At 37.2% G+C, this 144,179-nt stretch overlaps 1 protein-coding gene across 1 annotated transcript; it reads right to left on the reverse strand.

Annotated features, from left to right (window-relative positions):
* Positions 1 to 7,795: 7,795 nt before the first annotated feature.
* On the reverse strand, positions 7,796 to 121,133 carry LOC150105041 (uncharacterized). The gene is made up of 4 exons (XM_090395463.1): positions 121,048 to 121,133; positions 69,671 to 69,751; positions 49,234 to 50,303; positions 7,796 to 15,615 (listed from the first exon to the last, which is right to left on the reverse strand). Exons 1-3 carry the CDS (start codon positions 121,102 to 121,104, stop codon positions 49,251 to 49,253), a joined length of 1,191 nt encoding a protein of 396 aa, XP_090251589.1. The 5' UTR covers positions 121,105 to 121,133; the 3' UTR covers positions 7,796 to 15,615; positions 49,234 to 49,250.
* Between the last annotated feature and the right edge of the window lie 23,046 nt (positions 121,134 to 144,179).

Genomic DNA, 144,179 nt, shown 5'->3' on the forward strand with positions numbered 1-144,179 from the left:
GAAACTTTTTTTCTAAGCCTTTCTTTGACTGGTTCCCAAGTTATTTGTCTGACATGAGCAAATGGTGCTTTTCTCACGGAAACTTCAGTTTTGAACCGGTATGTCAAAAATCGATCACAGAACTCACACTATTGGAGACAATAACGCGAGTTAGAATTTCAGCCATATTAATATCAGCCCCCCCACATGGTGAGGGCAGTTGCCTGCCATACTCTTTCCTGGAGCTTTGATGTGATTACACTGATAGCACAAGCTTTGATAGCTCGCGCTGTCAAAGTGAAGGCTTGAAGAATGGAGAGTGGTCAGGGCTAATATATATATATAGATAGATTCTACTTACGCCGTATGGAGAAAAAAGGTAGAGAATTTATTTTACTTTATTCTAAAAATAAATTACCCTTTTTTTAACACTTTTTTTAATATTCAAATTCAAATCACTATGCTCATCTTCCATTCTGATGATATACCATATTTTTCATCTTATATAAGACGCAACCTTGTATTGGACGCATCACATTTTTCATGTCGAATTTTTGGGAAAAAAAATTCTTCGCGTCCGAGAAGTTAGTCTAGTGGCTGTGCGCTTCGCAACCGTATGCCTGGGGAAGAAGTGTCCTAGGTTCGATTCTCGTCGGTGACGTGAGGAGCTGAAGGATCTTCCTCAGCCATAGCCAATTTAGCTGGTCTTGGGCGTGGAAAGTTTTTTCCCCAGTTTATCCTGGGTTTTTCATCACGCAAACAGGCCTTGAAAACTCAACACTACGGACATAGGATACACCGGGGCGTAGGGCTGACCACTTTATCCTGAAAGGTTTGCGGTTCGGTGATTAATAAACCCCCGACACCGGAAGGAAAGGAGATGAGATGACAATTCTTCGCAGTAAGAGGCACGAATTATGCATCAAATTTTTCATGTAAATATTAAAATTATTTTTTTTAAATTTTAAATGTTAATACATATATATTATCCGGTTATTTTAGATAAAAAAACAATTATTCTTAAAAAGACACAAACGCACATATATATGTTTTTCTCATGGTGTTATTAGATTTTATTATTATATATTATTATATCTTCTTATTATTCCTACCATCCTCTTTTACCTTGGGTATCGAGGAGTTTTCTATTTTTACTTTACCGCTACCATATCGAGGTCAGGTGGTTAACCCCATACCTCCTGGTGTGTGTGTGTCCGTTGTCTGTAGATGCGTGTTTTCACGGGCAGGTTTGCTGTTCTGGGAGAACAAAAAAACCCCTACCCCCGTATGAGACTGACTAACTCACCTTTTATAATTTCGGGTTTCACTTCTGAACTCTTTATCCATTTCCATTCCCACACCTGCAAAATTGTGGCCTTCTTTCTGTTACCTGTAGATGTTTCCTCAAAATTTGGAGATTGTATCCGATTAACCCATATTTCTCTCAAATCTTTTAAATGTTTGTTTATTGATACATCTAAATCTAAAAGTTGAAGCACGGAGGAGAGTCCTTGGATCACGTTTTTTTTTTTTTTTTTTTGTTCATTTTGCGAAATTCATTCTTAACAGCTTCGCTTTTATATGGCATCTAAACTGATCCCACACTAACCAAGCAGATTTCTGACGAAACTGCCAGGACGTCCGGACCACACCTTCTTTATCCATAATTTCATCCCTTCCTCATTCATCCAACCTTTTGGATGAATGAGTTTTTCTCTTAAAAATTTAAAAAAAAAAAAAAAAAAAAAAAAGGTGGCAATTTGTTCCATCCGCAGAACACGGCAAAACAAGCCTAGTGATTTATTTCGTGATTAGAAGTTTTAACAATACTTTTTTAACCTTTGGAGTCAAGTCTTGTTCGAGAGCAGGACCGCACCCGGGCGATAACATTGATAGGGCGAAATTTTATGTAGCTAATATCTAATTTGTATTATACAATGCAGTATTATGGGCGCCCAATAAAACTTTGCACCCGGGCGGCAAATACCCTTGGCGTGCCCCTGTTCGAGGGCACATCAAAATCAAAAGTCAGAGGCATTTCATTCACATTAGCTATCTGAAGGTTCAAATTTATGTTGTTTTCTAGCATTTTTATGATGATTGTGTGAAACATTGCTGCTCTTTTCTCCAAGTTTGTACCATTTTTTCTGTAGGCGGAGGCCCAAAGTGCTGCCCTATTGCCATTCTTTTTTGCGTACGTAACTGCATATACATATACATAATACATACATAAAATAAAAAACACATCGGTGCATATATATATATATATATATATATATATATATATAAGACGCATTTTAATTTTCGGATAAATTTTAGGTACAAAAAAAGGGCGTCTTATATAAGGAAAAATTCGGCAAGTTTCTTCACAGTCAAGAGAGGGGTAAGAGCTAGGTTTTTATCTCTCACAATGCAGTGAGTGACTGGAATAGTTTGCCTTTAGGGGTAGTGAGTGCCTCTAGTGTGAATGAATTTCAGGGAAAGTTTGACAGCTGGTTGAGTGATTCACATTTACAGCCTCCCTCTCTCGAAGAGTCCTTGACTCCCTGGAGGTCTCAGATAACATAACAATAATATAACATAATATATAACATATAACATAATATATAACATAATATAACATATATAACATATAACAACAACTGGCCAAGCCTACTTCCTTTGGAGAACTAAAAAAGGCGTTAATATATAATTTTCCAGGCTTTTTTTTTTTTTTTTTTTTTCAGCTTGGTCTCTTTCCATTTACAACACAGCCACTTAAGGTAAATAACCGTTAACAAAAAAAAAAAATAAATAAATAAAATAAAATAAATAATAAATAAATATAAATAAAGTTGTACTTAGATACAAACTACAGGAAAACCCGCTTAATTAATTTTAATGCGTGTTAAGTGAACACAATAAACAATTATATAATTCATCCATCAGTTCGCGTAAATTTGGAAAAAAAAATTACAGTATACGCTATATTAGATTATTAGATTAAATTAGATTAAAGGATAAAATCATCAGTTAATAAAAATCAATTGCTTACATTTTTATTTATTTAATGTCTAATCATCTAATCTACTTTTTTTTTTAGAAAAAAAAATATTAAGTATAAAGATGTTTGAATAGTGCTCGACTTTTTCATCTGGTCAAACAATTTGCGATATTGCGATAGCTTTATCAAGATTTTGGAGGATTTCGACGCCTCATTCCATATCAGGATCAGGATCAAACAAAATTTCCTCAGCATATTCAATGTGATTGAAAACTCGCTCAAGTTCTTTTGCAGTAGCTTCTTAGTCATAACATTCTCCTTGTTCGCTCTCCTTATTTTCTTCTTCATATGCATGCTGTTCTTCTAGTTGAAGGAGATCATTCTCGCTTAGCTGTTCTGAATGGGAATCGAGAAAGTTTCTCACATCTTCATTATCCATTTCATTAAATCTAAGTTCTTTTCCAATTGTCCTGATTTCTTCACTAATGTTACACCTATCTTGGATTTTGCGGATGATAAACTAACATAGGCTTCAGTTTAAAGTCGCCTTCTGCATTGCCACTTAATAAATAAAAGCGTAAGATGATATTTAAATACCTTGTATCCTGGTTGAGACGCTTCAGTTTTAGCTATAGCTATAGCTAGGAAAGTTTTCGTTAGCATACGCTTCCAAAAGTGACCAGTTTCGTCGACGCTGAATATTTGACGATCGTCATAATCATATCATAATCACCCTCCTGAATTATCCTTTGCAATTCTTCAGGAATTGCAAAGGATAATTTAGCCACAGAATCTTTATCAGAATTAGCAGATTCCCCAATTATTCTTACGTTATGCAGTCCAGCTCGATTTTTAAAATGGTCAAACCATCCTAAAGCTCGTAGTAAAGCATTCACATTCACATTCCTCTTGAAATTTGGTCTCTTTCAATGATGTAGAAATACTGAGAGCTTTTGCCTGAATATTCCTTGTACTAAGAGGTATTCTTTTTTGGTTATAACTGCTAATCTAGTGATAAAAGACGCTCTACCTGATCATTAAATTAAATGGATTCTATTTCGGGTGAGCTGCATGCTTAAAAAAGCAGTAGCAACTTTTCCTTGTTCTTATTTAATATAGTCTGAACTGGACCTGTATCCCAGGTCTTGCACAATCATTGTATTACTATTATTACTATTATTACTAGCGCCGAATCAAATGCCGTGTCACCAGCCACCGGCCAGTGGCTACCACATCGACAAGTGCTGCCGCTCGCTGCAGACTGGCGACAAAAAATTTCGCGCAATGTAAAAAATTCGCGTTAATTGATTAATCGCTCGTTTAACGCGGTAGATAGTATTATTTCGCCCAGTCGCGCATATTGAATTTGCGTTAAGCGAGGTTTTCCTGTATATAAGGTATAATAGTTATAGTAATGTTGTCTAGAGCATTCATGAACTCAAGGGATTCACCTAGACTATTTTTGGGAAGTTGGCTCACGATTGATTATTGATTCACTACAAGAATGCTGTTTAGTCTAAACTACAAAGATCCTTCACTGGTTCAAACTTCCTAGTGTGTGATTCTGCTAAATGTAGCATATCCCAATACATCAACATGTTTATCTCTTGATAGTTTTATCAAATGTCAAATGCAATAATTTTTTCTCCGATTCTTCCTACCATTACAAAAATGAAGATTATCTTATCAATTCAGATATCTTATCTTATCTCTTATCAATTAAGATATCTTATCTGAAACAATCCCATTTCATTTGGTTCATTACATTGTTTGGAAAATTTCATATTGGACTAAAACATAATTCCTATTGCCATTCATCTTCTACTGGTTTGAATTTATCCTTGCCCAAAGAATACAATAATCTAATCCAAGTATTTTGCGTTTAAAATGATTAAATCTTCATTATCATTTCTCAACTATGAAATGTCTCAAAACTACCTAAAGCAACATCCCTTGCTCTTTATTGTTAACTACCTTTCGCATTGGTATTGACTGCAAACTTCTTAATTTCACGAACACTGATATTTTAAAAATAATTAACTATAGGAATATAATTATTATAGCAATATAATAATAATAATTAAAATGGCCGGTCTGGTTGGCTGAGTGGTTAGCATATCTGCTCTCCAGCCAAAAGGCTGCGAGTTCAAATCCTGTGTGGGCATGGATGTTTGTGATTGTCTATGGAAATACTAGTGGTAGTGGTGAGAGGTAGATGGCTTTGGTGTAGACAGCGCAGAGTAGGTGCCCTCCCTCGATGAGTCCTTGGACTCCCTGGAGGTGTCACATAATTTGTGATACTTGCCAGCTGGACTATAATGTCCCAGGATGTCCAGATTGGCTTTTGTAACTATACTTTTAGGATAAGGTCTTATGTCTAAATATATATATATATATATTTTTTTTGGGGGGTGGGAGTATAAATAAATATGTGTAGTGTGTTCTTCTTGCCAGTTTGCAGGATGAAAAACCTGAGTTTCCAATTGTAAAAATATCCTTCCACCACTGTATGACACACAAACTTACCTCAATTGAAAAGCCCTAAACTCCTATAGTTTACAGGAACTCAATAAGTGTGGACTTTCACTAGCACTCTGTTGCCATTAATGATCCTTCAAAACACATTCTAATGTCTTATAGTTAGTGATATGTGCTATATTTTTCAATATATAAATAATGACTGTGCAAGTCAATATTGATTGCACTGCTAAAATCCAAAAATATGATATACTGAAATTATTTCCAACATTAAGTAACTTATTGATGTTCCAATATCTCAGAATACTTTCATTAACAACAGAGACCATTACTGTATCAACTAGATGCTCAAATTTTCAAATTGCATTTTTTTTTTTTTGGACCGGTCTTATGGAATAAGGGAGCATTTACTCTTCTCCAGTCAACTGGAATTTCCGAAATGCTTAGTTTTCTTGCTTATGCTGCCCACTTCTGCAAAGTCTAATTAAATTCCATATTTGCAGATTGGGGTGATGGTAGATAGAAATTTGAAGTTCAGAGAAGATATTGCAAAGCTGTGAAAGCAACCTAGAAAATTGCTGATATTGGGAGGATGATTACCAGCAGAGATAAAAGGGCAATGAGTCCATTATATACAGCTCTGATCAAACTACATCTGGATTACTATATATTCAGATATGGTTAATGGGATGGAAAAGGTGGATATTGAAAATTATATCAGGATTGTACAATGCTGGTTATGAGGATAACCAGGCATGCAAACTATAGTATCAAAGGAAACAGAGGAAGAGGGAGACATGACTAAGATATTTATGATATGATGTCAAAAATATTATGCCAGAAATATAGAATAAAAGGAAAAAAGTATCTTTTTCACACATTGACCATATCTGAATATATAGTAATCCAGATGTAGTTTGATATTTTTATGAATATTTATTGATTTTTCCCTTTGTGCATTAGTTTCAATCTTATGATTTCAGTCCCATTATTACATTCAGTACTAAAATAAAATAAAAAAATAAGATAAAATTATTGAAGTGACAAATTAGAAAGCTTTAAAATACAGATTATTTTTCTCTTCAAACGAATTCTAGTACTATTTTTTCTAAAATAAATTTTAATTAGTAAATAAACAATAGAATGTTCATAGCTCAGTTGGTTTAGATGAGCCCTTTGGTTGGAAAGACCAGGTTTGAATCCTGTCTATGTGAGGAACCTTTATTATCAATCAAATGGTGAATTAGCCAGTATGGAGATGTGTGTGTGTGTGTGGGGGGGGGGGGGATCACTGAATAAAGATTCATCTAATCACCCTAATCTGTCAGATTTGGTTTTGAATGCCTGTGGGGCTATGTATGAGTGTAAATCAGGAAGGAAGGAAATAAACAATTGATTTATGCATTACTGATAGATTATAAGAGGAGCAGCTCTTTTTTTTTTTACACTAAATTTTGCTTTTACATATTGGAAACCAGTCTATATTTGTTTGAATTAAAATTCAAATTAAGGTTGTGAAAATTTACCTTACTGGAAAAAAAAAAAAAAATCGATATGGTTTTCAACTAACAGCCTTTGGTTGCACATTTCTTTGCTGTTTGAATATGACCATTATAAATGTTTATATAATGGTCATATTTTTTTTAATGTTTATATTATAACATTAATGTTTTAATTATAATTTTTTATATGCAACATCACTGAACAAAATTTAACCATTATAATAAATAGATCAATAATTACATGATACATCATTTTAATTAGTAGATACTGTGCTAAATAATTATTTTAACTTCTATAATCTTTGTCTATGCAATACTTGATATTTGTTAAACTAATTGTTCTCTCGCATTTTGAAATGTTCTTTTGAGTATGTCACATCAGAATGCAAACAGTTATATATGTAGAACTTGTTCATTTTCTCAAAATTTTCTAATTTTCTAAAAAGCACATTCTGGAGTGCTAACAAACACTTGGAAATGAACCAAAAGAAAAGTAGTTATAACATGATGAGGGTAAGGAACTTAAGATGTAAAGGACAGGATGTATGTCAAAAATACTCACCAATACCCATCATCAATAAAGGGGTGAGATCTAGATTTTTCTCTCATAGAGTGGTGCATGATTGGAATGGATTACCATTGGATGTTGTGTGTGCAAGTAGCGTGAATGAATTCAAGAACAAGTATGACAGCTGATGCATGTAATATGTGGCCTCCCTCGATGAGTCCAACTCTCTGGAGGTACCTCTTAATAATAATAATAGTGTAGAATTTTGCTTCATGAAATCATCAGTAGATATCTTCTTTTCTTTAACGGACTGAATGAAAAAGGGAATTGTTTGACAATGCATGCTACTTGAAATCTCCAAGATCTTTTATTTTCAAAACCATTCATAAGCTTCGTATGTGCCTCCTACCATTATGTAACCTTTAAAAACATTGCTAAGGAAAAAATTATGGAGACTATTACTGCTGTGTCATGAAAGTAATAATTTTAATTTCTCGAAGTTTTGACCTGCATATTAAGGTCATCCATCATCTGGAGCACGCACACACACACACACACACACAGAGAGAGAGAGAGAGAGAGAAAGAACCAAATTACATTACAATTCAAACAGTATGCCAATGCATCACTAATTTGGTCAACTGTTACTCTAGTAGCCTGAACTCAGATAAAAAAAAAACAACACCAAAGCTATCATGGTCTCCTATTTTACATGGCCAGAGAAAATTCTTAACTTTTAATAATACAGCATTAATGGTGGCCTAATCAATATCCGAAATATGGGCTGAGGTGAGTTATTAACAAATTCAGACTAAGGTCCTGGAGTACCACAGTCCTAATTGTTATGACTCATAAGAACAAAAAAAATTATATGGGCTGAATATTTGTAACCATCGACATTCTTGAGATTTTTAGACCATTGCCATTGTGGAGATTAGGTTGGTTGATTATATATAATTTAACAGGCCACTTTAAATTTGCCGTGATAATGGTTTTGGTGTGATGTAAGGAACAGGTGCCTTTCCAGTCAATTTTACAAACAGTATCCAGGACACGATCAGAAAGACAATATTTATCAGTTATTATATTTACTGTGAATTTACTTTTAAATTTAAAGTTTGCTTTCCTTTTTTTGGATAGGATCTACATGCCCTTTGTCTATATGTGATGTGCTACAGATGCAATGAATAAAATACACTACAGGTGAGGAAAAAGATCCTTTGAAGACTGAACTGGTTCTTTTCATTAAGGTTGTTATTCATATACTATTCTGTTTATTTTTTTTCCCAATAATCCTTTCATGTACAAAATGGCTATGGTTTGATTCTAATATAACTTATTTTTATGTTTACATGTAGTCTTGTGAGAAAGAATTAATTTTACTATAGTAATTTCTGCTATTTCTTAGAAAATAGCTTAAAAATTTTAGAACATTTTTAGAATTTTTTTAAACATGAATTTATGAGTTTAAGCATGAATTACACATTATCAGCAATAGTTTTCTAAAAATGGTCAGAGCAAATTCTTCATAAGACTATACACCTAAAAATAAATGAGATTACAATAAAACCTTAGTTATTCCATATTTAAAAGGATTCCACATTATCAAAAAAAAAAAAAAAAAAAAAATAGAATGCTACGCAAATAAGAACATTAATGCCACCTTTAAATTCCCTACAAAATTAAAGAACCTATTCACTCCCTCCAAGGATCCTCTTTCTCTTCTAGTTTACTCTGGAGTGTATCCAATTAAAAAAAAAAAGGGGGAGGGCATACCATGGATACTACTAGAATGGCACCTGTTCTTTAGATCACACCAAAATCCTAGTGTGAGTGCAAATTTAAACAAGCTTATGAATTTCTAATTTCAACAATAATGATGGTCAAAAAAATCTCAAGACTATAGATGGCAGGGGGCTTAAAGGTCAAAGCTGTATAACTGAGAGGAGACCTCCACATAGCCTTTAAAGGAATGTGGAGAACCGACCAGGGCTTCTGACCTAATGTCCAATCCTCACCTTCTCGTGGTGCACCCTGTTGGGTATCTACTTTGATAATGAATGAACGAGGATGGGCTGGCAATTTGGGATTTAGCCAACCAAATTGTATTCTTATTGGTTAAACCAAAATAAAAAATGATGTTACAACATGACAAAATTTCATGACGGCTGCTGGGGCCTCGCCCGGTTAAACAAGGCCCCCATTGTTTTCGCTAGGGAACCAGGGCGAACAGCGAAAAATCAGCTACTGGAACAAATCTGAAAACACACCCCAACTCAACATCACCAGAGTTAAAGATCAGTAATATCAACAAAAGAAGCCTGATGGCAAAGAAAAAGACAAAAACTGGTGACGAGAGCTTTCTGAGCAATTAATACAAAATGTTATATTCAGGCAATGACAATCAAGGAAAAGAGGGAGTAGCCATAGTATTCAACACAAAATACGAGCCTAATCTTCTTGAATGGCAGGCAGTCTCAAGTAGAGTAATGTGGGCAAATATGAGAATGGGGAACTGGACAATGAGACTGATGTGTGCCTGTGGTCCCACAGAAGGTTCTACTAAGGTAGAAGTGGAGGAATTTTTTGAGGCTTTAGAAAAAGCAACTGACACAATGAAAAAGGAAAAGTTGGTCCTTGTTGGGGATCTAAATAGCAGAGTACGAAATGATTGTGAGGCATACAAAAATATTTTGGGAAAATTTGGAGAAAAGAGCAAAGCTAATAATAATGGCAAATATCTATTCAATTTCTGCTCAGCACATGGACTGCTTATTACTAACACCATGTTCCAACATAAAAATGTGCACAAATTCACATGGAGAGAAGAGGCAAGGAATAAGAAAAGTCTCATTGACTATGTTATTGTTGATAGTGATGTTTTCTCCCTGGTGCAGGACACCAGAGTGTACAGAGGATTTAAAATTGAAAGCGATCACTATTTAGTCTTGAGCAGGATAAAATTGAATTTAATAATGAAAAGAATAACATGTAAGAAAGTTTTAAAGCGAATAAAAGTTGAGCAGCTCTCAGATGCGAATTGTAGACTAAAATACACAAAGATTATTGGGAAAAAAAATGAAAGAGTTTGAGAACAGGAATCAAACCTTGGAGATTCAATGGCAAGCCTTGAAGAAAGCCCTGTTTGACTCAGCTAGAGAGGCATGTGGTGAGGTTGTCTGCAATAATAGAAAAATCAGGACTCCATGGTGGACACAGGAAGTTAAAAAGGCAGTGATGGAAAAGAAGAAAACATATCAAAAGTTCCTGGCAAATAAGTCAGCTTGTGCTCTTAGAGAATACAGAAATAAATTCAAGAATGCTAAAACTGTGTAAAACTAGCTAAACAAAAGTCATGGGTGAACTTTGGAAAGAATATAGAAAATAAATATCAAGAAGGTGGCAAAATATTCTGGAGGTTGCCGAAAACGCTTAGGAATGGAGGAAAGAGTGCTGTAAAAGGAGTTAGAGATGATAAAGGTGACATGAAAACGGAAGAAAAATATATCCTTGAAGTATGGAGTAATTACTTCGAAAAATTGCTAAATGAAACAAGCAGTGATAGCACAGTGGTAAAAAACACTGACCCGGCATGCAGTCAGGAATACATATCCATACTTGAAGTAGAAAAAGTCATCAAAGGCTTAAAATGTGGAAAGGCAGCAGGAGTGGATGATATTCGACCAGAAATGCTGAAGTTTGGTGGTATAAAAGTCTTACAGTGGCTGCACTGCATAGTTCAGAAAGAGTGGACATAGGGACGAATTCCCGATGATTGGAGTAGATCTCTCATAGTACCCATATATATAAAAACGGAAATAAAACTGAACGTGAGAATTACAGAGGTATTTCCCTACTAAGTGTTCCTGGCAAGATCTATGCAAGTATACTTGAGAAACGATTGAGAAGAATTGTGGAAGAAAAGCTTGGTGAAGAACAAGCTGGATTCAAGCCAAATAGAGGCTGTCAGGATCAGATCTTCACTTTATGACAAATAGTCGAGAAATCATGCGAATATAACAAAGATCTGCATTTAAGTTTTGTCTATTTGGAAAAGGCACATGACAAGGTGCCAAGAGAGAAACTATTAAATTTGCTACAGTTATATGGTGTCAATGGGGCATTATATCAAGCAATACTTAGTCTTTATTTGATTTGTATGTCAGCAGTTAGAATTGAAGGAAGTACAGGAAGATGGTTTAATGTTAAATGTGGGGTGAGACTAGGATGTACATTATCCCCTCTGTTATTCATTATCTATATGGATCACATTATGAAGGAAAGTGGTATTAAACATGATATCAAAATTGGAGATGTTAATGTCAGCTCTTTGCTTTATGCGGCTGATGTTATACTTCTAAATAAATCTGCTACAAGTCTGCAAGATTCTCTGATTAAATTGAATAGCTGTTGTAATAGATATGGTGTGAAGGTCAGCAATAAAAAGACAAAGACAATGAAAATAGGCAGAACATTGAAAATGTCTACTGTGTTGTGAATGGAGAACCTGTGGAACAAGTAAAACATTTCAGCTACTTAGGCACGATTTTTACTGAAGATGGTAAATTAAATATAGAAATAGACAACAGAATCAGCAAAGCTGGTATGGTGGGAAATCAATTGAATAAATTCCTATGGAATAAGGGAGAAATTAGTCGGAACACTAAATTAGCTGTATACAAGACAGTGTTCAAACCAGTTTTAACTTATGGATCTGAGAGCTGGGTCAGAAGTAAAACACTTCACCAAAGACTAGAGACCGCAGATAGGAGAGTCCTGAGAAAGATTAGAGGCGTGAACAGATGGCATCAATGGATACATCATATTTAAAACAAGGATATTAGGAAGGAACTTGACATTGTGAGCATCCAGGAATGTGTTAGCAGAGCTAATCTCAGGTGGTATGGTCCCTTAAATAGAATGGGAGAGAAAAGATTAGCAAAACAAGTGTTCTCTGCCAGGTTGGCAGGAAAACGACCCAGAGGAAGACCAAGATATAGGTGGATTGATACAGTACAAAGTGCCTTAGACGATAGAAATATAAGATCTGATAATGTTGGAGTCTTGACAAGTAACAGACTGATTTGGAGGAAAATTGTAGATAGGAAGTTAGTAATGATCTAATTTTTTCATGTAGTACTATCATATCCTGTACACCCCTTGAGGATACATGGCAAGAATTTGATGATGATGATGATGATGACTATAGATGGCATCAATGTCAATACATCTGTGGGATTGGATGGTATACCAGCTCGTGTCATACGTGAAGCGGCTAAAGAATTGTCTGTGCCCTCGACATTGGTTAATTTGAGTCTTGGGTCTGGGTTAGTTCCAAGGGGGTGGAAAGAATGGAAAATAGTTCCACTGCATAAAGGAGGTTCCAAGACTGATGTTGTAAATTACCGACAGATTAGCATATCAGGAATCGTTGTCAAGGGCTTGGAGAAATTAGTCGAGAGAAAAATACAGGATTGGATAGATGAAAATGGGATACTGTATGGAGGACAACATGGTGTTTTGAAGGGTAGATAACTTGCTCACATTTTATAACACAGTGACGGCTGAACCGGATAAGGGTAATGGGTTTACAGTGATTGTACTGGACATTGCTAAGGCCTTTGATAGGATACCACATGGAATTCTAATCAGTAAACTGCAACATATGGAAATGGATATAGGGTTGGTGAGATGGATAGGAGGATGGTTGATGGAGAGATATCAGAGAGTGGTTTATTCAGGAGTAGAGTCCAAAAGATGGCTTGTGACTGACGGTGTGCCGAAGAGTTCTGTTCTTCGACCACTACTTTTCAATTTGTTCATTAACGATATAGGAAAGAATCTGAGAGGAAGTGTTCACTTGTTTGCTGATGATGCAAAGTTGGATAGAGCAATAGTGAGTGCACAGGATGTCAAAATTTTGCAAGATGATTTGGATAGTTTGGAGGACTAGGCTAAGAAAAATGGATGTCGATTTAATGTGGCAAAGTGTAAGGTTATGCATTTTGGGTTAAAAAGATTAGCAGCAGTATATCACATTGGTGGAACCGTACTCCAGGAGATTGATGATTCCAGGGATTTGGGAGTGTTGGTGGATAAGGAGTTGAAGTTTAGGGGACACATCGCAAAAGTGGCTAAATCAGCTCATCAAATCACTTGGTTGCTGAAAAATACTTTAACAAGCAGAGACAAACAAGTTATTGTTCCCCTGTATCGAGCCTTGATAAAATCCCATCTAGACTACTGTGCCTAGATATGGGTACCAGGGTTTCTTCTTGATGGGGAAGAGGTGGAGAGGATCCAGAGACAAGTGACTAAGATGATAGTAGGTCTATGGAATGAACCTTATGAGAACAGGTTGAAGATTTGTGAGTTGCAAAAATTGGTCGATAGGTGGAAAAGGGGTGATATGATTGAGACATTCAAATTAATGAAGGGTTTCTATAAGATTAATCCAAAAGATATTTTTGAGAAAAGGACTGGTGGTGGGAGGACTAGGGGCCATACATAGAAGCTGAGCAAGAATGTGGTTAGCAAGGGTGTTAGAGCTAGGTTTTTTACTTGGAGAGTGGTGAATGAGTGGAATAAGCTGCCAGAGTCTGTTGTGGGTGCTATGACTGTGAATGAGTTCAAGGCGAGGTATAATATAATAGATATACTGAGTGAATGTCGAATAGTTGTTCTTGACATGATGTTAGGGCCTTCCTCGATGAGTCTGTTGACTCCTTGGAGTTGCCCGAAATAATAATAATAATAATATATGTAACCAACCCACTTAACTTTTTATTCTGACTGGCCATAATAATTAAGGCTTAATAATCCAGGAACTTATTCTTAATTTGCTAGTAACAAATCTCAGCCTCTTCATTTTAAATACTGATTAGGCCACTACTAATGCTGTATCATTAATAATTAATAATTTGTTTTCTGACTACGTAAAATAGGATTGCAGCTTTGATGTTTTATCACCAGGTCAGGTCGGTAGAGTAACAGTTGACCAAATTAATGACACTTTGACATATTGTTTGAATTGTGATGCAACTTATTTCTCTGTATATATACACCCATGGAGCCACCAAGCCTGTTTCCACGACAGACTGCATGGTTGAGCGGAAACAGACTGGTGGTGGCAGTACCCTGAGGATTTTTCTCATAAATATTACTAGATACTCTCATCTCCACTGAACACACCTTGATTGATAATTCTGGAGATTGTTTCAGAGCAGGTAATGCCCTGCATGGTAACAATGTGGCTGATGGATCTGGACTCTTCCAGTAAGGCAATGCCTCATGTCACAAGACTCACATTGTGCAAGCATGATTCGAAGAGCATATGTAAACATTCCATGTGCTTCCTCAGTTGCTTAATTCTCCTGATTTGAATCCTACTGAACATTTGTGGGATCATGTGGAACATAGCATCCACCAGTCGATGCCAGTGCCTCACTAGTTGCTGCCGGATATTATTTTTTCTAGTTAGTCCAGAATGCCTCAGGACACCTTCCATGGTCTAACAGTCATTGCCAAGATGGTGCAAGTGGTTTTCCCAACATAATATCAAGTAGGTGGTCATAATATTTTGGCTCATGGGTGCCTACATGTATATTCCAGATAATTTGCCTTAATATGAAGGTCAAACATCGGGAAATTAAAGTTATTCTCTAATATGGCACTAATATCTCCATAATTTTATTATAATGAATGCTGATCACCAAATAACATTAAAAGAATTACAAATTTATTTAAGCAATCCAGAAGGATTCATCAAACTGGTCAATCCTTCCATTTCTTATCATTCTCTTTCAAAATATTTAATATCTTTAATTTTAATTTATGCTGTCACACTGATTCAAAATTCCATCAAAGTAGTTCCAGTGAACATTGTACCCCCCCCCCAATTATCTGTCCCTGCCTTTATACCTTGAATAATACTCAGACTAGCCTTAAGAAGGAATGTTGAACACTCATTCAGTCCAAGTCCAACAGACAGGCTACTATCCATTTGGCAATACCGATTTTTGAGTGATGATAGTCAAGATCTGTGAAAGTAGTGATATCCTTAATATCAGTGTTTCTTGCATTCTTAGAGCATTCACCTTTCAAAAACTCTCATAAATGAGAGTTGAAATCAATTTGAAATCAAGTTTTGTCTACATCTTGAAAACCTATGAAAAGATATAAACAAGAAAAATGTTAAAAATACATCCTTAGTAGTATAATAATGAAGAAATATGCAAAAGTAACAAAATAAATTTAATAGTGAAACTGTATAGTTAAGTGTGGAAGATTTGAATTGGTAGTTTTATTGAATAGATGCCGACCCAATTCATTCATTCATACAAGTGTTGGCATGTATCATCTTTTTCATTACCTCTGACAAAATTTTAGCTATGTGCAATGCATAGTTCTTGTCTGGCAAACATTTAAAATGACCGTGTTTGCATTTTTCATAAAGATGGAGAAAAAAGAGTTTTGTGCAGCGATAAAATAATTTTATTTGAAGAAGTGGACAGCCGTGCAGATCGAAGCCAAGTTAGATGCAGTTCATGGGGACTCTGCACCAGCATTAAAGACTATTTATTTTTGGATATGCGAGTTTAAATGTGGTCGTAAGTCAGTTGAAAATGAAGCGTGCACTGGCAGCCCAACTGAGATCACTACGAAGGAAGTGATTGACAAAATCCATGGTATCGTTATGGAAAACTGCCGAGTGGAAGTGCATGAGATTGTAGGCATCTCAACTGAACAGGTGTATAATATCCTGCATGAAAAATTGCACATGAAAAGCTGTGTGCATGATGGGTGTCATGATTGTTAACTATCGATCAAAAATGCATGCAAAAAGACATTTTAAAACAGTGTTTGGCGATGTTTAATCGCAATTCACAGGATTTTTTGCAGATTTCTGACTGTAGACGAAACTTGGATCCACCACTACATACTCGAGTCCAAGCAGCAGTCAAAACAGTGGACAATGCCCAGTGAAAGAGCAACGAAAAAAGCAAAGACCGTTTTGTCAGCTGGGAAGGTGATGGCCTGTTTTTTGGGATTCCCAAGGAATTATCAGTCCTTGATAATTACTCGATATATATACAGCATTATGCTGTATTGTACAGCATTTAAAATATTTTATTCACCTTAAGAGAAAGAGTAAACCACGAACATACTCATTAGTTGTTTATTCTGAGGAACTTTTTCATGTAAAATTATTTTTTGATTATATGCCAAACTTTTATTTTAAAGTTCTACAAAATTATCATTGAAAAATTTACATCATTACTAACTTCTTATCTATAATTTTCCTCCAAATCACTCTGTTACTTGTCAAGACTCCAATATTATCATTATCAGACTTATATTTCTATCGTCTAAGACAATTTGTACCATATCAATCCACCTATATCTTGGTCTTCCTCTGGGTCGTTTTCCTGCCAACCTGGCGGAGAACACTTGTTTTTCTAATCTTTCCTCTCCCATTCTATTTAAGTGATCATACCACCTGAGATTAGCTCTGCTAACGCATTCCTGGATGCTGACAATGTCAAGTTCTTTCCTAATATCCTCTTTTTAATATGATATTGCCATTGATGCCATCTGTTCATGCCTCTAATCTTTCTCAGGACTCTCATATCTGCAGTCTCTAGTCTTTGGTCAAGTGTTTTACTTCTGACCCAGCTCTCAGATCCATAAGTTAAAACTGGTTTGAACACTGTCTTGTATACAGCTAATTTAGTGTTCCGACTAATTTCTCTCTTATTCCACATGAATTTATTAAATTGACTTCCAACCATACCAGCTTTGTTGATTCTGTTGTCAATTTCCATATTTAATTTACTATCTTCAGTAAAAATCATGCCTAAGTAGCTGAAATGTTTTTCTTGTTCCACAGGTTCCCTGTTCACAACACAGTTGACATTTTCAACAATTGTACCTATTTTCATTATCGTTGCCTTTTTAATGCTGACCTTCATACCATATCTATTACAACAGTTATTCAATTCAGTCAGGGAATCTTGCAGATTTTTAGAAGTATAACATCATCCGCATAAAGCAAAAAGCTGACATCAACATCTCGAATTCTGATATCATGTTTAATACCACTTTCCTTCATAATGTGTTCCATATAGATAATGAATAACAGAGGGGATAATATACATCCTTGTCTCACACCACATTTAACATTACACCATCTTCCTGTACTTCCTTCAATTCTAACTGCCGACTTACAACTCAAATACAGACTAAGTATTGCTTGATATAATGCCCCATTGACACCATATAACTGTAGTGTATTGAATGGCTTCTCTCTTGGCACCTTGTCATATGCCTTTTCCAAATCGACAAAACTTAAATACTGATCTTTGTTATATTCCCATGATTTCTCAACTATTTGTCGTAAAGTGAAGATCTGATCTTGACAGTCTCTATTTGACCTGAATCCAGCTTGTTCTTCACCAAGCTTTTCTTCCACAATTCTTCTCAACCGTTTTTCAAGTATACTTGCATAGATCTTGCCAAGAACACTCAGTAGGGAAATACCTCTGTAATTCTCACATTCATTTTTATTTCCCTTTTTATATATGGGTACTATGAGAGATCTATTCCAATCATCAGGAATTCGTCCCTCTGTCCACTGTTTCTGAACTATGCAGTGCAGCCACTGTAAGACTTTTATACCACCATACTTCAGCATTTCTGGTCGAATATCATCCACTCCTGCTGCCTTTCCACATTTTAAGCCTTTGATGACTTTTTCTACTTCAAGTATGGATATGTATTCCTGACTGCATGCCGAGTCAGTGTTTTTTTTACCACTGTGCTATCACTGCTTGTTTCATTTAGCAATTTTAAAGTAATTACTCCATACTTCAAGGATATCTATTTTCTCCTGTTTTCATGTCACCTTTATCATCTCTAACTCCATTTGCAGTACTCTTTCCTCCATTTCTAAGCTTCTTCAACAACCTCCAGAATATCTTACCACCTTCTTGATATTTATTTTCTATGTTCTTGCCAAAGTCCTCCCGTGACTTTTGTTTAGCTAGTTTTACACAGTGTTTCGCTTTCTTACATTTGTCTCTGTATTCTCTAAGAGCAAAAGCTGACTTATTTGCCAGGAACTTTTGATATGCTTTCTTCTTTTCCTTCACTGCCGCTTTAACTTCCTGTGGCTACCATGGAGATCTTATTGTTCTATCCTTGCAGACAACCTCACCACATGCCTCTCTAGCTGAATCAATCAGGGTTTTGTTACGTTGTCACTCTACCCCTGTATTTATTCTTTATGTTATATTCTTTCTGTTATATTATTTGTTATAACTATTATTTATCACTCATGCATATCAGTTATTCATTGCCGACAAATTTATATTTGTTTAGAAACGACTTAGCCAGATGACAACTAAATTCTGATACTCAAATAAATAACAACAAAGGGATCACGTGATGTGCAGTCGTGGCTGCCACCTTTTCTTTCTTATGTAAATTGCTTCCCCGTTCACTCATACAGGTCCGAAAATTTCATAAATGGTAATTCAATCTCAGAAACCACAGACTCATGAACTTTGACTTAAAGAAATACATTTATTATAAACACTTGCATATATACACTTTAAATAGTAATTTCAATACTAGAGAGTCTGAACTCTCTCCCCCTCTTTAGGTTAATATATCCAAAATTTCAATTCTTAAGTTTTAATCTACCAATCCTAAATCTCTGTTATACTATTATGTTCAGACTCAATTATTTCATACAGAGTTACTCAGCTGCTCATTTCCATAGTACCATTATATACAATCTTTATACAGAGCATGTCTGACGCATTCTGTCTTGTAACTTAACATGGAAAACTATTCTATTCTTTGCTCAAGCTCTATCCTCTCACAAGTCAATTAATATTCAGTCTAATATTTATTTTTATATCATATAGCTTCTTCTTAATAAACAGTTCGAAGGTTAGGTTCCTTTCTCAGCACAAGCATAGAGTGGCACCAGCTTATTTGACACAGACAAATCAGTCCAAGTAGTCTTTTAGGCACTACGGATAAGTTAATGTGTGGAGCTCCTTAATTCCTTGGCTCCTATTCCTTTTACAATTACAATTCTATAATGAGTATGAAAAATTTTACATTACCATCTTTTTCTTTTCATGGAGTTTCTGTGACTTCCCTCCACGCTTTCCCTTCCGTATTTTCTCACCACGTGTTTTCATGGCTTCAGCGACTTACTTCCACTATCTTCAAAGGTTGCCCTTCGCTGACTTCACTTCCGTATTTTCTCACTATGTATTTTCATGGCATCAGCAACTTACTTCCACTATCTTCGAAGGTTGCCCTTCGCTGACTTCACTTCCGTATTTTCTCACTACGTATTTTCATGACATCAGCGACTTACTTCCACTATCTTCGAAGGTTGCCCTTCGCTGACTTCACTCCCGTATTTTCTCACCACGTGCTTTCATGGCATCAACGACTTACTTCCATTTATCTTCGAAGGTTGCCCTTCGCTGACTTTATGTTGGCTTAGCTTACCAACGGCTCTTTACTGGAATTCTGATTTCATTCCTTTGGTGACTTTACGCGACACGATACAACAGCAACCGGGAGATTGTTGCTGGGCACCGGCGACAAGCTTCCGTAGCTATCCAGGACTAGGACGGGAACGTAGGCAGAAAACAAGAGAGGGATTTGAGTCTCGCGCTGTGCCTAATATTTCAAAATGCGAGCGCCCTCTCTCAGTAACTACGTCATACTCTTAGCCACGGCCGGTTGGTCATCCCAACTCTGAACTGTTTTGACATGGTTCTAATACATAGATCTCTCATGCACATTTCATAATAACAATTTCGGTCCTGAGACACAATTTCCCTTTGCTTATTTTACACAGACATTATCAATTCTAAATACAGGTTTCCTAAGTTTACTTAATTTTAACAATCTCAGTTGGTTTGATATACTTCTGAATGAACGTATGTACAATACTCTCTTAGCCACCTCTCTGGAGGCATAAGTATGCCCTTATTCTTAGGTCTAGTCGTTACTGTGTGTTGGGTCAGAAACAAGATGGCTTACAAATAGTGAGTGAGCACTTTTTCTGACACAACAGTTTCCTTCAAGACTTGCCACTGAATCTCCAAGGTTTGATTCCTGTTCTCAAACTCTTTCATTTTTTTTTCCCAATAATCTTTGTGTATTTTAGTCTACAATTCACATCTGAGAGCTGCTCAACTTTTATTCGCTTTAAAATTTGCTTACATGTTATTCTTTTCATTATTAAATTCAATTTTATCGTGCTCAAGACTAAATAGTGATCGCTTCCAATTTCAAATCCTCTGCACACTCTGGTGTCCTGCACCAGGGAGAAAACATCACTATCAACAATAACATAGTCAACGAGACTTTTCTTATTCCTTGCCTCTTCTCTCCATGTGAATTTGTGCACATTTTTATGTTGGAACATGGTGTTAGTAATAACCAGTCCATGTCCTGAGCAGAAATCCAACAGATATTTGCCATTATTATTAGCTTTGCTCTTTTCTCCAAATTTTCCCAAAATATTTTTGTATGCCTCACAATCATTTCCTACTCTGCTATTTAGATCCCCAACAAGGACCAACTTTTCCTTTTTCATTGTGTCAGTTGCTTTTTCTAAAGCATCAAAAAAAAAAAAAAAAAATTCCTCCACTTCTACCTTAGTAAAACCTTCTGTGAGACCATAGGTACAAATAAGTCTCATTGTCCAATTCCCAATTCTGATATTTGCCCACATCATTCTACTTGAGACTGCATGCCATTCAAGAAGATTGGCCTCGTATTTTGTGTTGAATACTATGGCTACTCCTTCTCTTCTTTGTCATTTCCTGAATATAACATTTTGTATTTATTGTTCAGAAAGATCTCACCAGTTTTTGTCTTTTTTGTTTCAGTCACCGTATTATGTCGATCTGGTACTTATCTAATTCCTCAGCTGGGTCCATTTCTTTGCCATTCAGGCTTCTTATGTTGATAGTACCGATCTTTAACTCTGGTGATGTTGAGTTGGGGTGTGCTATCAGATTTGTTCCAGTGGCTGACTTTTCGCTGTTCGCCCTAGCTCTCTGGCGAAAACAACGGGGGTCTTGTTTAACCGGGCGACGCCCCAGCCGGCATGAAATTTTGTCATGTTGTACCATCATTTTCTATATTGGTTTAAGCAAATAAGAATACAATTTGGTTGGCTAAATCCCAAACTGCCTGCCCATCCTTGTTCGTTCAGTATCCAGGTAGATACTCAACAGGGTGCACCACAAGAAGGTGAGGACTGGACATTAAGTCAGAAGCCCTCATCGGTTCTCTGCATTCCTTTAAAGGCTATGTGGAGGTCTCCTCTCAGATATATTACTTTGACCCTTAAACACCCCCTAAAACAAAGTTTGGATATGATATCTGTTGCTTTTAAATTTCATTCATAAAATAAACAATTACGCATGACAGCAAAAGCTGTATTTTTCCTTTTTTAATAATAAAGGTAATTTAAGTTATTGTTAGCGTGAGGTCTTTCATCACCTCACTCATGTCGATACAAAATCGATTGTGGAGTAAAGGAAACCACAAAACGACATATATCGACCATGGTTATAATAATGGTAATTTAAAGAATGATATTTTGTTGTATATTTCAAAATCAAAGTTTTACCTGTAGACACAGTATTACACATTGTTATTTTTGATATCATAGACCCCAGGTATTTGCAGAAGTGATACTTGGCTATATCTTTTTTTATGTTTAAAAATGGGAAAGTTTATAATTATTTTAAAATATTTAATTATTTTTTAATAATCAGGTTTAAACCATCTCAGTAAAAACAAAATGAAAGGATTGCAAACTGACAGATAATTTGAAAAAAGAGTATCCATTTATAAGGAGTATGAACAGGAGGGATATGTTTCATGTACAATCTGTTTGGCAAAATTTTCTGTGACCTCTGGAGGAAAGCGAGATATTGCAAGGATTTAGCTTCTGATAAGCAGAAGAAAACTCTACAGGCAGCTTCTTCATCTGTAAAGAAGACAGCTTTCTCTGTCAAACTGAATTTGGGATGAAAGAAAGAGAATTAGTGACTGCAGAGGCTGTGTTTTCTTTCCATACCATATATCACAATCAAACTTTTAGATCCATGGACTGTACATCCAAATTGATCCACAAATTATTCGGCAGCAAATTCATATGTGCAAGGACAAAAGCTATCATCAAGAATGTATTAGCGCCACAAGCATTGAAAGAGCTTGATAAAGAATTACAAAATATAAACTTTATATGCATCAAACCATAAAGATGTAAAACTTTTTCCTACTATCATTCGTTATTTTGATTCAAAAAGTGGTGTGAAGAATAAGATTATTGATTTTGTGTCCCTACCTGGGGAAACTGCATAGCTTATCAGCAATTCTATCTTAACTGTTCTTGAAAAAAAAAAAAAATCTAAGAAGGTTGTTGCATATTGTGCTGATAATGCAAATACCAATTTTGGTGGTGTAGCTAGAAAGGATATTAAGAATGTCTTCGCTATATTGAGCAGAAGTTTACAGCAAAGTATTATTGGAGTAGATTGTGCAGCTCATATAGTTCACAATGCCATTCAAACTGCTGCTGATCTTTTACCACTAGACATAGAGTCTATTGTAATTGTAACAAAAATTTATAGCCATTTTTACATTTACACTGTCAGAGTAGAGCCTTTGAAAGAACTCTGTGAAGAAGCAGAAGTTGAATATCACAAAACACTAGGCTGCAGTAACACTAGATGGCTAGTGTTAATGCCCATGATTAAGAGGATTCTGAAATTATATAGTCCATTGAAGTCATATTTCTTATCCCTTGATAAGTGTCCATTAATAATTGAACTATTTTTCAATGATAATACCTCGCAGTTGTGGTTAACATTTCTTCATAGTCAGGCATCAGTCTTTGAGGCAGTAGTCAGAAACATTGAAGGAAATGATTGTACAATAACGGAAGTCAGAGAGGAATTTGATATGCTAAAAGCAAAATTCAGAGAATGTCTCGAATCAAACTATGTTCCTATTTGCATAAGAAGAGATTTAAGAATTTTAGAAGATGATGGAAGCATAAAAAAAATTTGTTTATTTCTCATGTTAAAACTTTTTACAGTAACTGTTTGGAATATTTGGACATGTGGTCATCCTAGTTCCTGGAAATTAAGACATTTAAATGGGAGAACCTTAAAAATAGGATATCATGGCATGATATTGAGGCATCATTGGAGTATATTGGCAATGAAAGAGAGAATGAAGATAAGCATACAGAACGATTGATTGAATCATCCGAGAATAAAAATGATGACACTGATGCAATGAGTGAAATAGCACTATTACGCAGAGCGATACAAAGAGTAAATCAGCAGCTGGAGCGTTGGCAAAAATCTTTAACAAGCATACCGACTAATAATTGGCAAAAGTATGATAGAAAAAATAAGGGTATGAAAGTGAGTGTAAACAAAATGAAAGAGCGTGTGTTGTATGGGGATTCCTTAGTAAGAGGTGTGTTAGTAGAGCGTTTAACAAAATCATACCAACCCGGTGCGAACGTAAAGAAAAACAGCGGGTGAAGGAATTGATAGTGGTAGCAGGTACAAATGATTTGAAAGGAAACAAAAAGGATATGAGTGAGGATGTGAAGGAATTGCTTGAGGTAGCAAAAGAAAAGAGAGAGAGTTAGGATGGTGAGTCTGTTGCCGCAGTATGACAGTGAAGAGTATAGAAGGAGGGCCATAATTGCCAATGACTTTATGCATGAATTATGTTTGATGAGTGGTGTGAAATTTGTGGATGTGTGGAATGAGTTCAATAGGCGAAAGGAGTTATATAAAATGGATGGTTTACGTTTGAATGGATTTGGTGTACGGAGACGTGAAAAGGTGTTGTCGAATGTAGTGGAAGTGAATGTACAGAACCAGGGAAACTAGAGTTATTAAGGGGGGAGGTAGCTATGCAGATTTTAGGGAGACAGTTGAGTGTGTGAATGTGTGTAATTAGCCCAAGCGAGTAGGAAAGACCACGAATCAGAATGGGATAGTTAGTATAAGGCATCAAAATAGGGATGGGACAAATCAGCTTCTGCAATTCATGTATACAAATGCCAGAAGTATTAGGAACAAGAGGGAAGAATTTTTGGCCTTGGTTGGCACTTCCAGACATCAGGTTATTGGCATTAGTGAAACATGGCTGACAGAAGATGACACAGCTAGTGGGATTGAATGTGAGGGGTAGGGTGCGTTCAGGAGAGACAGGGAGAATAAAATGGGGGGAGGTGTGTTATTGATGATAGCAGATGAGCTACAGCCAAGGAGAATAGAAGTGGAACTGCAGGATAGAGAAAAAACACATCTGAAGCTATTTGGTGTGAGATTGAAACTAGCAGAACAAAATATACAATTGGGTGCTGCTATAGACCAGGTGATGGAATAGATGGTGGAGATAGCATGCATAAGCAAATAGAAGAAATGAGTGGAAGGAGAGTAATTATTATGGGAGATTTCAACTATGGTAACATTGATTGGAAGGAGGAGAGGATACACGAGAAGAAGGAATTGGATTTTATGCGGTTATTAAGGGATAACTATCTGCGACAGCACGTAATGGAAAATACTAGGGGTCAGAGAGTGCTTTACCTGGGTAATTGCATCTGAGAATTTGGCTGTAACGAATATGACCACATTGCCACCAATTGGTGAGAGTGATCATGGGGTCTTGAGTTGGGAGGTGGCTAAAGGTGTGGAATTTACAATTAAGACAGGATAAATGTGGAATTATCAGGCTCGTAAGTATGACAAGCTGAGGAGATTGAGTGGTACAGTGCCATGGCATGTACAACTGCAAAGGCTAGAAGTTGACAGTGCATGGGAGGCAGTTAAGAAGTGTTTGCATGAAGCAATGGCTGACTGTATACCTAGAGTCCAAATAATAAATCAAGTGGGGGTTAAATGGATGAATAACACCATTAAGCTTGAGCTGCAAAAAAAGAAACTATGGAGGGAATTTAAGAAGAAAGGCGACTGGCAGGCACATGAACAGTATAAAGCCCAGGCCAAAAGGGTAACGAGTGTGGTAAGAAAAGCAAAAAAGGATTACGAAAGAAAATAGGCCATGCAGACTAAAGAGAATCCTAAACAGTTTTTTCAATATGTTGCAAGTAAAAGAAAGAATGTATATGGCAGAATGATTTTAAAGAATGCCGATGGTAGGGAGGTAACTGAATCAGTTGATATAGTTGAATTACTGAGCGAGCACTTTGCAAGAGTATATTATCCAGGTGGTGACATTCCAGAAATGAATGAACCAATACATTAGACGGGAATTGTGGTGAATGACGTGGAGGTGAGTAGTCTATTGCAAAACCTCCATGTCAATACATCTGTGGGGTTGGAATGTATTACCAGCTCTTGGATGGTATACCAGTACCCTTGACCATTTTGTTTAATCTGAGTCTCGGGTCTGGGTTAGTCGCGAGGGGGTGGAAAGAGGGGAAAATAGTTTCACTGCATAAAGGAGGTTCCAAGACTACTGTTGTAAATTACCGACCAATGAGCATATCAGGAATCGTTGTCAAGGTCTTGGAGAAACTAGTCAAGAGAAGAATACAGGATTGGATAGATGAAAATGGGATACTGTACGGGGGGCAACATGGTTTTGCGAAGGATAGATCATGCCTCAGTAACTTGCTCACGTTTTATAACACAGTGACGGCTGAACTGGATAAGGGTGATGGTTTTACAGTGATTCTACTGGACCTTGCTAAGGCCTTTGACAGGATACCACATGGAATTCTAATCAGTAAACTGGAGCAAATGGGGATGGATATAGGGTTGGTGAGATGAATAGGAGGGTGGTTGATGGAGAGACCAGAGAGTGGTTTATTCAGGAGTGGAGTCCAAAAGACGGCTTGTGACTGATGGTGTGCCGCAGAGTTCTGTTCTTGGACCACTACTTTTCAATTTATTCATTAACGATATAGGAAAGGATCTGAGAGGAAGTGTTCACTTGTTTGCTGATGATGCAAAGTTGGGTAGAGCAATTGTGAGTGCTCAGGATGTGAAAATTTTGCAGGATGATTTGGATAGTTTGGAGGACTGGGCCAGGGAAAATGGATGTCAATTTAATGTGGCAAAGTGTAAGGTTAGGCATTTTGGTGTGGAAATGATTAGCAGCAGTATATCACATTGGTGGAATCGTACTCCAGGAGATTGATGAGGCCAGGGATTTGGGAGTGTTGGTGGATAGGGAGTTGAAGTTTAGAGGGCACATTGCAAAAGTGGCTAAATCAGCTCATCAAATCACTTGGTTACTGAAAAATACTTTAACAAGCAGAGACAAACAAGTTATTGTTCCTCTATATCTAGCCCTGATAAGACCCCATCTGGACTAATGTGCCCAAATATGGGCGCCAGGGTTTCTTCTTGATGGGGAGACGGTGGAGAGGATCCAGAGACGAGTGACCAAGATGGTGGCAGGTCTGTGGAATGAACCTTATGAGAACAGATTGAAAATTTGTGGGTTGCAAAAATTGGTTGATAGGTGGAAAAGGGGTGATATGATTGAGACATTCAAATTACTGAAAGGTTTCTATAAGATTAATCCGGAAGATATTTTTGAGAATAGGACTGGTAGTGGGAGGACTAGGGGCCATACATGGAAGCTGGGCAAGAATGTTTTTAACAAGGGTGTTAGAGCTAGGTTTTTTACTTGGAGAGTGGTAAATGAGTGGAATAAGCTGCCAGAGTCTGTTGTGAGTGCTATGACCGTGAACAAGTTCAAGGTGAGGTATGATAGATACTGTGTGAATGCCGAATAGCTGTTCTTGACATGATGTTAGGGCCTCCCTTGATGAGTCTGTCGACTCCTTGGAGTTGCCCGAAATAATAATAATAATAATAATAATAATAATATAGATTCTAATTTTGGAAAAAATCATGGAATATATGAAAATTACCTTTTTAATGAGTTTCCTGTTTAAAGAAGTATATAATCGATTCAAAAATTGAAGAATGGAAGGAGAATAAAACTCCTAGAGGAGATAGATGGGTTGAGATATTTGCATTTTTTGAGAAACAAAAAGCACCTTATGGTAACAAAAAAAAAAAAAAAAAAAAAAAGTGGAATTTGCCCTTTGCTTACCTGGGACAAATGCTGTTACATAAAGAGTATTTTCAGTTGTGAATAAATTATGGACTGCAGAGAAAACATAATTAAAACTTGAGACAATAAAGGCCATTCTTATTGTGAAATATCAGAGGATGATGAATTATTGAAAAGAATTCATTGTTCCGAAAAGTATGTTTAAATTGTTCATTTGGGGAGTTTTAATAGATATTCATTTTATAAGATAAATAAGTTTTGTGTGATATTTACTTTTGCATATATTATTAAGAATTTAAATAAAAGTTGCTTCTAATAAATATCTATTCATTGTATAATATAAAATAAATACGTTTCATGGGATATTTACTTTTGCATCCATTATCGAGAATTTAAAAAAGTTTCTTGATAATTTAGCAGTAACAATATTATTAATTAGTAATAATAACAAGAATGAAAGCAGAATATTTTATGAAAAGGTATGATTATGTTTCTGTTGGGATAAGAAGAAATACAGCAATTTTAGAATATATGCCTCGAGAGAAGGCAAACCTGCAATGCAGGAAACAAAAGTTATGCAACCAGAGAAACGTGTCCAACATTGGTCCTTAGATAATCTGGTCACTATATGATAGACTACGTGGAAAAGGGTAAAACGATAACAGGAGTCTATTATGCATCATTGTTGGACCGTTTAATGAAGAAGTAATGAAGAAAAAACTGCCAAGATTGGGGCACAAAATAGTGCTCTTTCATCAAGACTATGCACTGTCCCATGCATCAGCCGTCGCAATGGCAAAATTGCACGAATTAGTTCCACATACACTCCAAACTTGGCCCCGTATAACTTCTTGTTCCCAAACTTAAAAATTTGGCTTGGTGGGAAAAAATTTTCTTTGAACGAGGATGTCATCAAGGCTGTCATTGACTATTTTGCACAATTTGACATATCCTACTTTTTTAGATGGGATGAAAAAATTGGAAACTTGCTGGACCAAATGTGTAGACCTCGATGGAAATTATGCTGAGAAATAAAGGTGATTTTTTCCAAAAAAATGTTTAACTAATTTTTTTAAACAAACTTTTCAAACAACTCTCATACATATATACAATGTATAGTCAAAATATTGTGACCACTGTTCTATCAGGTTGCAGCCCCCCCCGCTGCAAAATCACAGTTACATAGTGTGGCAGGGACTCTACAGGATCTTTGAACATTGTAGATAGTATGTGGTATGAATTGATCAATGGTTGATCAATTCATTGTCTCTTCAGCATACTGTGTGAAATGTAATTTATCTTGTCTCTCTGTGTATCTATGTGTGTGTGTGTGTGTGTGTGTGTGTGTGTGTGTGTGTGTACCCCAGATGATGACCTTAATATGAAGTTCAAAACATTGGGAAATTAAAATAATTATTTATAACACGGTTGTAGAGTCCATAATTTGTGTAAAATGAATGCTGATCACAGTGTAGCACTAAAGGTCTTTGACTCCATGACTTTATATTAAAGAATATAAAATGCAAAATACAAACAAATTAGAATATGAAAAGAGGCTGGAAAGCAAGTGCAAAGGACTCCAGTGGTGTTTGGTTGAATTGTTTATTTTCCTCCTGACCATGTAATAGCCAAAATGAAAATAAACAATGACAGAACTTCTTGGTTAAGTTATGAGTGAAGGATAACTATAAAAGTTATTGGTCAAGGGCAGGTGTGGTGGGGGAAACCAACAGATGGTTTGTGTAGACTGGTTATAGATCTAAAAATGAACTGCTGTGTTTATTTATAAATGCTAGGAGCATCAGAAATAAGGGAGATGAAATTGTTTCACTGATTGAGTTTATTTGCTGCAAAATTGTTGGAATAAGTGAAATATGGTTGAATGAGGATAATATCTTGATGAGAATATAAATGGAAGGGCACAATGTTTTTCATGAGGACAGAAAGAAGAGAGAAGGGTTTTTTTTTGGGAGGGGGATACTACTGAGAAAATAAGAGAATTATCCCTTAAGGTAGACATGAAAGAGGGAAATAGTGGCATTGATTGGTTTTGAGGCAGTGTGGTGAGAGGTAGAGGTTGACAGGAAGAGATATTTAGCTGGATGTTGCTATAAGTCAGGGAATGTGGTTGGTGGTGATGCAGACATGTATAAGAAACTTGGGTTAGTGAATAAGGGAAGGGGTGCTTATTATCAGGACTCCAAAAACCCACTTCATCATGAGATGAAGTGGGTTTTTGACAACTTTCTCATGATGACACCATGAGTAAGTTGTCAGAAACAAGTGGCTAGAGTTGCTGAAGAACGTGGCATTCTATTTGAGCTGTGCTGAAAAAAAAAATTTTAAACGGTGTATAGTGTGACTTCTAGGTAGAGGTGGGCAAAACAGGATATTTATTGGGGTTGAAAATTTATTATTTAGTGGGGTATTGCTGCAAGCCAAGCAGCACAGAGGGTGGGAAGCAGAAGATGTTTAGACAGTTGGGCTTGGCAAGCGTAAGAAGAATGATTGTTATGGGGGACTTCAACTACAGCAATATATGAGGTGTGGCTATCAAATAACGAGACAAGGTGCATTGTGAATCGTGTACTTGTAGCAGTGGAATGCAGTTATGCTGTGAATGATCTTGAGGGTTCTAGAAGCAGTTGAGATAAGCACTGTTTGCTCTCACTCATAGTTAGTCTGTAGGCAGTTATAAAAGAAACACGTGTGAAGTTGCTTTGCCAGAATAATGTCTAATGTTAAACTTAAATTTTCACAAGGAATTAATCTCAAATTCCTTGTGAAATTGAAGGAATCACTGACTGAGTGTTTGAAACTGTTGCAGGAGGTGTTCAGTGATAATGTAATGTCATGGGCATGAATGTTTGAATGGCACAAACGCTTTGCTGAAGGTCGAGAAAATGCTGAAGATGACGAATGACCGGGTTGCCCTGTCACGGCAGCAACCAAACAAAAGTTATAAAAATTAATGAAATTGTCCACAATGATTGTTGTTTAAGCATTTGGATGATAGCAGACATGGTGTACATTCATGAGGCGACTGTAAGACAAATTTTACATGAGCAATTCAACAAGAACAAAGTCTGTGCCAAAATGGTTCCCAAAAACTTGTGTCAGGAGCAGAAAGACGTCCAGAAACAAATTCGCACTGACATCATTGAACAGATGACAGCAGAGTAGGACTCGCAGGAGAAGATCATCACATTCGATAAGACGTGGATTTTCCAGTACGATCCAGAAACAAAGAGACAATCGATGCACTCGAAAACTCTGATGTCACCGAGAATGAAAAAAGGAAGAATGAGCAAGTCAAAACTGAAGGCAATGCTGCTCATTTATATATATATATATATATATCAATAGCATGGTAATGGTTGAATGGTTACCAGAGGGTCAGACAGTTAACCAACATTATTACCTTGAGGTTCAGAGAAAATGAGTGAGGAAGAAGAGATCCAATTTGTGGAAAAAAAATGCTTGGATTCTCCATCAGAACAACACTCCAGCCCATAGTGCACTGTCTGTAAAGTAGTATTTGGCTGATAAGAAGATCCCAGTGTTGGACCATCCACCTTACTCGCTGGACTTAGCTCCATGCAACCTTTACCTTTTTCCAAAGTTGAAATCTGCATTGAAGGGCACCCACTTTCAGTCAGTGGATGAGGTAAAGGAGAAAACGGCAGTGCTACTGAAGCAAATAACACCTGATGACTTGCAGCACAGCTTCCAACAATAGAAAATTCATATGTAATGGTGTATAGATAGAGGAGGGGAGTATGTTGAAGGGGATAACAATTAAGTTGTACAAATGTAATAATAAACCACATTTTTAGAGCAAATCTCATTATTTAATAGCCACACCTCGTAAATTGGAAAGAGGAAAATGCATGTAATAATAAGAGAATGGAATTTGAATTCTTGAGGGACAGATGTCCTAGAGAACATGCAATAGAGGGAACAAGAAGTTCAAGAGTTTAGGATCTTGTCACAGAATCAGAAGAGCTGATAGTAACTGAGATGACATCTCTCCTCCTCTTCTGTTGGACAGCGTGACCACGTGGTTTGACTTGGAAGATGAACAGACAAGCAGGCGCAACAAAGAAAATGGAACGTATGTGGAATTATAAGGCAGGTGATTATAATAGTCTTAGATATCAACTTGAGTCTTAGATATCATTACAAGGAAAATTGTATCCCAATTTTCACAAGGAAATTTCCTTGTGAAATATTCCTTCACAAGGAAATTGTGAAGGAATATTTATTAGCAGCAATAGTAAGCTGTATTCCATGAGTGAAGAAGAAGACACAATTTGATGAAGGGTGGATGACAAACAATATCAAACAAGAACTGCAAGTGAAAAATAGGTTATGGAAGAGATATAAGGAGAGGGGTGGAGAGCAGATGCATGAAGAATATGAGTCAGGCCAGGAGAGTGACTAGTATGGTAAGGAAGGTGAAACTGGAATATGAGAAGAGATTGGCCCTAAGATCCGAAGAAAATTCTAGGGAATTTTTTAGCTATGTGGAGAGTAGGAGGAGAAATGATTGTGGAAGAATGATATTGTGGGATAAAAATGGGAATAGAATGACTGATGCAGAAGACACTGAAGTTGTTCAATAAACACTTTATTGGAGTATTTCATTCTGGAGAAGCAAGTTTTAATACTAGAGGGATAGGGCAGGTTCGAGGTTTAGAGGTGCAAGAGAAGAGTGTGTTCCAAATTCTGAGTACCCTGGATGTCAGTTAAGCTGTGGGACTGTATGGTATTTCACCAAGGGTTTTGAGAGAATGTGCTAAAGAACTGACCTGGCTTTTCAATGAAAGTCTGACTACGGGAAAGGTACCCAAGGAATGGAAGGAAGGAAAGATAGTGCCATTACATAAGGGCAGTAGCGCTGGATGTGTCTAACTATAGGCCAGTTTCTGTTTCATCGGTAGTTGTTAAGATCTTGGAGAAATTATTGAGAAACCATATATAGTATTGGGCAGATGAATGTAATGTAATCTGTGAGAGTCAACATGGATTTGTTAGAGGCACTCTTGCTTTAGTAATATGATTGCCTTTTATAATAAAGTGACAAGAGCAGTTGGTGAGGGAAAGGCATATACTGCCATTTTTTTTGGATTTTGCAGAGGCATTTGACAGGGTGCCACATGATAAGCTGATATTTAAGTTGCAGCATATGGGTTTAGATCTTGGGATAGTCAACTGGATTCAGGATTGGATGTCTGACAAGTATCAAAGAGTTGTGTATGGTGCGGCAGTATCAAGGAGGACTCGGTACTGGGACAGGTATTGTTTAACCTTTACATCAATGATATTGTCAATAGATTGCAGGGGGATATTCAGTTGTATGCAGGTGATGTGAAACAATAGTAATATTAGTAATAATGCAGATGCAGCAGCCTTGCAAGAGGATTTGAATACACTAGACAGATGGGCAAAACAATGGGGTATGCAGCAAAATGTAAAGTCTAGAAGTTTGGGATACATCAATGGGAGGCTGCATACTTGATTGGAAGAGCTATAATGGAGGAAGCAGGGGAGACAAGAGATCTGGAGGTGATGATTAATAGAAAACTGAAATTCAGGGAACATATTGCAAAGGTGGTGAAGGTAACCCAGAGGATTGCTGCAATACTGAGAAGGATACTGACCTGAAGAGATCAAATAGTTATCATTCCATTGTATAAGACCTGGATCAGACTACACTTAGGCTATTGTTTCTCGAATTTGGCCCCAGAATTTGAAGGGGATAAATTAACTGTAGTAAGGGTTCAGAGATGGATAACAAAGATGGTTTCAGGACTGTACAATGTTAGTTATGAGGATCGGCTGAGGGAATTTGAACTGCAGAGTTTGGTAGATAGAAGGAGAGGTAATATGATTGAAACTTTTAAAGTGTTGAGAGGTAGTTACAGAGTTAACACTGGGGGAGTTCTTTTGCTTGGTGGAACAGCAGAAAGGAGTGATGACAAGGGGCCATCCCTGGCAGTTGCAAAAGGAAGCTGTGAGCAAGAGGGTGAGGAGTGGTTTCTTTGCATAGAGGGTGGTTGCACCGTAGAATGTATTGCCTGATAGAGTGGTGAAACCAAGAACAGTCAATGAGTGGTGTAAAATTCGATGCAGCAAAAACTGTCAAGGTTATCTGCATCAACTTTTACATAGGTCACATCTAGAAAACTCACAAAAATAACTTTATTTTTTACTGTAATTTTATACTAAAAGACTATGTATAAAGCCCAAAGGGAATTAGTTTGCTCACTTGTATGAACAAAGAATGTCTAAACGATAAAGCCAAGGGCAACGCCTCTGCCATCGGAATATTATTTGATGTCAGAGCTCTGATTGAAGTGTAAGAGAACTCTTTGGTCTACGAACTCAGCCTAAGACCATCTTCAAGGTTAGTGGTCAAAGGGGCGGCATGAATCAAACATAGTTCCGCAGTCCGGTAAAACGGATTAAAGATGCACTTTAATCTTAGAAAATAGAAGATCAAGAGATTCATGAGGATATGTTCAGGGGTCTCAAGCCTTCATCCAGGGTTTCGTGGAAGGATGAATATAAGGCATGGATCTTCGAACATTGACAGTTTTTGTCTAGGCCTCATGGAGATCGGAAGGAGGCAAAGAGGAGAAGGAAGTTGATCCACCAGAAGTCGTCCAGATCAGATGATGTTGTGACGGATGGTCGCCAGAAGCAATTAACCACGGAGGGAGTAGTCACACCGAACCAGTATGCTTTGCCGCTCAGATGAATCTGCATATGCTCTGATTGTTGAACCCCTTTGCCTGAAGTTCAAGATGCCAGGAAATCGCATTCCAGACCACGCCAACCATTTTAAATGAGATGCTGGTGCTCCATGATCCACTGAGGAGAAAATCAAAACCCAAGACGGAGAAGAAACTAAGGACTCTGAGACAAACTGTGAAGAAGTGCACCAAAGAGATAAAGAACTCATGTGAGTTAATTGTTACATGTTATTTTGTGTGTGATATAAGAGAACTATCTTAACCCCCCAACTGGCCACGATGTCTATAGACGTCGAGATAAATCATGATACGGAGATCTAAAACCCATTGAATAACATGGATAAGAAGTGCAATTTGGTGTCACTATTTCATCCATATTGGCCGGTAGGGAGGTTAAATGGACTGCTAAGATGGATGTAGTCTAAGAATAATTTAATACAACAAGTGAATATTTGGAATTTGTAGGTGTATAGATCAGAGCATAATAATTTCCCAAGAGGTAATCAGGCTAGAAGTTTTAATTATAGACAAGTTTTGTCATATAGAAGCTCAATCTAAAGTTAGAAGCAATTTCCCTATTGTATGAGTTGTATATTCAGTCTTAGTATTTAATAAACATGTTATATATATTCAAGGAGTACCGCCTGATCTTTAATATGCAATGCACTGTTTCCAAATAAACTCGATCCTGTAAGCAGGGAGTGTAAAAATAGCTATGACTGATTAGTGTTAATAAGGGACTAAGGTGGAATTTAATAATAGCTATGATAAGGAGTGCATAAAGACCACAACTGTATATTAGTTGAGAAAGGATTAATGTTCGATAGAGACCTACTGGAAGTATTACTATTTCTTATACCACGACGGGAACACTGGTGGTGCAGTCGTTAACGAAAACAAATTTCTAGTGCTCTCAGGTATAAGAATATAAGATTATGGAAGGTAGAGTAAGAGATAACTGGAAGAGTTGAATTAATACAGTATATAGAAAGGAATTAGACATAGAAAAAGGAAAATATAGATTGCAGAACAATATAAAAAAATAGAATAAGCATACATTTGCAATTGCGCAGTAATCATTTAACATTTACACAACAACAAAGAGGGGAGAAAAAAACTACAATAGCGCAGCCAGGACCACATTTTACAATGCCGCAGCAACAACATATTACAATAGCAGCTTGGGCACCTTTATTACAGTGGTAGGATAGACTGTGTTTCCTAGGAAGGACTTCCCAAGATGAGTTTTTTGACTCCATGGAGGCCTGAATAATAATAATACATTGCAAGTTCAGTTTTGTTCTAACTACCTCCAATTTAACCTCGGTATTTTTTACATTTCTTAACTGCTAATATCGGTGATGACAGAAGATGGATACAACATTCGTGTTCATAACTAGTCTTCTTGTATATCATAGTCATTCATAGAAATCATTGCCTCAATCATTTATACAATAGATGAATCATGAATGAAAGAAACATCTAGTTCCTTAAGTGTTATGCTAGGTAGATCAAATTGTAGATAAAGAGAATAAAATGGATGCAGTACCTTATACATATATTGTTACGTCTCTATACTTCATCCCTTTGTTGTTATTTATATTCTGCTGTTACTATTATCTATCACTTTAGGACATCAGCTATTCCGTTGAAGACAAATTTATAATTGTTTAAAATGACTGCAGCAGCCGGCAACTGAATTCTGATACACAATTAAACAACTCTAAAATATTAAAGGGATCACGTGATTTGCAGTCATGGTCCCCCCCCTTTTCCTTATGGCAATGGATTCCCCCTTTATTTATGCAGGTCTGAAGGTTTAATAAATGGTAATTCAAATCTCAGAAAACAACAGACTCATGAACTTTGGGTTAAAGAAGTACATTTATTTTTTTATTATTATTATTATTATTATTCAGGCCTCCATGGAGTCAAAAGACTCATCGAGGGGAGGTTCCCCCCTAAGAAACACAAAGTCTATCATACCACTCCTTAAACTCACTGACCGCTCTCGCCCTCACCACTCTATCAGGTAATGCATTCCACGGCTCAACCACCCTCCATGCAAAGAAACCACTCCTCACCCTCTTGCTCACAGTTTCCTTTTGTAACTTCCAGGGATGGCCTATACACTTTAAATAGTAATTTCAATACTAGAGAGTCTGAACTCCCCCCCACCCTCTTAGGTTAAATTATCCAAAATCTCTATTCTTATTCTTAATCTAACAATCCCACACCCTCTTTTGTATTATTATATTCAGACTCGATTACTCCACACAGATTTACTCAGTGCTCACATATAAAAACAACACATGCCATAGTTATATACAATCCTTGGGTAGAGCATATCAGACGTGTTCCGTCTTGTATTTTAACATGGGATAATATTCTTATTTATGCTCAGGCTTTATCCTCCCCCAACTTAGTTAATATTCAAGCTAATTTCTAACATAATATTATATGTGTTTCTTCCAAATAAACAGTTCGAAGGTTTGGTTCCTTTCTCAGCATAAGCTTAGAGTGGCACTTGGTTACTTGACATAGACAGATTAGTCCAAAAACAGTCCTTTAGGCATCATATGAAAGTTAAATGTGTGGAGCTCCTTAACTCCCTGGTTCCTATTCCTTCTTTGGTTACTATTCAAAATGAGTATGAAAACTTTTACATTACCATTCTTGTCTTTTCACGGAGTTGCCGAGGCTTCCTTGATTACACTTCTGCGTTTTCTCACCACGTATTCTCATGGCATCAGCGACTTACTTCTATCATTTTCGAAAGGTTCCCCTTTCGCTGACTATACGTTGGCATAACTAACCAACGGCTCTTTACTCCAATTCCGACCTCATTCCTTTGTTGTCTATACTCGGCACGGCACATACAGCAACCGGGAGATTGTTGCTGGGTACTGGCGGTAAGCTTCCGCAGCTATCCAGGACTTAGATCAGGAACGCAGGAACAGAAAACAAGAGAGCGATTGAATCTCGTGCCAGACCTTATACTGTAAAATGCGAGTGCCCTCTCTCGATGACTACGTCATGCTCATAGCGGCGGCCAATTAGTCACCGCAACTCCGAAATGTTTTGACATGGCTTTAATACATATATCATCTTATATTCATCTAATAATAACATTTCAGTACTGATACATAATTTTCCCTTGTTAATTTTTACACAGACATTATCAACTTTAATTATGGACTTCTCAAAATCACTTAATATCTACAACCTCAGATGATTAGACATACTTCTGAGTGAGAGCATATGTTCACTATCATTTTAGCTCTTCTTCTGGAGGCATAAGTATGTCCTTATCCTTAGATCTAATCGTTACCGTATGTTGGGTCAGAAACAGGATGACTCACCAATAGTGAATCAGCACTTCTTCCGACACAACAATATATATAGTCATTCATGTCTCATTCTATGTTAATTTATGTCTCAAAATGAGAGAAACTTCCATGCTACAATATATGAATTTTTTTTTTATTATTAATTAAAGATTTGACTGGGTAGCCATCAATGAGAAGGAGAATGGTTACAATATCGATGTTTAGGAAATAATTTTACGTACCAGAAAATAAATATGAGAATGAGTATGCATGTGTATGTGTACATGTGTGTATGTCAATTTTGCCTAACTTTACTTGGTTAGAGTATTTACTGAAGAAGTTTCATGAAACAGCATTACAATATTGTATACATTCTAAAGCTTCAATTAACTTCTCACACTAAATTAAATTTTGTTTATTGCTTATTTGTAATACTATTTAAAACTGTTTACCATTTTTACACCTGCACATGCTTTTCAACATAGAAAACAAGAAATTGAAATATCTCTACATACACCACCAACTTCATGTAAGGAGTACAACAGAGTTCTAAAATAGTTTATCTGCAGTACTTTGAGATGTTTGCTAATCCTTTGCATCTATTCTTAGAATTCTGCTCATTATCAGTGCAGCTAAAAAGTTATTATTATTATTATTTAGACCTCCAAGGAGTCAAAAGACTCGTCAGGGGGTGGTCCTTCCTAGGAAACACGTTAGCCAGACTCATCGTGGGAGGTCCCTCCTAGGAAACACAAAATCTATCATACCACTCCTTAACTCATTGACCGTTCTCGCTCTCACCACTATCAGGCAATGCATTCCACAGTTCAACCACCCTCCATTCAAAGAAACCACTCCTCACCCTCTTGCTCACAGTTTCCTTTCGTAACTTCCAGGGATGGCCCCCTTGTCATCGCTCCTTCCCGCTGTTCAACCAAGAGAAAGAACTCCTCAGTGTCAACCCTGTAACCACCTCTCAACAATTTAAAAGTCTCAATCACATCACCTCTCCTTCTATCCATCAAACTCTGCAGTCCACATTGCTTCAGCCAATCCTCATAACTAACATTGTACTGTCCTGAAACCATCTTTGTTATGCACCTCTGTACCCTTTCTACAGTTAATTTATCCCCTTCAAATTCTGGGGCCAAATTTGAGAACAATAGTCTAAGTGTAGTCTGATCAGGATCTTATACAACAGAATGATAACTGTTTTATCTCTGCAGGTCAGCGTCATTCTCATTATTGTAGCAATCCTCTGTGTTACCTTCACCACCTTTGCAATGTGTCCCCTGAATTTCAGGTTTCTATCTATCATCAACCCCAGATCTCGTCTCTCCTCTACTTCCTCCAATAGAGTATGCAGCATCCCATTGATGTGTCCCAAACCACAAGACCTTACATTTTGCTACATTAAACCCCCATTCATTTGCCCATCTGTGTAGCTTATTCAAATCCTCCTGCAGGAATACCACATCTGCACTATTACTTATAACCCTTCCCAGCTTCACATCATCTGCAAACAACTGAATATCCCCCTGCAATCCACTGACAATGTCATTGATATGAAGGTTAAACAATATATGTCCCAATACTGAGCCCTGTGGGACCCCACTTATAATCCTCTGCCTCCTTGAAACTGATCCACCATACACAAGTCTCTGATACCTATCGAACAGCCAATCCTGAATCCAGTTGACCAACCTGACATCCAAACCCATGTACTGCAACTTAAATATCAGCTTATAATGTGGAACCCTATCAAATGCCTTCACTAAATCCAAGAAAATGGCAGTTTATGCCTTTCCCTCATCTACTGCTCTTATAACTTTATTATAAAAGGCTAGCATATTACTAAAACAAGAGCGCCCCTTAACAAATCCATGTTGACTCTCACAGATAACATTACCCTCATCTGACCAATGCTGTATATGGTCCTTCATTACTTTCTCCGAGATCTTACTAACTACTGATGACACACAAACTGGCCTATAATTAGACACTTCCAGTCTGCTACCACCCTTATGCAATGGCACTATCTTACCTTCCTTCCGTTCCCTGGGCACCTTTCCTGCAGCCAGACTTTCATTGAAAAGCCCCAAAACAGCTGTCAGTTCTTTAGCACATTCTCTCAAAACTCCTGCACCTCTAATCCTTGAACCTACCCTATCCCTCTAGTATTAAAATTTACTCCTCCAGGATGAAATACACCAATAAAGTGTTCATTGAACAATTCCATTATGTCCTCTGCATCAGTCACTCTATTCCCATTTTTATCCCACAATGTCATTCTTCCAAAATCATTTCCCCTCCTATTGGCCACATATCTAAAAAACTCTCTAGGATTTTCTTTGGAACTAAGGGCAAATCTCTTCTCATATTCCAGTTTTGCCTTCCTTACCATACTAGCCACTCTCCTGGCCTGTGTCTTATATTCTTCATGCATCTGCTCTCCACTCTTCTCCTTATATCTCTTCCATAAACTCTTTTTCACCTGCAGTTCCTGTTTGATGATGTTTGTCATCCGCCAAATTGTGTCCTCTTCTTCACTTGTGGAATACAGCTTATTATTGCTGCTAACAAATATTCCTTCACAATTTCCCAAGCACCAATGATATCCCGACCTTCCAGTTCCTCCCTCCATGAAACTTCCCCAAGTTGATGTCTAAGAGTATTATAATCACCTGCCTTATAATTCCACATATGTTCCCGTCTCTTTGATACTCCTGCATGTATATTCATCTTCTAAGTCAAAACCACATGGTCACCCTCTCCAAATAGTGGGAGAGATGTCATCTCGGTTATTATCAATTCTTCTGATGCAATGACCAAATCCAAAACTCTTGAACCTCTTGTTCCCTTTATTACATGCTGCCTAAGACATTTATTCCTCAAGAATTCTAGAAATTCCATTCCCTTATTGTTACATGCATCTTCCTCTCTGCAATTTATACTACCGTAGTTAAAATCTCCCATAACAATTATTCTTCTTGCGCTTGCCAAGCTCAACTGTCTAAACATCTCCTGGTCCCCACCCTCTGTGCTCCTTGGTTTGTAGCAACACCCCACTAAATATCCCATCTTGCCTATCTCTACCTCACACCATATGCTTTCAAAATCATTAGTGTCACTGCCTTCCAAAGCCTCCACTCTTAGAGGACATAAGTCGTCACTTATCATAAGCAATACTTCACCACCACCATGCTTTCCCTTCCTATCCTGCCAAAAAATGCTGTACCTTGCTGCTTCTATTCCTTTTATTATATCCTCTTCTCTCAACCAAGTCTCAGTGATCCCAATAATCTTTGGCCAGGCTGATGCTATCAGTGCCACCAATTCCTTTCCTTTATTCCAGATACTCCTGGCATTAGTATAAAGCATAAAAATGCCACCATTTCTATACCCAGCATTATCTCCTCCCCCCCCCCCCCAAGACTCCACTGGGCTCAGCATTACCTGGTCATCCCCCTTCTCCCAAGTACTCTTTCCCAGCCACCCCTGCTACCATTCACCTTGGGCATTCTAGTTTTCCTGCACTGACACACTGACTCATTTAGAACAGCATCAGTAGGCATCTCTCCAGATGCCTACATCCTTCCTCATTCAAATGCAAGCGAGCTCTTGCATACAATTCCTCTCTATCCACAAATGCCCTCCAAGCATCCACATATTCCAATCCTCTCTTCTGACACATTCTAACTATTATGTTATTCAATATTACTGCTCTTCTGCTCAGCTCGTCACTATCATACCTAGGCAACACGCACACTATCTTTCCTCTCTGTGTCTTCTTTCATACTACCTCAAGCAAGAATTCTCATATCTCTCGCTTCCCATACATTACCTCTCAAGTCATTTGTTCCTACCATCACAATCATCTCTTCCACCCCTCTTAATTGCCATAGCCACACCTTCTATCGTTCCTCCAGGCAAACACTCCTCACACATCCTATCTTGCACACCACAGATCATTGAGTCCCCATACATTACACCTCTTACCCACCCTGTTCCTCGATTGCTCCCATGCATTCCCCACTCTCTCTCCTAACACTTTCTCTCTGTGTTCCCCTACTTACCTGCCTTTCTGACATCACTTTATCCCTGGTTCCAGTGCTCCCTCGCATTCTTCTCATTTCCTCTCTCCTCTTTTATCATTCTCATATCTCTCTCACATTCCTTCTCTTCCACTGTTCCTATTCTCTCCTCTTCTATCATTCCCATATCTCTCTCACATCCCTTATCTTCCACTGTTCCTATTCTCTCATCTTCTATCATTCCCTGTCTTTCACTGTTCCTATTCTCTCCTCTTCTATCATTCCCATAACTCTCATTCCCCCCTCTTCTACTGTTTCCATTCTCTCCTCTTCTATCATTCCCATACCTTTCTCTCATTCCCTCTCTTCTACTGTTTCTATACTCTCCTCTTCTATCATTCCCAAACCTCTCTCTCATTCCCTCTCCTACTGCTTCTATTCTCTCCTCTTCTATCATTCCCAAAACTTTCTCTCACTCTTACTCTGATTTGCCTTGATACATCTCTTCCATTCTCATCTTTCATACTTCTCCTCTCGTTCACAAGATATTCAACCTCTTCTCTCTTCTCATCTATCCCTCTCTCCAAGTTAGTCACTCTTGAAACAAAGAGGTACTAATTGTTCCTTTGTATAATTATTGCGATTCATACTCACCCTCTATGGAATACAAACTTTCATATGAAGTCCCCACTGTCACGCACAAAACTAATCAAACGATGCTTTAAACTCAATAGATATTTTAGCATTCACCACACTCTCAGGCAACAAATTCCACTCGCCAACCACTTTCCACTCCTCGTTGCTCCCACTCTCCATATACAACTTCCAGGAACAGCCTTGGTACTACCTTTCATATTGATGAATTTAGGGAATTTATTCAAAACACACGTGTTGAATATTTTACTTATTATTAATAAACTAACAATTGACTTTTCAACCACTGTATTGAGGTCATCATCAGAAAGATCTAAGTTACATGCTCTTGCACTCTAAAATGGTAAACTGAATCTACGCTGTTAATTAATCTTTTACTTAGCCTAACCTCTGGTGGTAAAAGAAAAGGCTAAGTAAAAGATTAATTAACAGCGTAGATTCATTTTACCATTGTAGAGTGCAGGAGCATGCAGCTTGTTTTCATATACACATGTATCTTTCTTTTTAGAAATTATGGACTTAACAACCATGTTATCAATAACTCTTTTAATTTCCCGACATTTGACCTTCATATTAAGGTCATCATCATATACATATATACATATACATATATACAAGGACAAGCGGAGTTACATCTCACACAGTAAGCTAAAGAAACAATGATTTGATCACCAGTTATTCTACTGGCATGACCTCTAGTGAAAAAAAAAATACAGATAAAATTACAAATTAATTATTTAGAAACTACATCCAAACTAAATTCTATTTAAGATAACATGAGAAAAACATCCTTTCTTATAGATAGTTTTCTTACAGTAACAATGTCCTATTTTTAACATTACAATTGTTATTTAGATTTAGGATTCTGGATTATCTACAGTCCTGTTTATAGTTAACTCTTAGAGAGAAAGGTTCCGTGGGTAGAATATGTGCCTTCCATATGCTTGGGATTTTTATACCATCATTATTGTTCAGATTGGGGTGGTTGATAAGAATCTCACAGGCTTCCTTAAATTTGTGTTCATACTATGTTTTGGTGTGATATAAACAACTGGTGCTTTTCAAGTCAATTCTACGTAAAGTGTTGAGGCATGATCAGAAAGGCTAACTTCACCATAGTTATCATATTTAATGTGTCGTTTATGTTCCTTTTGTCTGATAGGAATTGTGCATCCTGTTTCCCCTATATATGGTATATTACAGGTGCAATAGATACAGTATACTCCAGGGTGGGCCAGCAGAGGGAGTGGGTCTTTGGATGAGTTGAGTAAGCTTTTTAATTTTGCAGGAGATTTAAAGGTGGCTTTAAGGTTGTATTTTTGTAGTATTCTGCTCATTTTATCTGATGCCACTTTAATGTAAGGAATGGTTATAGTTTTATTGTAGTCTGGTTTATCTTTGTTTTTTTTATCGAGGTCTTGTAGAGAATTTTTATTTATGATTTTTTTTTTCATTGTTTCAAATCAGTAAAGCTGTGGGACTGGATGGTATTTCACGAGTTTTGAGAGAATGTGCTAGGGAACTGACAGTGCCTTTGACCTAGCTTTTCAACGAAAGTCTGGCTGTGGGAAAGATGCCCATGGAATGGAAGGAAGGTAAGATAGTGCCATTGCATAAGGGTAGTAGCAGACTGGAGGTATCTAATTATAGGCCAGTTTGTGTGTCATCAGTAGTTAGTAAGATCTTGGAGAAAGTAGTGAAGGACTGTATACAGCATTGGGCAGATGAGGGTAATGTTATCTGTGAGAGTCAACATGGATTTGTGAAGGGGCGCTCTTGTTTTAGCAATATGCTAGCCTTTTATGATAAAGTTACAAGAGCATTAGATGAGGGAAAGGCATAATACTGCCATTTTTTTAGACTTAGCAAAGGCATTTAACAGGGTGCCACATGATAAGCTGATATTTAAGTTGCAGCACATGGGTCTGGATGTCATATTGGTCAACTGCATTCAGGATTGGCTGTCCGATATGTATCAGAGTTGTATATGGTGGGGCAGTTTCAAGGAACCAGAGGGTTACAAGTGGGGTCCCACAGGGCTCAGTACTGGGACCTATATTGTTTAACCTTTATATCAATGACATTGTGTCAGTGGATTGCAAGGGGATATTCAGTTGTTTGCAGATAATGCGAAGCTGGGAAGGATTATTATTAATAGTGCAGATGCGGCAGCCCTGCAAGAGGATTTGAATAAGATAGATAGATGGGCAAATGAATGGGGGTATCAGTTTAATGCAGCAAAATGTAAGGTCTTGAGGTTTGGGAAACATCGATGGGATACAAGAGATCTGGGATTGATGATTGATAGAAACCTGAAATTTAGGGGACATATTGCAAAGGTGGTGAAGGTAACACAGAGAATTGCTGCAATAATGAGAAGGATGCTTACCTGCAGAGATAAAACAGTTATCATTCCACTGTATAAGACCCTGATCAGACCACACTTGGACTATTGTTCTCAGATTTTGTCTCCAGGATTTGAAAGGGATAAATTAACTGTGGAAAGGGTACAAAGGCAGATAACAAAGATGGTTTTTCAGGACTGTATAATGATAGTTATGAGGATCGGCTGAGGGAATATGGACTGCAGAGTTTGGTCGATAGAAAGAAGGAGAGGTGATATGATTGAGACTTTTATACTGTTGAGCGGTGGTTACAGGGTTGATACTGGGAAGTTCTTTCGTTTGGTTGAACAGCAGGAAGGGGTGATGACAAGAGGAAGTTACGAAAGGAAACTGTGAGCAAGAGGGTGAGGAGTGGTTTCTTTGCATAGAGGGTGGTTGAACCATGGAATGCATTGCCTGATTGAGTGGTGAGAGCAAGAATGGTCAATGAGTTTAAGGAGTGGTATGATAGACTTTGTGTTTCTTAGGGGGGGGGGGGAACCTCCCCTCGATGAGTCTTGACAGACTGTCTGTTTCTTAGGAAGGACTTCCCAAGATGAGTCTTTTGACTCCATGGAGGCCTGAATAATAATAATTAATATGAAGGTCGAAACGTCAGGAAATTAAAAGAGTTATTTATAACACAGATGTTAAGTCCATGATTTCTAAAATGAATGCTTTGTCAGTGAAATCATTCACTGACAAAGCACATACAACTGACTCGGGTAATCTATTCCATCATTCACCACTCTCCAAGTAAAAGATATAGTCCTTACTCCCTTGCTAATCATGCTCTTACTCAATTTCTGTGGATAACCTAAATAATGGTTTATAATGTTATTCAAGCACTGAAATATTTTGTTCACATCAATCCTATAAATTCCCCCCACAAGCACTTATATTACTCTATCATATCCACCTTTATCAGCCGATCAACCTGTTTCTGTAACCTACAAAGTCCCCAATCTCTTCTCATATAAAGCATCACACAGTCCTGCCACCATCTTAGTTACTCACCTCTGAATCTGCTCCATCTCATCCGCATCTTCAAGATCTGCTCACCTGGGTTTCTTGAAGATGCGGATGAGGTGATCTATGCAAGTAATCTAGATGAGGACTTATCAAAGCCTTATAAACAGGAATAATAACATTTTTTTTTTTGCATGTGAAGGTGTTCTGAAACAAAGAAAATAGGTAGAAGTAATGAACATATCAACTGTAAAACATTTTAGCTACTTAGGCACGATCAACAAAGAATCAACAAAGCTGGTATGGTAGGAAGTCAACTGAATAAATTTATATGGAATAAGAGAAATTAGTCAAAACACTAAATTAGTTGTATACAAGACGGCGTTCAAACCAATTTTAACTTATGAATCTGAGAGCTTGGCTAGAAATAAAACACTTGACCAAAGACTACAGATATGCGAATCCCAAGAAATATTAGGGGTGTGAACAGATGGCAAAAATTCATCAGTGGCAATATCATATTGAAAACAAAGATATTAGGAAAGACCTTGATATTGTTAGCTATGCTAACAATATCAATGAATGTGTTAGCAGAGCTAATCTCAGATGGTATTGGTCACTTAAACAGAATGGGAGAGGAAAAATTACCAAAACAAGTGTTCTCTGCCAGGCTGACAGGAAAAGACCTAGATTATAGGTGGATTGATAAAATAAGAAGTACCTTAGAAGACAGAGACAGAAATATTGAATCTGATAACGTTGGAGTTCTTGACAAGTAACAAATTGATTTGGAGGAAAATTGTAGATAGGAAGTTAGTAATAATGTAAATTTTTCATGTATCACTATCATATCTTGTGCACCCCCTCGAGGGTGCATGTCAGGAATTTGATGATGAATCATAGTGACAAGCCATCTTCATGTTGTAAGAACAGCATTTGTGAAATTCTTTTATTTCAGTTATGCTAACTGAATAGACAAACCTATGGGAGTCTATCCTTATGTTAATAGCAAAAATGGAAGAGGTAAAAAAAAAGTTGTTTTTCACATTAGCTAAAAAACACAAGCAGTCAGCAAGTAGTCATGTTTTCAACCATTTCACTTTGTCTTTTTAATCATTTTTCATACCAGTTTGCTTAATTATACATTATTCTGGTGACTATCCACACTCTTACTCTTAGTGATATATTTAAATTTTTTTTTTCAGATAATGAAAATCCATACAATTTTTTGTGTTCTTTTATTAGATTGTTAATTTCTGTTATAGAAGCACTATACTCATAATTAAGACTTGTAAGACAAGTCTTAATTTAAACATTTGAAATTAGATGACAGGCAACTATAACAGATTCAGAAACTACTTGGAACAATACAGTGGGTTAAACCCACTGTATTGTTCCAAGCTGCCATGCACTACTAACCTCTCAAGGTTAGTAGTGCATGGGAGCTAGTTATGAAAATTTTGTTAACAGCAGTAGCGACTGTATACTTTGATTAAAGAAGATAAAGTGATTTGGAATAAAATGGATGACCAGATATATCAAACAGGAATTGTGAAAAGAGGTTATTGAAAGTATGCAAAAAGAGAAGCAGAGAACAGCTGCATGAGGAATATAAGACTCAGGCCAGGAAGGCAACTAATGTAGAGGGGAAGAAACATATGGAATAAAAGGGGCATTGCAATTCAAGGAGAATCCCAAGGAGCACTTTCACTATATGGTCAGTAGGAAGAAAAATCATTGTGGACACATGAAACTTCTGGATGGAGAGGTAATTCAGTGACCAAGGCAAATGACACAGTGGAGCTATCTGATGATTATTTTATTAGCATGTTCCCTTATGGTAAAGGGTGGCTTTATTTCTAGACATAAAGAGGGGTGAAAGACTGGAAGTGAATGTAGAGAAATCTACATTCACTTCCAAATATTAGTAAGGAAATGGGCTGGATTTTGCCATGTGTGATTTAAGACAATGCTAAGTAACTGACAGTACCATTAACCTGGCTGTTTAATGAAAATCTTGCAACAGAGCAGGATTCTGAGGAGTGGAAAAAGGTAAGATAGTACTATTTAATAAGGATGGTAGCAGAACTATATGTAATTTTATATATATAGAACTATATGTATAGAACAATATGTAATTCTTCTGTGGTTGTTAAGATGCTGGTAAGAACTTGTATACAGCATTGGACAGATGAAGGTAATATTATTTATGAGCCAGCATGTATTTGTTAAGAGTGTTAGTTCTTGTTTTAGTGATCCGATTGCCTTTTAAAATAGGGCAACAAGTGGTGGATGAGTATAAGGCATATACACTGTCTTTTTTTTTTTTTTTTTGGAAGAACATTTGATAGGTTGCCACATGATAAGTTTGTATTTAAGTTGCAACATATGGGTTTGGATATCAGGTTAGTGGTTCTAATTTGTAACTGGCTTTCTGATAGATATCAAAGAGTTGTAAATTAGGAACAGTATCAGGGAGTAAGAAGTACCACAGGGTTCAATACTGGGATCATTACTGTTCATGCTTTATATTAATGATACTGTCACAGGATTATAGAAAGATATTTAGTTGTTTGTAGATGATGTAAAGCTTAGGATGATTATTAGTACTGTGTTGATGTTGTGGCTTTTCAAGAGGATTTTAATAAGCTAGAGCTAATGGACAAATAAATGGGATTGCTTATTTAATACCACTAAATGTTAATAAGGTTTTGAATGAGATTCAAAGATGCAATGCTTCATACTCATGTGGCAGAGTTATACTGAAAGAAGTGGAAAAGCATAGACTCTTGGGGTGATTGTGAAGACAATCCAGAGGACCACTGCAATATTCAGGAGGACAGTAATCATCAGAGATAAAAGTGTGGTGGTTCCATTGTATTAAAACTCAATCAGACCATATTTGGATAATTGCACTCATAGCTGATCACTGGGATTTGAAGGGGATGAAGTAACCTTGGAGATGTGCAGAAGCAGAAAAAAATGATATCAAGACTGTATAATATTGGATATGAGGACAGACAAAGGGCATGAAAATTACAGTTTGGTGGATAGAAGATAAAGGGAATCCCATTATCTTCTGTCCACCAAATGTGTCTGAAACATTCATGCTGTTGAGAAGCATTCACCAGATTGACATTGGGATGAGATGATTTTTCATATTTAGAATGAAGGAAAGAAACAACAGCAAGGATTAGTAAAAGTGTAAGGAGCAAACTGTTGAGAGGTATTTATAAGACTGATATTGGGATGGAAGATTTTTCATACTGTGGAATGAGGGAAAGAAACAAGAGAAAGTAATTAATAATAGCATAAGGAGCAATTTTTTTTTTTTTTTTTTTTGCATAAAAAATGGTAGGAGCATGGATTCCATCACGTGAAAGAGGTGGCGAGTGTGCAATTGGTGAATGAGTTTAAGGAATGACAGGATAAACTTTGTTACCTAAGTCAGATTTCTCACAAGTTATGATTTATGATGAAAGTTCATAATAATAACAAAAAATAATAATAATTTGTTCTTACTTTCAATACTTGCTGCATTATATTTCTTCTTCTAACAATGTTGTTAACTGAGGTGCAAGTACAGCACTTTCCATTTTATCTCTTTCTGCTTCTAAAATAACTGCAATAGCCCTCATTGGATCTGAATGCTCTGACTTGGAAGAGAGTATGCTGGAGAAGTGCATTTTAATTCTTTCCACTGTATTCAATGGCTGTCCATTAGAATAGGGAACATGTGATAAAAGGAATTCAGTACCTGTCTTAAGAGTATGAAGACTTGAAAAATTAGAGGATATCTCATGTACAAGCATCAAGATATTTCTGAGCAATCCTGTGTCGGTGCTTTCTTTTTCAGTGTTATCATTCTCTCCATCTATCTTCTGCAGCATCTGCGTGAATTCCATTAGCATTTTTAACATTAGTGGAGTACTTCTCTTTAGCAAATGATTAAAATTTTGGATACTGGCAAGCCATTCATAAACATTACGAGCTGTGCCAGTAATGACTCGTCCCCGTAAGCCCACTTGCAAAAGCGAGTGCAGCATCATCCAGAAGGAATGGTCAAGAATATTATGGATCAAATCTTTAACTACACATGACCTCTTGTAACATTCATGGAAATCTTTGAAAAGAATATTCCATTCATCATCTTCTTTGCCTACAATGTTTTCAACTGTTTTCCACATGCCTTCATTTATTACCAATTCTATTATTTCTGCCCCCACTGTGGTTCCTAATCCCAAAGCTCCTCCAAATAACAGAGCATTTTTTGTACTGTCATTTGACTTACGAGAAGATGTAGAAGCTGAATTAATGCTTAGTCCTAAAGTACATGCAGCTGTGGTGGCCAAGCCTATCCACTTAAAAATGTTAACATTCACGCGACGATCATCAGTGTTATTAGCTATTTCATAAATTTTATAAATGCTCTCATTCCTCGAGTGAAGCCATCTGGGGAATCTCTCTGTAAAAACATGTCTTAGACGAGGAGTGTAAGTTAGTACACTTTTCAGTTCATTCTCAGAATCTTGTAGTTGCGCTAATACATGTTCCTTAAATTCTTCCAAGTTCGTATACATCTTCTGGAAGACCTACCAAATAAAAAAGTATCTTGTACATAATTTTGTATAGATAAGTTATGAATTATAATTTGCAAAATATGAAATAAAAATTATATAAATAAATATGAAATAAGAAGGTAACGACATATTATTATTAACATCAGCCCTCCATGAAATCAAAAGACTCGCTGTAGTAGGTCCACACTCTCCTGCAAAACGATCAATAAACTGTACCTTGAACCCAAACAAGTTTCTGCACCACCACACTTTCAGATAATGCATTCCATACACCAACTACTGTCCATGTAAAGAGCCTGCTCCTCAATCACATCATCCTTATACTACTTCCATGATAGTTCTTGTTCTACCTATGAAAAATCTTCTCTACATTAATCTGTTAACAACCCTTCACCAACTTGTATGTCTAAATCATATCCACTCTCCTTCTTGCCATATTTGCTTGCTAGAATTTTCTGTTAAGAAAGAGTATATGTTGAATTACAAAGCATGTGATTTTGACAACCTTGAGGAATAAGATTAGAGCAATGCCATAGCATAAGAATTCAGAGGAAAGAGATATTGTATATCCAGAGTCGGGAGGATGAATCAATCCAGGATTAGATAGATGAATAGCATCATTAAGCAGGAGTTGAAGAAAAAGTTGTGGAAGGAATATGAAGAAAACAGTGATGACTAAGCCTGTGACCAGTGTGGTAAGGAAGGCCAAAACTAATTATGAAAGGAAGCTAGCTAATAAGGCTAAAAGAAGTCGCAAAGCATTCTTTTACTTGCCATGCAAAGCATTCTGTATGGCAAGTAAAAGGAAGAATAACTATGGAAGAATGACTAATGATTTTAATGATTGGAAGGTAACAGATGCAAATGAAATAGATAAATTACTGAATGATCATTTTGCAAGTAAATACCATCCAGGCAGAGATGCTCTAGTGCCAGAAGTGATACTGACTGATGGAAGAATTTGAAGTTCTTCTAATATTATTATTATTATTATTATTTGACACCTCCAGGGAATCCATAGATTCATCGAGGGAGGGCACCTGCTCTACAACTTTGTCTCCACCAACTGACTTCAACTACACCAACACCAACAGCAGGATTTGAACCCACAGCCTTTTGGCTGGAGAGCGGATACGCTAACCACTCAGCCAGCCAGGCTGGCGTATTGCAGAACTTGAATGGAATTAGATACCACAGAGATGTGCAAGAGAACTGGTACACCCTCTAACCCAGCTGTTTATTTTGAGCTTCAGTTCTAACAAGGTGCAAAGGAGATGGAAAGAGGGCAGAATAGTTCCACTGCATGAATGAGGTTCCAAGACAAAAGTCATGAATTATAGGCCAATCAGGAGTGGTGGTTCAGATATTAAGGAAGTTGGTAAATGACAGAATTTAGGACTGGTCAGACAGGAATACAATACTCACAGGGGACAACACGTTTTATGAATGGTATGTCTTATTTTTGTAAATGCACTCTTGTCATAGAAGCAGAAGACCTGTCCATAACTAAGGTGGCCACACCTTAGTTATGGACAGGTCTCCTCCAATTGGGAAAAGTGATTGACAGGTTGCCTCCAATTGGGAAAAGTGATTGTATGGTCTACACTTAGGAGGTAGAAAAACATGGATATTTCAGTTAAGAAATATATATGTGGAACTACAAGGCAAGTGATTATGATATACTTGGAAGGCAGCTTGAAGCAATCCCATATAAATGATATAGAAAATAATTTGAATGGAGATATTCAGTAGTATGCTGACGATGCAAAGTTGGATAAAGTATCAAGGATGTTCACAGTGCATGGAGGATAGTCAGGGGGTATCTGGAGGAAGAAACATCACCCTGTATACCCAATGCCAATATCCCATCCAATCCCACAGCTGTTGGATAGGATATTGGCTCACATTTTAAGAGAAGGTGCAAGGAAACTGGCAATGCATTTGACTAGGCTATTTAATTTAAGTCTCTTGCAAAGTCCCAAGAGAGTAGAAGGACCTAATAATTCCTTTGTATAAAGCAGGATCTAAGTCTATAGTAGCAAATTATAGATCAACAAGTATCTCAGGAATGGTGGCAAAAGTACTGGAAAAGTTCATTAAACAGAGAATTCAGGAATGGTTAGATAATAATATGATACTGCTGGATTTTTGCAAAGGCATAATCACAGGATACTGCATGGAATGTGACGCTGGTTATGTGGATAAGAAGGTGCCTGATGGACAGAAAGGTATATGGTGAAGCAGAAGCGAGGTGGTTAGTGGTGTGGCACAGGGCTCTGTGCTCAGACCAGTGCTGTTTAATTTGTACATACTGTAAATAATATAGGAAATAATTTGGCAAAAGGTAATGGATGTCAATTAATGTGTAAAAGTGTAAAGTTATACATTTTGGGATACAAATATTACAAATTGCACTTCATGTATACCAATGGTAGGAGTATCAGGAACAAGAAGGAAGAATTTTTTGCCTTGGTTGGCTCTTGCTGGCCACAGGTTATTGGCATTAGTGAGACAAAGCTGACAGAAGATGATATATCTAGTGGGATAGAATGTGAAGGGTATAGTGTGTTCAGGAGGGACAGAGAGAAAAAAATGGGGGGGAGTGTTATTGATGATAGCCCATTGATGAACTGCAGCCAAGGAGAATAGAAGTTGAACTGCAGGATAGTGAAAAGAGCACATTTGAGGCTATTTGGTGTGAGATTGAGACTAGCAGAACAAAATATACAGTTAGTTGCTGCTATAGACCAGGTCATAGATGGTGAACCTACGGTATGCGTTCCAGAGGTGGCACGTCAGAGAATTTTGCTGGCACGTCAATGATTTATAGGTGATATCCTTTTATACGCTTATAAATTATTTACCTTTTTTTTTTTTTAATTGTTACAATACATACAAGTTAAATTTTGCTTAACATGAGAGAGCAGCTATGAAGACGTGCATATGATTGGCACGGTATTAACAAAAGATCACACGACCCAAAGACGAAAGCAACCTACAATTGTTGAGTTGAAATGTTAATTCTCTTCAACCGAATTCCATAACATCTGAAATTGTCATAACAACATTCACTATATATTTCTTAGTTTTAACACATTCACGATAGGGTGTCGTTTATCATTCCGACGAAACTTCTCATTACTGGCAGGCTCAATTCACACAAAGTTTCAACCCTTGGTTGAATTTTATTCCTGCTTGTTTGCGTTTGAGCTGGCAGGCAAACTCACACACGCATTATATGTACAGTGACCATATTTTTTTGGAGAAAATAAAGAACAAATCAAAAACTGTTTCATCATAAATAAATAAAAAAAAAAACAGGTTGCGTTTATTTGTTTCACTAAAACTAAAAATGCTTCATAATGTTTATTGTAAAATATAAGCATAAACAGAGCATTTTAAACAATGATATTGTTACTTAAAAAATTTAATTTTGATACTTTTCACAAGAATGAACTTTTTTAATAAATCAGGTTTGTGTTTTAAAAAATTCGCAAAACTGTATACAATTCATGTCAAAGCTGCATTTGGTATAAACGAATGCTTTCGATGTTTCGATTTTTAATTGGGTTTTCTCACAGGTCTACATATTGTTCAATAATGAAAATACTTGTTCAGTGGGGGTATTAGATCCAAGGAGACATAAGCAAAATTCAATGATTTTTAAAATGTTTTTAAAAGATACATGTTTATCTGGAAAATATTTATAAATTTCAACCCATCTAGGTCGTCAGGACTTGTCATTTTGTCGCCATTTTCTTCGATCTTTTCACTGGTGACTTGACTTTTAATACATGAAACTTCATTGAATAGTTCGCCGTCATTTATATTTAAGTTCCAGTGACCGGAAATGAACAAAAGACTTTCCTCGATCTTCGCCCGCAGAATGATTTCTCGTAGTAGGATCCATTCAAATACTTCCATTTCCACGAAACAGCTGTTCCAGTTACAGTAGTACCTCGACTTACGAACTTTTTCACATCCCATTATTCGTATCACCTCTAGATACGAACCTAGACTCGAGACATGAACCGCGATGCTTTTCTTTTCAAATGAAAAGAAAAGTTTTACATATACCTTTTTTTAACTTTTTATGCACATTTAGCTGAGCGCACACTGAACTGTCTCTAGTGTAACGATTGTTGTTTCTACGTCTTATTTATCTGAAATAAATACGACGTGACAAACGCACTGCACATATTTGCTTTTTTGTGTATCTATTTCGGTATTTGTAAACAAACAACACACTTCATGAAGATTTTTTAGGTTTGTATTTATGATGTATACTGTATTTATTTGTTTTTACAAGTGACGTATTTTATTGTAGCTTCACGTTTATTATTTTCTGAATAATCTATCAGATAAGAATCATTCACTGATCGGTGTATTATTTTCAACATGGGGCCAAAGAAAACTAAGAAAGAAGAGAAGAAGGAAATCACAATAGAAATTAAGAAAGAGATTGTGGAAAAATATGAGAAAGGAGTCAGGCAAAGTGATCTGTGCAAGCAGTATGACTTGTCCAAATCCACCATAGCTACAAATGTGAAGGAAGCAGATTTTTATAAGGAACTGGATGTGGCCAAAGGAGTACCTATCATGTCATCTCGAAGAAATAAAGTTATGGAGGAACTGGAAACTTTACTCATCTGGATTAATGACATGCAACTGAAAGGAAATAGTGCATCTCAAAACATGATCTGTTTACAAGCTCAAACTATTTACAAAGATCTTTCGCAGAACTTGCCATCCACTAGCAGTAGCAAAGACATCGGCGAAGAGTTTAAAGCTAGCAAAGGATGGTTTGAGAAATTCAAGAATAAAACCCGTATCCATAGTGTTGTTAGACATGGAGAAGGTGCTAGTGTTAACAAAGAAGCCGCTGAAAGGTTTGTGAAGGAATTTCAGAAACTGATGGAGTCAGAAGGTTACAGACCAGAACAAGTTTTCAACTGCAATGAAACTGGGCTTTTCTGGAAGAAAATGCCTAAGAGAACATTCATCACTAAGGAGGAAATGGCACTGCCAGGACACAAGCCAATGAAAGACAGACTAACTTTGCTTTTTTGTGCCAATGCCAGTGGTGACCTGAAGATAAAACCTCTGTTGGTTTACCACTCTGAAAATCCTAGAGTCTTTAAAAAGCAGAAGCTTAACAGGCACAAACTCAGCGTAATGTGGAGAGGTAACAGCAGAGCCTGGGTAACCAGGCAATTCTTCTGTGAGTAGATGACAGAGGTCTTTGCTCCCACAGTGAAACGGTATCTACAAGGAAAGGTTCTGCTGAGAAAGTTCTTATAATGGACAATGCTCCAGCACATCCACCACAGTTGGAAGAAGATTTGGATGAAGAGTTTAATTTCATCAAAATTAAGTTCTTGCCTCCTAGTACCACACCACTCCTACACTCAATGGATCAATATGTTATTTCTAACTTCAAAAAGCTTTATACCAAAGCTCTTTTCCAAAGATGTTTCGAAGTTATCATCGACACAGAATTAACCCTCAAAGCTGGAAGAATCACTTCAATATTCTTCATTGTTTGTGTCTTATTAGTCAGGCATGGGAAGATGTTTCTATGAGAACTCTAAAATCAGCCTGGAAAAGGTTATAGCCCGACTGTGTCCAAGGAACTGCATTGGAAGGACCTGAATGCTAAATTGACATTGTAAATACAGTCGTCTCCATGGGCAAAACCATGCATTTGGAAGTTGATAAAGCAGACGTAGAGGAGCACAACGTTGAGCTGACCACTCAGGAGCCTACAGGAGTTAAGAAGAGAGCAGGAAAAAAGAAAGGGATGAGGAGGAAAAGCAAATGTCTTGAGAGGACGAAGATGACAGCAACAAAAAGGTAGCAAGTGACGTAAAAAAAATCTTGAAGCACTGGGGCGAATTGCAAGAATTGTTAACAAGTGGCATCCAAATCAAGGTGTTGTTTCTAGAGCCACCAATATCTTCAATGGCAATGTCATTAATCACTTTTGAAGGATGTTAAGGAAACAACAGATTCATTGAACGTCGGATAGGTTTTTTAAACCTCCCTGACCTAAGAGACAAAAAGAAGCAACTGAAGACAACCAATCGAAAACTCCTGAACCACAAAACTAGCCACAAGAAAATTGATTTTTTTTTACAATTTAATGGAAGATGATTTTCATACTAATCGTGTAAAACCAAAGATTTCATAAATAAAAATAATGGTAATGCATATTTATAGTGTAAAAATGCTCCTCTTCTCCATTTCTTTGCATTTTCTTCATTTAGTTGAAAATTTTTTTTTTTTTCGGATTTTTTTTTTTTTTTTAATTTTTGAATCTGGGAACAGATTAACTGATTTCCCATAAGATATAATGGAAAATTGGGTTTCAAGATATGAACCACGGACAGGAACGAATTCAGTTCCTAAGTCGAGGTACCAGTGTATTTAAATAATCAACGCAGGTTTGGTAGAATTTATGAATTGCATCTTTAAATATGTTGGCATCAATATTCAGTTTAATATTTCAATTCACAAAATAAAGAACAAAATGGCTATTTTAGAAAAAAAAAAAATCTAAAGGACAGAGCAGTGAAATAAAGGACTATCCTCTTAAATAAAGGACATATGGTCACCATAATTATATGGCATGTTTCAATTCGTGGTAGAATTTTATTTGAAGTTAGCCTTTGTGTTTGAAGTTAGCCTCGATGTCACCATGACATCGAGAATTTCAAATGCAATAAAACAAATACTTATTTCGTGTAATTGAAAAATTGTACAATAGTTTTTAGTTAGATACTGGGTTTCTGGTACAACATATGATTTTGCCAGAGTCTACACAGCATAGTTTCTGTGGGAGGGGACAATAATAGTGCAATTAGAGACAGCTGGAATAAGAAAGGCGCTAAATAATGAATCACATTATTTGTTGAGAAATATATTACACAGACTACAAACACCACTGTACCTTATTCAGAGATACAATAAAACTACTTGTTTTTCTTGCATCTGCAGTATAATGGCTGTTGGGGAGGGCGTGTTGTTATCATGGGGAGAGAGTTACTATCGCCTCGACATGTACATGTTTAAACATTTTTCGTATGCGAGGTATATGCAAACTTTTTAATGTCTTTTTTCGTAAAGTAAAATCAGGGGTGCGAGTTATATGCGAGGGCAAGTTATATTCGAGTAAATACGGCAAGCATTTCACCGACAAGTTGGCATCCATCTGTTGCTCGCCCTGCTCAGCTGACTTAATGGAGAGTTAAAATGCATAAATATTTTTCTGACTACTATTTTTTTTTTCAATCCAACATCATTAAAATCAATTTAATAATGCAATAATCAATTTTACATTGAATAATATTAAATTTATATATAAATAAATATTATAAATGAAATATTTATAAAATTATAAATAATTATTTATAAAATATTATATAATATTATAAATTAGTTAATTCGTTTTCTATTAATTTTTCCCCTACTAAAAACTACCTGGCACGTCAGCAACCTGATTTGTAAATTTTTGGCATGTGCCGGCACGTCAGCAACTCGATTTGTCAACTTTTTGGCACACGCACATAAAAAGGTTCCCCACCACTGGACCAGGTGATGGAATAGATGGTGGAGATAGTATGCATAAGCAAATAGATGCAATGAGTGGAAGGAGGGTAATTATTATGTGGGATTTCATAAAGGAGAGTAATTATTATGCGGGATTTCATAAAGGAGGGTAATTATTATGGGGGAGGAAGGAATTGGATTTTATGCAGTTATTAAGGGCTAACTACCTGAAACAGCATGTAATGGAATATACTAGGGGTTCGAGAGTGCTTGACCTAGTAATTACATCTGAGAATTTGACTGCATTGAATATGACCACATTGCCACCAATTGGTGAGAGTGATCATAAGGTCTTGACCTGGAAGGTGGCTAAATGCGTGGAATTTTCAATTAAGACATGGTACATGTGGAATTACTGGTCTGGTAAGTATGACAAGCTTAGGAGATTGCTTGGATCAGTGCCATGGCATGTAAAACTGCAAGGACTGGAGGTTGATAGTGCACGGGAAGCGGTAAAGGAGTGTCTGAAAAAAGTAATAGCTGACTGTATACCTAGAGTCCGGATAGTAAATCAAGTAGGGGTTAAATGCAGCTCAAGCTTATTAACACCATTAAGCTTGAGCTGCAAAAAAAGAAACTGTAGAGTGAATTTAAAGAGAAAGGTGACGTGCAGGCCCATGAACAGTATAAAGCACAGGCCAGAAGGATAACGAGTGTGGTAAGAAAAGCAAAAGCGGATTATGAAAGAAAATTAGCCATGCAAGCTAAAGAGAATCCCAAACAGTATTTTTATATGCTGCAAGTAAAAGAAAAAATGTATATGGCAGAATGATTTTAAGGAATGGCGATGCTAGGGAGGTAACTGAATCAGCTGATATAGTGGAATTACTGAGCGAGCACTTTGCAAGAGTATATCATCATTGGTGGTGATATTGCAGGAATGAAGGAACCAATAGCTTATACGGGAATTGAGGTGAATGAAATGCAGGTGAATAGTATATTAAAAATCCTTAATATGAATACATCTGTGGGATTGGAGATGGTATACCTGCTCGGGTCATACGTGAAGAAGCTAAAAAATTGTCAGTGCCCTTGACCATTTTGTTTAATTTGAGTCTCGGGTTTGGGTTAGTCCCGAGAGGGGAAAATAGTTCCACTGCATAAAGGAGGTTCTAAGATTGCTGTTGCAAATTACTGATACTGCTGGACCTTGCTAAGGCCTTTGACAGGATACCACATGGAATTCTACTCAGTAAACTGCAGCATATGAGGATGGATATAGGGTTGGTGAGATGGATAAGAAGGGGTTGGTGAGATGGATAAGAGGGTGGTTGATGGAGAGATATCAGAGAGTAGTTTATTCAGGAGTAGAGTTCAAAAGACGGCATGTGACTAGTGGTGTGCCGCAGGGTTTGGACTACTACTGTTCAATTTTTTCATTAACGTTATAGGAAAGGATCTGAGAGGAACTGTTCATTTGTTTGCTGATGATGAAAAGTTGGGTAGAGTAATAGTGAGTGCACGGGATGTCAAAATTTTGCAGGATGATTTGGATAGTTTGGAGGACTGGGCTAAGGAGAATGGATGTTAATTTAATGTGGCATAATATAAGGTTATGCATTTTGGAGTGAAAAGATTAGCAGCAGTATATCACATTGGTGGAATTGTACTCCAGGAGATTTACGAGGCTAAGGATTTGGGAGTGTTGGTGGATAGGGAGTTTTAGGGAACACATCGCAAAAGTGGCTAAGTCAGCTCATCAAATCATTTGGTTGCTGAAAAATACTTTAACAAGCGGAGACAAGCAAGTTATTGTTCCTCTGCATCTAGCCTTGATAAGACCCCATCTTGACTACTCTGCCCAGATTTGGGCACCAGTTTCTTCTTGATGGGGAGGAGGTGGAGAAGATCCAGAGGCAAGTGACTAAGATGATAGCAGGTCTATGGAATGAACCTTATGAGAACAGGTTGAAGATTTGTGGGTTGCAGAAATTGGTTGATAGGTGGAAAAGGGGTGATATGATTGAGACATTCAAATTACTGAAGAGTTTCTATAAGATCAATTCAGAGGTTTTTCAGAACAGGACTGGTGGTGGGAGGACTAGGGGGCCATCCATGGCCCCTAGTTCTCCATGGAAACTGGGCAAGAGTGTGGTTAGCAAGGGTGTTAGAACTAGGTTTTTACTTGGAGAGTGGTGAATGAGTGGAATAAGGCTGCCAGAGTCTGTTGTGGTTGCCATGACTGTGAATGAGTTCAAGGCAAATATGATAGATACTGTGTGGATGTTGAATAGTTGTTCTTGACATGATGTTTAGGGCCTCCCTCGATGAGTCTGACTCCTTGGAGTTGCCCATAACAATAATAATAATAAAAAACTGTATACCACAGTGAGGGAACTGCACTTCAGGAAACTGATGAAGCCATGGATTTGGGTGGGTAGTGGTAGTAGATAGCGAGTTGAAATTTAGAGGACATATTGCTCAAGTAGCTAGGGCAGCTCATAGGATCACTTGGTTATTGAAGAACACACAACAAGCAGAGATAAGGTAGCTATCATTCCTCTTTATAAAGCTTTGATATGACTACATCTGGATTACTGCGCTCGGGTCTGGTTGGTCACCGTGGTTTCTTGGGGATAATGAAATGATAGAGAGAATTCAGTGGCGAATGACCAAGATGGTGAGTGATCTGTGGAATGATCCGTATGAAGATAGATTGAGGGCTTGTGGATTGCAAAAGTTGGTTGATAGGCAAAAAAGGGTGCGATATGATAGAAATATTTAAGTTACTTAAAGGATTTTATAGGATTGATGTAGCAGAAATGTTTCAGCAGTTGGCTAGCAGGGTGGGGGGGAGAACAAAAGTTCATCCCTAGGAATTGGGTAAGCATATCGTTAGCATATCACAGCTAACTCGCCTGAGTTAGCTGTGAGTGCTTCGTCTACTAATGGTTTCAAACATAGGTATGATATATATTGTGTTAATAGTTTCGGTCTCTCACAATGAGTCTTAAGACTCCATCGAGGTGCCAGTGCACTGGACAGGATTCTGCACGGAACTGTGTGGAGCAAATGGAGATGGATATGAAGCTGGTGTTTAGGACAAGAGAATGGTTGATGGACAGACATCTAAGAGTGGTGTATGGGAGTAATTGAGTCTGAGTAGAAGACATGTGGCTAGTGATATACTGCAGGGCTTAATAATTTGTCCTTTGTTGTTTAATTTAATAATCAATGATATCTGAGTGTTACTGTAGGCAGCAAGTTGAAGTTTAAAGGACATATTGCAAAGGTGGCCAAAACAGAACATCAGATTATGTGGTTGATGTACAATACAATGACAAGCAGAAATAAAGAATGCAAATCTGGATTGTTCATCTCTACTGTCCATTCCCAAGGGTTTGGAGTGGAGTGGATCTACAGGCAGGTGACCAAGATTGTGGCAAGTCTAAATTGAACTGTGGGCTTTGGAAACTAGATGGCAGGTAAATAAAAAGGGACATGATAGAAGCATATAAATTGTTAAAAGGGTTTTATAAATTTGACACCAAAGACTTTTTTCAATACATGACAAGAAGGGGAAGAGAAAGAAAACAATAGATCACCCCTAGAAATTGTATATGTGTGCGGTTAGCAAGGATATTAAGATAAAATTTTTTTCTTGGAAGTTGGCGATGAGTGGAACGGGCTGCCAGAGGTGGTTGCAAGTTCTTCATTAGTGAATGAGTTCAAGGAGTGGAATGAGAAGTATTTGTGAGTGGTTAGAGAAGGTCTCTAACAATGAGTCTTTATCTCCATGAAGAAATTTGAGGATTATTATTGTTATTATTAATAAAGAGACAGAGTAATTATCACCACATAACTTGTGCCACTTTTATAAACTGAATTCTAGATTTTTATGAAAAAAATTGGAGGGGAGAAATAACCGAAGTTTTCCCACAGCTTTCTTTTGGTAAGAATTTAATCATTTATAAAACAATGTTTTGTAAAGATAATTTCAAACAAAATTTTATAAGTTAGTTATATAGAATAAAATATTTTCTTCTTATATTATTATTACTTTTCTGACCTCCATGGAGTCATAAGCCTAATCTTGGGAGGTCACAAGACAATGCAAAGTCTGCCACACCACTTCTAACCTCATTGACAAATTGTACTTTTACCACCCCTCTCAGACAATGTATTCCATGCTCTTACTATTCTCTATGCAAAAAACTTACATCTTACTCTCTTGCACACATTATTGTTTGTGACTTCCAGGAATAGCCCTTATCCTTTTACCATATCCTTTTACCATATGAAAAATCTCCCCAGTGCTAATCCAATATAACCTTTCAACAGCTTAACTGTCTTGATCACATCCTCCCCCTTTGCATTCTGTACACCAAATTCTGTAGACTGCATACCTTCAATCCATCTTCATAACCAACATTGTATGGTCCTGATATTATTTATGTTATCCATCTCTGCATTTATTATTATTATTATGAACAGACCTCCATGGAGTCAAGACACTCATCGCGAGAGGTCCCATTCTCACATACACAGCCCATCATACCTTGACTTAATGCGTTCACTGTTCTTGCACTCACCACACTTTTAGGTAATGCATTTCAATCACACACCCACCACCTTCCATCCAAAAAACTACTCCTCACCCATAATTATCCCTTACCAACTCATATGTCTTAATCATATCTCCTCTCTTCCTCCCTCTAGGCTTTATAATTTGCATTCTCTCAATCTGTCCTCATATTGAGAGAGTGAAAACACAATCTTCCTTCAACAATCTACTGCTGCTGTAGACCCAGATCTGTATCCTTGTCCTCACTAGCTTCTCCAACACTTTGACCACAACTCCAGATAAGCTGACTGGCCTATAATTTTGAAGCCTTAGTCTTATCATCTCCCTTTATGAAGCAGAACAATTTTGCTATCTTTCCACTTCTTTGAAGCTTGGGCTAATATAAGTCTCATGTTAAAAAGGCAAGTTAAAGCTGTTGTTAACTCCTTGGAACATTCCCTCAAGACATGAGGTGATATATCAACAAGTGCCATGGCCTTGTTGACATCAAGTTTACTCAACTTCTTATATACCTTCTGCTCACCCATCATCATTGGTTACTCCCACATTCCTGCTGTTCTCAAGTTCTGAAGTATTTTATAATCACAAGGATGAAATACTTTAATGAACTGCTCATTAAACACCTGTACTGTATTCTCCTCAGCATTATTCTTCCATTATCAATGACTAATATCATCCTCCCATAATCATTCTTCCTTCTATTCTTGCTTGCTATTTGTACTCCTCATGTAACTGATTATCTTTGCTCATCTTGCACCATCTCCACAATGCCCTTTTCTTTTCAGATTGCATGCTTCACCTCTTCAGTCATCATTTCACACCTACCTTATTTAATCTCCTGACCTTTGGAATATACTCAGTCATTGCCTCTGCAAGATACCTCTTGAGTAGAGACCAAGCAGCACTAATTTCCTTCCCATCCAATTTCTCATTCCATAATATCGCTGTAACCAACTGGATGAAGATGTGATGACACTTAATTTACAATATCTTCTGAAGAGATAATAATCCAACACCCTCGATACACATGTGGCCTCTGTTACCTACTGCTTAGAGTAGTTGTCCCTTAAAAACTCAAGAAATTCATTCTCTTTGGTTCTTGATGCCTCTTCATTCCAGTCTATATTACCATAATTGAAATTGCCTATAATGATCACCCTTTTCTTCTTATTATTATTATTACTTGACAACTCTGGGAGTCCAAGGACACATCGAGGGAAGACACCTACTCTACAGCTCTGTCTCCACCACTCAATCCACCAACTACAACAAGTCATCATTGTAGCCAAATTAGCCAGACCAATTTGCCTAAACATTTCCTTCTCACTGCCTTCCACATTACCAGGTCTGTAGCAACACCCCTGCTAAACATTTCATCTTGTTCACCTCTACTTCTCTCCATACTGCTTCAAAACAAACCACTGTTAGTATTTACTCCTTGCATCTCCACCTTAGATGGGCCTAACTCCTCTGCCATCATCAATAGCACTCCTCCCTTTTTGTCTTGTCTGTCTTCATGAAAGACTACATATCCTTTCCATCTTTATTCCTGTCAGAATGTCATATTCATTCAACCGTGTCTGACTTATACCAAAAATATTTGGGGGAATGAACCCTATCAATGCTAAAATTTCATTCCCTATGTTTTGAATACTTCTAGCATTTGTAAGCATACACACTAGCTGATTTCTGTTTCTATAACAAGTCCCACTGACCCCCACTTCTCAGATATGGCTCCTCCACACTGATCCCATCTATTATCACTGATATTACACCCCTCCCCAGACCTAAATGTCATCCCCACATCCTTGACTATCTTAATTCTTTCCTGCACACTGGCACATCTACTTCTGAAACCATCATCTACCCTTCTAACGCAGTGTCTCTCTGTCCACCCTATGTTCCTTCTCATCTCTCATTCGCAAACTTGCCTACCTTACTTTTCTGCTTTTCCACAACACCTCTTACTTCCTCAGTCTTACATTCACTTCAGTCATTTTCTCTTGCAGCAACAGTTTCTCCAAATATCACACCAAATCCATTCACATGTAGCCTATCTCTTTTATATAGCACTATCCATGCCTCAAATTCATCCCACACATTCACAAAATGAACTCCTTTCTCCTCACCCAACTTTGCTAGCACATCATTCATAACCTTAGCTTGCCTTCTCAACTTATCATTTTCATACCCCTAGGCAAAGCTGACTTAGCTACCATACTGTTATCTTTCACTCTCCTTAACAGTCTAATGACATCCCTCCTTACAGTCCTTTTTGTTACCAGTCAAATCATTTGTGCCAACTACAACTACCAATTTTTTTGCTCGGATACTCCTCTTATCTAATGCTTCAATCACCCTCTTCATTCTGCCTCCTGGAAAACAGACCTTGTGCACCTTTCCACTTACCACACCTCTTATCATGTCTCTCGTAGTTACATCGATAATCTTTTTCCTGTCACTGCTTACATTCAATGATATCTTATAATCCATAAATATGCTATGTTTCTTACACACTCAAACTTTCTCACCTTTCCTATTAATCCTCTCCACATAAATATCTTCAATCTCTCCCTTAAGCATAATACTGCATCTCACCATTTTTGAAAATTCCATGCCTCTTACATTCTTCTTTCAAGGTTATTTTCTCCCTTTCAAATACTGGTCACGAGATCTGTGCACAGAAATACAGATTTGGTCTGATTAAATAACCTGATGATACCCGACATATCCAACTCACTAGTCTAGTAAACAGTCCCATCCATTTGTTTAGTGATGTGAATTTTTTATTTTATTTTCATTTGATTTAATTGTCAACATTTTCATGTGCACACAAAAACACTGTGGATTTTTGTATTCTTGTTATTTTTTTGTAGTCTATTTCATTTGTGTTTGTATGTTGGCTTCATTGACTTTAAATGGTCGGGTAAAGTTTTGAGAGCTGCAAGCCCAAAGTGTTTGTATGTGCATTTGTGATATAGGCTTTTAATTATTATTATTATTATCAACGCCTGACCTCCATGGAGTCAGAGACTCATCGTGGGTGGTACTCACTATTGCATACAATGCTCATCCAACAACGTCTTAAACTAATTCAATGTGTCCACATCCACAACACACTCAGGCAATGCATTTCACTCACCAACCACCCTCCATGCAAAGAGCCTGCTTCTCACTCCTTCGCTCACACCCTCCTTATACAGTTTCCAGAAATGGCTCTTGTTCTACTCTCCTCTCCAATTCTATGAAAAATCTCTTCCATGTCTACCTGATAACAACCCCTGACCAATTTATATGTCTCAATCATATCCCCACCCCCTCTTCCTCCTATTCGCAGGGCTCTGCAACTTACATTCTCTAAATCTGTCCTCATACTCCACATTATAAAGACCACCGTGAATCTTCTCTGTACCCTTTCCAACATATCCTTGTCACCATGAAAACCCGATGACCAAATCTGTGCACAATATTTTATTTTTTTTTGTAGTCTGTTTCATTTGTTTAAGTATGTTTACACTTCACTGACTTCTTCAGTAAGTGAACACACAAATTGAAATGGTCAGGTTAGCATTCAAGGGCTGCAGGCCGGAGGTGTTTGCTTCTAGGTGTTGGTATTGGCTTTTATTGTTTTTTGTAATGTGTTTCATTTGCTTTTGTATGTTTACTTTGCTGACTTTAAATGGTCAGGTTAGCTTTCAATGGCTGCAGGCTGGAGGTGTTTGTTTTTGGTTGCTCACATTACTACTATGTGTGAATGATTTATTATAAATTAAAGATACCAAGAAATTATATACTTGGTTTAATCCTTTATCCAAGTGTAAGCAAACAAGTTTGCACCTGAACTATTTTCAGGACTGGAACAACTCGTGTGTATTATACACACACACACACACACACACATATATATATATAGACAGAAGCTTATTATTATTATTATTACGGGCAACTCCAGGGAGTCATTACACTCATCGAGGGAGGCCCCAAATCATATTCATCATAACTATTCTACATTCATACAGTATCTATCATACCTCGCCTTAAACTCATTCACTGTCACAGCATCCACCACAGACTCTGGGAGCGCATTCCACTCATTCACCACTCTAAAAGTAAAGAACCCAGCTCTAACACCTTTACTAACCACACTTTTGCCCAGTTTCCATGGATGTCCCCTAGTCCTCCCACAACCAGCCCTGTTCTCATAAATATCTTCTGAATTAATTTTATAGAAACCCTTCAGTAATTTGAATGTCTCAATCATATCTCCCCTCCTCCGCGTATCAACCAATTTTTGCAACCCACAAATCCTCAACCTGTTCTCATAAGGTTCATTCCACAGACTTGCTATTATCTTGGTCACTCGCCTCTGAATCCTCTCCACCTCCTCCCCATCAAGAAGAAACCTAGGTGACCAAATCTGGGCACGGTAGTCGAGATGGGATCTTATCAAGGCTCGATACAGAGGAACGATAACCTGCTTGTCTCTGCTCGTCAACGTATTCTTCAGAAACCAAGTGATTTGATGAGCTGATTTGGCCACTTTTGCAATGTGTCCCCTAAACTTCAACTCCTTATCCACCAACACTCCTATATCTCGTGCCTCATCAATTTCCTGGAGTACAGTTCCACCAATGTAGTAATCTGCTGCTAATCTTTTCACCGCAAAATGTATAACCTTACATTTTGCCACATTAAATTGACATCCATTCAACCTTGCCCAGACCTCCAATCTATCCAAATCATCTGCAAAATGTTAACGTCATCTGCATTCACTATTGCCCTACCCAACTTTGCAACATCCGCAAACAAATGAACTGTTCCTCTCAGATCCTTTCCTATATCATTAATGAACAAATTAAACAGCAGTGGTCCAAGAACAGATCCTTGTGGCACACCACTAGTCATAGGCGTTTTGTGGACTCTACTCCTGAATAAACCACTCTCTGATATCTCTCTGTCAACCACCCTCCTATCCATCTCAACAACCCTATATCCATCCCATATGCTGCAATTTACTGATTAGAATTCCATGTGGTATCCTGTCATAGGCCTTAGCAAAGTCCAGTAGAATCACTGTAAACCCATTACCCTTATCCAGTTCAGCCGTCACTGTGTTATAATACGTGAGCAAGTTACTGAGGCATGACCTACCCTTCACAAAACCATGGTGTCCCCGATACAGTATCCCATTTTCTTCTATCCAATCTTGTATTTTCCTCTTGACTATTTTCTCCAAGACCTTGATAATGATTCCTGTTATGCTGATTGGCCGGTAATTTTCAACAGCAGCCTTGGAACCACCTTTATGCAGCGGAACTATTTTCCCCTCTTTCCACCCTGTTGGGACTGACCCAGACCCGAGGCTCAAATTAAACAAAATGGTCAAGGGCACTGACAATTCTTTAGCCGCTTCACATCCGACACGAGCTGGCATACCATCCAATCCCACAGATGTATTGACATTGAGGTTCTGTAATAGACTAGTTACCTCTACTTCATTCATCACAATTCCAGTATAAGCTGTTCGTTCTTCCATTCCTGCAATGTCACCACCTGGATGATATACTCTTGCAAAGTGCTTGCTCAGTAATTCCACTATATCGACTGATTCGGTAACCTCCCTACCCTCAGCATTTTTTAAGATCATTCTACCATGAACATTTTTCCTTTTACTTGCAACACATTGAAAAAACTGTTTGGGATTCTCTTTAGCCTGCATGGCCAATTTTCTTTCGTAATCCGCTTTTGCTTTTCTTACCACCCTTGTTACCATCCTGGCCTGAGCTGTATACTGTTCCTGCACCTGCTGGTCACCTTCCTTAAATTCCCTCCACAATTGTTTCTTTTTTTGCAGCTCAAGCTTAATAGAGTTATTCATCCATTTAACCCCTACTTGATTTATTATTCGGACTCTTGGTATACAGTCAACCATTGCCTCCTGCAAACACTTCTTAACAACCTCCCATGCACTATCAACATTTTACATGCCATGGCACTGAGCCAAGCACACACCTAAGCTTGTCATACTTACCAGCCTTGTAATTCCACATGTACCCTGTCTTAATTGTAAATTCCACTCCTTTAGCCACCTCCCAAGTCATGACCTTATGGTCACTCTCACCAATTGGTGGCAACATGGTCATGTTCGTTACAGCCACATTCTCAGTTGCAATTACTAGGTCAAGCACTCTCTTCCCCCTGGTATTTTCAACTACATGATGCCGCAGATAGTTGTCCCTTAATAACCGCATAAAATCTAATTCCTTCCTCCCATGTGCCCTCTCCTCTTTCCATGACTTTTATGACTTGACATCACTTAATATCCCATAATGCAAAGCACATATCCTTACAGGTATGCATGATACTATGCATTACGGGAAGGGTCACTACTCAGACCAGTTTTGACTTTTATTGATGTCTTCAGTGGGAGCCAGACCCAGAGGTGATACCAAGACTGAAGTAATGCAGAAGTCATATTTTCATATATGAGTTGCCAAAAGGTCTCACACTTTATTATACTATAAATTAAAGACACCAAAAAATTATATACTTGGTTTAATCCTTTATCTAAGTGTAAGTAAACAAGTCTGCACCTGAACTATTTTCAGAACTTTGGTATCAACTATGGGTCTGGCTCCCACTGATGAGACCTCGATAAAGGTCGAAACTGGTCTGGGTGGTGACCCTTCCTATAATGCATAGCATTATACATACCTGTAAGGATATGGGCTGCAGGCCCATATTACTTCATATTACTTGCATTAGCATTCCATAATGCAAAGCATTATGGGAAGCTAATGCAAGTGATGTGAAGTCATAAGCTTCTATATACAAGTTGCCCCAGTCCTGAAAATAGTTCAGGTACAAACTTGTTTGCTTACACTTGGATAAAGGATTAAACCAAGTATATAATTTCTTGGTATCTTTAATTTTTAATTTATAGTATAACCAAGTGGAAAACTTCCAACAATGATTTATTATCTCTTAATCTCTGTTTTTTTTTTTTTTTTTTTTTTTTTTTTTTGAAAAAGACTGCTTTTTCTGAGTTTTAGTGATTTGGTTCATTGATAATGTGTTATGTGCAGATTTTGTCTTTTTGGCACACCAAAATTCTAACATCTTATTGATTTCTAATAACTGGCCACATTCCTGACAGTTTAAGGTGGATTTCAAAACTTGAGGATCATTAAGAAATTTAAAAGAATCTTTCATTCATAATCATACCATAGAAACTAAAATATGTTACCTTGCATTCAAGATGATTGCTGTTTTCTTCAAAACTGTCTCCTCTTGAAGCCATTACATTACACGATATATACAGCAGGCTCTGCAAATGTCAGCTATTAAATACATGGCATTTCATGAATGGAAATCAAACATGTGATCATATAATAAATGTAATATGTGAGCTGATATTACAGTATTAAGTAATATGTGATCTGACAGTACAGCATTTGAATAAAAAAAAAATATCATGGCCTGGTTAGCCAAGTAGTCAGCATATCTGCTCTCCAGTCAAAAGGCTGCAGGTTCAAATCCAGACATGGGCATGAATGTTTGTGACTGTCTGTGAAAATACTAGTGGTGGTGTGTGAGAGATGGCATTGGTCTGGATGATGATGGTAGTTGCGGTTTGTTGTAATTGTTGGATTTGAGTAGTGAAGATGGAGAGCTGTAGAGTAGGTGCCCTCCCTCGATGAGCCTTTGCACTCCTTGGAGGTGCCACATAATAATAATAATTAGTTTTTGGAAATTGCAAGTCTTTTTGTGTCATATTCTTTGATTAAGACATTTTACTTAAATGAATAATAAACTGCAAGAAATTCATGATTGTAATTCCACTTTAGAGGGGAACCATGCTTGTTACAATTTACCCTTAATTCTGACATACGAGGTAGATGTACCTCATACCTCCTGCTGATTCAATGTCAGTCCTTCCTCCACCATACCTTCTACATTCAATCTTCTCACAATGTTGCATTTATGAAGATGAAATACCCTGACTGTTCATTGAAACTGTTCACTATGTCCTATGCAGAATTGACCAATCTATCATTGTCACCTACTAACATCAGCCTCCCATAGTCATTCTTTCTTCCACTTGTCACATATTGAAAGACCTCACCAGATTTTTCTTGGCTTGATTAGCTAATTTCTGTTTACACTGCACTTTTGCTGTCTTTATCAAGTCTTCTTCCTTGCCTGCTCTATGTACTCTTCAGGCAACAGATTATTACCAAATATTCATCTTGTATTGCCTCCAGAGTGCCTTCTTCTTCTTCTTCCAGATTTCATGCTTAATCTCTTTATGCATCAATTTTATTCTTATCTTATTTAGCCTTTTCACCTTTGGAATACACTCAAATATTGCCACTATTAAAATCTTCACTTGATCAGTCTAAGCAACATCTACCTCCATTCTATCAAACTCCTCTTTCTATACCATAGCCACCAGCTGTCTCCTAAATTTTTGATAATTAATGGACCTGTAGTTCTACATATATCCCAGGGGACTGTTAGCACTGCTCCATGATTAGATGTTTAGGTGCTGCTGGTTTATGTTCATCATTAAATTTAATGGAATAAATACAGCACAGAGAAATAATTAACCAGGTTTTAATTGTTCAGATATTTTGTCTGTCACAGAGACATCTTCAGTAACACAATGTTAACACACAACCATAAAAGTGAAAGACAAATTATTTTGAGCCTTTAGGTTCAAAATAGTCTACTTTTTTTGTAGTCTCCATAGCACTTTAGTGCTATGAAAGGCACCCTCTATGGATGATGTTTGCTAGCCTTAGCTGTTGGATGGGAAGCCTAAGAATTAAAGTTTCCCAAATCTTGAGAAATTTAACACAACTATAAATTATCTAGATTATGATGGTTTTTTAAATCTATTGCTCAATATAAAAATAGTTTTTCAAGTTTTTATTTGTTGTGATAAAGCATAGTATTTTTTTCCATCTGATCCTGTGCAAGATGTCAAGTAGACCTGACTGACCATAGTTATGGCAGCAGGTGTATTTATTGCATTCACCAAAGTGGACGTTAGCAAAACTCTCAGTTTGACCGTAATATAAGTTACAAGAACAAGGAACCTTGTAAATATGTAAAACAGAGAGGGAGAAGAGGATCCTTAGGAGAGTGGAGAAGTGAGGCTTGCTTCAAATGAGTTTGAAAACAGTGCAGATATTATATTTGCTAAAAGTTCTTGCTATTTTTCTGAGGTGCCCCAGATACAGAAAATAGTAATAGCATTACTGTAGTCTGTATGTTGAGAGAGATATGAGAAACTAATTTATTGATCTTTTTGGCATTGTAACCATTGAATACGAAGATCTGGTGAATAAAGGAGAGGGAAGCCCAGATAGAACAGAGGTTTGAGGCTCTGCTGACAAAAGTTATGATGACACTATATTGTTGAGAGGGGAAGCAATGATGGAAAAGTTTATTCACGTATCATATGGGGAAGGGGTTCTGTAAACCGAGAAAGAAAGGGTATCATTAAACAGACATGTGATAGGAGTATCTAGAAAAGGCAGGCTATTGTTATATTTTCTACAGTGAACTGAATTTTGGGGGGGTGCTTGCTGTTGAGGCAAAGAAGAAGAGTCTAATGTGCCTAAGCCATGTGGCCAAATAGAGAATACATTATCAATATATCTGAGTTAAATAGAAAGTTTGAGAATGGCAGTATCAAGGACCTGTTTTTCAAATTGCTCCATATAGAAATTGGCCAGAGAAGTGAAGAGAACCAATGGATATACCTTCTTCTGTTTATATAATATAAGATGTTCTTCCAAGAGAAGTAACCAGTATGGATGGCAAAATTAAAGAGATCAATAGTGTTGGGAGGGAGACATTTGTCAATAAATTTTAAGTGTCAGAAAGGGGAATATTTGTAAATAAAGAGGAAGATAAACTGGGATATCTGTCCATGTCCACTTTGGTGAACACAAGAAATAACATCTGCCACCACAACTATGGTCAGTCAGAGGTCTAACTGACCATGCCTAGGATACCATGCACAAGATCAGATGGAAAAAACCAATTATGCTTCATCACAGCAAATACAAACTTAAAAGACTATTTTTTAAATCAGCAGCAGATTTAAAAAGGCAGCCTGATATAAATTGTTATATCCCCTTTTTGTTGTTTTATGTTTTATCTTTAATCTTTAATTTGGCTTTACTTTAACTTTTACATTAAATTTTCGTATCTCTTTTTCTCAGACTTCGGTTGCTGACAAATTTGTATAGATTTAAGACTGCGCCAGCTGGCAACTAAATTCTGATACATTATCTAAAATACTTAAGGAAAATTGTAGGGATCAAGATATATGCAGTCGTGGTCCCTATTCTCATATCACTATTGGTTTCCCCTTTAAATGCAATGGTACGAAATTTTCCAAACGGTAATTCAAATCCGCAGAAGATATGACAAACTCAATTGATTATGTAAAAAGAAACACATTTATAATTTCACAAAGACAAGTATACATGTTATTTAAATTCTTAACCTTAAAAGAGTCTGGGTTCCTATTCTTAATAAATCACAATTCAAAACTTCTGTACTATATTCTCTTACTGGGCATAAATTCCTCACTTCTGTACATATATCTATCCTCAGACTCTCACAATTAAATTTACCTGATAATATCACACATGCAACATTACATATAAACACTAGACAATTCAATAAATCTGACATGTAATTCTCTAGGACAATAGTACTTATTTCTACTTAATTCTCGCCCCCAAAATATCTGTTAACACTTAATTACTTTCTGATCATATGACATTACTTTTCTTAAATCACTTAAACTGTTCAGAGCTCGGCCTCCTGTTCAGCTGGAGCCTAATATGTTTTCCTCTTAGCAGTAGACAAAAGTGTCCAAATTGCAGACTGTTCCTATGGTACAACACGTAAATAGCGTGTGATCTTAAACTTCTGTTTCTTTGCTCCACGGATACTTTAATCCTACATTAATATAAGAAATTCTTCGCTTACCGTTCTTGCTTTGACTAGGTATTCTGATCTGTTCACTGTACCTCCTATGATGGCGGGCTTTGTTCTACACGAACCGAAAACACTCATGCACAGATTTATACGCTGACGTAGATTCCATCAGTGGCTCTTTCTCCTTATGTGTGTGAACACATTGTAGTTGCAGCTTTGACCGATGTAACATGCATAGCAAGGGGAGATACTTGCTACACGTGGCGGCAAGCTCTACATAGCTCTCCTTCGGGAAGCTTGGTGCCGATGAAACTCGAAGATGAGAGACAAGCAATGAGAGGTAAGAGACCAGAGATAAGAGAGAGCGATTCGAACTCCGGCCGAAACTTTTATACTCCGGAACAACTCCCTCACTCGGCGGTGTCGTCATGCATACGGCGGCAGCCGATTGGACGCGGTGGCTATGGACTGTCTTTACATGCATTAAACTTGTACTTAGCTTATACATATTTATTTGTTAATGCTACATGACTTTCTACTTTAACTCATTCACAATTACTATCTTAATAAACTTATGGGCTATCTTAACAATGTTTAGAATTTACACATCTGGTTATTTACATTTTCCTGGGACATTATTTGGTACATTTCCCATCAGGAGGCATAAGCATGTCCTTATCCCTTCCTTCTGAGGTAACGTAATGTTGGGTGGGAAAAAGGGATGACTCATCACTTTTTCCGACACAACAAAATAAATATAGTTGTATTAAACTTCCCAAAATTTAGGAAATGTCCCAGTTTTAAACTTTGTCACCAATCTAGCAACTGTTTGATATGCTGGGGCACAGTCCCCTAAAGTTTCACACAAAAGTTTGATTAATCTCACTTAGACTTATCTTGCATCATGAAAAACTTGCTGATAGTCTGCACCTCTGTGTCTTCGAATTTCTTGAAAACCTCTGATATGTCTTCTTATATATCCTAAAAGAAAAAGAAGAAATTATTACAACTTGATGAAACATGGGGATTAAAGGTTTCTAAGATATGTTCTTTTTGTGGTTATATCAGTTGCTTTAATCTCATTTTTGTTCTAGGTCTTTATCAGAATGTTTCAGCCCCCTCCCACCACTTCCTCGTATAAAGAAAAGTGGTATTAAATCTGAAATCAAAATTATTATTATTATTATTATTATTCAGGCCTCCATGGAGTCAAAAGACTCATTGTGGGAGGTCCTTCCTAAGAACATAAAGTCTGTCAAGACTCATCGAGGGCCCCCCCCCCTAAGAAACACAAAGTCTATCATACCACTCCTTAAACTCATTGGCCATTCTTGCTCTCACCACTCCATCAGGCAATGCATTCCACGGTTCAACCACCCTCCATGCAAAGAAACCACTCCTCACACTCTTGCTCACAGTTTCTTTTCGTGATTGGTGATGCTAATCTTAGCTCTTCACTTTATGCAGATGATGTTATACTTCTGAATAAATCCAGTACAAGTCTGCAAGATTCCCTGACTAAACTGAATAAACTTGTAATAGGTTTGGTATGAAAATCAGCAATAAAAAGACAAAAGATAATGAAAACAGGCAGAAACATTGAAAACATCAACTGCATCCAGAATGGTGAACCTATAGAATAAAAAAAAAAAACTTTCAGCTTAGGAACTATATTTAGTGAAGATGGTAAATTAAATATGGAAATAGACAACAGAATTAGTAAAGCTGGTATGGTAAGAGGCCAGCTGAATAAATTTATATGGAATAAGAAAGAAATTAGTCAAAACACTGAATTAGCTCTATACAAGAGTGTTCACACCAATTTTAATTTATGGATCTGAGAGCTGGGTTACAAATAAAACACTTGATCAAAGACTAGAGCCCTCTGATATGAAAGTTCTGAGAAAGATTAGTGGAGTGAACAGATAGCGTCAATGGCAATATCACATCAAAAATGGGGATATTAGGAAAGAACTCGCCATTGTTAGCATTCAGGAATGTGTTAGTAGAACTAATCTCAGGTAGTATGGTCACTTAAACAGTATGTCAGAAGATTAGCAACACAAATGTTCTTTGCCAGGTTGGTAGGAAAAAAGACCCAGAGGAAAATCAAGATGTAGATGGATTGATACAGTAAAAAGTGGCTTAAAACAGAAATATATGATCTGATAATATTGGAGTCTTGATGGGTAAGATTGATTTGGAGGAAAATTATAGATAGGAAGTTAGTAATGGTATAACTTTTTCATGTAGTACTATCATAGCTATCCTGTACTGCTGTGGAGTACTACTTATGATAAATGATGACTTATGTCCTCTCAGAGTGGAGGATTTGGAATGAAGTGACACTAATGGTTTTGAAAGCATACGACATGAGCTAGAGGTGGACAAGACAGGATATTTGGTGGTGTGTTGCTACAAGCCAAGGAGAACAGAGGGTGAGGAGCAGATGTTTAGGTAGTTGAGCTTGGCAAGTGCAAGAAGAATGATTGTTATGGGAGATTTTAATTACAGCAGTATAAATTGGGAAGAGGAAAATGCATGTAGTAATAAGGGAATGGAATTTCTAGAATTCTTGAGGGACAAATGTCTTAGGCACGAGGTTCAAGAGTTTTGGATTTGGTCATAGCATCAGAAGAATTGATAATATCTGAGATGACATCTCTCCTACCAGTTGGAGAGAGTGACTATGTGGTTATGACTTACAAGATGAATAGACATGCAGGAGTATCAAAGAGATGGGAACATATGTGGAATTATAAGGCATGTGATTATAATAGTCTTAGATATCAACTTGGTGAAGTTTCATGAAGGGCGGAATTAGAAGACTGGGATATCATTAGTGCTCGGGAAATTGTGAAGGAATATTTGTTAGCAGCAATAGTAAGCTGTATTCCACAAGTGAAGAAGAGGACACAATTTGGCGGATGACAAACATCATCAAACAGGAACTGCAGGTGAAAAAGAGTTTATGGAAGAGATATAAGGAGAAGAGTGGAGAACAGATGTATGAAGAATATAAGACTCAGGCCAGGAGAGTGATTAGTATGGTAAAGAAGGCGAAACTGGAATATGAGAAGAGATTCGCCCTAAGATCCAAAGAAAATCCTAGGGAATTTTTTAGCTATGTGGCCAGTAGAAGAGAAATGATTGTGGAAGAATGACATTGTGGGATAAAAATGGGAATAGAGTGACTGATGCAGAAGCCATAGTGGAGTTGTTCGATGAACACTTTATTGGAGTACTTCACCCTGGTAAATTAGGTTTTACTGATAAAAGGATAGGGCAGGTTCAAGTTGCAAGAGGAGAGCATGTTTCAAATACTGAGTACTCTGGATGTCAAGAAAGTTGTGAGATTTTAACTGTGGGCTGCAGTTAAAATTTCATTATGAAAAAAATTTCGCTATGGGTTTTGAGAGAATGTGCTAAAGACGTGACAGCTCCATTAACCTGGCTTTTCAATGAAAGTCTTGTTACAGGAAAGGTACCCAAGGAATGGAAGGAATGTAAGATAGTGCCATTGCATAAGGGTGGTAGCAGACTGGAAGTGTCAAATTATAGACCAGTTTGTGTTTCATCAGTAGTTGTTAAGATCTTGGAGAAATTAGTGAGGGACCACATACAGTGTTGGGCAGAAGAGGGTAATGTTAACTGTGAGAGTCAACATGAATTTGTCAAGGAGCACTCTTGCTTTAGTAATATGATTGCCTTTTATAATAACATGACAAGAACCGATGATGAAGGAAAGGCATATTCTGCCATTTTTTTGGAATTTGCAAAGGCATTTATTTGACAGGGTGCCACATGATAAGCTGATATTTAAGTTGCAGCACATGGGTTTAAATGTCAGGTTAGTCAAATGGATTCAGGATTGGCTATCTGATAGGCATCAGAGAGTTGTGTATGCTGGGGCAATATCAAGGAGGAAGAAGATTACAAGTGGGGTCCCACAGAGCTCAGTACTGGGACCTGTATTGTTTAACCTTTATATCAAGGACACTGTCAGTGGATTGCAGGAGGATATTGAGTTGTTTGCAGATGATAGGAAGCTAGGAAGGGTTATTAGTAAAAGTGCAGATGTGGCAGCCCTGCAAGAAGATATGAATAAACTGGACAGATGGGCAAATGAATTGGGGTTAAATTTAATGCAGCAAAATGTAAAGTCTTGAACTTTGGTATACATCAACAAGAGGCTGCATACTCTGTTAAAGGAACTGTACTGGAGGAAGTAGGGGAGACAAGAGATCTAGGGGTCATGATTGATAGAAACCTGAAATTCAGGGAATATATTGCAAAGGTGGTGAAGGTAACAGGATTGCTGTAATACTGAGGACAGGGACCTGCAGAGATAAAAGAGTTGTCAATGCATTGTATAAAGCCCTGATCAGACCACAACACTTGGACTATTGTTCTTAAATTTGGTCCCCAGGATTTGAAAGGGATACATTAACTGTGGAAAGGATACAGAGGTCAATAACAAAGATGGTTTCAGGACTGTACAATGTTAGTTATGAGGATCAGCTGAGGGAATGTGGACTGCAGAGTTTGGTAAATAAAAGAAGGAGTGGTGATATGATTCAGACTTTTAAACTGTTGAGAGGTAGTTACAGGGTTGACATTGGGGGAGTTCTTTTGGTTGGTAGAACTGGGGGATGGAGAGAGGACAAGGGGGCCCATCCCCAGAAGTTATGAAAGGAAACTGAGCAAAACAGTCAGGAGTGGTTTCTTTGCATGGAGGGTGGTTGAACTGTGGAATGCATTGCCTGATAGAGTAGTAAGAGCATGAATGGTCAATGAGTGGTATGATAAACCTTGTGCTTTGTAGGAAGAACCTTCCACGATGAGTCATTTGACTGCATGGGGGCCTGAATAATAATAATAATAAATGAAAATGTTACAGGATTTACTGTTTTGCACTTCTTAATAATGTACATGTAGTTTCTTCTGAATTAAGGAGTCTTTCTTTTTTCAAGAAAGTTACTGTAACATAACAAGGCATCCCTTACCATGGCCAAGTCCTCCAAGCTCTGTTCAAAAAGGTAAAATTATTCTTCAATTCTTCAGTTTCTTCTTCTTCTTCTTCTTCTTTGATAGTTCTTTAATCTGCCATTCTGACAGTTCCTTGCTCTGTTATTTTGAGATACTACCAATTCCCTTTGAGATACTACCTTTTCATTCGAGTTTAACAATTTATTTACATCTTCAGTAGAGCTTCTACAGCAAATGATTTCGCTATCTCAATATCTGGATTTGTGAAGGTACTAGAGAGATTGGCGAGAAGTAGGATACAGAAATCGGTTGATAACTGCAGTATTCTCTGTGGTTATCAGCATGGTTTTGTTAAAAGGAGGATCATATTTTACTAACTTACTTATGTACTATAACAAGGCACAAATACTTTGGACAGGGGAGATGCATATACAGTGGTGCACTTGGATTTTGCAAAAGCTTTTGATAGACTGCCACACAACAAAATATTAAATAAAATGAAACAGATGGAACAGGATAACATACTTTTGAGTTGGATCAGTGATTGGCTGTCAGATAGGTATCAGAAAGCTGTATATGGGGGTGTAGTATCCCAAAGGAGGAAGGTCACTAGTGGTGTACTGCAGAGGTCAGTTTTAAGACCTCTGCAGTACACCCATCCCAATATCATCAACATATATTAATGATATCAGGATTGGTTTAAGTAGTGATGTGTAGCAGTTACTAATGTTGCAAAATTGGGAAGAGCAATGTAGAGTCAAGCAGATGTTATGGCCTTATAGAAGGACCTGAATAGATTGCGTGAATGGGAAGGTAAGAGGAACTGTCAGTTCAATGTTGCAAAGCATAAGGTTTTAAAATGTAGTAAGCAGTGATGGGATACACAGTATACACTGTACAAACTTTAAAAGTAGAAGAGATCTGGGAGTGGTGGTGGACAAGGACCCAACATTCAGGTGCCAGATTGCACAAGTGGTCACACTGGATCAGGGCTGCATTTATACTTTTTTAGGCTCTAGGTGCAACATCATAATGAGGCCCCAAAAGAACAAGTCTATTTCAGTTAATCAAATTCAAATGCATTTTTTTTTTATTTTTAGTTTATTGAAAATAAAAGCCCACATTTCATAATAACTCATTTTAATAAACTAAAAATAACACAACTTTGATATACATATATTTCCATTTAAATATATATATGTATACTAAGGGGGGCTCCCCCCCCTAGTATACATATATTTCAATTACATATTTTTCAATTTGTTCATTAACGATATAGGAAAGGATCTGAGAGGAAGTGTTTACTTGTTTGCTGATGATGCAAAGTTGGGTAGAGCAATTGTGAGTGCACAGGATGTCAAAATTTTGCAGGATGATTTGGATAGTTTGTAGGACTGGTCTAGGGAAAAGGGATGTCAATTTAATGTGGCCAAGTGTAAGGTTATGCATTTTGGAGTGAAAAGATTAGCAGCAGTATATCACATTAGTGGAACCGTACTCCAGGAGATTGATGAGGCCAGGGATTTGGGAGTGTTGGAGGATAGGGAGTTGAAGTTTATGGGGCACATTGCAAAAGGGGCTAAATCAGCTCATCAAATCACTTGGTTACTGAAAAATACTTTAACAAGCAGAGACAAACAAGTTATTGTTCCTCTATATCTAGCCCTGATAAGATCCCATCTGGACTACTGTGCCCAAATATGGGCACCAGGGTTTCTTCTTGATGGGGAGGATCCAGAGACGAGTGACCAAGATGGTGGCAGGTCTGTGGAATGAACCTTATGAGAACAGATTGAAAATTTGTTGGTTGCAAAAATTGGTTGATAGGCGGAAAAGGGGTGATATGATTGAGACATTCAAATTACTGAAAGGTTTCTATAAGATTAATCCGGAAGATATTTTTGAGAATAGGACTGGTAGTGGGAGGACTAGGGGCCATACATGGAGTGACCAAGATGGTGGCAGGTCTGTGGAATGAACCTTATGAGAACAGATTGAAAATTTGTTGGTTGCAAAAATTGGTTGATAGGCAGAAAAGGGGTGATATGATTGAGACATTCAAATTACTGAAAGGTTTCTATAAGATTAATCCGGAAGATATTTTTGAGAATAGGACTGGTAGTGGGAGGACTAGGGGCCATACATGGAAGCTGGGCAAGAATGTCTTTAACAAGGGTGTAGGAGCTAGGTTTTTAACTTGGAGAGTGGTAAATGAGTGGAATAAGCTGCCAGAGTCTGTTGTGGGTGTTATGACCGTGAATGAGTTCAAGGCGAGGTAAGATAGATACTGTGTGAATGCAAAATAGTTGTTCTTGACATGATGTTAGGGCCTCCCTCGAAGAGTCTGTTGACTCCTTGGAGTTGCTCGAAATAATAATAATAATAAAATAATAATCATTTATTCGTTGTAAAATTTTGTCCCACACAACTGTTAAAATTGCTGTTTCTGAATTGTCAAAATGATGAGCTCTAATTTAGAAATAGGTTTTCATAAGACAAAATGGATACTTCAAGTAATGCCTCTTTAATTGTTTATATTCACGGTTTCAAAGCAATACAGTATTAGCTCTTGTGGACCACCTCGTTTCACTTAATCTTTTAACTGTTAAAGGTTTTTTTTTTTCCCAAAAAATTTAAGGAGTGTACTCCATCTTCTTGTTGAAGATGAAAAGTAAATACATATACATATAATACATATAATACAAGCCATTAGGAAAAAGAAAACCAGGACGTCCTCTTAAACGATTCAACAATGACTTCTAAGGCCGGAACAGGCCATACTAGGCCTAAATCCTTGATACGTATGATGATGATGATGATGACATATATACGTTTTGAATAAACAAAAATACTGCACTGCTTCTGGATAAGATTCTGTGGCATAGTTGCCAATTCAATTTTAATGGATCAAATCTTCATCCCATTCTACTTTTCATGATGCAATTATCCCCTTTGCCGTCAATCCCTGAATGGCGATTTTAGAGCCATTAACGGATCAACTGTGGTGGAAAAACCTTTGACTACACGTGTACTGTGTTACTTGGAATGTCATTTACTGTCCTACGATATATGATTTTTTTTTTCCTGCATTATTATTGTGTCTTTCCCCAAAAATAAAAAAACCAATTTCACATGTGCGAAAATAATCAATCCTGAAATGACCAGAGATCAGCCTTTGCAATGAATCTATTTAGTAATAGTAAATTTGCTGCCTTTTATTCTTCAAATCAGTGTCACGGAACAAGACAACTTTATGTTCTTTCACTTTACTGACAATATAGAAGAATTTTTTTCAAGAAATTTTCAAATGTTTGTTTCATTTAAAATATTGTGTTAAATATTTATATTTTTTAAATAACATTTATTGAAATAAATATGACATTTCGCTTTCTTTCCTTGCAAAATACCATTATATGGATCATAAAATTTCAAATTTAGGAACTTTTTTGTTTTCTTTTTTTTTGTGTACAACAAATGATGTTAAACTGCATTATTCGGGGTTTCCGATTGCAAGTCTTTAATACCAAGAATTTATATCCAATGGTATTTTATCAGAGAGTCTCCTTTGTCTTTTGCTTAAAACTGCAACAGATTTAAAAAAAAATTTTTTTTTTTGTTTTATTAGTATCTGCATTACTATAATATCCAGTGTAACCACTGTAGATATGCTGAAAATATAACATGAAGGATATCCTATACAAAATAATTCAAAATTTATGTCATTTTGAAGATTTTCTACTGCATCTAGCTCCCTTCTCCTCTCCTGGAACTCAATTACATAACTACTTTAAATTTTTACTGGTTTGAAAGCTTTCAGACAGTATTCAAAATCGGTCACTTCAGTTTACTGTTTTGACAAAAAAAAATAAAATAAATAAATAAATAAAATAAAATAAAGCAATAATATTGTTGTGCTGTCGAAGCTTCTAATTCTGTACTATTTCTTTGCAATCAGTTGTTCAGCAGTCTGCTGAAATTTCAGTGGTATTATTTTTTTTATTTATTTATTTTTTTTAATTCTAAATATTACTACGTCTTTGAAATACTCCATAATAATCCTCTTAGCCGGAGGAAAAGCTAAACTCAGATTACTCTCACTGCTATTGAGAAAGACAAAAGAGCAACATGGTTTTGTGAAGGGTAGAGCTTGCCTTAGCAATATGCTCACTTTCTATAATGAAGTAACAATGAAGTTGGATAAAGGAAATCCTTTTTTCAGTGATCCTGCTGGACTTTGCAAAGGCATTTGACAAGATTCCACATGGAACTCTGTTGCGTAAATTGGAGCAAATGAGTATAGATCCCAGACTAGTGATTTAGATTAGAGGGTGGCTAATGGATAGATATCAAAGAGTGGTTTATGGTGGAGCAGAGTCCAGTAGAAGGCAGGTGACTAGTGGTGTGCCTCGTGGCTCAGTGCTTGGTCCTCTGTTATTTAATTTGGACCTATGTTATTTAATTTGTACACCAATGATATTGGGAATAGTTTGAAAGGAGATATCCACTTGTTTGCTGATGATGCAAAACTGGGAAGAGCGATAGTTGATTCAGATGATGTGGATATCTAACAGGATGACTTAAATAGGCTGGTGGTTGGGCTAAACTAAATGGCTGCCAGTTTAATGTGGCCAAATGTAAGGTGAAGCACTTCGGAAGGATGAGATCACATGCTGTTTACTATATTGATGGAACTGAACTGCAGGAGGTTGATGAGGTTAGGAACTTGGAAGTTATTGTGGACAGAGAACTTATGTTTCGAGGGCATGTGAAGTTTTGGCAAAGGTTGCCAAAACTTCACATCAGATTACATTTATTGAGGAACACTGACAAGCAGGGATAAGGAAGTGATTGTCCCACTTTATAAAGCATTAATAAGACCTCATTTGGACTATTGTGCACAGATCTGGTCACCTTGATTTCTTGGTGATGTGGAAATGGTGAAGAGGATTCAGAGGTAGGTTACGAAAATTGTTGCAGGCCTGTGGGATGTCTCCTACGAGGATAGATTCTTCATCTGTGAGTTTCAAAAAAACTAGTTGATAGACATATGAGAGGACATATGATAGAAGCATATAAATTATTAAAAGGGTTTTATAGGATTGATACTGATAACCTTTTTAAGACCAGTGAAGGAAGGAAGAGAACAAGGGGTCATCCCTAGAGATTGTGTAAGAGTGTGGTTAACAAGGGTGTTAGGACTACATTTTTTGCTTGGAGGGTTGTAAATGGGTGGAATGCATTGCCAGAGGTAGTTGTGAATGCTTCATCTGTGAATGAGTTTAAGGGGGAAGTATGACAGATATTGTGTGAATAACGGTTAGTATGTCAATGTTGGGTCTCCCGCGATGAGTCTTTTGACTCCATGGAGTCACCTTACATAATAATAATAAAAATTTCCCCAGAAATCACACTAAATTGCCTAGCTGTAATGCATAATACATCAAGAATGTCTTGTTTCGTTTTCCATTATTGATTACAGACATCCTAACACAGAATAATTCTGACATATCTTTTACAGGCTGTAACAACGATTATACCAAAATGATTTCTTAATTTACAGTGATCAGTTTCATTTTTATTATCAAAAAATTATAAATAATTTAATACAATTATTTTGAAAGAAAAAAAAGATTTGAATTATTTAAAAGAAAAGGCGCATATGTATTACATAATCATTTATGTTTTTTTTTGAGGGGGGGGGGTTATAGACCTATTCCTTTCAGCTCTAGTAACAGTCCGTAAGTTAACAAAAATTACTGAGAAAGTGAGAAACTCGCACGGCCAGTAGATGCACTAAAAAGTCCATAACAATAGCCAAATACACACAGAAATTAATTTTATTTTATTATTATATTTTTCACCTTTCTGATTGCTTTACAGATGTTCAAAACATTTTATTCTGATATTGCTTTTGTAGGATGAAACTGTTTTTTAAACATTAATTTCCCCAATATTCCATAATTGAATGATTTATACTTATTAGGAAATTATTATTATTATTATTATTATTAAACAAGACCTCATGGAGTCAAAGACTCATCTAGGAGGTCCTTTTATCTCACACACATCTCATCATACCGGGTCTTAAACACATTCAAACTCCTTGCAGACACCACACTCTCAGGCAAGGCATTCCAATCATTCACAACTCTGCACGAAAAAAACCTGCCTCTCACTCCCCTACTCACACCCTCTTTATACAGTTTCCAGGGATGACCTCTGGTTCTCCCCTGATCTCCCACTATTCGCTGTAGAACTTCTCCACCATTGATCCTATAGCAACCCCTTACCAACTTGTAGGTCTCTATCATATCTCCCCTCTTCCTTCTCTCCACTAGTCTCTGCAAATTACATCTTTTCAATCTTTCCTCATACTCGACATTCCAGAGGTCAGAAACTACCTTAGTCAGTCGCCTTTGGACCCTTTCCAACATCTCCTCATCCTTCTGAAAACCAGGTGACCAAATCTGGGCACAATAGTCCATGTGTGGCCTAATCAAAGCCTTATACAATGGAACAAGAATCTCCCTACTTCTACACGTCAGTGTCCTCCTCATCATTCCCAGAAGTCTTTGTGTTGTCTTCACAATTTTGGCGATGTGACCCCTAAATTTTAGATCCTTATCCACTATCACTCCCAGATCTCTTATTTCCTCTACTTCCAACAATATATTCTTACCAAGCATAAATTCTGCATCCCATCTTTGTTTTCCAAATTTTAAAACCTTACATTTTGCAACATTGAACTCACACCCCCATTTGCTTGCCCAATCACTCAATTTATTCAAGTCTTCTTGCAAGGCCACAACATCTTCACTACTCTTTATGGTTCTTCCCAACTTTGCATCATCTGCAAACAACTGAATATCTCCATCCAAATCTTCGCCAATATCATTAATATACAAGTTAAATAGTAATGGCCCTAAAACAGATCCCTGAGGCACTCCACTAGTGACTTTCCTTTTCCTGGATATTGCACCCCCATACACAACTTGTTGATACCTATCAGATAGCCAGTCTCCAATCCAATGCACTAATCTAATATCCAACCCCATCTGCTCTAGTTTGACTGTCAACTTATCATGAGGCACTCTATCAAAAGCTTTTGCAAAATCCAAGTATATTACTGTGTATCCTTCTCCTCTGTCCAAGGAAGCAGTCTCTTTATTGTAATAAGTAAGTAGATTACTAAAACACGACCTCCCTTTAGCAAATCCATGCTGTCCATCAAAGATTATACCATTGTTGTCAACCCAACTCTGGATTCTAGCTCTCACAAGCTTCTCCAACAACTTAACCACAACACCCGACACACAGATAGGCCTATAGTTTGATGCTTGAGTTCGATCACCTCCTTTATGAAGTGGCACAATCTTGCCCTCCTTCCACTCTTTAGGGACTTGACCAAGTGCAAGACTCGTATTAAAAAAATATGTCAAGGCAGGTGTCAACTCTCTGGCACATTCCTTCAGAATACGTGGTGATATATTATCAAGTCCCACAGCCTTATTTACATCTAGTTTACTCAACTCCCCAAACACCTCTTGCTCACTTACAGTCAGTCTCTCCTCCCCATCATCAACTGCTCTTAATCTCTCCATGAAGTCACATTCACAAGATTGAAAGATCTTTATGAACTGCTCATTAAGTATCTCCACCACACATTCTGCAACAGCTGTCTTTATACCATTTCCTCCAATCAATGTCATCCTTCCATAATCATTCTTTCTTTTGCTGGCTACATATCGAAAGAACTCCCTAGGATTCTTTTTAGCTTCATTAGCTGACTGCTGTTCATACCTCTCTTTAGCTACTCTCACCAACCAAGTCACTCTCCTTGCCTGGTCTTTGTAGAACTCATGAAATTGGTTACTTCCACTTCTCTTATGCTGCCTCCACAATGCCCTTTTTCTCTGTATTGCATGCTTAATCTCTTTATTCATCCATCTCACACCTAACTTATTTAACCTTCTCACCCGTGGTATACATTTAGACATTGCATCCACTAAATATTTTTTGAAAATCCCCCAAGCTGCATTGATCTCTTTTCCAGCTAACTCCTCATTCCATGCTACACCTGCAAGCTGTCTCCTGAGCTCTTCATAATCACCCCCCTTGTAGTTCCACATATACCCTTTTTTCACAGGGGTCCTTGCACTGCTGGCAACCACCCAAGTAATCACCTCATGGTCACTTTCACCAATTGGTGGATGATTTGATACCTCATTGATAATTACATCCTCCGATGAGATGACCAAATCCAAGACCCTTAATCCTCTTGTGCCCTCTGTTACATACTGTCTGAGGTAGTTATCCCTCAAAAACTCAAGAAACTCATTTTCTTTACTTCCAGTTGCTATCTCTTCATTCCAGTCTATATTGCCATAATTAAAATCACCCATAATGATCACCCTTTTCTTATTTGCTTGGCTTATTTGACTATACATTTCACTATCACCACCATCCACATTACCAGGTCTATAACAACATCCCACCAAGTATTTTATTCTATTCACCTCTATCTCACACCATACTGCCTCAAAACCACTGGCCCCATTTCCCCCTTGCATCTCTACCTTGTATGGACATAACTCTTTCTCTATCATCAATAGCACTCCCCCTCCCTTTTTACCCCTTCTATCCTCACGAAACACATCATACCTTTCCATCTCTATTCCTGTCAGGATGTCATCCTCATCTAACCATGTCTCACTTATTCCGACAATCTCTGGGTGCACAGACGCAATTAGTGCAACCATTTCATCCGCCTTGTTTCTTATACTTCTAGCATTGGTATACAAACACAACAACTCATTTCTGGATCTACAGCTAGTTCCACTGATACCACTCACTCGATGTGATCTCTCCATGCTGGCCTGGGGCCATTTCCCTTTCTGCTTCTTCATTTTAGAACCCTTTGCAATTCCATCTGTTTCCTTTTGATCCCTGATCATCCCATTACTTTCCTGCCTACACATTCTCTCACCTCCTCTTGGAACATCCACCTTTCTCACGCTGTGTATCCCTGTCCACCCTGAGCCTCCCCGTTTCCCTGCTCCTCTTGCACACCCATTCTCTCATTATCTATACTCATACCACTCACTTCCACATTCATTTCCACTCCTTCAATCTCTCCTGTCTTACTCTCCTGCTCTTCCACATCACTCCCCTCTTGATCTGATTCATTCTCTCTATTCACTTCTCTACCTTCCAGCAGCAGTCTCTCCAAGCGACTCACACCATAACCACTCAAATGCAGTCCATCGCTCCCATACAGCTCACTTCGTCCCTCAAACTCATTCCACACATTAACAAACTGTACTCCCATCTCCTCACACATTTCAGCCAGAATATCATTCATAATCCTTGCTCTCCACCTCATTTCACCACAATCATACCTAGGCAACACACTGACCACCCTTCCTGTCACACTATTCTCCTTTATCTTTCCAAGCAGTCTCCTGACATTCATTTTGACATGCTCTTTGTTCTCTCTCAAATCATTTGTTCCAATTAATACAATTAACTCTTTTGCTCGTTCCCGCCTCATGTTCAATGCCTCAATCACTCTACTCATTTTACCGCCTGGAAAACATACCTTGTGCATTTTATCCTCTAGCACACCTTTAATAATGGAGTCGCCATACAACGCCACTCGCTCATCTTTTGTTAACTCTTTCATGCCATCATGATTTATTTTAATAGTTTTGACCTGCATTCTCTTAATTTCATTCCGCATCCATTTCATTTCTTGCTTCATCCAATCCAATTCACCTTCTGAACCTCGCGACACATTCACTCTATCATTAAATCTTTCTAACTTTCTAACTCTCGACCCTCTCTTCTCACTTTCCCTCTCATTCATCCTTCTTTGTTTCCGTACTTTCGGTCCAACATACGTCCAACTTTCACTGTCATTCTTCTCACTTTCACTCTCACATATCTTTCTTTGTTTCCGTACTTTCGGACTAACATGCGTCCAACTTTCGCTATCATTCTTTTCACTTTTACTGTCATTCATCTTTCTTTGGTTTAGTACTTTCGTTCCAACATGCGTCCAACTTTCGCCATCAGTCATTCTTTTTTCGCTATCATTCATTCTTTCGATTTTTTTTACTTGCGGTTTCTGCACCACGCCATTTCTACTTTCATTCGTTCTCTCAATTTCGTTTCTTTCCGCCTCACTTTCGTCCCTTTTAACATCCGTTACGGTTGTCAAATCGCTCTTTTTCTTTTTTCCTGATTTTTTAACATTTTTTCGCCTGTCTTTCTCGCCATTCTCTTTCAAACGTGCACTCACGACACAATCGGTACTAGCACTTTCTGTCATCAACTTCATATTCGCATTCATCAATTCCTCGTTCAGGTCACATTTCGCACACACCCTTCTTCCATCCGCACTAAACATCCACAAATCATTTATGTAATCGAAGGAATACATATAACAGACCTCACACTTAACGAACCTACTGAAATCCAAATTAAAATCATGGAATGACAATGCAGCCGCCATTTTTTTTTTCTCTGCAGGTTACTAGGTCTAATATTAACGTTTTCGTATTTAGTTTAAGCAAGAAAAAAAACCCACACTAATACTATCGGTAGCGTACAACGTTTACAGCCGCTCTTACTTAAACAATTACGCATATATACTTAATTATTCCTAGTAAAACTTATCTGAATCAGGAGCTCTTCAAAGCACGTTCGTAGCGCCTGACCCACTAGCGCCCTGGGAGAGTGAATTTAGATTAAGAGTGACTGACCTGCAGAGGGAGATAGATGAGTTGAAAGAGGAGGTGGAATGTCTTGTGAATGAGAGCAGAAGTATGAAAGATAAGATTAGGAGAATGGAAGAGATAAATGCAAGGCGAATCAGAGTAGGAGAGAGAGAGAATTTAGGGAGTATGAGTGAGAGGTATGGGGGTGCTAGAAGAGGAGAGAATGGAAACAGTAGAAGAGAGGGAATGAGAGAGAGGTATGGGAATGCTAGCAGACGAGAGGATGGAAACAGTAGGAGAGACGGAATGAGAGAGAGATATGGAAGTGCTAGAAGAGCAGAGAATGGAAACGGTAGGAGAGATGGAATGAGAGAGAGGTATGGGAATGCTAGAAGACGAGCAGATGGAAACAGTAGTAGGAGAGACAGAATGAGAGAGGGATATGGAAGTGCTAGAAGTGGAGAAAATGGAAACAGTAGGAGAGAGGGAATGAGAGAGATGTATGGGAATGAAAGAAGAGGAGAGAATGGAAACAATAGGAGCGAGGGAATGGTAAGAGGTATAATGTATGGCGACTCAATGATCCGTGGTGTTCAAGATAGGATGCGTGAGGAGTGTTTGCCAGGAGGAACAATAGAAAGGGTGGCTATGGCAATTAAGAGAGGTAAAAGGGTGGATGAGATGATTGTGATGGTAGGAACGAATGACTTGAGTGGTAATGTAAGTCGGGCAGCGAGAGATATGAGATTTTTGCTTGAGACTGTACGGAAGAAGACAGAGAGAGGAAAAATAGTGTGCGTGTTGCCTAGGTATGATAATGATGAGCTGAGCAGAAGAGCGGTGATATTGAATGGCATAATAGCAAGAATGTGTGACAAGAGAGGACTGGTATATGTGGATGCCTGGAGTGTGTTTGAGGAAAGAGAGGAGTTGTATGCGAAAGACCGTTTACATTTGAATGAGGAAGGACGTAGGCATCTGGAGAGATTGCTGTTCTGAACGAGTCAGTGTGTCCCAGGGAGGATGATAGCAGGGGTGGCCTCTTGTCGGAATGGATACTTGGGAGAAGGGAGACAATGTCAGGTAACACTGAGCCCAGCGGAGTCCAGAAGAGATAAGGCTGGGTATAGAAACAATGGCATTTATATGCTGTATACTAATGCCAGGAGTATCCGGAATAAGGGAGAGGAATTGGTGGCGCAGATAGCATCAGCCTGGCCAAAAATTATTGCGATCACTGAGACGTGGTTGACAGAAGGGGATATAACAACAGGAATAGAAGTCGCTGGGTATAGCATTTTTCGTCAGGATAGGAGGGGAAAGCGTGGTGGTGGGGTACTGCTTAAGATAAGTGATGACCTATGTCCTCTAAGAGTGGAGAATTTGGAAGGAAGTGAGACAAATGATTTTGAGAGCGTATGGTGTGAGGTAGAGGTAGGCAAGACAGGATATTTAGTGGGGTGTTGCTACAGACCCAGGAGCACAGAGGATGGGGACCAGGAGATGTTTAGACAGCTAAGTTTGGCAAGCGCAAGAAGAATGATTGTTATGGGAGATTTTAACTTCAGTAGTATAAATTGGAGAGAGGAAGATGCATGTAGCAATAGGGGAATGGAATTTCTAGAATTCTTGAGGGACAAATGTCTTAGGCAACATGTAACAGAGGGAACAAGAGGTTCAAAAATTTTGGATTTGGTTATAGCATCAGAAGAGTTGATAATAACTGAGTTGACGTCTCTCCCACCAGTTGGAGAGAGTGACCATATGGTGTTGACCTGGAAAATGAATAGACATGCAGGAGTATCAAAGAGACGGGAACTTATGTGGAATTATAAGGCAGGTGATTATAATAGTCTTAGACGTCAACTTCGGGAAGTTTCATGGAGGGAGGAATTGGAAGGCCGGGATATCACCAGTGCATGGGAAATTGTGAAAGAATATTTGTTATCAGCAATGGTAAGTTGTATACCACGAGTGAAGAAGAGGACGCAATTTGGAGTAAAGTGGATGACAAACAATATTAAACAGGAATTGCATGCGAAAAAGAGGCTATGGAAGAGATATAAGGAGATAGGTGAAGAGATGCATGAGGAATATAAGACACAGGCCAGAAGAGTGACTAGTGTGGTAAGGAAAGCGAAACTGGAATATGAGAGGAGATTGGCCCTAAGATCCAAAGAAAATCCTAGGGAATTTTTTAGCTATGTGGCCAGTAGGAGGAGAAATGACTGTAGAAGAATGATATTGTGGGACAAAAATGGGAATAGAGTGACTGATGCAGAGGACACAGTGGAATTGTTCAATGACCACTTTATTGGAGTATTTCATCCTAGAGGAGTCAGTTTTAATGCTAGAGGGATAGGACTGGTACGAGGTCTGGAGGTACAGGAGGAGAGTGTGTTTCAGATACTGAGTACTCTGGATGTCAGTAAAGCTGTGGGACTGGATGGTATTTCGCCACGAGTTTTGAGAGAATGTGCTAGGGAATTGACAGTACCTTTAACGTGGCTTTTCAATGAAAGTCTGGCTTTGGCAAAGGTGCCCAGGGAATGGAAGGAAGGTAAGATAGTGCCATTGCATAAGGGTGGTAACAGACTGGAAGTGTCTAATTATAGGCCAGTCTGTGTGTCATCAGTAGTTGTTAAGATCTTGGAGAAAGTAGTGAGGGACCGTGTACAGCACTGGGCAGATGAGGGTAATGTTATCTGTGAGAATCAACATGGATTTGTGAAAGGACGCTCTTGTTTTAGCAATATGCTAGCCTTTTATAATAAAGTTACAAGAACATTAGATGAGGGAAAGGCATATACTGCAATTTTCTTAGACTTGGTGAAGGCATTAGACAGGGTGCCACATGATAAGCTGATATTTAAGTTGCAGCACATGGGTCTGGATGTCAGATTGGTCAACTGGATTCAGGATTGGCAGTCTGATAGGTATCAGAGAGTTGTGTATGGTGGAGCAGTTTCCAGGAGGCAGAGGGTTACAAGTGGGGTCCCACAGGGCTCAGTACTAGGACCTATATTGTTTAACCTTTATATCAATGACATAGCCAGTGGATTGCAGGGGGATATTCAGTTGTTTGCAGATGATGCGAAGCTGGGAAGGATTATTAGTAATAGTGCAGATGTGGTAGCCCTGCAAGAGGATTTAAATAAGCTAGATAGATGGGTAAATGAATGGGGATGTCAGTTTAATGCAGCAAAATGTAAGGTGTTGAGGTTTGGGAAACATCGATGGGATGCTGCATACTCTATGGGAGGAGTTATACTGGAGGAAGTAGGGGAGACAAGAGATCTGGGGTTGATGATTGATAGAAACCTGAAGTTTAGGGAACATATTGCAAAGGTGGTGAAGGTAACACAGAGGATTGCTGCTATTATGAGAAGGACACTGACCTGCAGAGATAAGAGGGTTATCATTCCGTTGTATAAGTCTCTGATCAGACCACACTTGGACTATTGTTCTCAGATTTTGTCCCCAGGATTTGAATAGGATAAATTAACTGTGGAAAGGATACAAAGACGGATAACAAAGATGGTTTCAGGACTGTACAAGGATAGTTATGAGGATCGGCTGAGAGAATGTGGACTGCAGAGTTTGGTAGATAGAAGAAGGAGAGGTGATATGATTGAGACTTTTAAACTGTTGAGAGGTCGTTACAGGGTTGACACTGGGGAGTTCTTTCGCTTGGTTGATCAGCGGGAAAGAGTGATGACAAGAGGCCATCTCTGGAAGTTACGAAAGGAAACTGTGAGCAAGAGGGTAAGGAGTGGTTTCTTTGTGTGGAGGGTGGTTGAGCCATGGAATGCATTGCCTGATGGAGTGGTGGGAGCGAGAACGGTCAGTGAGTTTAAAGAGTGGTATGATAGACTTTGTGTTTCTCAGGGGGGAACCTCCCCTCAGTGAGTCTTGACAGACTTTATGTCTTAGGAAGGACCTCCCTCGATGAGTCTTTTGACTCCTTGGAGGCCTGAATAATAATAATAATAATAATAATAATAATAATAATGTAAAACTTGGTGACTAAAAATAAACTATGGTGATTCATTTATTAGAAATCATTCAAACAGTTAAAATATTTTATTCCTAGTTGTGCCAGTATCTCAGTTGGCAAAAGGCCAGTGATGAATACACATCCTGGTCACCACATTTCTGAGGTTTACTTTCATAATCATAATTTGAGAAAATTATAATAGTTATAGGAGCGAGGGACTATGAGAAGTGAGCAGTCATGAAGGGAGGAGGGTCTGCTGTATATATCAGGGATGGCCAACTACGCATCCTTTTGGAGCCAAAATAATCCGAGTAAGTGAGTGTGTGCATGGTGAGGTTGTAACAAGCTTGTAAGAAATGCTTTGACTAATTACACACCTAATTTTAAGGAGCTTACTTTAAAAAAATGGATACAAGGAAGGCCTCTACTAGTAAATAAGTATCTAAAATTATTGTGTTTCGACTACTTTAAAATTATTCTAATTGTTCAAAGTAAACTTCATTTAATGTGTTTAGAATCAAACTTTTTTATTGTAGTAATTTTTATTAACCCTGTTTTTTTTTCTCTCTTATTTTATTCCTCTTTTTTGTTGTCTCCTCTTCTCGTTTATTTTTTCCTGGTAGATCGTGAAGAGTCGTATGACAGGTGGACATGAGCCACATTGTAGCCACCCCTGGTATATATAGTGGTGGGTGAAAGACCAAAAAAAAAAAAAAAAGCAGCTTTAAACGCAAAATCTAAATAACTGGGAGACTACCACATAGCATTTTAAAGAAAGCAGAAAACCAACTGTGGCTTCTAATATAATATCTAATTCTCATCTTGTGGTACAACCTGTCAGTAGGTATCTACGTGGAAAATGAAAAAAAAAACAAGGATGAGATGGCAATTTGCAATTCAGATCACCTAACTTATTCTATACCAGATAAGAGTTCAAAAGACAATGACAGCGGCACAAAATGAAATGTCGTGTTCTCTGGGACATACCTGGTTTGACAAGACATTCACTATTTCTAACAGAATCAAGGTGAACAGTGAAAAGTCATGTACTGGTACAAATTAAACTCAACATCAGCAGAATTCAAGATAAGTAACACAATACACGATATGTCAACAGAAAATAGCAAAAGAATTAGAGAAGTACCACATCGACATGGTGTTACCAAAACAAAGATGTTAAAAACAAGTAAGATTCTTTTAAATAACATATATAAGATGTTATATTCAGACAATTTTGCCATTTGTTTTAATGGAATGTGCTGAGGAGCTAACCATGCCATTAACCTGGTTGTTTATGAAAGTTGTGCAACATAAAGTCTGTCACGACTCATCGAGGGGAGGTCCCCCCCCTTAAGAAACACAAAGGCTATCATACCACTCCTTAAACTCATTGACTGTTCTCGCTCTCACCACTCCATCAGGCAATGCATTCCACGGTTCAACCACCCTCCATGCAAAGAAACCACTCCTCACCCTGTTGCTCACAGTTTCCTTTCGTAACTTCCAGGGATGACCTCTTGTCATCACTCCTTTCCACTGTTCAACCAAGCGAAAGAACTCCCCAGGGTCAACCCTGTAACCACCTCTCAACAGTTTAAAAGTCTCAATCATATCACCTCTCCTTCTTCTATCCACCAAACTCTGCAGTCCACATTCCCTCAGCTGATCCTCATAACTATCATTGTACAGTCCTGAAACCATCTTTGTCATCCGTCTTTGTATCCTTTCCACAGTTAATTTATCCCCTTCAAATCCTGAGAACAATAGTCCAAGTGTGGTCTGATCAGAGACTTATACAACAGAATGATAACCCTCTTATCTCTGCAGGTCAGTGTCCTTCTCATAATTGCAGCAATCCTCTGTGTTACCTTCACCATCTTTGCGATATGTCCCCTAAACTTCAGGTTTCTATCAATCATCAACCCCAGATCTCTCGTCTCCCCTACTTCCTCCAGTATAACTCCTCCCATAGAGTATGCAGCATCCCATCGATATTTCCCAAACCTCAAGACCTCACATTTTGCTGCATTAAACTGACACCCCCATTCATTTGCCCATCTATCTAGTTTATTCAAATCCTCTTGCAGGGCTACCACATCTGCACTATTACCAATAATCCTTCCCAGCTTCATAAGGTAGTCACATTGCAAAAGGATTGTGGTAGAATGGAGGGATATATATTTTATATACACTGCTTGAAAAGAAGTCAACAGATACCACCATGGGCAAGGTGCATTGTGCCATGTAATAAGTCATGTATTTGTAGCCAATATAAATTGGAGAAAAATTATGCTCCCAAGTCAGTGCAACTCTATTTGAGTGAAATGGCTATGAGAATGGAACTGACAGAGTTTGAAAGAGGCATTCTGATAAGATGCTATGTTGCAGCCCTATCTGTTCAGCAAATTGTTGACAAATTGGGCCATCCCAGTCAACAATCAGTGATACCATATGAGATGGAATCACAGGGAATCAACTGCAAGTACTAGTGGATGACCAACCACACTCAATGTATGTGACTGTAGGGTACAAAGGATAATACATAAAAGCTGCCATTTGTCGACTGACATTTCAAATGAGCATTGACTGAAACATGAATCTGCACAAAATCATTCAGAAACAAGGCTCATAACATGAGTTTCTATGTTAGGACTGCAATATGCAAGTCCCACATTACCCGAGCCAGTATGCAGTGTCATCTTTGGTGGCACAAAGAGCACGTACAGCAGGATGTAGAAGCTTGGAAAGTAGTGTTATGGAGCAGCAAAACATGCTGCACCCTCTACCAAGGAGATGGACAGGTGTGGGTGTGATGGATGTCTGGTAAAACATCTCTTACCAAAGGATGTAACCCCAACTATGAAATTTGGAGGTGGTGTGATGGTATTATTATTATACAGGCACCTCCATGGAGTCCAAAGACTCATCGTGGAGACCTAATCTATCATACCTCTCCTTGAACCCATTAACAGACAAAGCACTCATAACTAATCCTGGCAACCCATTCCACTCATTCACCACTTTCCAAGCAAAAAATCTAGTACTCATACCCCTACTGACCACAACTTTATTCGACTTCCAGGGATGACCCTTGTTCTGGTTCCTCTAGCCATGTGCTGAAACATTTTCCCTGCATCTATCCTATAAAATCCTTTAAGCAACTTAAATGCTTCTATCATATCCCCTCTTTTTCTCCTATTAACCAATTTCTCGTCCACGCGGTTATCCTAGTGGCTTTGCGGTTCGCAACCATATAGCCGGGGAAGGAGTGTCCTAGGTTCGATTCCTGTCGCCAACACCAGGAGCTAAAGGATCTCCCTCAGCCATAGCCAAGTTAGCCAGTATTGGGTGTGGACGGCAGGGTTTTTTTGCCAGTTTATCTAGGGATTTTCATCCCACAAGCAGGCAAACCAGCCCCGTGAACACACAGGGATACAGCCAGGAATACTTAGAGGCATAGGGGTGACCATCCTATCCTTGTACTTCGGTTACGAAATCCAAGCATGCTTGAAAGGTTGTGGGCCTTAAAGGCCTGTTAAAGCTATAGGGATAGAAACCAATTTCTGCAATCCACAACACCTTCAATCTATCCTCATAGGGAAGAACATTCCACAGGCCCCTCACCTCTGAATCCTCTCCACTGCATCTTCATCCCCAACAAACCCAGGGGACCAGACTTGAGCACAGTAATCCAGATGTGGGTGTATCAAGGCCTTATAAAGAGGAATTACAACTTCCTTATTTCTACTTGTTAATGTTTTCTTCACTACCCAAGTATGGTCTTGTTTTGGCCTCAGACCTCTTTGTGGTGCCATGAACAATGAACTCTGAGAAGTAACTGAATTCTGGTTAATGCAATGCTTCCTACTTTTTGGCATCTCTATAGAGCTGACCATTGTCTCTTTCAGAAACAATGCAACATGTCATAAGGATGCTGCTGTAACTGCACGGTGTGTGGACATGAGCATCACCACACATGACTGACCTCCACGCAGCACTAATCTCAACCCTATTCAACATCTGTGGGATGAATGGAGCATTGGGTGAGGTCAAGGGACGTCTGTCCCATAATGGTCCAAAATTCCCATCACTAATGTACGCTTGTGGAAAGTATGCATCAAAAGGAGGTTGTACATCTTATTAAGTTATCCATTGACTTCTTTCTAAGCAGTGAGTATATGTATATATATATATATATATAGTTATTTATTAAAACTGAAACATTAAAATTCTCTGCAGACACGATGCTCTCAGGCAATGCATTGCAATCAATTATAACTCTCCATGCAAAAAACTTGCTTCTCACTCCATACAATAATGAGGAGGATGTATATGTAGAAGGAAAGAGGTTGGTTCCCTTGTAGCCAGAATGAATGGTAAAATTAAAAAGATCATTGATCTTTTTAATTTTAATATCTGGGGGAGGGAGGGAAGAGCTTCATTCTGGAAGAATTTGTGTGCATACTTGGTTGCCTGGTGTTCAGAGAAATCAGGATGTATTGAAGAGGGTTCAGATTACATAAATAAACAATTACACACACACACACATATATATACTGCTCAAAACAATTAAGGGATATTTTAGTTTCTGTCAGATAATTATAAATTTCTGCAAATAATTATAACTATTGGGTACTTTATACATGAATAAATATTTCTTACTTATGGATAAGGTGTAATTGATGAGATATTGTTTAAATAATCGATATTTATTACCAATTTAACAAATTATGCATTTTAGTGTGAAATAACAAGAATAGCCAAAAACACTTCTGTTAATTTTTAATCGGGCGTATGGTCTCCATTAACAGCCAAAACAGAGGTACATCTAGATTTCATGGACAGGACGAAATTATCAAACAGTTCTTCTGGGATATTTTCTCACTCTTCTATGAGAGCAATTTCAAGCTCTTGAAGCGATTGTAGTGGCACCAGTTGAGCAGAAACGCACCTACCTAAAGCATCCCAGGCATGTTCGATTGTATTACAATCCAGTGAACAGCAGGAAAGTCCATTCGTTCAATATCTTCTTCCTCAAACCACTCTTGTACCAAATTTGCACAGTGTGGATGAGCATTGTCACCATAAAAATGAATTCTTGGCCAATTGCAGCAGCATATGGGCGAACTATAGGTTCCAAAATCTCATTGCTATATCTTTGGGTGTTAAGTAACTGTTTCTGATAAAATAGAGATCAGTATGGCCACCTATACTTATTCCAGCCCATACCATCAAACTCCCACCTTGATGTTGGAATCTTTCACGAACAAACTGTGCGTTATTTCTTGTTCCACTTTCACTCCGTATCAAGATACGTCAGTTATTTGGTTGCAGACTGAACATAGACACATCACTAAAAAGTACATGAGCCCAATCCTCATTTGTCCAATTGCAGTGTTCCTGTGCCCAAATTCTTCTGGCTCTTTTGTGATTACAATAAAATACATGACATGCTTGAATGACAACTTGCTGCATTCATCCAGCTTCAAATCGACCAATGGCTCTCCAAGCCATGGATTCTGGGATATCATGTTGTCTGCCATTTTTAACAAAATAATGGGTGGTAAGTGACACAAGTTTACAACTGAAGCGATAATTATGCACTGGGGAAGTGAGCGCAACAAGCCTTAACATGATTTTGTACACAGTTGAGCATTCTATACTGTTGTATATTAAGAATATTTTAAAATAAATGTGTTACATTTGTAAATTATTTTTATAACTTTATAATTTACAAGAAAACCAAAATATCTCTAATTGTTTTGAGCAGTGTATGTGTATATATATACATATATATAAAAAAGTAATTGTTTATTATTATTTAAAATAATTATTATAATAATTATTAAAATATAAATAAACAAACAACTACCTATATATATACATAAGCAATTGTCCCAGATCTCTCATCTCTTCCACTTCGTTCAATATCTCTCCATTAATTGTATACAGTATTCTAAATCCCAACCTACCAAATTTCAAGACCTTGCACTTTGAAACATTACACTGATTGCTCCATTCATTTATTATTATTATTATTATTATTATTATTCAGGCCTCCAAGGAGTCAAAAGACTCATCGAGGGAGGTCCTTCCTAAGACATAAAGTCTGTCAAGATTCATCGAGGGGAGGTGCCCCCCCCTGAGAAACACAAAGTCTATCATACCACTCTTTAAACTCACTGACCGTTCTCGATCCCACCACTCCATCAGGCAATGCATTCCACGGTTCAACCACCCTCCACACAAAGAAACCACTCCTTACCCTCTTGCTCACAGTTTCCTTTCGTAACTTCCAGAGATGGCCTCTTGTCATCACTCCTTCCCGCTGTTCAACCAAGCGAAAGAACTCCCCAGTGTCAACCCTGTAACGACCTCTCAACAGTTTAAAAGTCTCAATCATATCACCTCTCCTTCTTCTATCCACCAAACTCTGCAGTCCACATTCTCTCAGCCAATCCTCATAACTATCCTTGTAGAGTCCTGAAACCATCTTTGTATCTTTTCCACAGTTAATTTATCCCCTTCAAATCCGGGACCAAATCTGAGAACAATAGTCCAAGTGTGGTCTGATCAGAGACTTATACAACGGAATGATAACTCTCTTATCTCTGCAGGTCAGTGTCCTTCTCATAATAGCAGCAATCCTCTGTGTCACCTTCACCACCCTTGCAATATGTCCCCTAAACTTCAGGTTTCTATCAATCATCAACCCCAGATCTCTTGTCTCCCCTACCTCCTCCAGCATAACTCCTCCCATAGAGTATGCAGCATCCCATTGATGTTTCCCAAAGTTATCAACCTTACATTTTGCTGCATTAAACTGACACCCCCATTCATTTGCCCATCTATCTAGCTTATTTAAATCCTCTTGCAGGGCTACCACATCTGTACTATTACTAATAATCCTTCCCAGCTTCGCATCATCCGCAAACAACTGAATATCCCCCTGCAATCCACTGGCTATGTCATTGATTTATTTATCTACTCACATTGTTTATTCAGATTCTCCAACAAGGCCACAACATCTGCTCTACTTCTTATAATTCTTCCCGACTTTGCATCATTAGCAAACAGTTACACATCTGCAGTTAAACCAGTCACAATGTCATTAATGTACAAGTTAAACAATAATAGTCCCAAAACAGATCCCTGTGCCAATTCACTAGTGATCTTCCTCTTTTGGGATACCACCCCTCCATACACAACCTGCTGATACCTGTCCAACAGCCAATCGGCTGTCCGACTCACTAGTGTGTTATCTAATCCCATCTGTTTCAGTATAGCTACTAGCTTGTCATGTGGCAGCGTATCAAAAGCCTGAAAAATCCAGAAACAATAAGAAAAGATTAGACTGAAAGTCCTATGAGGGGTGTACTATTATGAGTCTTGTAGGCTGGCATTAGATGTGTTGGTAGGAGGCCTAAGAATTAAAGTTTCCCAAATTTTGGGAAGTTTAATACAACCATATTTATTAAGATTAGTTCATTTTTTTTTCCAGACTGCTGCTGATTCTAAAAAAAAAAGGTCTTTCAAATTGTGTTTTTTGTGGTGATACATAAGTTTTTTTCTATTTGATTATGTGCAAGGTATCCAAAACATGGTCAGTAAGCCCTCACTGACAATACTTATGGGAACATGTATTTTTTATGTGCATCTAGGCAAATGTTAGAAGATCTCCCAGTTTGCCCATAATAAAATAAGTTGCAAGAACAAGGTGCTTTGTAAACACCTGCAAATGAGAGAGGAGGTACAGGATCCTTGGGAGAGCAAATGAAAGTAGCCAGCTTTAGATAACATGAGAATGCTCTGCAGGAATTGTACTTTTTTAGAGTTATGGCTATTTTTTCTGAGGTGATACAGATATAAGGAGCAATGATAGCATTTAATATAATCACATTTTTTGGCATTGTAGCCATTGGACAGCAGGGAAAGCCTGGCAAATAAAGCAGAGTTCATCAGTAAGTTTAGCCTTGGAATAACAGAGATTGAATATAAGCAAGGCCGTTTTAGCCCTATCAAACTTTTTGGAAACTGCACTGAAGGCCAGTTAGAGATAGCTGGTCGAATACTATCACTAACAATATTTGGCATCCCGTGAAGAGAGGCAGTTGACAAGTTGCTCCATCTCTTGGTCCCTAATCCTAACACTATATATTTATTGTCTGAGATAGTGTGGGTTCCACTATCAATTTTCTTAAGTTTACGGGGTGAAAAACTGAGTTTTTGGGAGAAAAAAAAATCGCTTGACTCTATTAACAAGGATTTTGACAGTGGAAAGAGGGGATGATGGGAGAGTTTGAGTATGCATCTACCTGCATGGATGAATTTTATATAAACTGAGGAAGAAAGGGTGCCATAGGAATTTAGGCTTTCAGTTTAATCTTTTCCACTTATTCTTTATGCAAATTTGTATATGTTTCTGCAATTTTAATATTGTTTACCTGACAATGTCTTAGTGACTAAGATGAAATACATCAGTGATTAAACGTATTGTTTAATTGTTTATATGTGCTGTATTTATTCCATTAAACCTCATAATGAGTTCAAGCCAGCACGTAAGAGTTTAAATATGGAGCAAGCATAGCATGCAAAGCTAAACAATATGGTAAATGGAAACTTCATTCATGAAGTGAACTCAACAGGCTAACCTGCTTGAAATGGTGCAGAACCATTGGTATTATTCCTAATGTGTTAAGGTGAAAATTAAATTTCACTCTTCTGAAGCTCTTTGTATCTACAGGCATGCTAGCTTTGCTTTACTGTGAGAACAGATCAGCACAACATGTGCTACTCTATCTGCTATCAATGTCACCATTAACTCTTACCAAGCAAAACCGTCATAAATTCTTAATCTTGAACAGTAGACTATTCTTTCTAATACATCAGATAAATTGGCCTATAAAGAATTTCTAAAAATTAAGGAGAAACACATTAAGAAATATAACAATCTGCAAAGAGTTTTTTTTCTAAGCAGCCGTTTCAAGTTGTCAAACTTTTGGCAAAAAGGCTGGATGAAACAGATGCCAGCTTCCTTAGCCTTAGTGGTTAAATTCTAAATGAATAAGCTCAGGAGCCCTTAAAGTAAGGAACATAAATGTGACACTATTGCTAGATTGTCACAACATTTTTTTTAAAACTTTTATTTATTTATTCTGGTGGAGTTTGTTTAGACCAGAGGTGGGGAACCTTTTTAGTATCAAGGGCGAAAATTGCTAATTTAAAAACTTCCGCGGGCGACTGGTAAATTTTAACTCTTATATATAGTGTATGTAGTGTGCAATATATATCTTACCAGACGTATGACGATCATACTATATGTAATATAGCTATTTTTGGTTTTGTATATTTAATTATTTAAATTTAAATAAATTTAATTATAATAAATTTAAATTATTATAAAATTTTATTTACATGTACATACGAGTACATCGGCAAAGGGGCGAATTAAAATAGACTCGCAGGTGAAGGGTTCCCCACCCCTGGTTTAGACCCTTCCCCTTTAATGTGTATTAATCCATTTATCCATTCTAATGCTAACTGAAGAACTTGCGCCTAGGGTTTGTATCTCTGCACATGTTATTCACCCTAAACCACCGTCCTTACAAAATAACCAATTGTATTTACCTTTGAATGCATATACTGGCTGAGTGTATAGCAAGTTGGCAAATCTTTCCTTTCATTCAATATATTAATATTATACTGATGGGAATTCTGTGGATTCATTAAAGACCTCTTTCTCTTCAGAAACTATACACAAACTGTCCTTACAAACCTGTGTTATATTATCACTGTCATCAGAGCTATTTTTCTGTTTAAAGAAGGTACCAATGTATAATGCGTATAACTCGCACCCTGATTTAACTTTTTGAAAAAAAGAAATTAAACAGTTTTGCATATACCTCGCACATGAAAAAAAACTTAAACACGTTCACGTCAGGGCAATAGTAACTTGCTTCCCGCAGTAAACAATACGCCCTTCCCAATAGACAATATTGCAGAGGCAAGGGAAAAAAAATGCTTTTATTATGTCAGGGAATAAGGTCTGTGTAATATATTTCTCAACAAATAGTGCAATTAGAGACAACTGGGATAAAAACAAACACTAATTAATGAATCACATGTCCCCTCATACAGAAATTATGCAGTATAGACTCGAGCAAAACCATAATGTTGCACCAGCAAACACAGTATCTAACTAAAAACTATTGTCATTAGTTAGATATGTGCGAGTCCACCCACCGCAAAGTAGCAATAAAATTCAACCAAACATGTTAAAATTCATAAAACGTGTTAAAACTAATAAATATACATATATAGTGAATGTTGTTATGGCAGTTTCACATATTATGGAATTCGATTGAAGAGAGTTAGTATTTCAACTCAGTCGGTTTGCTTTTATCTTTTGGTCGCGCGATCTTTTGTTAATACCGCACCAATCATATGCATGCCTTAATAACCAGTCATTGCTCTTTGTTTCACGCCCTGCTTTCACTTCTCACTAGTCATTCATGAAGGATTGTTCATTACATATCTCAAGTCTTCTAAATTACTGGCAGTATTGTCGACAGGATGTAGCATAGAGGCAGCCTCATGGTGCCACTTAATTAAGGGAGTGCGTTCAGCCATATTGTGGTAGGCAGCGTATTAGGGCAACAAGATATTTTACAAACATCTGATGTAGATGCAATAGATTTATTTAAAGAATTAAAAATTCTCTCAAAAATATTACAAGAGAAAAGTGGTCCTCACCAAATATATATATATATATATATATATATTAAAAAAGGTTTAATGACTGTTACCGAGAGATAAAAAGATGACAAGATATATTTAAAAAAGATACTACTAGTTTACTAGTTTCGTTACATGAACATCCTCAGGTATCACAATCAAAGAAGTATATAAAAAATTACAGAGACTTAAAATTGTACTAACAGAACAAGTATAAAAAACAGTAGCGTGTTTGAAAAAAATGCAAGTATGAGTTCCAAACAAACGAATACTACGCGCTGTTGCGAGTGCGCCAGTACTGAACAGAAGCAACGTGTGCGTCAGAGAGATTGTAACTCAGGCTGTTGTTGATATGAGAGGAATTTAGAGAAATTTCCCTAGATTCAACAATCTTTCTTTCGAGTTCATCGTACCTTTTTTATAATATTCCAGCCGAGTAAAAATGAATTTTGAAAAAATATATATATATATACATATAGGGGGTGTTTAAGGGTCAAAGCTGTATAACTGAGAGGAGACCTCCACATAGCCTTTAAAGGAATGTGGAGAACCGACCAGGGCTTCTGACCTAATGTCCATTCTCACCTTCTCGTGGCGCACCCTGTTGGGTATCTACTTGGATACTGAACGAACGAGGATGGGCTGGCAATTTGGGATTTAGCCGACCAAATTGTATTCTTACTGGTTAAACCAATATAAAAAATGATGGTACAACATGACAAAATTTCATGCCGGCTGGGGCGTCGTCTGGTTAAACAATGCCCCCGTTGTTTTCACCAGGGAACCAGTGCAAACAGCGAAAAGTCAGCTACTGGAACAAATCTGAAAACACACCCCAACTCAACATCACCAGAGTTAAAGATTTGTACTATCAACATAAGAAGCCTGAATGGCAAAGAAATGGAGCTAGCTGAGGAATTATATAAGTACCAGATCGACATAATAGGGGTGACTGAAACAAAAAAGACAAAAACTGGTGAGATCTTTCTGAGCAATAAATACAAAATGTTATATTCAGGCAATGACAATCAACGAAAAGAAGGAGTAGCCATAGTATTCAACACAAAATACGAAGCTAATCTTCTTGAATGGCAGTCAGTCTCAAGTAGAGTGATGTGGGCAAATATGAGAATGGGGAACTGGACAATGAGACTTATTTGTGCCTATGGTCCCACAGAAGGTTCTACTAAGGTAGAAGTGGAGGAATTTTTTGAGGCTTAAGAAAAAGCAACTAACAGAATGAAAAAGGAAAGTTGGTCCTTGTTTGGGATTTAAATAGCAGAGTAGGAAATGATTGTGAGACATAGAAAAAATATTTTGGGAAAATTTGGAGAAAAGAGCAAAGCTAATAATAATGGCAAATATCTATTCGATTTCTGCTCAGCACATGGACTGCTTATTACTAACACCATGTTCCAACATAAAAATGTGCACAAATTCACATGGAGAGAAGAGGCAAGGAATAAGAAAAGTCTCATTGACTATGTTATTGTTGATAGTGATGTTTTCTCCCTGGTGCAGGACACCAGAGTGTACAGAGGTTTTGAAATTGGATGTGATCACTATTTAGTTTTGAGCAGGATAAAATTGAATTTCATATTGAAAAGAATAACATGTAAGAAAGTTTTAAAGCGAATAAAAGTTGAGCAGCTCTCAGATGTGAACTGTAGACTAAAATACACAAAGATTATTGAAGAAAAAATGAACGAGTTTGAGAACAGGACTCAATCCTTGGAGATTCAGTGGCAAGCCTTGAAGAAAGCCCTGATTGATTCAGCTAGAGAGGCATGTGGTGAAGTTGTCTGCAAGGACAGAAAAATTAGAACTCCATGGTGGACACAGGAAGTTAAAGAGGCAGTGAAGGAAAAGATGAAAACATATCAAAAATTCCTGTGAAATAAGTCAGCTTGTGCTCTTTACGAGAATACAGGGACAAATGGAAGAATGCCAAACACTGTGTAAAACTAGCTAAACAAAAGTCATGGGAGAACTTTGGCAAGAATATAGAAAATAAATATCAAGAAGGTAGCAAAATATTCTGCAAGGGAGGAAAGAGTGCTGTAAAATAAGTTAGAAATGATAAAGGTGACATGAAAACAGGAGAAAAAGATATCCTTGAAGTATGGAGTAATTACTTCAAAAAACTGTTAAATGAAGCAAGCAGTGATGACAGCCAGCGGTAAAAAACACAGACCAGGCATGCAATCAGGAATACATATTCATACTTGAAGTAGAAAAAACCATCAAAGGCTTGAAATGTGGAAAGGCAGCAGGAGTAGATGATATTCGACCAGAAATGCTGAAGTATGGTGACATAAGAGTCTTACAGTGGCTGCACTGCATAGTTCAGAAAGCCTGGACAGAGGGACGAATTCCCGATGATTGGAGTAGAGCTCTCATAGTACCCATATATAAAAAGGGAAATAAAACTAAATGTGAGAATTACAGAGGTATTTCCCTACTGAGTGTTCCTGGCAAGATCTATGCAAGTATACTTGAGAAACGGTTGAGAAGAATTGTGGAAGAAAAGCTTGGTGAAGAACAAGCTGGATTCCGGCCAAATAGAGGCGGTCAGGATCAGATCTTCACTTTACGTCAAATAGATGAGAAATCATGGGAATATAACAAAGATCTCTATTTGAGTTTTGTAAATCTGGAAAAGGCATATGATAAGGTGCCAAGAAAGAAGCTATTCAATACGCTACAGTTATATGGTGTCAATGGGGCATTATATCAAGCAATACTTAGTCTTTATTTGAGTTGTAAATCAACAGTTAGAATTGATGGAAGTACAGGAAGATGGTTTAATGTTAAATCTGGTGTGAGACAAGGATGTACCCTGTGTTATTCATTATCTATATGGATCACATTATGAAGGAAAGTGGTATTGAACATGATATTAAAATTGGAGATGTTAATGTCAGCTCTTAGCTTTATGCAGATGATGTTATAATTCTAAATAAATCTGCTACAAGTCTGCAAGATTCTCTGACTAAATTGAATGAAGGTCAGCAATAAAAAGACAAAGACAATGAAAATAGGCAGAATCGTTAAAAATGTCAACTGTGTTGTGAATGGAGAACCTGTGGAACATTTCAGCTACTTAGGCACGATTTTTAGTGAAGATGGTAAATTCAATATAGAAATAGACAACAGAATCAGCAAAGCTAGTATGGTGGGAAGTCAATTGAATAAATTTATATGGAATAAGAAAGAAATTAGTCGGAACACTAAATTAGCTGTATACAAGACAGTGTTCAAACTAGTTTTAACTTATGGATCTGAGAGCTGGGTCAGAAGTAAAACACTTGACCAAAGACTAGAGACCGCAGATATGAGAGTCCTGAGAAAGATTATAGCCGTGAACAGATGGCAGTAATGGCAATATCATATTAAAAACGAGGATATTAGGAAAGAACTTGACATTGTCAGCATCCAGGAATGCGTTAGCAGAGGTAATCTCAGCTGGTATGGTCACTTAAGCAGAATGGGTGAAGAAAGATTTGCAAAACAAGTGTTCTCTTCCAGATTAGCAGCAAAACGACCCAGAGGAAGACCAAGATATAGGTGGATTGATACGGTACAAAGTACCTTAGACGATAGAAATATAAGATCTGATAATGTTGGAGTCTTGATAAGTAACAGACTGATTTAGAGGAAAATTGTAGATAGGAAGTTAGTAATGATGTAATTTTTTTCATGTAGTACTATCATATCCTGTACACCCCTTGAGGGTACATGGCAGGAATTTGATGATGATGATGATGATGATATATATATATATATATATATATAAAACCAAAATCTTGTAGAAATTTATCCCAACATAACCACCAGTCCAAGGATATTGTTAACAATTCCTGTTAGCATAGCAAGTGCAGAAAGAAGTTTTTCCAAGCTTAAACTGATTAAAAATTATTTGCGAACAGCAATGACTCAAGAAGGATTGGTTGGTCTAGCAAATATATCGATAGAGGTGGACATAGCTTATAATTTAAATTTAGAAGAGCTTGTAAACATTTTTATTGTGCCATATCCCCGTAGAGCAAACATTTCATTAATATTATTATGTAATTGTTTTGCATTAATGTTTCTCTTGTAATAAAAACAAAATAGCAAGTGGAGATTTTCTTGTATTTTTGTCCTATAATCCATCAGGGACAATATTTAATTGTTTGCCTCAGGGTACGATCCAATCTTGCGATGGCCCTGATTACTGGTAACTTTTCCTTGAAATAATGGGAAAGAAGATGACGCTATTTGGGTAGGATGCACACAAGGAAACTGCTCTCTAGCCCAGAAATAGCAATAGTGAAAAAGAGATTCTTGGTAAGTCATACCCATTTTCAGTTTTTTCCTGAAAACTTTAGTTGCTGAAAATCTCCGCATATATATCTCGCACCCCAAGTTTTTTACCCCTAATTTTGGGGAAAAGAAATGCGAGTTGCATTCGTGTAAATATGGTAGTAGGCCTACATAAACACAAAAATATTACACAATTTTCTTTATGCTTCTCACAATCACGAGCTCTGATAAACAACTGCTAATCTGCTGTTCTGTTGTTGGTTACCAACTACTATTGCCAACCAGAAAATACAAAATGCCACTACGAGTCTGTGAAAATTCTGCTACACTACACCGCAATAATGTTTGCTTATCAATCACTGCAAGATAACGCATTACAGGAAGCTCCAAACCTCCCCGTTCCTTTCATCACGTGTTCGTAATCAGGCAACTGTTGATATTGACTTTATATATACATTCAAAACTGTAAACAATCGTTGAATAATAACACTATAATGTAGGCATAATTACTGTAAAGGGAGAAAAGTCACAAAACAGAAAAATGCTCTGGGTTCAGGGCCAGTGCATAAAAATGTTTGGGGCCAGACCCCGGCTGAATTTAACTACTACCTAGCCTCAGCCACAACTTTCAGTAGCACCATGTTCAGTTCTATCTTCAGACACGATACTGCACATAGAACTTGGCATTCTCAACTGCCTCCTCCTGCCATTGACAACAATATCATGTTTGACATAGCAAACATCCTTTCTCAAGCTTTGCCACCTAGAAGAAATCTCTCTAACAGCCAACTCCTCTTTCTCCATAAATTATGCAAAGACAGTTGCATAATAATCACTAAAGCCAATAAGCATCATTCTGGTTATCAATTCCAGTGAATAACAGTGGAAAACAAATGTTGCTCAGAGAAGCTACTGAATTATGATCCCACTAATTCTCAAATGAAAACATTAAAAAGGCTTATATAATAAAAATAATTAACACTGAGTTTATAGGTCATAATAATTATTTAATAAAACCTATATTAAATAATCTAGTTTCGTCACTTAAGCTAGTGGCTTCATCTGGGTTGGGATGAACACACAAATGTACAAGTGTTAAATATGAATCATTACATAACTAAAAACATCGAATGCGTTTTTTTTGTCTAAAAAAATCAACACTCACCATTAAAAAGGCTTTTTAAAAATGTCGCATCTCTGCCTCTAGAAATAGTTAAAAAAAACTCAAACCATTTAGTCCCCCCCCCCATATATATACAGATTCCCAAAAATTCATAAACCCAATAACCCTCTCCATCCCACAGAAGATGCTACTGGCTCTCCCTCTTTTAAGCTAGCCAAACAGTTAGCTAAATCCTAAACCTCACTTACAGGTCATTCTCCTTCTTATATTAAAAATTCCACTCATTTCAAATCTTTAATCCAAAATTTAATTTTAGATAATAACAATATCATGACAAGTTTTGAAGTTCCCCTCCCTTTTCACCAATATCCCTCTTTCTGAAGATTTAAATTTACTAAAAAAAAAAAATGTTCCCCCCACCCAGATATCAATGATCTTTTTAATTTTACCACTCATTCTGGCTACTTCACTTGGAAGGATAACATTTATAAACAGATTGAGGATACAGCTACTGGCTCTCTCCCCCACCTAGTCAATTATTATATGGAGCATTCTGAAAGACATGCTCTTGTTACTGCTATACTCAAACTTTCTATCTTGCTAAGATACATTATGATGTATTCTCTATTTGGCCACATAGTTCAGGCACATTACACTTATTCTCTCCCCCACCACCTCCATCTCAACAAACAGCACTCCAGGATCCAGTTCATTATAGAAAAAAAAAAAATAATAATAGCCTGCCTTTCTAGATACTATAATCACAGATCTTCCCAATGGCACTCTTTCTTTCTCAGTTTATAGAAAACCAAGAAGTTTCATGGAGGGAGGAATTGGAAGGCTGGGATATCGTTAGTGCGTGGGAAATTGTGAAAGAATATTTGTTACCAGCAATGGTAAGTTGTATACCACGAGTGAAGAAGAGGACACAATTTGGAGTAAAGTGGATGACAAACAATATTAAACAGGAATTGCATGTGAAAAAGAGGCTATGGAAGAGATATAAGGAGACAGGTGAAGAGAGGAGGCGTGAAGAATATAAGACACAGGCTAGAAGAGTGACTAGTGTGGTAAGGAAAGCGAAACTGGAATATGAGAGGAGATTGGCCCTAAGATCCAAAGAAAATCCTAGGGAATTTTTTAGCTATGTGGCCAGTAGGAGGAGAAATGACTGTAGAAGAATGATATTGTGGGACAAAAATGGGAATAGAGTGACTGATGCAGAGGACACAGTGGAATTGTTCAATGACCACTTTATTGGAGTATTTCATCCTAGAGGAGTCAGTTTTAATGCTAGAGGGATAGGACTGGTACGAGGTCTGGAGGTACAGGAGGAGAGTGTGTTTCAGATACTGAGTACTCTGGATGTCAGTAAAGCTGTGGGACTGGATGGTATTTCGCCACGAGTTTTGAGAGAATGTGCTAGGGAATTGACAGTACCTTTAACGTGGCTTTTCAATGAAAGTCTGGCTTTGGCAAAGGTGCCCAGGGAATGGAAGGAAGGTAAGATAGTGCCATTGCATAAGGGTGGTAACAGACTGGAAGTGTCTAATTATAGGCCAGTCTGTGTGTCATCAGTAGTTGTTAAGATCTTGGAGAAAGTAGTGAGGGACCGTGTACAGCATTGGGCAGATGAGGGTAATGTTATCTGTGAGAATCAACATGGATTTGTGAAAGGACGCTCTTGTTTTAGCAATATGCTAGCCTTTTATAATAAAGTTACAAGAACATTAGATGAGGAAAAGGCATATACTGCAATTTTCTTAGACTTAGCAAAGGCATTTGACAGGGTGCCACATGATAAGCTGATATTTAAGTTGCAACACATGGGTCTGGATGTGAGATTCGTCAACTGGATTCAGGATTGGTGGTCTGATAGGTATCAGAGAGTTGTGTATGGTGGAGCAGTTTCAAGGAGACAGAAGGTTACAAGTGGGGTCCAGTACTCACAGTACTCACAGGGTCCAGTACTCACAGGGCTCAGTACTAGGACCTATATTGTTTAACCTTTATATCAATCACATTGCCAGTGGATTGCAAGGGGATATTCAGTTGTTTGTGGATGATGCGAAGCTGGGAAGGATTATTAGTAATAGTGCAGATGTGGTAGCCCTGCAAGAGGACTTGAATAAGCTAGGTAGATGGGCAAATGAATGGGGGTGTCAGTTTAATGCAGCAAAATGTGAGGTCTTGAGGTTTTGGAAATATCGATAGGATGCTGCATACTCTATGGGAGGAGTTATACTGGAGGAATTAGGGGAGACGAGAGATCTGGGGTTGATGATTGATAGAAACCTGAAGTTTAGGGGCCATATCGCAAAGATGGTGAAGGTAACACAGAGGATTGCTGCAATTATGAGAAGGACACTGACCTGCAGAGATAAGAGGGTTATCATTCCATTGTATAAGTCTCTGATCAGACCACACTTACATTATTGTTCTCAGATTTGGTCCCAAGGATTTGAAGGGGATAAATTAACTGTGGAAAAGATACAAAGACGGATGACAAAGTTGGTCTCAGGACTGTACAAGGAGAGTTATGAGAATCGGCTGAGGGAATGTGGACTGCAGAGTTTGGCGGATAGAAGAAGGAGAGGTGATATGATTGAGACTTTTAAACTGTTGAGAGGCAGTTACAGGGTTGACACTGGGGAGTTCTTTCACTTGGTTGAACAGCAGGAAGGAGTGATGACAAGAGGCCATCCCTGGAAGTTACGAAAGGAAACTGTGAGCAAGAGGGTGAGGTGTGGTTTCTTTGCATGGAGGGTGGTTGAGCAATGGAATGCATTGCCTGATAGAGTGGTGAGGGCGAGAACGGTCAATGAGTTTAAGGTGTGGTATGATAGACTTTGTGTTTCTTAGGGGGAACCTCCCCTCGATGAGTCTTGACAGACTTTATGTTCTTAGGAAGGACCTCCCACGATGAGTCTTTTGACTCCATGGAGGCCTGAATAATAATAATAATAATATGGCATTATCAAAATATTGTTAATGGAGCCTTCAATCTCTGTTCTACTGAGGCTGAACTCTCCTTTATTCACCAATCTAATGGCTGCAATGCCAAAAAGATCAATAAATTAATTGTACCTCCCATCTCCTTGCATCCCTCTCAAAATGCTAATTGTAGTATTGCCATCATTGCTTCTTATATCTGGATTGCTTCAGAAAAACAGCCAGAACTCTTAAAAAAAAGTACAATCTCTACATAGCATTCAAACCTTATCTAAAGCTGTCTAACCTCATTTGCTCTCCTCTACCTCCTCTCTCAGTCCCAGATATTTAAAAAGTTCCTTGTTATGCAACTCATCTTATTATAGGACCATAGTGGTGTGCCGCAGGGTTCTGTTCTTGGACCACTGCTGTTTAATTTGTTTATTAACAATATAGGAAAGGACCTAAGAGGAACAGTTCATTTGTTCGCTGATGATGCAAAGTTGGGTAGGGCAATAGTGAATGAGAAGATGTCAAAATCTTGAAGGATGACTTGGATAGATTGGAGTTCTGGGCTAAGGAGAATGGATGTCAATTTAATGTGACAAAATGTAAGGTTATGCATTTTGGGGTGAAAAGATTAGCAGCAGTATACCACATTGGTGGAACTGTACTCCAGGAGATTGATGAGGCCAGAGACTTTTGTTAGTGTTGGTGGATAGGGAGATGAAGTTTAGGGGGCACATTGCAAAATTAGCTAAATCAGCTCATCAACTCACTTGGTTGTTGAAAAATACCTTGATGAGCAGAGACAAGCAAGTTATTGTACTTCTGTACTGAGCCATGATAAGGCCTCATCTCGACTACTGTGCCCAGATTTGGTCACCTAGGTTCCCCCCCCCCCCAAAAAAAAGCAGAAAAGGAAAAGGGGAGATATGATTGAGACATTCAAATTGCTAAAGGGTTTCTATAGGATTAATTCAGAAGATATTTTTGAGATCAGGACTGGTGGTGGGAGAACTAGGGGACACCTATGGAAGATGGGCAAGAGTGTGGTTAGCAGGGGTGTTAGAGCTGGGTTCTTTACTTTTAGAGTGGTAAATGAGTGGAATAAGCTGCCAGAGTCTGTTGTGGGTGCTATGACAGTGAGTGAGTTCAAGGCAAGGTATGACAGATACTGTGAGAATGTCGTATAGTTGTGTGGACATGATGTTTAGGGCTTCCCTTGATGAGTCTAAGGACTCCCTGGAGTTGCCCGTAATAATAATAATAATAATAATAATAATAATAGTCAAATTGGGAGATCTGCTATAACATTCACTTAGAAAATCAATATATATATATATATATATATATATATAATGTCCGCGTGGTTAGCCTAGTTGTTACACCCTTCACAACCATATGCCTGGGGAATGAGTGTCCCAGGCTCGATTCCCATCGGTGACGTGAGGAGCTTAAGGATCTTCCTCAGCCATAGTCAAGTTAGCCAGTCTTGGGCGTAGATGGCAAGGTTTTCTCCCCAGTTTATCCTGGAGTTTTTCCTCCCGCAAAGCAGGCAAACCAGCCCCCGTGAACACACGCTTGGGATACCACCAGGAATAAGGAGCAACCAACCTATTCCGCGGGATTATCGGTTACGGAAGCTTACGTGGTAAAATATGTAGGCCTGCGCAAAAGCTTAACATATATACAATGATATATATATCTGATACTATAAGTATGGTCAGTGAGAGTAATATTTCATCTAAGTGACTAAGATGAAATTTAGGAGTGATTAAATGTGTTTTTCAATTATTTATATGTGCTGTATTTATTTTATCAAACTTCATAATGAGCCACTAGCTTGTCATGTGGCAGTCTATCAAAGGCATTTGAAAAATCCAAGTACACCACTGCATATGCATCTCCTTCATCAAGTGACTTTGTCACCTTGTAATACATAAGCAGAATGAGGATCTTCCTCAGCCTGTGACCCCACCCCTCCAATACACCAAAGTTGACCATCATGAAGAATACTGCTGTTAACAACTCATTTCTGAATCCTAGTCTTCACCAATTTCTCAAACACCTTACCAACAACCACAGACACACAGATTGGTCTATAACTTGTAGCCCTGGTTTTTATCTCCCTTCTCTTCATGAAATGGAACAATTTTTTCACCTTCCATTCCTATGGGACTCACCCTGTTGCAAGACTCAAGTAAAACAGGTGTGCCAAAGATGCCATTAATTCCACAGAGCATTCCCTCAAAACACGAAGTAATACTGTCAAGTCATCCTACTGACTTATTAACATCAAGTTTACTTAATTCCTCATATATTACATGTTGATTCACCATCAGATATTGACCAAAAAAAAAAAAAAAAAGACAAAAAACTTCAAAAAGAACCAATAGGGAAATATGGTGCTGCAAGCAGGTGTTGTGTCAGAAAAAAATGATGAGTCATTTTTTTTCTCCACCCAACACATTATCTCAGAAGGAGTGGATAAGGACATGCGTATGCCTCCGGATGGGAAATGTACCGACTAATGTCCCAAGAACATGTAAATATCCAAGTGTGTAAGCTCTGAACAATGTTAAAATAGCCCATGAGTTTAATAGAGAATAGTTGTAAATGAATTAGAATATAAAATCATGCGTAAATTTCCAAGTAAATATGTATAGGCTAGAGCATGTTTTAAGCCATGTAAAAACAGTCCGTGATCACGGCGTCCAATCGGCAATCGCCGTATGCGTGACGACACTGCCGAGTGAGGGAGCTGTTTTGAGGTATAAAGGTTTCGGCGGGGATTCGAATTGCTCTCTTGTCTCCAGATTTCGTCGACACCTAGTTTCCTGTCGGAGAGCTGTGTAGAGCTTGCCGCCATGTGTAGCAAGAATCTCCCCTTGCTATGTATGCTACGTGGGCCAAGGCTGCAACTACAATGTATTCAGATCCATAAGAAGAAAGAGCCACTGATGAGATCGACATCAGTGTTCAAATCTGTGTATGAGTGTTTTCGGTTCGTATGGAAACAAAGGAATAGCAAGGCCGCCATCAGTGAAGATACTGTAAGCAGACCAGAATATCCAGTTCAAGGCAAGAACGGTAAGCATAAGATTTTCTTATGTTAAATGTTGGATTAAAGTAACCATGGAGTAAGGAAGCAGAAGTTAAGGAAACATGCTACTTCCGTGTAGTGCTATAAGAACAGTCTGCGATTTGGACACTTTTGTCTGCAGTTGAGAAGAAAGCATATTAGGCTCCAGGAGGTCAAAGTCCGAACTGTTTGTGTAATTTAGGAACAGTAATGTTATATTGTCAGAACGTAATTAAATGTTAGCTAAAATTTTGGAGGGAGGATTAAGTAAGAATAAGAAGTATTACCCTAGAGAAGTTCATGTCAGAAATATTGAGTTGTCTTGTGTATCTATGCAATATTACATGTCTGATAATATTAGGTAACTTAGTTATAAGAGTCTGAGAATAGATGTACGTATAGAAGTGAGAAATTTATGTCAAGTAAGGGACTATAATATAGAAGTTTTAGATGTGATTAATTAAGTAAAGGGAACCCAGACTCTTTTAGGATTAAGGATTTGATTAATATGTATACTTGTCTTTGTGCCATAATAAATGTGTTTCCTTATTTACATTCAAATGAGTTTGTCATGCTTTCTGCGGATTGAGCTACCATTTGAAAACTTACGTACCGTGCATTAAGGGGGAAACCAATAGTGATATAAGAATCAGGACCACGACTGCATGCCTCATGATCCCCACATTTTCTTTAAGTACTCTTGGATATTGTATCAGAGTTTAGTTGCCAGCTGGCACAGTCTTTAATCAATACAAATTTGTCGGCAAACGAATATCTGATGTTAAGTGATACAAAAAAATTAATGTTAACTGTAAAGTTAAAGTAAAGACAGTTAGAGATATAACAATAAGGCAGTCACATAGTCATACAAACCACAGACCACATAAAAGTAGTATATAACACAGGAGAAAATTACATTAATGTGAACTGGATGGTATGCAATTGTGAAATGATTCAGAGTCAATGACAAACGAAGTTATTCAATGATATTTATTTTGTTCATGTCACAAAATGATGTGATACAGAAAACATCACCTAGATCTGACATAATGCAAGGTGCTGTCAAGATCTGGAAGATCGATGGAGGTGAGATTCAATGTGCTGGCCTTTGTGCAGGACCAAAGACTGATACTGCCATACAGCATTGTCTACAGCGAAACAAAATTGATCTGTTGAAAGGTTTCACATCACTGCATGATGTGTGATTTTTTCTTTCAAATCTACTAGGTGAAAAACTTTGTCCTAATATTTTTACTAGGACAAATCTTTATCTAATTGTAAGCTTTGAGGTAACCCCAAAGCTAAAGTCACAGGGGTTAATGGCTGGTGAACGTGGTAGCCATTTTCATATAAAATAGGCAATTGATTAACTCTACCTCTGTGAAATGTTGACACAATAATGCAAAGCCTTGATCTTGAAGCAACAACAATAACAATGCTAGTGATATGATGGGTGAAGTGAACTGCTTTTCATACTCCCCTTCATCTGTGTAGGAAAACATGATGTTAGGAATAGCTTGTGAGCTTTAAGCTTGCCCATTGGAGACTGTGGAATTAAATATACCCAGCCGACAGTAGAATTACCTTGTAGGATTACCTGTGCTTGTAGTGATCAAATCCATTGTAGTCAGCAGCTTGTTTGATCAGTTGATTTGGGTGCATGACTGCATTTGAAAAGAACTTTATTGCTAGATAGTGAAGAAAAGAAAAGATATATGAAATATTGGTGGATGCACTATAGTTTTGTGTGGGAGAGTTTGATGATTTTGTTTGTGATGTCATCTGGACCTGGTGCTTTTGTTGTTGAGATGATTGATGTGGTATGATTGTTTTGGGACTGGTGAATCTTGTAGATGAGGTTGATATTTATATTTTCATATGCTGGACTGCACTACTTTTCTGGATTGTTCACAAGAGTGAACAATCCAGAAAAGTAGTGAACAATCCAGTGAATCTGATAATCAGATGAATCTGATTATTTCTGATGAACTATGAGGCATCGAGTATCATCCATAAGTATTTGTTTTATATTTGTTGTAGTCATAGTATGTTAGATTTAAGGTATGGCTCCAAGCTGGTGAGGCATAAGTAATTATGAGATGTATCACCATTTGATAAAGTAATAGTTTATTTTGATGTATTTAGTTTGCCACAATGGTTAATCATGGGGAAAAGTTGAACGACAGCTTTGGATACTTTCGTATAGATGAGTTTAATGTGGCTGTTGAATCGTAGTCCTTTATCCAATTGTATCCCAAGATATTTAGTTTCTGTTTGCCATGGGATATTAGCATTAAAGAGTTGGATATATTCTTTGAGGGATACTAGCCTTCTAGTGAAGAGTATGGCTGTTCTTTTTTGAGGATTTACTTGAAGCCTCCAATCAGAGAACCATTTTTCCAGCATGGAGATACTGTCTTGGAGTCTTCTGGATACCAGGCAAAGACAGAGAAAGAGAGAGAGATCTTGTTAATATAGCAGTATCATCTGTGCATAGAGATGAGATGGTTGCCATAGGATTATGAGAGATATCTGCCATGTTAATTGAGAATAAAAGTGGAGCTAGTAGGAGCCTTGTGGAGCTCCAGCTAAAAATTTTTGTTGGGTAGAGTTTATGCCACTAACTTCACCTGCATCTTCCTGTTGCTGCAGTATGATTTAATTAGACATATCATATTTATTGGTATATTTGCACTGATGAGCTTGTATAGAAAACCTTGGTGTCTGATTTTGTCAAAAGCCTTCACAAAGGTTAGGAATACGGCACTACTGTTATTTCCAATTGTATCCTGTAGCAATATATTCGACAATTCAATGGATTTGCTGAACTGTACTGTGGCCTTGTCGAAAACTGAATTGTTCATTTGGAATGATGTTTAATTTATCTGATGATTCTTGCAATTTGAATGGGATGATTTTTTCAGCAATTTTTTCCAGATTGGATAGTAAGCTGATGGGCCAGTAGTTTTGTGGAAACTGTGGGCTTGTGAATTGGAATAATGTCGGCACTTTTCCACGTTGCAGGAAAATACTGCATCCTTAGTATTGTGTTTATGATGTTGACAAGATGCACTACAGCTTTCTGTGGGAGCAGTTTAATGATTTTGTTTGTGATGTCATATGGACCTGGTGCTTTTTTGGTTGTTGAAATGTTTGATGCGGTATGATTGTTTTGGGACTGGTGAATCTTGTAGATGAGCTTGATATTTATATTTTCATATGCTGGACTGCACTGCTTTTCTGGATTGTTCACAAGAGCTTCGGCTTTCTCTATATCTGTATATACATGCTGGACTGCACTGCTTTTCTGGATTGTTCACAAGAGCTTCGGCTTTCTCTATATCTGTATATGCAATTCCATGGGGGGAGAGGCTTATGTTTGTTATGGCCTACATAGGGGGAGAGGTTTATGTTTGTTATGGAGAGTTTTCAAAAATTTCCAAATTGAGTGATCTTCAGGACTAAGAGATGATAGTTTATTTTACCATTCTTTATTTCTGTGGTTTCTGAGAGCTTCTCTAACTTCATTGGTCATTTTTATTATGGACCTTTTGATCTTGTATGTGTGTCATGTGATATTTTTTTCTTTTCCTGGCTTTTTCTTTTCATGGCATGTCGATGTCTTGGAATGTACTGCATCGGCATAAGTTTTGGTCAGTGGTAGCTTTCCTTCCTGATTTGTAGAGTTTATTTGAGTTGGAAGATGATCAGTATGATTGATGAATGTGAACGAATGGGACAGAGGCTGTGTATTTCTTCCCATCCATCAATTTTTAGGATAGAAACTACATCCTTTATAGTTGGTAGGATTAGGCCTGGCAGGTGTAGACAATTCAACTCTCATATGCAGCAAAATCGTCTTGACCTTCAAGTCACAGCATTGGTTTATACCACTCACATGGTATACAAAATTCACTATTTTTTCTCGCTCATGGTGCAATATTTCCCATATTTCATTTTTTAAACTGCTGTATTTTTTTTTAATTGTCAAAATCACTTTCCCATGGGTACCCTTAACCCATCTGGTTAGGGTACCCACCAAGTCTGAGAGTATTTCGTTTATTGGTATTGACTACAGATTACTCTGAATATGGGGTACTTGCGGCAGACCGTTGGTTTAACCTAAACTAACCTAAACTAACCTAATCTAACCTAACCTAACCATCGATTACAGTTGAGTAGATAAATTACATGATTCGGTTAGGTTAGGTTAGTTCAGGTTAGGTACTTAACCTAAACTAACCTAACCATCGATTACAGTTGAGTAGATAAATTACATTTGATTCAGTTAGGTTAGGTTAGGAGGAGGAAAGCATCTCGCTGGAATGTAACCTAACCAAACCAACGGTCTGCTGCAAGTTCCTGTACTACTGCACGTCACGGCGACGTCAACTTGGCGTAACTTCTGGTTTCATCCCCCCCCCTGGTGACGTCTCATCCGATTGCGAACGAACACGGGGTACCTCTCACATAAAAATGCGTCCGCTCCGGTCTCCCGTAGACTGCCATGTTAACGAACCGCCCGTTGGAAGGGAAAGAGTCCGATTTTGGAAATGGATTCATTCAAAAACAAATAACGGGCTCCAATTTATATGAATTGCGTTATTATCATTGAAAGGTAAGAAATTGCCTGATATATTACGTTTGGTATTTAAAGAGGAATGATTCAAACTTAATAAGAACCCATATTATAAACATATGAGAAAATATAAAAGAAGTTAAATTATGAGCGTGAATATACCTAAGCTAACGCAGAGGGAGTAAATTGTGTGTTTTTGTTTAGATACAGTAGTAATTACACAGTCCAGTGTTGATCTACTTTTTTTTTTTTTTTTGGCATTAGGTTAGGGTAACAAGTTGTGTTTTGTTTTATCTTAAGTATTGAGATTTTTTCCTCACAAGCATAAAACTAAAAATCTGCAGGTTCTTATTAAGTTTGAATCATACTTCAGATAAAACAAAACACACAACTCCTTGTTACTCTAACCTAATGCCAAAAAAAAAAAAAAAAAGTAGATCAACACTGGACTGTGTAATTACTACTGTATCTAAACAAAAACACACAATTTACTCCCTCTGCGTTAGCTTAGGTATATTCACGCTCATTATTTAACTTCTTATTCCTTATAAGGACTGGCTTAAAGGGGCGAAGCAAGAATGCTTTTCATATTCCCCGTTATCTGTAGAGGACAGTGTAGGGATAAGGTGTTATTGAGCAATTAAAGCTCTGATCATGGCAGGAGGGTAACAGCAATAGCCTTCAGTTAGAACTTCATTGGCTACAGCATTGCCATCCATTACCCTCCAAGGGTATTGGATTGAATGAATCCCACTCCATTATTTAACTTCTTTTATATTTTCTCATATTTTTATATATGTATTAATACTCTTTATACTGGTATTTTCATACAAATTTAAGCAAAATAAGTTAAAGCTGAACAAATAATCAGCAATTTACATTTTAATTTTAAATATAAAAAAAAAAAAAAATAATTTTTTATTATTTTTTTTATTTTAAATATAAAACTATTGAATCAAACCTATTAACAAATTTGAATGGACGCACGACTGTCTACAAATATTTTTTACGACGAAAGAGCGTAGATGGGTTTGTCATGCAATTTGCTGTCGAAGCCTCTCTAGGTGCGATAAGCTCTGTATACAGAATAAAATACATCATATATAATATAATAAATAAATAAATATAAATAACACACAGTTGAAACAGTTTGCGCTTTATTTACATTAATTTGTTTTCAAGCTACATGTAAATCCTCACCTGTTTAGTTCCTAGAATAAGTGATCTCCACACAGAGCAGATTTCGAAGTAAAACATCCACTGACAAGTATTCAAGGTACTCGCTTCTATTAAATAGGTGACATCAGGGATTTGTTCGTTTAGTTTTGGTTTTGATTTGAGCACGTAATATAAGATACGAGTGATAAGCTATTCGCCAGGTGTTGTACTTCACATAAGTCATATACATCACCATGTTGTATTTTTATTACTTTCTGAGCTAAATATTTTTATGTTGGCTAGTTATTATACCTGGATTTTTTTAAAAAAAATAATTAAATAATAAGAAGAATGTTAAATGGTATTCAGCTTTAATGGATTTCCTCGTTTGAAGCGATGAAGCCATTTTTAAATACGTTTTGGAAAATTTGATTTGTCTGGCAAAACATTATTCTTTAGCTCAGGCTGGACTTTTTCTGTTAAAATTAGAACCCCTTATTATCTGACGAACCGTTTTCGTTTCAATCTGACGATCTGTAAGTACAACTTGAGGAACGTTTCGAAATTATAAGTGATAACTTCATGCTTTTTCAGTTGAAGGTGAGTTAGTTGATCTCATATGGAAGTAGCAAGGTTATTCTTCCGGAAACTGGTTTTTCATCCCGCGTACAGGCATGTAGGCAGTGGCGTAGCTAGAGCTGTTGTCGCCAGGGGCGATCCCTGAGTTTGCCGCCCCTCTCAATACACACCAAAAATACTGCAAAAAGTCAAAACTACGTATAGGGAAATAAATTAAAACACTATGTTTATTTCTGAAATAAAACTTTAATTTTAACATTCTAAAATGTTATTTTTCTTGCTTTTCTGTGAGCAAAATCGTCGATGACATTGGCAAAGTCTATTTCATAGTAATGTAGGTAATTCTTAATCAAATTTTATTTAAAAAAAACTCCTCTCACAACTAGCAAGAGCAATTGTGAGGTAAATTCGCAGCAGTATTACAATATTTGGAACTGAGTTCTCGAGACTGTATTTTAGAATTAACTGCAAAAGTTCAAAAAGGTTCGAAGTGCCGCCGGGGGCGTTTAGAAGACACCTGCATGTAGGCCATGAGGACACACGCAATTTACAGACAAAAAATAATGGTGCTGGTAATGGGCGATAGATGGCATTCATGGTGGTGGTAGTAGGTCCAGGGGTGCACCGGCCATATGTGCAATGTATGCGACGCACACTGGCGCCAGGATAGTAAAGGCGCCAAAGAGGAGGAAATACTGTACTTAAAAAAAAAAGTTTTTTTTAAAGTGATTTTTTATTGTAGGGTGGGGGGGCGCCAACTAAAGTTTTGCACACAGACGCCGGAGACTACTGGCGTGCCCCTGAGTAGGTCATTGTATGTATTTGAAGAATTAAAAAAATAATAGAGGAGAGGTGATGTATATGTGTCTAGTTTGCGGATTAAACAGTGGAAGAGAACAAGGACTCGTCGCCTTCTCGTGAGGAGTCCTTGGAAGTTCCCCGTAATAATAATAATATCAGTAACAAAGAAGGAAACGCAAAGGAATGTATACGTTAAATAAATATCGCATTTTTACGTGGAGTAAAGAAACATAGGAGAGCTAAAGCAGGTGTAGGAATAATAGTACATGACTATTTTCAAAATGAAATAAAAGAATGGGAATATGTATCTCAAAGAATGCTGAGAATAAAAACAAAATCACAATAAATACTAAATATACAAATATAAAATAAGATCTCTGTTTTCGGTTTTCATTCCTCAGAGCTATAGGAATGAAAACCGAAAACAGAGATTAAAGAATTTTCTGAAACACTACAGTAAACTAAAAATTCATCAATTTCTGCTATATATAAAGTATTTTACCTTGGGTATAATATAAATGTTAAAGATACTCCATCCAAGTAAGCAAACATAGAAGTAAGTCAAGTTTGCGCCTGCAAGTATTGCAAGTCTGGGTGACCCCGCACGAAGTGCAAGTCAATACTAAATTTGTATATTTAGTGCAAGTCAATTTATATTTGTATATTTAGTTTGTCCAAAATAAGGGATATTGCAATCGCACCATAATTTATATATACCTGGATATTTTAGGTTGTGATGAGTAGGTTTTGGATGGCTGATTAGAGAACGGATTTTAGGAAGTGTGGTGAAGAACGTCCTGATATTATATTTTTAAGGACTTGAGCTAATTTTTTAGAGACTGTGCTAATGTATGGAATGGAGATGCTACCTTTAAAATTAATAGTTTCTGTTGTGCACTACCTAGGAGGATCCAGAAGAAATTTCTTAATCGTTTTTTCAGAGTATCCATTTTGTTTAAAGATAAGAGTGAGATGATTTATTTCTTTTTGTAGTTCATCTGGTTCATACAAGAGAGAGCGTGCTCTGTGTCCTAAGGTAGATATAGTTCCAAGTTTTTGTGGCGTAAAATGATGAGAAAGATTATGCAGATATCTATTAGTATGACTAGGTTTTCTGTACGTAGAGATTTTTAATCTTTCAGAGCATCGTGTAAGCATGACATCCAGCAAAGCTAAGGAGTTATTATTTTCTAGATCAGCAGTAAATTTTATATTAGGATGTTGGATGTTTAGATGATGAAGAAAATCTGTGAGAGATGTGTGCCCGTGATATCAAATAATGAATATATCATCAACATATCGTTTCCAAACTTCTGGTTTAAGTGAGAAGGAAGATATGGCTTTCGTTTCAAAATCTTCAAGGAAGATGTTAGCTAGAACTAGGGACAAAGGATTGCCCATTGCCAGGCCTTGTTTTTGTTGGTAAACGGAGTCCTGATATCTGAAGTAACCAGAATGAATGCAATGTTTAAATAAAGTAAACATTTTTTTTTGGATAATTTGTCCTTTAGTAATGTAAGTACCTCGTAATGTAATACTTACATTACTAAAGTAACGTAAGTTTGTCCTTATTTTGGACAAACTAACAAATCTATTATAGAACGTATAGAAGAGCATAAGAGAGACATCTCTTACAAAAGATCTCATGCAACTGCGTTATCCAGTCATGTTCTTTTTTCAAATAATCCTAATGATGATCAACAAAGCCACTCCGTTTGCTGGGATAAATCAGAAAATATCTTTCGCTGTGATGATGAGTTTGAGAGGAAAATTGTAGAATCAAGGGAAATCCTCTGAACCCTGTCCATTTAAACAGCAATTTGAGTTATAACATCCCAGATAGCCATGCTGCGGTTATTCAGTATTGGCGTTCATATGAGCCTGCACGCACACTTGCAATAAACAGTGGCACGCCTGTTAGAACAACTTGAAAAAATACAACGTTTTTTATGTATCAATTATGTGTGGCAATTTTTAACTGTAATTTCCAGTTTGTTTATACTTCAATGTTGATTACTATTCTTTTCCTTTAAGAATGCCTAAGGAAGGCTGTTATAATCCAAAACTAGTCGTATTATTCTTATTAAAATCTTTATAAGTTATCTCGGTTTTTAGTCATTAAATCTATGTTTTTAATATATATATAATATATATATATATACAGGGTGTTCCAAAATTCACGCAAGAAGTAATTTTGATAGAAAACACAGGTTTTTAATTAAAAATTGTAATTTCTTATTGATTCATAATGTATACAGTATAGGGTTATTCATGGAATAGCATATCGGGTAAATGGCCTCCACGGCTTTGCTGGCACATACGCACTCTTTTGTCGAAATTTTCCATGACCGTTTTGCATAAATGTGGCTGAATTTCGTTGATACAGCGCTCAATTTCCTCCTTCAAGGCGTGGGTGGTCGTGGGCTTGTTGGCATAAACCTTAGACTTCAAAAAACCCCAAAGAAAAAAGTCCAACGGCGTTATGTCACATAATCTGGGCGGCCAATTCTGATCATCAAAACGAGAAATTACACGACCAGGAAATGACTCATGCAGTAATTGAATTGTTTCTCGGACTGTATGGCATGTGGCACCGTCTTGTTGAAACCACATGTCGTCCACATCCATATCTTGCAATTTAGGCACAAAAAACTGGATTATCATGTCGCGATAGCGAACACCATTAACTGTTATTGCCTTACCAGCCGCATTTTCGAAGAAGAATGGACCGATGATGCCTCCAGTCCAAAATCCGCACCAAACAGTGACATGTTGTGGATGCATTTGTTTCTCAACAATTACTCGTGGATTTTCTGAACTCCATATGCGACAATTTTGTCGATTAACGAATCCATCAAGATGAAAATGAGTCTCATCGCTGAAGATGATTTTGTTCGAAAAATAAGCATCCACTTCTTGTTGTTTCATAATCCATTCAACGAACTCTCTTCGCTGTGTGTGGTCAGTAGGCTTCAGTTCTTGAGTCAATTGTAAGCATAAAGATGCAAATCTTTCGTGAGAATACACTGTAGAGAGCTTCTCGAAATGCCCAATTCAAGACCACGGTGTCGAATTGATGTTCCTGGACTCTCAGCAACACTCACGAACTGCTTCGATGTTTTCTGTTGAAGGACGGCCAGAGTGTATAAGATCACTAATTGATCGAGTTTCCTTGAATTTTTTAATTAATCTTTTCACAGTTGATGAAGTTAAATCACTATTCCGACTATATTTTGTACGAAAATTGCGAACTGTAGCTTCCAAACCTTCATTATTTTTAAAATATTGCTCAACAATGAAAATGCGTTGGTCTTTCGTGTAGCGCTCCATTTTTAATAATCCTGAACTGTCAGCTGTCACGCTGTCTTTTTTTTTTCTCGTTTGCAACACTTTACCGCACAAATGGCGCTAAATTTAAATCTTGCGTGAATTTTGGGACACTCTTTATATATATATACAGGTAGATCCGAAACATCTTTCGTTGCTATGATGAGTTTGAAAGAAAAATTGTGGAGTCCAGAGAAATCATCCTTAATCGTGAACATTTAAATAACAATTTGAGCTACAACACCCCTGATAGCCACTCTGCTGTTGTTCATTACTGGCGTACACGAGAGTCTGCAAGCACACACTCGACAAACAATGCCACTTTTGAAAGAACAGCTTAAATGTAAATATACAACGTTTTTTCATGTCAATTATGTACTGCAATTTTCCTGTGCTTCTCAGTTTTAAACTTCAGTGTTTTTATTGCTGTTTCCTATTTTTAGAAGACACCTGAAGAAGGCTGTCAAAAGCGGAAACTAGTAGTGTGTTATACCATTAAATCCTTACAATTATTCTCGGTTTTAGTCATTAAATCTCTTTATATATATATATATATATATATATATATATATATATATATATAGTTTTCCTTCTATTGATTTTGTTTTTAGTTCTTTTAAAATGTCTTTGTTCCTTTTTTTATCTAAAATTGTGTATTTTGCAGTTCTCATAAATCTCATTTCACTTGTTTTGATTCTTTGTTTATCTTGTTTGTTTATTGCCCAAATTTTACTGCCATATAATAATGTGGGCACTGTTAAAATATTGTATATTTTCAAGCGTGTTTCTTTTTGTACTATATTTGGGTTGAGTATTCTATTTATCAGGCTTATAATCTGTAAAAATTTTGAAGTTTTTAATTTTATGTCTTTTTCTCCTTCATATGATATTTCACATCCAGGATAACAAAGTATTTATTATTATTATTATTATTATTATTATTATTATAAAAGCCTTCATGGAGTCAAAGACTCATCGTGGGAGGTCCACTGTTATACACACAGTTTATCATACTGTGTCTTAAATATATTCACTGTCTCTGCACACACCACACTCTCGGGCAAAGCATTCCAATCACTCACCACCCTCCATGTAAAAAACCTGCTCCTCACTCCCTTGCTCACACCCTCCTTATACAGCTTCCAGGAATGACCTCTTGTTCTCCTGCTATCCTCACCCATTCTGTGCAAAACCTCCCCGACATTAATCTGGTAATAACCTCTTAACAGCTTATATGTCTCAATCATACCCCTCCCCTCCTCCTTCTATCCAGCAATTTCTGCAAATTGCATTTTGTCAATCTGTCTTCATACTCTACATTCCAGAGACCAAAAACCACCTTAGTCAATCGCCTCTGAACGTTTGCCAACGCAATTTATCTGTTCTATTATTTTATTATTAATAACTATTTTGCTTCTAACTGGAGTTTGTCCACATAATGACATTATTTTAGTTTTATCTATGAAAATTTTCATTCCAAACTGTTCTACTATAATGTTTAAATTATATATTGCTCTTTGTAAATTGTCTTCCTTATTATTACCTGATCATCCAAATAATAGCATATTTATTTTGTTATTCTGGGAAATTTCTATACCTTGATTGTTCAAGGTGTTCCACTGTATTAATATTTCATTAATGTAAATATTGAAAAGTGTTGGAGACAGAGGGCATCCCTGTCTTACTCCTTGGTTTATAGATTGTTTTTCAGACTTTTCTTTTATTTTTATTTCATTATCTTTATATATATATATTCAATATTGCATGTAGTAAAATATGAGATATATTTATTCTTTGCAATATATCAAACAGTATATATCATTTTACTTTGTCAAATGCTTTTTCGTAATCTATAAACAAAAGATGAGTTTCCAGATTAAATTCTCTTCTTTTTTCTATAAGTAGTTTTAAACAGAAAGCTGCATCCACTGTAGAGCATCCTTTTTTAAATCCTTTTGACATTCTAATAATATTTTTTCACTGTATATTTTTAGTTTTTCATTAAGTATTCTGCTATATATTTTGTAGCATGTATTTAATAAACTAATACCTCTGTAGTTAGCAGGTTTTGTTTTATCCCCTTTTTTAAATATAGGTATTACTATCATTGTATTCCATTCTATTGGTATTTGTCCATTTGTATATATTTTATTTAAATTTTTATAAATCTTTAATGAAATTTTTTTTCCAGCAAATTTATACAGTTCGGAGTTCATCCCATCTTCTCCTGCTGATTTGCCATTTTTTTATTTTATTTAGGTTGTCCTTTAATTCTTTCATTGTTATCATATCATTTAAGGTGTTTTGTAATTTTCTGGTGTAATTATTTTTGATGCCAGTATTATCCGTCCAAAGATCTGTAAAGTAATCCATTCTTTTACATCTATTTCACAATTTATATTTGCAGTTTCTTTTATATCTGCATTCATGTGTTTTAGTATTTTGTACGCACTGGGTCTTATTTTGTATATGTCATTTTCAAGATATGGTACAAATTTTTCCCAGCTTTCTCTGTGTCTCTTTCTGGTTTCTCTTTTGGCTATTGCTCGTCTTTTTTTATATTCAATTTCATCTTCTTGTTTTTTGCTACTTAACCATCTTTTAAAAAGCCAGCTTTTTATTTTCAATTATTGGTTTTATTTCATTGTCTCATGTATGTACTTTTTTTTATTTTTATGATAATTTGTGTGTGTTCCTAGACTTTCACATGTTGCTGATGCGATAATTTCATTTATATTATTCCATTCTTTCTCAATGTCTTCATTTTCTTGTATTTTTTCTAAATCCTCTGTTGGTATAAATTTCTTATGCTTGAATCATTTAGTAGTCTTACTTTGTAATTAGATTTTGCTTCCCTAGTTTGTTTATTTTTGTAACTAGTTTCCTGGAAATCTTAGTTTGCCTGTACTAAATAGTGATCTGTATCAATTTTTAGCCCTCTTCTAACTTTAACGTCTAGGAAGAGGTTTGCTTCTTTTTCATTTGTATAAAGTAGTCTAATATTGATTTTTGTCCTCTTGCACACCACGTATATCTTTATGTATATTTTTATGTTTGTCAAATGTTCATGATTTTTAAATTATTATATATTGTATAATCAATGAGTCGCTTTCCATTTTTGTTTATTGTCGGTTGTCCAAATTTTTGTTTATTATTATTACTTTTTTTCATTCCTATTCTGGCATAATCATATGGTCTGGTTTTATATGGTCATTCACCACTCTCCAAGTGAAAAATTTAGTCTTCACAAGCTTGTTAACCACATTCTTACTTAATTTCCAGGGATGACATGTTGTTCTTTCACCACTATCATTATTATTATTATTATTATTATTATTGTTGTTCCGGGCAACTCCAAGGAGTCAACAGACTCATCGAGGGAGGCAATAACATCATGTCAAGAACAACTATTCGACATTCACAAAGTATCTATCATACCTTGCCTTGAACTCATTCACGGTCGTAGCACCCACAACAGACTCTGGAAGCTTATTCCACTCATTCACTACTCTCCAAGTAAAAAACCTAGCTCTAGCACCCTTGTCAACCACATTCTTGCCCAGCTTCCATTCATGGCCCCTAGTCCTCCCACCACCAGTCCTATTTTCAAAAATATCTTCTGGATCAATCTTATAGAAACCCTTCAGTAATTTGAATGTCTCAATCATATCACCCCTCCTTCGCCTATCGACCAATTTCTACAACCCACAAATCTTCAACCTATTCTCATAAGGTTAATTCCACAGACCTCCTATCATCTTGGTCACTCATCCCTGGATCCTTTCCACTTCCTCCCCATCACGAAGAAACCCTGCTGCCCATAACTGGGCACAGTAGTCCACATGGGGTCTTATCACGGCTCGATACAGAGGAACAACAACTTGTTTGTCTCTGCATGTTAAAGTATTTTTCAGAAGCCAAGTGATTTGGTGAGCTGTGTTTAGTCACTTTTGCAATGTTCCCCCTAAACTTCAATTCCCTATCCACCAACACTCCCAAATCCCGGGCCTCATCAATCTCCTGGAGTACGGTTCCACCAATGTGATATACTGCTGCTATTCTTTTCACCCCAGAGTGCATAACCTTACACTTTGCCACATTAAATTGACATCCATTTTTCCTAGCCCAGTCCTCCAAACTATCCAAATCATCCTGTAAAATTTTGACATCCTGTGCATTCATAATTGCTCTACCCAACTTTGCATCATCAGCAAACAAGTGAACACTTCCTCTCAAATCCTTTCCTATATCATTGATGAACAAATTGAAAAGCAGTGGTCCAAGAACAGAGCCCTGTGGCACTCCACTAGTCACAAGCCGTCTTTTAGACTCCACTCCTGAATAAACCACTCTCTGGTATCTCTCCTTCAACTACCCTCCTATCCATCTCACCAACCCTATATCTATCCCCCATCTGCTCCAGTTTATTGATTAGGGTTCTATGTGATATCCTATCAAACGCATTGGCAAGGTCCAGTAGTATCACTGTAAACCCATTACCCCTATCCAGTTCAGCTGTCACTGTGTTATAAAACGTGAGCAAGTTACTGAGTCATGATCTACCCTTCACAAAATCATGTTGTCCCACATACAATATCCCATTTTCATCTATCCAATCCTATATTCTTTTCTTGACTAATTTCTCTAAGACCTTGACAATGATTCCTGATATGCTAATTGGTCGGTAATTTACAACAGCAGTCTTGGAACCACCTTTATGCAGTGGAACTATTTTCCCCTCTTTCCACCCCTTCAGGACTAACCCAGACCCGAGACTCAAATTAAACAAAATGGTCAAGGGTACTGACAATTCTTTAGCTGCTTCTCGTACAACACGAGCTGGTATACCATCCAATCCCACAGATGTATTGACATTGAGGTTATGCAATAGACTACTCACCTCCACTTCATTCACCACAATTCCCGTATAATCTACTGGTACATTCGTTTCTGCAATGTCACCACCTGGATGATATATTCTTGCAAAGTGCTCACTCAGTAACTCAACTATATCAACTGATTCAGTTACCTCCCTATCATCGGCATTCTTTAAAATCATTCTGCCATGCACATTTTTCCTTTTACTTGCTACATATCTAAAAACTGTTTAGGATTCTCTTTAGCCCTTCATGGCCAATGTTCTTTCGTAATCCTTTTTTTGCTTTTCTTACCACACTCGTTACCCTTCTGGCCTGCACTTCATACCGTTCGTGTGCCTGCCGGTCACCTTTCTCCTTAAATTCCCTCCATAGTTGTTTCTTTTTTTGCAGATCAAGCTTAATGGTGTTATTCATCCATTTAAACCCTAGTTGATTTATTATTGGGACTCTGGGTATACAGTCAGCCATTGCTTCATGCAAACATTTCTTAACCACCTCCCATGCACTATCGAATTCTAGTCCTTGCAGTTTTACATGCCATGGCACTGAGCCAAGCACATTCCTAAGATTGTCATACTTACCAGCCCTGTAATTCCACATGTAACCTGTCTTAATTGAAAATTCTACACCTTTAGCCACCTCCCAAGTGAAGACCCTATGATCACTCTCACCGATTGATGGCAATGTGGTCATATTTGTTACAGCCAAATCCTCAGATGTAATTACTAGGTCAAGCACTCGTTGACCCCTAGTATTTTCCATTACATGCTGCGCAAATAGTTATCCCTTAATAACCGCATAAAATCCAATTCCTTCCTCCCGTGTGTCCTCTCCTCACTCCAATCAATGCGACCATAGTTGAAATCTCCCATAATAATCACCCTCCTTCCACTCATTTCTTTTATTTGCTTGTGCATACTGTCACCACCATCTTTTCCATCACCTGGTCTATAGCAGCACCCAATTGTATATTTTGTTCTGCTAGCCACAATCTCACACCAAATGGCCTCAAATGTGCTCTTTTCTCTATCCTGCAATTCAACTTCTATTCTCCTTGGCTGCAGCTCATCAGCTATCATCAACAATACTCCTCCCCCCATTTTATTCTCCCTGTCATTCCTGAACACACTATACCCATCACATTCAATCCCACTAGCTATATCATCTACGGTCAGCCATGTTTCACTAATACCAACAACCTGTGGCCTGGAAGTGCCAACCATGGCCAAAAACTCTTCCTTCTTGTTCCTAATACTCCTAGCATTAGTGTACATGAATTTAAGACCCCCATTTGCCCCAACCCTACCTTGATGCCTTATATTAACTATCCTATTCTGATTTGTTGTCCTTATTTGCTCGGGCATATTATATTCATTATTACATTCAACTGTCTCCCTAAGGACTGTATATCTACTCCCCCCTTAATAAATCTAGTTTCCCTGAATTTGCACATCCACCACATTCAGCAACACTTTCTCAAGTCTTCTTACACCGTAACCATTCAAATGCAAGCCATCCATCTTATATAGATACTTTCGCCCATCGAACTCACTCTACACGTCCACAAATTCCACACCACTCGTCATACATAACCCACGCATAAAGTCATTCGCAATTATGGCCCTCCTTTTAAACATTTCACTGTCATACCGATACCGTGACAAAAGACCAATCATTCTAACTCTCTCACTATTTTCTTTTGCTACCTCAAACAATTCATTCAGGTCTTCTATCATTTCCATTTTGTCTCCTTTCAAATCATTCGTACCTGCCACAATAATCATTTCTTTCACCCGTTCCTTTTGCTCTCTAATAGACTCAGTTACATCCTTTATGGTCGCACCAGGTTGGTACGATTTTGTCAAATCCTCTACTCCCATACCTCGTACTAACGAGTCTCCATACAGCACTCTATCCTTCATTTTGTTCATGTTCACACTCATACGTCTATTTTTCCTGTCATACTTTTTATTATTGGCTGGTTCATTCAGTCGACTTTTGCTCATACACTCTAGCTGCTGTTTTGCCCTTTGTATCACACCATTCAACAACGCGATCTCACTCATTGCGTCTATCTCATCTTTTTTATTCTCAGTAAAACCATTAATACTATCATTCACACTCTCACAATTCTCTGGTACAACCTCGCCGTTTCTTGTCATATCCCTATTTTCTTCATTCTGAAGTTTGACAAAAATATCACACTCACGATCAGAAATATTCTTCAATTTCTCATTCTTCCTACATTTTCTACACACATTCACTCCTTTCCTTTATTATCATCTAACCACACTCCGACCGCACTCCGCAAAGCGTATATCAGGGGTGTATATTCAGGGTAAGCTAGGTGTGCAGTGCACACCCACGGAATAGCAATATCACCAATATTGTATTTTTGCATTTATTCCTGTTAAAGACTCTCCTAATTGTTTCCTGGGTTCGGGTGATTCCTGAAATTAAACTCAATATACTAATACTTCGTGAAGAGAGGTAGTCGAAGCATAAACATTGCACCACATTCGCGTTAATAGCTCGCGTGTGCGGTCACAGCGTGACACCTTTGATTCCTTTGAACAGACGCCAGTTCAAATGACAGATGGCGCATTCGGTCTTCTTAGTGTTCTAGTGGTTTTAAACCACCAGAAGGGAAGTCAGGAACAAAAGCACCAAGAAATCAATAGTGATGATTGGTTATTGTGTCAGCCAATCCTATTGAAAGTTTCCATTTGTCATGAGTTGGAGTTGCTGTTTTTGTTTTCTGAATATCATCTGTTTTGCGTGGATGAGGTGTTAATTGATGTGTTTAGGTTTAGGACACCGATGTAGACAAGTTTTTAATATATAATTTTCTATAAATAATTTAACTTTTTTGCCCTTATTTCGAATGGGAAACAATATTGACGACCTGTTGAATGTCCTGTTTTCTGCCAGAGATTTTGCGGAATGTATGACCGCAGTCGAAATAAGCCTCGTCCTCCTCTTCCAAATTGACTATTATATTTACACCTTTGAATAAATCAAACATACCAACCAAATATAGCATTTTCCTTCATTATTGTTTTATAACATATCTTAAAATGAACACATTATTCCCCAGTCTACGCAGATTTAGTTACAATTAATCGATAAATTAAAGTAGTCCAAGTTATCCTACAGTTAATTGCATTGGACCAATTAAGATGAGCTGTGATCCGCTATGCACTCTTAAAACTTTCATACATCAATAAAAATGCAATCATACGGTCAAATTGACGTGCATTTTGTATCGTGGGTTGCATAAGCCACACGACAGCACACTTAACACGTACATTTGCACGCTAATTTGATAATCTGAAAACAACGGACTATTGTCCCTTGTGAAATTTAATCTAAGTGTGATAATTGGAATAACAATTTTTCAGTTATCACATTTTTAACAGCTTGTTTGCTATCTCCTTTCCAAAATCGAAATTGAACTACTCAAAGTAGAATACTTTTGAACTAATGATAAGCTAATGGTGCAATGTTATTTTCTTTGTTTTCTCTGTTGATAATCAGTTTATGGGCATTAAATGCATTGTGTATTTTTTTAATTATTCTTTTTTACCATATATGTTACGTAGTAATTAAGTACTCACAAATTTTTTCTTGTTTAACGACCAGTGAAATGAAACGTATGAATGTACGATATGTAGAGAGAAAGTCATGTCGGAATAAAGTGAAGGAACCAAAGGATTGCTTTAAGTTATGTGAATTAGGAATCAAAGTTTCTATATGTGAGAGCAGATGAATGATTTAGGAATGGGCATACTTTCAAACACAACTACTTCAGCTAGGCTGACCATGCCAACAGAGGCGCGCCAGTAGTGTCCGGCACCTGTGTGCGTCACACACATTGCCCATATGGCCGGCGCGCCCCAGCATGCCAGCAAAGGTTGGTCGATTGATAGAGCCTCTGCTACTAATGGCTCAGCAAAAAGTTAAGCAAGTTTGAGCGCGGTTAGTAGTTGGAAATGGATCAATCGTTCGATGCTGTTGGCACACTCTTCCTCGATGAGTTTGGACCCCCTGGAGGTGTCACATAATAATAATAATATTTCCTTGAGACAAAAACGGGACATTGGGACGACAAAAACGGGACAGGGTTATGTAATATTCTGTATTCATTAAAAAGTAAGACGATAAAAAAAAATTTATTACATAAACATATTGAGCTTTCCATTATTCTTCAGTGACAGGCCCCACATAAAAATTTAGGTAGACGTAGAGGGCGACTGTATTTCACCACAATCGTACCATGAATATTTTCCGATGAAGTGATCTTAAGCAACAAATTTCGGTCTTTCAACACCTTATCATAAAACTTCTCACACTTCAAGACAAAAATTTTGTATTTCCATGCTCTAACAATTTAGCGTAATTGTTTCTTGCAGTCACAAAAGGTTTTTCAGTTCTTCAATTCTGACTGTGTATGCATTGAAGTATTTGTATACTTTCGCTGCAAACCATTCAGTATCAGTTGGTAAATAGTTGACAGCCCACTGGAGACAATTGTGTATAATGTGTGACCCACAACCAATACCGATAATCTACCTCTTCAGTTGAATTTCAAGTTTTTGCCACACGTTACTTTTGCAAAGTCTTTTGCAACCACCAAAATTGGTGTTCTGCACACAAAGCAACAATTTTGTTTTGTAAGGCGAATTTGTCATTTACTTCCTTCAACGTAGCACACTGTAGGTCGAATGTTTCACCAGGTTAGGAAATAAAGTCTATAATTTTGTCTTGAACACCACAATTTGTGTACCGCACAACGATTGGAAAAAGTTCGATATTTTTTTTGTTGTTGTTGTTGTTGTTGTTTGTTTGTTTGATGCATCTAAATGCCTCTATTACTTCGCCCAATATGTATGGTGATAAAATTATTGCCGCTGATTTGGTACGTGCGGAAGAAAAGTTTGGTTCATAAATTTTATTTATCAATGTCGACAAGCAGTCATTTGCGTGAAAACTTGGGCTGTGACGCACAGTATGATAAGCAACAAGGGTTTCACTTGCTGTAATTTTATCGCTTTCACTTTCCATAAACGAGCTGACGTTTATAACTAAAGTCAGAGTCTTTTCAGAATCCTTATGTTTCTGGCTACGTAGATGTTGGTTGATGTTGCTTCTTCCTCCATGAGCAACGGAAAAATGGACATTACAATGTTGGCATACCACTTCTGTTCCATCACTGTCCAGTTTAATAAATTTGAATTCTTTCTGGAGAACGTCGTTAAAACTGCAGTTTCGCCTCTTTGACATTGCAAGGATAGACCTAAAGCTTAAAAAATAAGACTTAAAACTTTAAAAAAATATGAAATTTAAACCACCGGCATTGAATAACAAAGCCACCGGGCATACAGGCAAAACAAAAACCAACGCTACAGCAGAACAGACGCCGCATCTGAGACGTGCAAGTGCTGCCAGCGTGTATTTTTTTATTTTCTCTGAATAAATTGCTCCAGATATCGATATTTAGTATCGAATAATGCGACTCTATGGTTATACAAATTATTGGTATCCATGATATTCATATACGATTGTAGGTTATGAAAAATAATTTATGATTGATCAATATTAAAGTATATTTATAGTTTTTATTAAAAATGGGACAAAATTGACATTTTTATTAAAACGAAGGGACGGCCTGGAAATATGAAAAAAAAAAAAAAAAACGGTACTGTCCCATTCAAAACGTACGTATGGTCAGCTTAACTTTAGCTAAAGTGTCATAATCCCAAGACTCGATACGTGACATTTCACATTCTCCGTATTTATGTTTATGGTTTCACAAACTAGAATACCCTTTCCGGTGTTTTGAGGATATAATGAAACCAGTTTACATTGCTAATTCAGTTTTAATTTTATATCCAACTTGATCTTCTATCCCGTGGGCATTTTAAAAGTCGCTAAGTTGGCAACACTGATACTGTTTAATTTCTGAGAACCGAGTGACGAAGTGCGGCGCTGTAGTTCATGTCTAAGCACGCTTGTCAATCCTCCTTCCCTACCTGAGAGCCGAACCTATCCGAACAGCTGATCGCCCAGTCAAAAGTCAGCCGGCCTGGTTGGCCAAGTGGTCAGCATATCCGTTCTCCAGCCCAAAGGCTGCGTGTTTGAATCCTGCCGTGGGCATAGATGTTTGTGATTGTCTGTGAAAATACTAGTGGTGGTAGTGGGTGGTAGATGGCGTTGATGTAGATGATGATGGTATTTACGGGTCGTTGTAGTTGTAGTTGGTGGATTGAGTGGTGGAGACAGAGAGTTTTAGAGTATGTGTCCTTTCTCGATGAGCCTTTGGACTCCCTGGAGGTGTAACGTAATAAAAATAAGAATAATAAGGGGGGAAAAAAACATCCATTCTAAATGAGTGAATGTGCCTTCTTACTGCTCAATGTATTTGTTGTGATTTATTTCACTTGCTGTGCTTAAAGTTATTTTTATTCTTCAGTTTACTGTGAAGTTAAATGAAGTGTTTCTAAAGTGCTTCGAAACACGGATAAATGGATAATTAAGAAGAAAAGTAACGTGGAGCCGCAGCCGATTGCTTCTACTTCTATGACTACGTCATCATTCCATGTGAGAAAAGAGGTGGATTCAGCAGTAACTAAAAGAACATTAAATGTTAAACAGTCAAGTGATATAAAAAAGTAATTAATAAACGTAATTATCGCGAATCATATTTACAAATTGGCTTTATATGGACAGGAAATATATAGAACCGAATCCACAGTGCGTTGTTGTTTATTCTGAAGTTCTGTCACAAAATTCTATGAAGCCGTATCTTTTACGGCGGCACTTTGAAGTGAAACACGAGCATTTAAAAAATAAGCCCTTAAGCTATTTTGAACGTCTTTTAGAAGACTGGAGTAATAGAAAACCGTAATTAAGCATTTTTCTGGTGTAGAAGAAAATGAAAGTACACTTAAAGCGCCTTAAAAAGTAGGCCTTCAAATTGCCAAAGCCGGAAAGGCTCACACAATAGGCGATCACTCATTCTTCCAGCAGCGGAAGAAATAATTTCTTGTATGTTTGGTCAACAAGAGTTAAACCTTGTCAGAACCATTCCTTTGTCAAATGACACAGTTTCCAGGAGAATTAAAGATATGGCTTGTAATATTAAGGACCAACTCATTCAAACTATTCAATGTAGCCCGTGGTTTGCTTTACAAGTGAATGAGTCGACAGATGTAGTTAGGCTAGCCTCAATTACTTGTTTTTGTGCGTGAAAAATTCCAGAATGCAATATTTGAAGATATTTTATTTTGTAAGCCTCTCGAAACTTCTTCTACTACCGAGGAGGATATTTTTAATATGATTGATTCACTTTTTGCCGAAAACAACGTTGAATGGAAAAATTGTATTTCTGTATGTACTGACGGAGCAAAAGCAATGAGTGCTTATATCACAGGACTAGCAGGTCGTATAAAACAAGTTGCACCAGAATGTAAGTTCCCTCATTGTTGTCTTCACCGTGAAGCGCTGGTAGTAAATTTCTCCTTGATAATTTAAAAAGAGTTCTGGATGAAAGTGTACAAAATGGTTAATTTCATCAAAACCTGACCATTGAAGTCTCGACGTTTTTCAATTATCTGTGAAGAAATGGATAGCCTGCATAAGAGATTGCTGCTTCACACATAAATACGTTGGCTGTCACGAGGAAATGTTCTTTACCGTTTATTTGAACTCCACAATGAAGTGCCTTTTTTTTTTTTCATGGACCACGAGTTTCGACTTTCTTTGAGAGTACAAGATTTAGAATGGCTTCTACGGTTAGTTGATATAACTAAATATAGTCATAGTTAACTGATATTTTTGAAATAAATGAATATTTGGACCTTATCATTGCAAGGAGACAACGTGGATGTGTTTTACACGTATGTTGAGAAGAAAACAGAGTCCATGGTAAAAAAAAAAAAAAATCTGTGGGAAAACGGAATTAAAACGAACATCTGCAGCAAATTTCAGCGAATAGATTCATTTCTGAGCAAACGATTGCAGACTTAGAAGCAATCAGACAACAAATAGTCGTTCACTTAAACACTCTTAAAACTCTTATAAGGCAGTATTTTCCACCCCCTGATGAAACGCAAGAATGGATTCCAGACCCATTCACATTTGATTTGGAAAAATGTAAGCTTCCATTGTCCAAAGAAGAGTTGATTGAGATATCTTATGACAATAGTGTAAAAAGCATTCATTCCAAAAAAAGCCATTGATTAGTTTTTGGATTGAAATGGAGAAGGAATATCCGAAGTATGACTGCAATTTTTGACAAACTAATATTCTTTGTCAAAAATTGCAGTCAAATATTTGTTACCTTTCACAACAAATTGTTTATGTGAAACTGGTTTTTCATATTTAACTGCTTTAAAAAATAAATATAGGACCTGGCTGGATGTTGATGATGACTTGCGGCTCTGCCTTAGCAAGATAACCCTAACCATTGATGAACTGTGCAAGCATAAACAAGCGCAACATCTCACTGATTACCCGGTAAAATGTTTATAATTTTATAAGATTTATTAAATTGTTTATGCCACTCTTTGTGTTTATCGATATATGTAATTTATGAATACAAAATTTAAAGTGGATATATATATATATATATATATTATATATATATATATATATATATATATATATATATATATATATATATATATATATATATATATATATATATATATATATATATATATATATATATATACTGTATATCACTGGCGGATTTAGGCATTAAGGGGGCCCTTTAAATTATTAAGTTACAAACAATTCATTTAAATTTTTTAAAAATATTTTATGTATAATTGCACAATGCATACACATACATACATAACAATAATTACTTCACAACAAAAATTATAAAATGTTTTGTATACATATGAATATGGAAATAGGTAGGTAACTTTAATTGTATGTTACACATTATAGGAACAATTCGATAATATTATAATCACATTCAGGTACAGTCTGTATTTTGTACATAAGCATTTTATGAAATTATACTGGCACTTTTCTACTTTTTGCAGCAGCAAATTTGTCAATTAATAAATCAAATTCTAATTCTTGTAATACAGAATTTTCAATAAACATCAGTGACAAATTTGATAGTCGATCTTACCCTAATGAATTTCTTAAATAATTCTTGACACGCTTAAGGACGGAAAAAGATCTTTCTGCAGAAGCATTACAAATAGGCATTGTTAAAAATTTTTTTAGTGTTTTTTCCACATTTGGTTGCAATCCGTTAATGATTGTTTTGCACATGTGAAATGGACATGTGATTTTTTCTTCTTTTATGTATTTTAAGAAATTATGTACTTCGTCATTGAAATAGCTAATTTCAATATCAATCTTGTATATATTTCCCAATTTAGAAATGCAATCGTTTATGTCGTCTTTGCTCATATCGTGATCAGAAAATAATTGAAATGACTTAACACATTAGAATACATATTAATTTTGGTGGAAATTTCGGTACTCAATCTAGCACAAAGCATATTATGAGTTTCTACGATGAATAATTTGCGACCTGTTAGAATTGTCTCGTTCGTGTTATTTGATGCTGTATTTAATTCATCAAAATGTCTTTTTTGTTTTTTTATCCGGTTTATTTTAAAATTTGTTTCATCAGTTAATAGATTTGCTTGTCGTTCTATGGTTTCAAAATCATTTCGTACATCCATTATAAAATTATGCAAAGGTTTTAAAAGTTTTACACATCGCAACAAATGTGTTTGAACTTCTTGAAGCGAAAGACTTGTGTTATTTATTCTTTGCAATAATCTATCCCATAATATTGTTAACACTGCAATTTCGTATTTATCGAAATATTTTGACAATGTTTTGGCTTCCAATCTATTATCTGATTTTTCAAGTTCATTTTCGCCAATTTTAATAAGAACAGTTTAATGTTTATAATTTAATCGCTGGAAATCATTCATCATTGCAGATGTGCAATTATATTCATCAAGGGAGCAATGGACGAATTGAAACCAGAAACGGTAACTGCATGATGGAAGAAATTGTGGAGTGATGTCGTTCATAATTCCCAAGACGCTACTGATATTAACTTACAGATAACAACGATAATTAACACAGCACCGAAAATAGGGGAAGAAGGATTTGACGATATGACAGAAGAATTGAATGATTACATAGATGGACATCGTGAGGTGCTCACTAACGAGGAGTTGAAATAATGGCTTATGATTCAATGATGGAGTGCAGCATAAAAATTACTCGCACAATAAGAGAAGCTTTGGAACCCTTGCAGAACCTGTTTACTGAATTGAAGAGACAAAAGACATATTCACTAAAGAACCCTACAGTCCTAGCACGTGAGACTAAGTCAATTTACTAATAATTTTATGCTTCAATTTTGCAATATATGTACAAAAATCTGGGTCTCACTAGTGGTTCGCTATTATCCGCACAAGATGATGGAACCAAACACCGCGGATATGGGGGGAGGCTACTGTATATATATACATATATGTGTGTGTGTGAGTGTGTGTGTGTGTGTGTGTGTGTGTGTGTGTAGAAAGTTTTTTACCTTGGATGTTTTTCTAATATACGTTAAAGATATCAAGAAATTTTACACTTGGTTTTTAATCCTTATCCCAAGTAAGCAAAATAAAGTTTTGCGTTTCCAGCACATCTCCTTTAATATTTACATATCTCAATATAAAAGTTAAGTGGTCTATGTGACTCACATCGAGTGTGGAATGGACGATCAACGAATATTACAGAGCTTCTCTAACTTCCAAAATTAATTTCTCCTTTCTTCAGTCCCTATTAAAGCAATAAATTCATCACATATCGTATGGGATAAGTAATTAACCTTCCCGCTTCCGATATTATCATATCTTGTTAAATGATTTTTAATAAACTCATCAAGCTGTGATAAATATTCTATACAAGTTATAAAATTTCCTCTTTTGTTACCACCACCAACACTTTCATCTTCTCTGTGCCCCCCGAAATCTTAAACCAATCTTGCTAACAACTTTACTGTGGCTACAATTCTTTTTAAAACATCTCGCCAATATTTTTGTTCAATATTAATCTGATTAATCAAATGAGAATCAATACGTCCAGTTATCGACAATCTTTTTTTTTTAAATCAACATTGAGGAAATATGTTCTTTCAATGCGCGTTTAAGATTTTTCCAACCATTGTATCCTGTACTAAATTTAGTAATAGAACGTGTAAAAAGTTTGCAAACATAGCATTAAATCATTTTGCTACTTTCTGAAAAAATAAGCCATTCTCGATATTCTTTTGTGCCATTTGTTTTTTCACAGTCAAAATGAACACTTGAAATATTTCTGTAGTACGTCTGATTTCTGTCATTATATTCAACTTTTAAAGATGTTATGTCTCCGATATTGCACGGTTTATTATTTATTATTTATCGGAGAAAATGGTAAAAGTAATTTACCATTTTCTCCGATATTTTGCACGGCCATAAAGCGATATCTTTTGGAAATTTATCGGAGTCTAGTTGATCTGCATCAGCACCTGGTTCTTTTTCTTCTTCGGCATTTGTCTCTGTGTCTTGCACATCTCGTTCAAGTTCAGCATTGTCGGTTGTTTCGTCATATTTGGCACCTTCTTCTTCCTTCGTAGAATTTTCTTCATTTCGTTCAGCGTTTTCTATTATGTTATCATTTTTTAGACTATCTTCTTCTTTTTCATTTATCACGTGTTGGTTGACGATCTTCGTTGCTCTGAAATTTAGATAAAGATGCAGTCAAAGAAACCTCCAAGGAGTTTTTTTTGAGAGAGCGATAATTTTTCTTTTTCCTTTCGTCGTTTTCTTTTTTCTTCCCCGGACAAGTACGTTCGTTTCATGGCTAAAATATTAAATATGCATATATATTCAAAACAATTATTTTATAATTACAATTACAACAACCGAACCACAACAAAGGATAAAGGATACTGAAGGTTACAAGAATTTCATTGGTTCCTTAACCGTTTATACTGCCTTTATTTGAAGCGGTCGATTTGGAAAACAAAAATGAAAATATAATTTATTTTATTATATAGTTACAATTAAACAACAGTGCAGATAGTTTTTCAAATTTTTACATCATCATCATCATCATCAAATTCCTGCCATGTACCCTCAAGGGGTGTACAGGATATGATATGATAGTATTACATGAAAAAAATTACATCATTATTAATTTCCTATCTACAATTTTCCTCCAAATCAGTCTGTTACTTGTCAAGACTCCAACATTATCAGATCTTATATTTCTATCGTCTAAAGCACTTTGTACCGTATCAATCCACCTATATCTTGGCCTTCCTCTGGGTCGTTTTGCTGCCACCCTCGCAGAGAACACTTGTTTTGCTAATCTTTCCTCGCCCATTCTATTTAAGTGACCATACCACCTGAGATTAGCTCTGCTAACGCATTCCTGGATGCTGACAATGTCAAGTTCTTTCCTAATATCCTCGTTTTTAATATGATATTGCCATTGATGCCATCTGTTCACGCCCCTAATCTTACTCAGGACTCTCATATCTGTGGTCTCTAGTCTTTGGTCAAGTGTTTTACTTCTGACCCAGCTCTCAAATCTATAAGTTAAAACTGGTTTGAACACTGTCTTGTATACAGCTAATTTAGTGTTCAGACTAATTTTTCTCTTATTCCATATGAATTTATTCAATTGACTTCCCACCATACCAGCTTTGCTGATTCTGTTGTGTATTTCAAATTTTTACTAAAATACATATATACCTATATCTACATATAATCCTATACCTATACCTATACCTATATATATATATATATATATATATATGATGCTATGTATTAAAGGCAAGGGGCCGCTACCCAGACCGGTTTCGATATTTATTGAGGTCTCGTCAGTGGGAGCCAGGCTAAGAAACATTAAGTTTTAATTATTAGACATATGAAGAGCCAAAGGCTTCAATTTGGCGACATATATAACTTGTTTAAGTTAAGATATATATATCCCATATCGTTTCTTAGCCGAATATAGTAGAAACTATATAAAGTTCGGCGATTCCAAGCGTAACAAATACCTGGATACTACAGCAACTGACCCTAAAAGTAGTGCAAGCTGAGGCAACTCGTGTCTAAGGTGGAGCAAGCTCCGATCACTATTCTTGATATTTACCCATAATGTGAACTTAGCTCGAGTTGAAACCGGTCTGGGCAGTGACCTTCTCTCATAATGTTGAACAGTAATACAGCTCCTAGTAGCTAAGTTCACATTATGGCTAAATATCAAGAATAGCGATCGGAACTTGCTCCACCTTTGACATGAGTTGCCTCAGCTTGCACTACCTTAAGGGTCAGTTGCTACAGTATCCAGGTATTTGCTTACGCTTGGAATCGCCGAACTTTATATAGTTTCTACTATATTCGGCATGAAACTCTTTGAGTTTCTTATTCAGCTAAGAAACGATACGGGATGTAATATCCCTTAACTTAGACAAAATTTATATATATTATTATAATATTTATTGCATTTATATTCAATACAATTTATATTCAAGATTTTGCGTTTTCGTAATCTTTT

The sequence above is a fragment of the Typopeltis vanoorti genome, chromosome 7, assembly GCF_054136105.1.
Source record: "Typopeltis vanoorti isolate ZY-2024b chromosome 7, IOZ_Tvanoo_1.0, whole genome shotgun sequence".
Taxonomy (NCBI): domain Eukaryota; kingdom Metazoa; phylum Arthropoda; class Arachnida; order Uropygi; family Thelyphonidae; genus Typopeltis; species Typopeltis vanoorti.

Excerpts from the sequence above, each read along its gene's own strand:
- LOC150105041 (XM_090395463.1), bottom strand. The coding sequence starts at position 121,104 with ATGTTTTACTTCGAAATCTGCTCTGTGTGGAGATCACTTATTCTAGGA. Across the intron at positions 69,752-121,047 it reads TTATTCTAGGAACTAAACAG|AGCCTGCTGTATATATCGTG; the intron begins GTGAGGATTTAC and ends TGACATTTGCAG. Across the intron at positions 50,304-69,670 it reads GCAATCATCTTGAATGCAAG|GTCTTCCAGAAGATGTATAC; the intron begins GTAACATATTTT and ends TTTATTTGGTAG.